Below are 144,179 nucleotides of genomic sequence, written 5' to 3' on the forward strand. Positions count from 1 at the left end.
CATGTATATTTATGTATATAAAATGTATATTTATGTATGTATATCCATTCATCTGTTGATAGACATATTGTTTATTTCTGTATCTTGACTATTTTGAATAATACTGCAGTGAATGTGGAAGTGTGATCCATACATTTTTCATTGAGAAATGAAATATAATGATTTTTTAGAGCAAGGGTTCTTTTTCAACCTATTTATTTTTAGTTGGAGGATAATTGCTTTATAATATTGTGTTGGTTTCTGCCATATATCAGCATAGGTATTTTAATACATATGTCCCCCTGCTTGAGCCTCCCTCTCACCTCCCACCCCTTCCCACCCCTCTAGGTTGTCACAGAGCACCGAGCTCCCTGTGTCATACAGCAGATTCCTGCTGGCTCTCTGTTTTACATATGGTAACATGTATGTTTCAGTGCTGCTCTCTCCATTCGTCCCACCCTCTCCTTCCCCTACTGTGTCTGCAAGTTTGTTCTCTGTGTCTGCGTCTCCATTGCCACCCTGCAAAATGTTCATCAGTACCGTCTTTCTAGATTCCATTATATGCATTAATATACAATATTTGTTTTTCTCTTTCTGATTTGCTTCACTCTGTATAATGGACTTAGAGCAAGGGTTCTTAACTGGGGTCATAACTCAGAGAATTCAGGGAGTCTGCAAACTTGAATTAGAAAGAATTTACATATTTATTTTCATTAACTGATTTAGCATGGCTTTCAGAGTGTAAACAACAAACCATAGTATCGATAGTAATAACTTTGACTTTTTTTATCAATATAAATCTCAGATATTTTATATCACACAATCACTATTTCATATATCACAAAATATTATTTATTTTCATCTCACAGAATCATATTACTCATTGTGATGGATCTATATATTTCCCTATTACTTAATGTATTAATTTTAAAATGTATATATTACTATATCATAATTTTTATATTTTTGAGAATTAAATTTTAATAGAATTGGGTTCTTTTATAGTCTATTGTATATTATCCTACCTGCTTTTAAAAAATCACTATTTAGAGAAGTCCCTAGGCTTCATGTGACAGCCAAAGGTGTCAGTGGCATAAGCAAGGTTAGAATAATACCACAAAAACAAACTCAGAAAAAAAAAATCTTATGACCATCTGCAAATTTAAATTAAAATGAATTCCCTTTATATTTTTTAACTCTAAAATTGCCCCTTAAATATAGTTCTTGAACAAATTTTACTAAGTATATTTTTGTTTGGGCTTTCAAGTTTTAATGTAAATGTTTATCACAGTTTTAATAGTGAAAGAGGAAAGGAGTGAAGAAAGAAGAAGTGAAAGATTTATTTTGCAATTTATCAAGCTATGTGCACTTACCTCCTATCTTACTAAAAAAGAAAAAAAGAATATTTGAATGTCTCTACTTTCTTTTAGTTGTTTTCAAATCACTCGTCTAAGAATTTATACCAGAAATAAAGCAAATTTTCAACCTCTTGAGGAAGTAAATCATTAGCATTTACTACCTGACATTTAAAATATTATCTAGTTTTCAGAAGTTTCAACATAAAACTCTGAGTTTATATATAATATAAAGGTATCTTATAATTTGACAAGATTGCTTTATCTCATTCCATCTTAGATTCTTCATAAAATATAAAGTTCAAATATTTTATCTTCACTCTGATATTTTACCCACTTCAGCTCCCTCTGTGGACCTTTCTATGGATTCTGTCGTAGTCATCGGAGTTCTTCATGTTTGTGTCTCAGGTTCAGTAAACACCCCAACCAGAACTTCAAAAGAAGCTATGAGCAGCAGCACTTGTTCTAACTGGAAGATCATCCTGAGTCATGCCCACCCCCTCCAGCCCCTCCAACCCCACACCCTTTACTCTTGAAAGGTTTGGGCCTCCTTTCATCTCCAGTTCTCAGATTCTGGCATAATAACCCAGCCCTGACATCAACATTTAACCCTCTGAATCCCAGGCCCTTACCAAAATATGTATGCTTTGCTGTTCTGACTGCAGCTCTGCTCACTTAGCTAATACTGTCTGGGATGAGCCTTCAAATTCCCAGAGCACAGGGCTCAGGTCTTGAAGGATCTATGCCATTAGCCACAGTTGAAATAGGACTTTTAAATGACCCCCTGTATAATATCATTAATCCTCTCCTGAAACTCAAATAAAATTAACCTCTTGTTATACTTTCAAAGGTATTTTAGCAAAATGACATATCCAGTAAAACAGTAAAGTGACCTTTTCTGAAAATTTTCTTGGAGGATAGAGAAATGCAGTGAATTACACCTCACAGCTCCAGCTCCCCTCATAGTTCAGTTGGCAAAGAATCCTCCTGCAATGCTGGAGACCGGGGTTCGATTCCTGGGTTGGGAAAATCACCTGGAGAAGGAAATGGTAACCCACTCCAGTATTCTTGCCTGGAGTATGCCATGAACAGAGGAGCCTGGCAGGCTATAGTCCCTGGGGTCACAAAGAGTCAGGTATGACTTAGGGACTAAACCACCACCACCACCACCACACCTCACAACCCAGAGAAATACTTCCAAAAAATGTTCTCTATACATCTCTCTCTCCCGTGTCTGTATACCATACAGCAGTAGCCCTGTCTCTCTCTTTTTCTCTCTCTCTCCCTCTTTATTTCTCTCTAAATCTCTGGCTCATTGCTACTTTCTGAATTCCATGAAGCCATAAGAAAGATCTCTGTGAACTCATGTGAAGCAATCGCTCAAAGATATTGTAAAGTGACTGACAGTATAAAGTATTAGAGGATATATAGTATGCTACTTTGGTGTAATAAAAGACAAGGATGCAAGAAATGGTACATATGCCTGCATACTTCACAAACAGAAACAAAAAGGAGAAACCTAAAAATGAGGAAGCTGGTTACCTACAAGGGGTGAGGGAAACAGTGGAAGGGATATGCAAGGCAGTGACATTTCCCAGTGAATTTCTATGGTTTTTTTTTAGTTTTGACTTGAAATTACATTAATATTCTACATACTCAAAGAATGAACATACATATTTTTAAAAGGATAAGGAGAAAAAAACTAAAACAAGTGAACTCCATTATTCAAAAAAAACACATAACACTATAAGGATGAGATGGCAAGAAAAGAACTTTTAGTTATGATCACAGTATTAGGCATATTATTATTTGACACTTGACATGATCACAGTCTTAGGCAAAGTATAAAGCAAAGGGTGGAAGACAGTAGACACATTTTGAACTCTTTTTTTAAAAAAAATTTTATTGGAGTATAGTTACTGGGTTTGGGAGTAACAGAAATGTCAATATGCTTAGAGACACACTATACTGTCTACACCTTTGTCACCAAAGAAACTATTTAGGACATTAACTTGTAAATTGAGTAATCTTAGTGTGAAAGACATATCTATCTTTTTTTTTGATAGATTTTTCCTCGATTAGGTAGAAGTTATTCAGGAAGGTCTCAGATTTGTGGGTTAAATCAAAAGTTTGTCACTAACGCTTTTCCTGACCTCCTTGACAATACTAAGTGAACATTGCTCTTAGTCCAAGAAAGTTGACCCCATAAGAAGATTCCAGCCATACACCTTTTGTTCACCCCAGGCAACCTCCTGTTTTGCATCCTACCTCACTTGACTTAACTTTTTGGCACCAAACTTTTCTTTGTCAAAGTTTTCTGTGTCAAAAATAGTTAGCAGCCTTAGTAGACCAATACGTTTTGAAGAGTGGCTTCTTATAAAATGTATAAGATCTTAGCCTGATTTTCTTGTAATGAAAACCTTGTAATGAGGTATGGCCATGGGTTCCTTCCTGGGACTGAGGTTCAGATGCTATCAGCAGCCAGCCTTGTGAAACACCAACACCCCCATCCCCCAACCCCCAGCCCCCACCTCTAACAAATGACTCATCCTGCTTCCTATTGGTAAGGTCAATGAAGAATGGAGTGGCCAAAGCCCCAACAGGGGGGAGAAAATCTGAAAGTGGGAGCCAAGGCACTATCCTAGGCTGTTAAACCTATATTCATTTGAGGATCTGACTATAATCAAGTTGACTATAATCAGCTTGCCAACAGTTCAGCAAGCATGGATGTCCTGAGAATTCAAAACAGGAAAGAGACTTGGATGTCATTCAGGTCCTAGCTCATTCTTCAGAGATCAAAAGTAAGGTTGCTCAAATGAATTGCTCAAGACAAAACAGTGGCACACCTAGGTCTAAAACCCTTTGGTTTAGATTCTAGAATTTTCTCTGAAGCAGAAGTTATGTGGTGATGATTTTTGACATAAGCTGTTTTAATCAGCTAGTGGATATAAGGCATACTTATTAAATTTATATGAAGAAATTATTGAAGTAAAATTCTCAATTTATGAAAATCATTACAGGTGAAAAACCAATGTGTTGTAAAGAAAATGAAGACAATTTAAAGTATAACATGTTAGCTGTGAAAAAAAACAGTGGAGGGTTATCTGCCTCAGCGATTCTACAAGGGGTTTTTTGCTGTTGGATTTTTTGAGGCTAGTTTGTGGGGGAAGAGGAGAAGTGTTCTATTGTTATGTTTTGGTTTAGATTGTTTTTAAACAGCGGCCCCAGAAGCACCTTTTCATTCCTAGGAACTCAACCACATTTTGAAAACGCCCATCTACTTCAGTCCCCTCGTTTCACTGAAAGGAAACTGAAGGCCAGACACCAGGGCTGCTCGGTAAGAAGCAAAGACGTTTACTTAATGAAGTAACGAAACAAAAAGACTTTCTCAATCCATTCTTACAATGCTGCAAAGGACAGCAGGGAAAGGGCGAGAATGGGGAATAAGTCGGGGAAAGGGTCTATCTCCGAGCCTTGCGAGCGGGTGCCCAGCCCTTGGCGGGGCGTTCAGCCCCGGACCGAGGCCGGCGAGCCTGCAGAGCTTAGCGAAAGTCAGGCAGCCACCGAGTGTCAGAGACTGGCGACGCTGCGGGACTCCGCGGCCTCCAGGAGACTGGGAGGTGACAGCAAGGCCCGATCCACTCAGTGGCTCGGAGGGGAGGAGCGCAGCAAGGTGCGGGTTTAGTCATGGAGCAAGCCTCAGTATTCGTCACTCGAATGCAATACTGCTGCGGCCGCTGCTGCTGCTGCTAAATCGCTTCAGTCCTGTCCGACTCTGTGCGACCCCACAGATGGCAGCCCACTAGGCTCCTCTGTCCCTGGGATTCTCCAGGCAAGAATACTTGAGTGGGTTGCCATTTCCTTCTCCAATGTATGAAAGTGAAAAGTGAAAGTGAAGTCGCTCAGTCGTGTCTGACTCTTAGCGACCCCATGGACTGCAGGCCACCAGGCTCCTCGGTCCATGGGGCTTTCCAGGCAAGAGCACTGGAGTGGGTTGCCAATGCCTTCTCCAGGAGGTTGCAAAACCAGTGGAAGATCTAGTCCCTGTGAGGATGGAGTTTATAGTGGAGTTAGGATGTGTGTGTCCCCGGAAGCGAATTCTTAGGAGAATGTTGTTGAGATGTCCCAGAACTGGCTGGCATATATGTAAATCCTGCTGGATTGACAAGACATAATGCAATCTTCAAAGGTGTTTTGTAAAAAATGTCTGTAGGTTACTAGGGTTTGAGAGGTAACAGCTCAGCTGCATCACAGTTGTTTCAAAAGAATGATGAATTCAAATGCTTTGAATCCATTTTAATCCTGATCCTAGGGACCATGAGAAACTGATGTTCTGACTAGGAAAGTGACTGAATTACTTAAGTTATAGAAAAGAATCATCAACTGGAGGGTTTGTTAAAGAACCCTTCAGGTCCAGTGCTCTTTTTTCCAAAAGTTAAATATTTAAACCAGTCAAAACAGACATTCATTTATCTTAGAGTTACTACTTTCCCAGATATATTAATGACTCATTAATTGTTTATTTCATACAACAAATTTTATTGACTACCACGCTCAAAGCAATGTAAAAAATACAAAGGAAGACAACAAAAGGGTCCTTTAACAGTCTGCTAGGGAAAAAAATATGTAGACAACCCATTCACTTGTAAATCAATACACCATTATGAGCCACAGTGGACATAAAAGCTTGGTTGAAAAAAATCAGTAAGGATAGGAAATGTTACTTTTTATATGATATGGAGATGAAATGATTGGAAGAAGTCTTGTCAGCGCCTTCCATTACACCATACTCCTAAAATTAATTCAGAAGAAAAAACAAACTAAGCATTTTTAAAAAATCATAAATCAACATGAAGCAAATTTAAATATATATTATCTTAGGATAGGGAGGACTTTCTGAGTAAAATTTCTAAAGAAATAACAATAAAAAATACTGATAGGTTTGACTGTAAAAATTTTAAATTTCATTGGAAAAAACAAATGAAATTAGAAGAAAATATTTAACAACACAAGGTACACAAGAAGTTTATGTCTTTACTATAAACAAAGTTTTTACAAATCAGTAAGATGAGCCCTGAAATAGAAAGTTGGTCCAGAATCATGCCAGGCAAAGAATTACAATTATAGATAGAAACATTTGAAAAAGAATTAAAAAAAAAAATTGAAAGATAATTCATTCTCACAAAAAGCTAATTGAAAGATGTGATATTTCATACATCATTTTATTAAAACATACATGTTATATTTTATACTAATGAAGTTGAATTAAAATAAGTACTCAGTTTCTAGAAATTGAATCGGAAAACAATTTCTGGGGGATAATTGGGGAATGAAAAATCATTAAAAAAAATAAATAAAAATAAAAATCTTACAAGCATTCACACTCTCGAACACTGTAATTCTATTATAGGAAATCAAATTAAATAAATTTTACAAATTTATTTATATATTTGTATATAAATATACATATATTTATATGTATATATAAATTGACTATAAATTGACTTTCTAAAATAATATGCAATTAAAAGTAAACATTTTGCAACTTAATCTCAAAGATAATAATTATTTCTCCTATAATAGATCATGTCTGTCATTATCACCACCAACATTATCATTATCAAAATATTATTGCTAGATATGTTTCTTCAAATAAGTCTATTATAATTTCCAATAACTTCTCACATTTTTGCCTAATTATAATAAGTGAAATATGTTGTTTAAAAATATGTGAAATAAGCAAATCTGAATATGGGTTGAATGTTAAAATTGTTAATTTTATAAATTGGGATAATGACATGGTTGGTACATAAAACATACTCTTTCAACTAGCAATGCATAATGAAGTGTGTATGAGTGAAATGAAGCAATGTCTGAAATTTGCTTAAATACTAGCCCCTCCCTCAAAAAAAGTAAGGGTTTACACTATGAGGTACCATTTCACACCAGTCAGAATGGCTGCGATCCAGAAGTCTACAAATAATAAATGCTGGATAGGGTGTGGAGAAAAGGGAACCCTCTTACACTGTTGGTGGGAATGCAAACTAGTACAGCCACTATGGAGAACAGTGTGGAGATTCCTTAAAAAACTGGAAATAGAACTGCCTTATGATCCAGCAATCCCACTGCTAGTCATACACACTGAGGAAACCAGAAGGGAAAGAGACACGTGTACCCCAATGTTCATCGCAGCACTGTTTATAATAGCCAGGACATGGAAGCAACCTAGATGTCCATCAGCAGATGAATGGATAAGAAAGCTGTGGTACATATACACAATGGAGTATTACTCAGCCATTAAAAAGAATACATTTGAATCAGTTCTGATGAGGTGGATGAAACTGGAGCCTATTATACAGAGTGAAGTAAGCCAGAAGGAAAAACACCAATACAGTATACTAACGCATATATATGGAATTTAGAAAGATGGTAACAATAACCTGGTGTACGAGACAGCAAAAGAGACACTGATGTATAGAACAGTCTTATGGAATCTGTGGGAGAGGGAGAGGGTGGGAAGATTTGGGAGAATGGCATTGAAACATGTAAAATATCACGTATGAAACGAGTTGCCAGTCCAGGTTCAATGCACGATACTGGATGCTTGGGGCTAGTGCACTGGGACGACCCAAAGGGATGGTATGGGGAGGGAGGAGGAAGGAGGGTTCAGGATGGGGAACACATGTATACCTGTGGTGGATTCATTTTGATATTTGGCAAAACTAATACAATTATGTAAAGTTTAAAAATAAAATAAAATTTAAAAATAAATAAATAAGTAAGGGTTTAAATGAAACAAGATGAGAAAAATATTGATAATTCTTGAAGCTGGATAATAGATTCATGAGAATTTATTATACTTAATTCTCTTCTTTTCTGTATGCTTTAGATTTTTCACAATAAAAAGCTTTTTTAAATAGTGGAATCGTTTAAGCAGCTACCAATAAACATATTTTACAAAGAGAAAAACACTGTCCTAGAGAAATCATACAGAATGACACCTTCTAAGCAGTAGAATTTTTTTCTCAGTACTCTATTTTAACAAGTACATCTTGTTAAAATGTAAAACATCTCTGGCTTTTGAGTTATCTCCCTTTATTTGGACCTCTCACACATTATTCTCCTTTTTAATAAGTTCATGTCACTGCATGAGTGCTAGAAGAGGGTCAAGAACCACAGTGGAAATCATTTTTTAAATCTCAGTACATCTTAATGCTGCTTATCATATTTTTATATTTTTACATATAGTGTTGGCTCATAGAGATAGCAGAGAAGGCAATAGCAACCCACTCCAGTACTCTTGCCTGGAAAATCCCATGGACGAGGGAGCCTGGTGGGCTGCTGTCTATGGGGTCGCACAGAGTCAGATAGGACTGAAGTGACTTAGCAGCAGCAGCAGCATAGAGATAGCAAGGGAATTTCAGAAAACAATCTACTTCTGCTTCATTGACTACGCTAAACCCTTTGACTGTGTGAATCACAACAAGCTATGAAAAATTCTTAAACAGATAGGAATACCAGACCACCTGACCTGCTTCCTGAGAAACCTGTATGCAGGTAAAGAAGCAACAGTTAGTATTGGACATGGAACAACCAACTGGTACAAAATTGGGAAAGGAGTACTTCAAGGCTGTATATTATCACTTTATTTAGTGCCTATGCAGAGTACGTCATATGAAATGCCAGGCTAGATGAAGCACAAACTGGAATTAAGATTTCCAAGAGAAATATCAACAACCTCAGATATGCAGATGATATCACTCTAATGGCAGAAAGTAAAAAGGAACTAAAGAGCCTCTTTATGAGGGTGAAAGAGGAGAGAGAAAAAGCTAGTTTAAAAGTCAACATTCAGAAAACGAAGATCATGGCATCTGGTCCCATCACTTCATAACAAATAGAAGGGGAAAGTGGAAGCAGTGACAGATTTTATTTTCTTGGGCTCCAAAATCACTGCAGATGGTAACTGCAGCTATGAGTTTAAAAGACACTTACTCCTTGGGAAAAAAACTATGACAAAGCTAGACAGTGTATTCAAAAGCAGAGACATCACTTTGCTGACAAAGGTCCATATAGTCAAAGCTATGGGTTTTCCAATAGTCATGTGCAGACGTGAGAGCTGGACCATAAAGAAAGCTGAGTTCTAAAATCATGGTGCTGGAGAAGACTCTGGAGAGTCCCTTGGACTGCAAGAAGATTCAACCAGTCAATCCTAAAGGAAATCAAATCTAATTATTCATTGGAAGTACTGATGATGAAGCTAACACTCCAATACTTGGGCCACCTGATGTGAAGAGTGACTCATTGGAAAAGACCCTGATGCTGGGGAAGATTGAAGGTAAAAGGAGAAGGGGATGGCAGAGGATGAGATGGTTAGATAGCATCACCAACTCAATAGCAATGGATTTGAGCAAACTCTGGGAGATAGTGAAGGACAGGGAAGGCTGGCGCGCTGCAGTCCTGGCATGCTGCTGTGACCATGGGGTCACAAAGAGTCAGATACAACTTAGCAACTGAACAACAACAAATATAAATGTATGTACATATCTAGTATTTTAAATATATAACATTTATGAAAAGTATATTTTATATAAGTATATTGTATATTTATTAAATTGTTATAGATTTTTTAGAGCTATATGTTTTCAAATAAGTCAGTATTCCCATCAGTTACAAGTAGAAGTAAAGATTTATTCACACAACTGTGGTCAATGCCAGTATGCAAAAAAGTATCATCTAAAAACTGCTCCTACCACACTATATCCTGTAACATTTCTCATTGCCAGCATTGGGGACAAAGTTTGAGAGACCATTAAGACAGAATGAAATGATATTTCTCTGGTGTTATTTCAACTTTGGTCTTATACCACAAATTTGGGATGTAAGGCAGATAGAAATATAATATTATAAAAGATGAAAACTCTTGCTCAAGAAAATCTCTCATCACTTCCAAAATGGTATGAAGTTTCTGCTTATGTATGGCAAGCCCTTGTCTTTGTTAACAGAGAGCCCTGTCCTGGAGTCTCTCTTAAACTAGTTTAGTGGCAGATTTGCCATGCATGATCTGCAAATACAATGGAATTTGAGACCATCAAGCTTGTTTGATTCTTCCACATGCCTATGATCCTTACTCAGCTCTGAACTCTTGACTCTATGACCCAGCCTTGCCTGTACCTCCATAGGTCTTGACATTTCTAAGTTCCCTCCCTGTTTGTTCCTTCGACTTCTCTCAACATACTTTGTTTTATCATGCTTTCAGTTATTCCCCTCTGCCTTTGCCTTGTTCTAATAAATTGTACACCACCACTCCTAGGTTTTCTAGCCTCTCTGCTTTCAGGTCAGCCACTCTGACCACAACCCAGTGGAGAGGAACATGGGTATCTGATGCTCCCAAGGCTACAGACTTATGAAGGCTCATCTACCAGCTCTAAACCAGTGATTCTCACAGCCATATCACTTTGACTAGAATTTATAAAATAAATTCCGATGATATGTATTTTCTAGGGTGTTTTTACCATCACCTTGGCCAGAAGGAAAGGATGTGGGCTTCATTTGCAGTTGTGGGGACAATGAAGCACCTTCAGAATCTGGTGCATTGCAAAGTATGACTTTCCTATCACCCACTAAGTTCAGATATTGCTTCCTGGTAATCAGGAAAATAAGTAAAACTTAAACCTGAAGCTAAAACCAAAAGTTTCATTTGAGTCAATAATTTTTAACATTGCCATAACCAAATATCACACTAGAAAAGTTGACCAGATTTTTTGTTTAATTAGAATTTTATTTCTTTTTCCCCAGTTTGCATTCAAACATTGTATAATTTAAAATCCTTTCTTTTCAGCTATTCACTTTTCCATGAAACATGTTCTTCTTGTAGCCTAATGACTCTGTTCAACTCAGTAAACATTTGGTAGGCATCAATTATCTTCAAAATATTATAAATGCAAAGTGAGTCATAGTAAGTATAGCTAACAGTTCTTGACTGCTTACTCTGTTCAAGGTACAACAATTGCCATATATTATTTTATTTAACCCTCATAGCAACAGTATGAGACAGAGGGAATGCTATTTTCAGCTACCAAACTAAAAATTACCTGTAAAATTATAAAACCTTAGACATTGAAATTTAGATGTATTCTAAAGTATTGTCAAAATATATTTATCAAACTGACAAATGACATATGAAACACAAATAGGCAAATACGTAATCTTAGGGGCAAATGTGCAGAAGACTACTGCCCACTTACTTAGACTTTGAATTCATGAACAGTCTTTGCCATTGATGTCCTACTATAGGCATTTCATTGTTTGTTAGCATTTCTTCCAAGATTTGGAATGGTGTGAGGATAGACAAAAAAAAGGAGAAAATAGAATTCAGGATTTTTCCACAGCTACACTCTGGTGAGAAGTTTGTTAGGGATAATTGGAATGACAGATTCAACTAAGATTTTGAATTCCCATGGTCCCTGAGATTCAGGTTTACATGTTGAATTTGGAATTGAACTAGAAAGCACTCAGATTTTTTGACCACTTGTAAAATCTAAAGGCTTTCTGTGCATTATCCCATTTAGTGATTACATCTATATGACATAGTATTCATATACCAGTTTTATAGATAAAGAAACCAAGATTCACAAAGTTACAGTAATATGTGCAAGTTATCAAACTTGTGAAAACTTGGAGGAAAGTAGCAGAAAAGCCTCAATGAAATAATGAGTTTTGAAGTCAGGTAGATATGGGTTCAAATTAGAGCTCTGATATATTTCTGCTGTATAAACTTGGACCAGTTCCTTAACTTGCTTGAACTCTGCTTCTCTCATTTCAGTTCAGTTCAGTTCAGTTCAGTTGCTCAGTCGTGTCCGACTCTTTGCGACCCCATGAATCGCAGCACGCCAGGCCTCCCTGTCCATCACCAACTCCCGGAGTTCACTCAGACTCACGTCCATCGAGTCAGTGATGGCATCCAGCCATCTCATCCTCTGTCGTCCCCTTCTCCTCCTGCCCCTAATCCCTCCCAGCATCAGAGTCTTTTCCAATGAGTCAACTCTTCGCATGACGTGGCCAAAGTACTGGAGTTTCAGCTTTAACATCATTCCTTCCAAAGAAATCCCAAGGCTGATCTCCTTCAGAATGGACTGGTTGGATCTCCTTGCAGTCCAAGGGACTCTCAAGAGTCTTCTCCAACACCACAGTTCAAAAGCATCAATTCTTCAGCGCTCAGCCTTCTTCACAGTCCAACTCTCACATCCATACATGACCACAGGAAAAACCATAGCCTTGACTAGACGGACCTTTGTTGGCCAAGTAATGTCTCTGCTTTTGAATATGCTATCTAGGTTGGTCATAATTTTCCTTCCAAGGAGGAAGCATCTTTTAATTTCATGGCTGCAGTCACCATCTGCAGTGATTTTGGAGCCCCAAAAAATAAAGTCTGACACTGTTTCCACTGTTTCCCATCTATTTTCCATGAAGTGATGGGACCGGATGCCATGATCTTAGTTTTCTCAATGTTGAGCTTTAAGCCAACTTTTTCACTCTCCACTTTTACTTTCATCAAGAGGCTTTTTAGTTCCTCTTTACTTTCTGCCATAAGGGTGGTGTTGTCTGCATATCTGAGGTTATTGATATTTCTCCCGCCAATCTTGATTCCAGCTTGTGCTTCTTCCAGCCCAGCATTTCTCATGATGTACTCTGAGTATAAGTTAAATACTCAGGGTGACAATATACAGCCTTGATGTACTCCTTTTCCTATTTGGAACCAGTCTGTTGTTCCATGTCCAGTTCTAACTGTTGCTTCCTGACCTGCATACAGATTTCTCAAGAGGCAGATCAAGTCGTCTGGTATTCCCATCTCTTTCAGAAGTTTCCACAGTTTATTGTGATCCACATAGTCAAAGGCTTTGGCATAGTCAATAAAGCAAAAATAGATGTTTTTCTGGAATTCTCTTGCTTTTTCAATGATCCAGCGGATGTTGGCAATTTGATCTCTGGTTCCTCTGCCTTTTCTAAAACCAGCTTGAACATCAGGAAGTTCACGGTTCATGTATTGCTGAAGCCTGGCTTGGAGAATTTTGAGCATTACTTTACTAGCGTGTGAGATGAGTGCAATTGTGTGGTAGTTTGAACATTCTTTGGCATTGCCTTTCTTTGGGAAGCTTCTCTAAGTAACTATAATACTATTTCATAGGCTTGCTGTAATAATGAAATAAGGTAACATATGCTGCAGTCAACAGGGTGGCAAAGAGTCAGACGTGACTTAGCGACTGAACAACAGATGCTCAATAAATGATAGCTCTTCAAATGCCCACACTTTGTAATTACTGTAATAAGGGAAAATGCAGGCCTGCCTCAGCTGAGCCCAGGATCTTCCTCAGATGGCAATCACTATGTCCTAGAGGAAGATGTAAAGCATGACAAAAAAGAGAGTAAAATTTACATGAGGAGAGGATAAAGGTAGGAGAAAACTAAGGAGGGCCAGAAAGAACTGTTCATATTACATGATACCAAATCAGGAATTCTTTGGTTTTTAAACAGCATAAACCACATTGTTTTAATGAGTTTATTGGCAAGATACGGGATGAAATAGCTCACAGAATCAAAGGAAACTTGAATAACTAGCTTTTTGCAGGACATAGAAGGTAGGGAAGGCAAAACCTGTCATGTGGCTGGTTGGATAGTCTCTTCAGGACATGACCATAGGAATGAAGCCTCCAACTATTTCTTTCCCTAAGACACTCTCAAAGATTCAAAGTCCTAAGAGAGAGTGTGAGTTAGCCTACATTGTATCACATACTTGCCCCCTTGGTTAAAAGAGTCCAATCATCTTGAATGATAGTTTCAAATGACAGGTTGTATTGGGAGGCAGGATTTACCAGGGAAAGTTGGGGTCCTGTAAGAGAAGGAGTTGGAGAAGGCAATGGCACCCCACTCTAGTTCTCTTGCCTGGAAAATCCCATGGATGGTGAAGCCTGGTAGGCTGCAGTCCATGGGGTCGCTAAGAGTCGGATGTGACTGAGCGACTTCACTTACTTCTCACTTTCATGCATTGGAGAAGGAAACGGCAACCCACTCCAGTGTTCTTGCCTGGAGAATCCCAGGGACGAGGGAGCCTGGTGGGCTTCCTTCTATGGAGTCACACAGAGTCAGACACGACTAAAGCGACTTAGCAGTAGCAGCAGCAAGAGAAGAAGTAAGGAAGTCTGAGTCAGCAAAACCCACAGGGTCCATGACAAAGTATTTCTGGGTATGTGAGAAATGGTACAGGAGAAAACCTAATTCTGGGCAAATCTCTTTTATCTCATTGATCAAAATACTTTACAAGTGTTCCTTTATCTTTGGCCCCCATGACATTATGAACTCCTTGCAGGCAGGAGGCTGCTTTGAATATTTGTCCTCAGTACTTGTCACGTAGGGAGTTCTCCTACAAGTCTTAGACTCAGAAAAAGTTTCCATTTCACTGTGCAATAAAGTTTCAGTAGAACCATTATGGGTTAGGTCCCATAAACAAAGGAAGAATATTAATTTGTATGAATCCTGAATATAGATGATTAAATTCATAATTAGATGATGCATCAAATTAGTTAAAAGTTCAGTTTTCAGTCTTTAGAATCTGTGAGTAATGTAGCAAACAAGAGTAATAAACTTTATTGTGTGCTTTGACATGTGCAGCAATAGATTTATTCCTGGCTAGTTGGCTTCTTTTTTTTTTTTTTTTTTTTTTAAGGAGAAGGCAATGGCACCCCTCTCCAGTACTATTGCCTGGAAAATCCCATGGATGGAGGAGCCTGGTAAGCTGCAGTCCATGGGGTTGCTAAGAGTCAGACATGACTGAGTGACTTCCCTTTCACTTTTCACTTTCATGCATTGGAGAAGGAAATGGCAACCCACTCCAGAATTCTTGCCTGGAGAATCCCAAGAACGGGGGAGCCTGGTGGGCTGCCCTCTCTGGGGTTGCACAGAGTCGGACACAACTGAAGTAACTTAGTTGGTTTTTAAAAAAAACTCAAAATCTCATTTAAAACATAAATAAGATACATAAAGAAAGATTCTGGCCCTTCACATCCATCCCTGATCAGGCAGTGATGTAATTTATCCAATACCACACCCCAACAACCTACAGTTCTGAATGGTTTTCTCACAGGAGCTTGTGTGTATATCGATTTAGCTATATCTCTTACCAGGTTCCCTTAGTGAGTAAGGATATATTTCAAAGGCTTAGAGATATAGTCTAAAACCTTGAGATGTAGTCTAAAATATGGCCCTTAAAACCCAAACTCATGTTTATTAGCATTGAACACTAGCAATTGATAACATACTTGGTAGTATTTGTTTTGTTAAAGCCTGAAATAAATTAAGTTTTAGGGTCAGAGTTTAAAAGAAAAGTTATGGAAGATTCTTAGAACTGTTATGACTATTTTTATTTCAAATAATTAATTGCAAGTGACCTTCAAATTTTATGTAACTAAATAATGAGTCAATTTTTCAAAGAAACTAGAATTTTTTGGTCATCTGTAGATGATATATAGTGAGCTCGGGACTGTATCTTTGTTTCTCCGTTGTTGGTGTATTTCCACCATGGCTCCAAGATGTACACGGCAAGACTTTAAAAACTAGAAAATAGAAAGGAAACTCTCCCGTTTATGTCACCAAGCAAGATTGTTAACAATCTTCCACAACCCATCCCAGTATCATTTTTCATCTTCTGTAAACACAATCATTGATGTTTTGTAAATATTTCCTCCTTAGAAGAAAACAGTTGTTCACTAGAAGTAGAGACATTCATTTTTACATGGAAAATTCCAATTAATTAAGGCTTCCCTGGTGGCTCAGATGGTAAAGCGTCTGTCTGCAATGCAGGAGACCCGGGTTCGATCCAATTAATTAACAAAACATCAACTAGTAGGTTTCCACAATGTCAGTGATGAAGCTAAAAGTCATTAGCCCTTATCACAAAGTTGTCAATAAAGGGATTGTGTGATATAGGACAAAAAGGGAAGTGTTCAAATAGCGGTAATTATCACTTGGATTTCTAGAGGGCTGTAAAATACTCCTGTTACCTTATACCTCCCCTTCCAAGTGTGAAGCAGATAACAAGAGTGGTCCTCTCTCTTAACTGATTGCAAGCCTAAAGCAAAATGGTCAATTGACTTACCTGAGCTAATAAAATCACTTCTAAACTAAGGGTAACATCATAAATCTTTACTATCTGCAATGGTTAATATTATGTGTCAACCTGGCCCAGTTTTTTGGCCAAAGTGAAGTGAAAGTAGCTCAGTCATGTCCAGCTCTTTGTGACCCCATGGACTATACAGTCCATGGAATTCTCCAGGCTGGGATACTGAAGTGGGTAACCTTTTCCTTCTCCAGGGGATCTTCCCAACCCAGGAATTGAACCCAGGTCTCCCGCATAGCAGGCGGATTCTTTACCAATTGAGCCACCAGGTAAGCCCAAGCATGTGGAGTGGGTAGCCTATCCTATCTCCAGGGTATCTTCCCGACCGAGGAATCGAAACGGGGTCTCCCACATTGCAGGCGGATTCTTTACCAACTGAGCTACAACTGGCACAGCTTTTTGGCCAAACATCAGTCTAGATTTTGCTGTGAAGCCGTTTTAGTTGTGAAAGTGAATGTCGTTTCGACTCTTTGCAACCCCATGATCTACACAGTCCATGGAATTCTCAGACCAGAATACTGGAGTGGGTAGCCTTTCCCTTCTCCAGGGGACCTTCCCAATCCAGGGATTGAACCCAGGTCTCCCATATTGCAGGTGGATTCTTTATCAGTTGAGCCACCAGGGAAGCCCAAAAATACTGGAGTGGGTAGCCCTATCCCTTCTCCAGCAGCTCTTCCCTACCCAGGAATCAAACTGGGGTCTCCTGCATTGCAGGCAGATTCTTTACCAACTGAGCCATGAGGGAAGCTTAACATTTATTCAGTAGGCCTTGAGTAAGACAAGTTACCCTCATAATGTGAGTGAGTTTTATCCAGTCAGCTGAGAGCCTTAAGAGCAAGGACTGAATGGAAGGACTTCTCTTCAAGACAGCCATGTAGAAACCCTCCTGAATCTCCATACTGCTGCTCGGTAAAATTCAGACTCAAAGTTATAACATCAACTCTTATCTCAATTTCCAGACTGCTGGCTTGCTCCTCACAATCACAAGAGCCAATCCAGTTATATATATATACATACATACACTGCTGCTACTGCTGCTAAGTCGCTTCATTCGTGTCTGACTCTGCGATCCCATAGATAGCAGCCCACCAGGCTCCCCAGTCCCTGGGATTCTCCAGGCAAAAACACTGGAGTGGGTTGCCATTTCCTTCTCCAATGCATGAAAGTGAAAAGTGAAAGGGAAGTCGCTCAGTCGTGTCTGACTCTTAGCGACCCCATGAACTGCAGCTTACCAGGCTCCTCAGCTCATGGGATTTTCCAGGCAAGAGTACTGGAGTAGGGTGCCATTGCCTTCTCCACATACATACACACATATATGTAAATATTCAATTGAATATATACATTTAAATGTATAAAATTTAAACATATATAATCTTAATGTGAAATATGTGTTGGTCTGCTTCTCTGGAGAACCCTGACTAATACACTATCTTAGAGTGTTTCCAAAGTTTTCATAAATGGAAGTCAAGTGGCTCTTAAATTTAAATAGCTAAAGTAGATGATTTTTTTCTAATTTCATATTTTATAAATCTATAAACAGCACCACATTTTCTCTCACTTCCTTATTTAAAACCTACAAATGGCTTTCCAACCCCCAACATCTGTGTTTTCTGCTCCCAGACAGAAGGTTCATCTTACAAGATAACCAGCATCAAGCGTTTACCAAATCACTTCCTTCTCTTGGGCGTGAACAGTCAGTGGAAAAAAGAATGCCCTAGTCTGTGCCCTTGTGAACACAGAACGAAAACATCTGGGAATAGATGCTTTTAATCGTTTCAGAAAAGTGTCTGAGCAGATTGTTCTAGCCCATACTAGATATTTCTGCCCAGACAACTGGGGTCTACCCTCCATATCAGATTACTTTCTACTCTGAGGACTGCTGGCTACCTAGTGAGAAGGTTTTAACCACTGGCGCTCATTTCTTCAAACTCCCTTTTTATAACTCGAGCTGTTTTCACAGTACAACGTTTCCCTAGATGTGACGCAATACTTACTGTCCTGTTTTCCTAGGGTATACTTTGACGTACCTGGTCACTTTGATGCAATTTGAAAAACACTCTGGTGCCTATAAATGAATACAGAAGACACATTGGTCTCATTTGTTGTTGCTCAGTGGTTTCTGATTCTTTTGCGACCCCATGCACTGCAGCCCACCAGAGTCCTCTGTCCATGGGATTTCCCAGGCAAGAATACTGGAGTGGGTTACCATTTCCTTCTCCAGGGGATCTTCCCAACCCAGGGATTGAACCCACAACTCCTACATGGGCAGGCAGATTCTCTACCACTGAGCCACTCGGGATGCCCCTTGGTCCCATTAGCAACACATTTAAAAATTATCTTTAAATAAATAAATAAGTAAAAATAAAAATTATCTCTTTGGTTATTGCTGTAGAGGGTACATCTACTTTGGCTCTATTGTTATTTTCTTCAGTGTGAGTGGAAAACATTTCCTGACACAGTTCCTACAATCTGAGAATAATGTTCCCATTTGGTATCTGAGGTTCCTGTGTGCTACTTAAGCTGTCCTATTCCTGAGTAATCTGGCCATGTGATTTGTCCCTGTGTCTGAGTTATTCAGCATCCAAGTCCTAAACCTAGTAATCCTCTGTTGTCAACATGTTGGAAAGAACTTGGGTTATTCCATTCCCACCCCTCACTAAGCATTGTACACTGTTTACCTTTTGAGACAGTAATAAAATGTCCCATAATGGAAGCAGAAATCTGTAAAAATCTCCCAACAAAAGATTAGTCATAAAATGAGTGTGTAGAAAGTTGGGCTGCACGGAAGTCCAACAGGGTGTTTCACTTCAGGGTTCCAACGCATAGGCATGACGGTGCCCACCACCGCCACTACCATCACAACAGCAAGGAAAAGACAAGAAAAGGGGGGTAAACCTCACACAATTCTAATCAATTATAATCACAGGAGGAAACCTTGACCTGATTATGTAAAATCTGGATTGTGTGCCTGTATTAAATCAACAGAAGGAAGAAGGTCTATATAAGACCTAATAAAAGAGAAGTAAAAAGTAAGAAGTGGTCAGTGTATCTCACGCATCATCCACAGGGGAAATGCCTTAAACTTTGGGCTTGGAAATTTCATTCCTTTAGGCAGAAAATAAAGATAAAAATTTACACCACATGGTTCTTAGTCTGGGGCAGAAAACATTCTAAGCACTCTAACTCATTTGATATGCATCAGTCAGTCAGTCAATTCAGTCACTCAGTCATGTCCAACTCTTTGCAACCCCATGAATCGCAGCACACCAGGCCTCCCTGTCCATCACCAACTCCCAGAGTTCACTCAGACTCACATCCATCAAGTAAGTGATGCCATCCAGCCATCTCATCCTCTGTCATCCCCTTCTCTTCCTGCCCCCAATCCCTCCCAGCATCAGAGTCAATGTATAGCAGGCTATAAATAGGAAGTATTATTATCCATATTTTCATATAAGAAAACTGAGGGACAAAACTTGCATTTATATCACTTGCCCAAAGCCAAGAGTGGAGCTGAACTTGAATCTAGAGAGCCTGACCCCAGGATCTGCTCTCTAATATTAGAATATAGTAAAAGGGGAAAGACTGCTTCACTTTCTCTTTGAGAAGAGAGAAGAGTAAACTAGCATTGTTGCGCACCTGCTTATTGCTGAGGACTGTGCCAAGAGTTTTACGTACATTGTGCTGGAAACAATCCTATGAGTCAAACCATCTAATCCCCATTTTACAGAAGTAGAAACTAGGCCTCAGGGAGGTCCCCGTAGAAACAAGTACTTTCTAGGGGATCACCGGGAACTTGTCAAAATCAAAGCTAGTGTGTCTGCTCCCTTTCACTCATCTGGAAACTAAGCAACAAACAAATTTTGTATGTTAAACAGGCCTTGACGAGAAACCCAATCTTGAGACTGCGGTCCTTTTGTTCATCTGATACAGACCACTGGACCAGTTGATAAAACGGACACACATACACACCACACACACACACACACACACACACACACCATGTGCAAGAAACAAAAACAGGAAATTCAGTTTGGCTGTCTTCTGAACTAATCAAATTGAGCTGAGCATGACTCAACTTTAATAGACCTCTTTCTACTGATTATGTGAGTCAACAGAGAGTGTTATGTTTAAGGAAAAAGGAGTCTACAGAACTTAACACATTTAGAATCCCTACAATTGTTTGGTTAGCTCCATAAAGACTCATTTAGATATAGGAAGGAAGATCCAAAGTTACAATAGAAGTCAAAGCCAGAACTAAGATCACCACCCGTAATTTTCTTCAAGTATGACTTTCCCAGAGACCTTTCCTTTAAATAAACTCACATTTTATTTTTTTAAGTCTGACTATATAAATATATATAAACTTTTTATTTTGTATTGGAGTCTAGCCTATTAGCAATGTTGTGATAGTTTCGTGTGAACAGCAAAGGGACTTGGCCATTCATAAACATGTATCCATTCTCCTTCAAACTCCCCTACCATGATAAAAGTAATGTATTTCATAGGAAGTTCTATGGAAAATAAATAAAGAAATTTTAAGATTCTAAAACTCACTATCCTATAATAATCAGGTCAATATCTGAGACTGAAATAGGACTTTGCAATGTATGTATTATAGATATTTGGATCATGCTACATGTATATTTCTATGTCCTTTTTCATTTAATACTTCATCTGAAATATTTTTCTATATTATTAAACATTCTTTTATGTTTAAAGATTGCACAGTATTTATAGCACAAATATATCACAGGATATCTTCTACTGCTGGACATTCATGTTGTTTCTAGACTGCACCATTATAAACCAATGAATAGAAGTAGCAAGAGCATAAACACATTACTCTGAAAATTGATAAATAAGAGGAAGAATCAAGGACATGTATCTTACCTGTCCTGCATGAATTATTTTAGAGTAACCAAATTGTTGAAAAAGAGAGGTTTATCTTTGTAGAAAATTTCTAGTTAATTAATGCAAAAGAATTGGCAGAATTAGAAGAATATCATTTTGTATTCTAAAGAACATTTGGGTACATACATCTTTAGAAAACAAAATAGTTACTAAAGGGGAGAGGCAAATTAGTGGTATGGAATTAAGATACAAACTACCATATATAAAATAGATAAACAACAAGGATCTATTGTATTTAGGGAATTATAGTCATTATCTTGTAATGACTTTTTCTAACCTTTTTATTTTGTAATAACTTTTAATGGCATATATTCTTTAAAATACTGAATCATTATGTTGAATACTTGAAACTAATATTGTAAAAAAACTATACTTTGATAAAAAAAAATCTAATGAAATAATGAATGTAGGCAATGATCATTAATGAAAGTTATAACTAACAATAATGTAAAAAGTCAACAAGGAAACTGATAAAAATAAAGGGGGGGCTCACCAGAACCTATAAATCTTCAGTAAAAGTGGGGCAACCAGAAATTTTATGCATGATACAGCAGGAAGTACAAAACACCACACATACAGTACTCTTGCCAAAAAATAAAAATAAAAATGAGCCTGTCTCTAATAAGCCTCACCCTAAGTACAACTTTACAGGAAATAAGTGGGCTAGAAAAAAACTGAATGAAACCATGAAGCAAACAACAGCTAAATCTAGAATGAGGAACATTCTATAGGACAGATAACCTAATTTATTTATCCAAATAAATAAAGAAGAAAGAGGAAGGGGGCAACTGTTATACATTAGAAGAAACTTATGAGACATAATGTCAACCAACATATGCATTGTGCAGACCTCTTTTGGATTCAAATGTGAAGAAAACAGGAGAAAAACATTCTTGGGACAATGAAGAAATTTTAGCATAAAACCTGTTCAATTCTCTAGACTTAATAACAACCTTTGAATAATTTTTAAAGATTTTATCATGTTCAGGTATTTACAAAGAAAATAAGATTTCTTGGATTTGCTTTAAAATACTCCTGGAGAAAGAGAAAGAGAGGAAACCAGGGACAGAAATAGAGCAGAAATAGATGAAACAAGACCTGGAAAATCTCACCAACTGTTAAAGCTGGATAAGGGGTACATAGAGATTTGTCGTAATAGTTTCTCTATGTTGGTATAAAATTTTCCATAATAAAAAAATCCTAAAATATTGATATAAAACTCTTTTTGTGTGTGTAGCTTTGAAATTTTTACTGAAACCACAGAATATATTCCTAGGAAGAGAACTATGCGGTCAAAGGCATAAGCTTTTTGAGGTTCTCAGAAAAAAATTTTAAGTGCTCTCCAGAAAGTCTGTACCAGTTTATTAACTGCACTAAGATGTATGTGTCCATCTCACCAGACCATCACCAAATTGAATATATATTTTAAAACATTCATTCTATTTTGATAGATAAGGGTATATTGTTTCAGTTAATGTTTTTTCAAGAAATGGGTTGAAATCTTTTAATTGTAATTAGTCATGTATTTCTTCTTCACCGAATTGTCTGGTATATTCTTTGTCCATTTTTTATTTAAGCCTTAGTGATTTTTGTTCTTTGATTGTAAGGTGTTTTTAAATAACAGCTCTTCTTAATCTGATGCCAAATATTTCTCCTTTATTTATGTTTTAAATATTCAGAAATAAATTTTTTATGTAATCAAATCTATAGACTTTGGTCTATGCTTTTTTTCATTTTGTTCAAGCTTAAAAATTTTTGTCCTCCCTAAGATGAGGTAGATTCACTTTCTCATAGTTTTATTTTAATGACTTTACCTTTTTAAATTTTTTATTTATCTAGATTTCACCTTGGTGCATGGTGAAATGCACATTGTGAAATGCACATGGTGAAATACAGGCTTACTTTATTGTTTACCAAATAATAAGCTAGTCATTTTTTTTCTTTTTCATTAAAATTTTTTTCTTTTATTATACCATCTGACACATAATAAGTCTCTTCATAGAGTACTCTCATATGTTCCTGGTTCTCTTGATAACTTGGCTTCCTTTTACTGTTGAATTTCGTGCCTATACCATATTATTATGGCTTTGTACCTGGTGAATAGACTTGTTAAACTAACTAGATAAGAAATGAGAGAAACAAGAAGAGGGCACGTAGAATATATATATATATTATATATATAATGTATACAGTAGATTTTTATCAGATAGAGTGTATCATCTATATCATCCAGCATTTTGTTAGCATCTACACAAAGTCTGTATACTATAGAAAAGAGAGCAAAGACTCTGGAGTGAGTATACAAAGATCCACAGTCTGGTTTTGTTTATTTACTGGTTGTGTGTTCTTGGATGAAGCACTTAACTTCTCTGATTCTGTCTCCTCCATTGCAAAATGAACATAAAAACATCTATACCATATGAGACATCCTTATAAAATATAAAACACCGTGTATTTTGAAATTAAATGTTGACAATGCCCAGGATACTTAAAAAAAAAAAAGTAACAATGATTTCATTGGGAAGATGCTGAAGATACTTGACATGTCTTTTTCAGTAATTTCTGCAGTAAAGATGTCCACTTTTAATACAAATGCGTATTATTCAATCTGCCAGTTATGCTGAAATGGGTTTAAAAAAAAACACACACAAAAAAAAACTTTCTTTGGCTTTTGGAAATTCTGCATCATTAACGGAATTAAACATTTTCAATTAATTTCAATCTGGTACGATCAATTTGACTGACATATGGGATAGACAAAAATCTAGCTTCATTACTTTGTGCCTCTTGGCAACTGCTTACAGACTTGGCTTCACCTGCACACTGAGGCATTCTAAGTAGAAGAGGAAAAACTCCCCACCACAGTCGTAAACAAATAGGTCAGATACTGTGCTTAAAATGATCTTTGAAAATACTTTCAACAAGCAAGCTCTGCATAAACTCTCTTTGGTATCGGAAGCTGTGGTCTGTGCCTTTAAAAAGATGGAGAGACCACAGCCCTTGCCTTAGTGCAGCAAGGAGGGATGAAACACAGCTGGGACTTGGGGAAGCTGCCAGGTTTCCAGCAGTACTTTGGAGTGCTTGCCCTCCCTCCTTCTGCGTTAACAACTTTGCGGCTACCTACAGCTGACAGCCCTGCTCTCATAACCTTCAACCCCCAATTTTACCCACGCTGGCTGTCTTCTCTCACCCAGCCAGGCACTGGTTCCTAGCTGGCTTTCCAAACTTCTGTCCTCGCTTGGTGTGCCTGGCTTCCTCCCTTATGTCAACAAGTTCTAGCAGGTAGAACATGAGTAGGAGCAAGCTTTCAAAATATACTTGGTGAGTAGAACTGAACTTCAAATGAATAGCATAAAAAGTGCTACTAGAAAGGTGAAAAATGCCAGACTTAATGTGAATAATACAGTCTCATACAGCTACCACCAGTAAATTTTATGAGCACTGAATTCTAGTGGAACATAGATTTCTTGACTATTCATATTTACATATCTTTCAAAGCGGAGAGAAGAGATTTAAGTGAAAAGCATATGTACTGTACTAAAGCAGTACAATTAAATTCTCAGCCCAGCTTGGCTTTTTTTCCATGCAAAAAAATAGAGGAAAACAACAGAATGGGAAAGACTAGGGATCTCTTCAAGAAAATTAGAGATACCAAGGGAACATTTCATGCAAAGATGGGCTCAATAAAGGACAGAAATGGTAGGGACCTAACAGAAGCAGAAGATATTAAGAAGAGGTGGTAAGAATACACAGAAGAACTGTACAAAAAAGATCTTCACAACCCAGATAATCACAATGGTGTGATCACTGACCTCGAGCCAGACATCCTGGAATGTGAAGTCAAGTGGGCCTTAGAAAGCATCACTACGAACAAAGCTAGTGGAGGTGATGGAATTCCAGTTGAGCTATTTCAAATCCTGAAAGACGATGCTGTGAAAGTGCCGCACTCAATATGCCAGCAAATTTGGAAAACTCAGCAGTGGCCACAGGACTGGAAAAGGTCAGTTTACATTCCAATCCCAAAGAAAGGCAATGCCAAAGAATGCTCAAACTACTGCACAATTGCACTCATCTCACACACTAGTAAAGTAATACTCAAAATTCTCCAAGCCAGACTTCAGCAATATGTGAATCGTGAATTTCCAGTTGTTCAAGCTGGTTTTAGAAAAGGCAGAGGAACCAGAGACCAAATTGCCGACATCTGCTGGATCATCAAAAGAGCAAAAGAGTTCCAGAAAAACATTTTTTTCTGCTTTATTGACTATGACAAAGTCTTTGACTGTGTGGATCACAATAAACTGTGGAAAATTCTGAAAGAGATGGGAATACCAGACCACCTGACCTGCCTCTTGAGAAACATGTATGCAGGTCAGGAAGCAACAATTAGAACTGGACATGGAACAACAGACTGGTTCCAAATAGGAAAAGGAATACGTCAAGACTGTATATTGTCACTCTGCTTATTTAACTTATATGCAGAGTACATCATGAGAAATGCTGGGCTGGAAGAAGCACAAGCTGGAATCAAGATTGCCAGGAGAAATATCAATAACCTCAGATATGCAGATGACACCACCCTTATGGCAGAAAGTGAAGAGGAACTAAAAAGCCTCTTGATGAAAGTGAAAGAGGAGAGTGAAAAGTTGGCTTAAAACTCAACATTCAGAAAACGAAGATCATGGCATCTGGTACCATCACTTCATGGGAAATAGATGGGGAAACAGTGGAAACAGTGTCAGACTTTATTTTTGGGGGGCTCCAAAATCACTGCCGATGGTGACTGCAGCCATGAAATTAAAAGACACTTACTCCTTGGAAGGAAAGTTATGACCAACTTAGATAGCATATTCAAAAGCAGAGACATTACTTGGCCAACAAAGGTCCGTCTAGTCAAGGCTATGGTTTTTCCTGTGGTCATGTATGGATGTGAGAGTTGGACTGTGAAGAAGGCTGAGCGCTGAAGAATTGATGCTTTTGAACTGTGGTGTTGGAGAAGACTCTTGAGAGTCCCTTGGACTGCAAGGAGATCCAACCAGTCCATTCTGAAGGAGATCAGCCCTGGGATTTCTTTGGAAGGAATGATGCTAAAGCTGAAACTCCAGTACTTTGGCCACCTCATGTGAAGAGTTGACTCATTGGAAAAGACTCTGATGCTGGGAGGGATTGGGGGCAGGAGGAGAAGTGGACGACAGAGGATGAGATGGCTGGATGGCATCACTGACTCGATGGACGTGAGTCTGAGTGAACTCCAGGAGTTGGTGATGGACAGGGAGGCCTGGCATGCTGCGATTCATGGGATCGCAAAGAGTCAGACACAACTGAGCGACTGAACTGAACTGAACTGAATGAAATCTCCCGAGATATTTATTAGTTTCAATATGAGCACAATTAAAAGGAGAGAAGATTGGTGTCAAGTGTATATAGCTTTAGGTGTGAACTATCATGGAAATCTATATACCATCCCATACTTAAATTTAATTCATTCAATGTATACCTTGTTGATCTAACTATAGTAGATTTATACTTATATGCATAAGATTTAGTTGAATATAAACAAAATAGTCATGTATAGTCTACTCTACAATCACCAAGCATAGACCAGAACCCCAAACTGACTATAATTCAAATAAATAAATCCTTTATTCTTATGCTTTAAGTCTTGAAATTAAAAGTCCTTTATATTTTCATCTAATTTCTCAAACTCCTATTAAATGCCTCCAGTGTGATAAGCATAGCTAAGCATTTAGCCATACATTTCCTCTTTTAAATCAGATAATAACCCTGGGAAATTGGTATTATCACGATTTAACATTTTTTATTTATTTATTTTTGGTTGCTCTGGGTCTTCATTGCTGTGCCAGCTTTTCTCTAGTTGTGGTGAGCAGGGGCCACTCTCCAGTTTGGTGAGCAGACTTCTCATTGTCCTGGCTTCTCTTGTTGCAGAACACTGGCTCTGGGACGCGCTGGCTTCTCTCTAGTTGTGGCACATGGGCTCAGTAGTTGTAGCTCCCAAGTTCTAGAGCACAGACTCAATAGTGTGGTACATGGCCTTAGTTTCTCTGAGGCGTGTGGGATCTTCTCAGAACAGGGATCAAACCCGTGTCTCCTGCACTGGCAGATGGATTCTTCACCACTGAACCACCAGGGAATCCCTGTATTATCACTTTAAATTCACCAAAGAACACAAAGCTGAGAGAGCTCAGGCAGCTATAAAGAACAGAACTGGAGTTATAGCTTAGGTCTTCTGATTCTCAGATTTTCCATAGTTTATTGTTCCTTTCCTAAACTTCTTACTAAGCTCAATTGGTAACTATGGTTGAAAAGTATCATTACCACTAAAAAATAACAACAAACGTTCAAAGAGAAAGTGTCATTATAGAATACACTGAAATATAAGATATTATGTCACCTCATATTTAAAAATAGATCATGGATTTTCAAAAAGATTCCAAGTCCAACCACTCTCATCATGTGAAAGCAGAGCACAGAAAAAGCCCAGCAAAGGCAAAGCTCTAAACAGACACAATAAAATTTGACTCTGCCATCATTCACTATCTCTGTTTCTCTGGGTAAGTCACTTCATATCTCAGAACCTCAATTTCCTCATCTATCAAATGGAAAAAGTTATTTCTCCCACAGAGTCTTGACTCAAGGATTAAATTAAATAGTATATAAATGACCCTGGTATATGCCCAGAAAACTGTAGTTAATACGGTAAACATTACATTTTCTAGGGGCAAGTTAGCTGATTTACAGAATAAAGATAGATCAAATGAAAAACACATTCATATGCATAATATGTGTTTGTGTGTCTGTGTAAATTAGAAGGCACATGATATTTGTAGCATGTGATGGTAATTGCTGCCCCTGGCACCAGTTGATCAGTACATTGACCTACAACTGCAGCCTCACCAATTGCCACTTTATCTGTTCAGCCTCCATTTGAGCTCTTTCCCTTCCTTCGGTCTTGCTGTTTCCCCCACCCACCCCACTGCACCCCACTCTTCCAATCCTGGTTAAGATTACTTCTCTGTTTCATAATAGCAGCTACCTAACCTGCCCAGTTATACAGGTCAGCCATGGAAGTGATTAAGGTCCAAGTCCCCTCTGTACCAAACAATAGTTAATTTGCACCTGTAAGATACAGAGCTAGTATGATTACATTCACTGATTATTTGGGATTGTTTGTTACCTTCCAACACCTTACCCCATTCCAAGCTTCCATACACAAACACACTTTCCTCTCAGTTAATTCGTATTTGACTCATATATTTCTACACCAGGCCTTCCAAGTGGCTTTTTGACTTAGGTCTCTAGACCCTAATAGCAGGGAAAGAATTTCTTCTTAAAGGTGTATCCTATTTTGATAACTCTGAAAATTTCCTTTCTCATACTAAGCCAAACTCTCCTTTGGATAAGATTAATCTGAGCTTTTCTTCCCTTTAATGATCCTTTAAAAAAAAAAAAAACACTTCTCACCTAATCCTTTTTCCATGAAATCAGCCCTTCAGATAAGATTCTGTATAAATCAGATTGTACCACAAAGGCATCATGCTAAATGAAAAATGTCAGTCTCAAAAGGTCACATACAGTATAATCCCATTTATATGACATTTTGAGAAAGGGCAAAACCACAGGGACATAAGACACATCAGTTGTAGCCAGGGGTTAGGATCTGGAGGAGATAGGGGAGTGTCACTAGCATCTGACTAGAAAGAGGCAGCGTAAGTGAATTCTTTGGGTATTGAAATTATTCTGCTTCCTGTTGTGTTGGTGATTATAACATGCATGTATTAAAATTCATAGGACTATACACCAGAAAAAGGTGAATATGACTATATGTAAATTTTGAAGAATTACATATATTGATCTCATGTGTCAAATGCTTATCATGATTCTTTCATTTTAATCTTCATAATAACCCCGCAAGATAGATCATTTTATTATCATCCCTGTTTTAATAACACAAATAAAACAGCAGCACAGAGAGGTTAACTAACTTGCCAAGGCCACGGAATTTGATAGAGGCAGAGCTTTGATTTTAACCCTAGCAGTCTGACTCTAGAACTGAATATTTTTACCACTGTCCTACGCTGGCTCTGCAAAGAGAGAAAGTGGCTTCATTTTTCCTCTATCAATGAAAAACACATGACCTCCTTGGCAAGGAAAATATCAGCTAGAACTATTGAGTGAGCCAAAAAGTTTGTTCGGGTTTTTCTGTATGATGCAATGTAAAGCAAACTTTTTGGCTTGCCATATGTAAACGGATCAGCTTGCAAATGCAGCAGAGCATGTGCCACCAAGACCAGCGTGTTTCTGGGCCACAAAATGTCATAATTGTTGTTTTAATAACTTATATTTAAACTTTTCAATTTCCAATTATCTTTGAAATAAAATGCCTTTTTGTTAACATACTAAAAACTTCCAAAATCAACTCTCTAATGCCTATGGACACTGGTTTGAAAATCTTTAAGAGTCCCTTAAAAAATTCTGATTCTGATGCAAAGAAAATAGAATGTACCAATAGGAAGCTCAAATAAATTGTTTAAAAATTTAAAAATCTTACTCCACTCCTTCTCCCTCCCCACTTCCCCAAAACTAAATCCTTCCGGATATTTTTTGGAACTAAAACCTCTTAGTAATGAGACAAACGGATAAATACACCCACGCCTGGTGCCTTGTGGTCATTCTTACACATTCATTTAGGTCTTTCAGTGACTGCAGGCTACAACTTCATTCTATGCACTTTGCAGAAATAAAGCTATCCACTGAAGAAGTGAAGCATGGCAAGCCTCATAATTCAGAAGCAGCAGCAGCTGGAAAGAGAAAACAAAGGGAAAAAATTATGATGGCTTTTAGAAACTAAGAGTCACAGAGAATGCCTAAATTTGGTGAGCACAAACTTGAAATAATAAAGGTTGCTCAGTTATTGATTACAGAAAATCTGCTTCTGGATTTTTAATGTTTGGGACTTGTTTATGATGGATTTAATCACTTTAAAACTGTGCCCAAGACAGGTTATATGCACAGCCACGTACACATTGTCTATCTCCACATGGAAAGGGTCTGAGTTCTATGTGACTTTTCTGCCTTAGATCCACTTTCTCTGAAATATTCAAGAGTTTAATGTATCTATTCTCAGCTCACTACCATCATTTCCCAAACATCTTTAGCCCAAACCCCTTAATATACAGAGGCAGTTCTTCTAATAAATTCTACTAAACCTTATGTAACCTACAATTAAACTTCATCCAGAGTAACATCAAAAAAGGAACCAAAGAGAGATCAGGGCAATATAGGACACATTATTTGAATTCTCTGGTCATCTTCCATAAAATTGCTTTAGCTATATTTATCTTTCAGGGTTAGCATTAGAATCAAATAAAATGATACTGACCTAACAAAGGCCTTGCCATATAACTAGGCTCCCTATAAGTAGTGGTTATAATTATGATCAAGGAAAGAAATCCCGCAGATGGAACATTGTTCATCTATGGCCATTTGCAACTTTATTTCACAATATTTCCTTAGGCAAATTTCTCTACTCCTTGCCTCAATATCAGGTTTGATCTTGCTGTAAACTCATGGGGTTTGCAGTGTTAATTATCAGTTACCAGCATACCTCCTATGAAATACAATGGTTTTGGTTTATGAAATTAGGCTTGCTAGAGAAGTGTTGAAGAGATGTTAAATGACTTTGCAACTTGATGCAGCTAACCCGGGAGATTGCACAATCTTAATTCACAGGCGCAAGCACACACACCCACGCACCCAGGAAGTGCGGGGGGTCTTGTGGAAATCAGTAGCTTATCTATTATGTGCACTCTGGAGCTGTAAACAAGACCATGTGAAGACTCAGCTAGAATGTTTCCTCTGAGTCAGTATTAAACAAACTTCCGAAATGTTAGAGAAGGAAATAAAGCCAGTGTACCCTGAAGACACCCAGGACAGAGAGCTGGGGATGTAGAAATTGTGTTCAACACTGTTAGAGACTGACATAATAAAGTAAGTTCTGTAATAAAAAGCAAATGCTGCTTAATAATCAATAGCTAGTGTGAAATAGAACAGGCTGTAATCCATCAGAATTTACATGACTTATATGTGGACTGGCAAAAAAAATTTTTTAAACCTTTGATGTTTTATTCCATGAGAGTGATAGCACGATTTTCTATTTAGTAATAATAACATTATGTAATAGTCTCAGTATAATTTGGTTCAGAATAAATCAGAGGGAAAGAGCTCATCAATGGTGAGAAAATAAAACCCCAGAAAAGCAAAGATTTTTCACAAACAGCATAGTGTGATACAATGGAAAAGACACAGGCTTTGAAATCAGAAGTGTTCCGACTCTACATTTGCAAGTTTTGTGATCTTGGGCAAGTTATATCTCCTTATTGAGATTCCATCTTCTTATCTATAAGATCATGACATTCATGAAGTTCTTATTATGATCAGATTAGATATTAACTGAGTAAGCAGTCTGACAAATATGAAGAGCTCTACAAATATGAGAAAATGTTTCACTGCTTTAAACTATAAGTGTCCACGGGTCAACAAAACAGAGTCGGAAAGAAATCAAGTTTAGAATACCCTGGAATTGTTTTTGCTTGACGTAGATAATGAGTTCTACAACTTACATTCCTTTTGACCTGCAGAACATTTTGGTTTTTAGGAAGGAAAAGAGGAATGTCACCTGTAACTGGAAATCTGCAGTTATAGCTGAATATAGAGAACATAAGTAAGAATATAGCTCTTATTTACATATAACTATATTTGAATCTTAGAAGATTGAATATAGAAATGACAAAATAAGAGGAAATAGTTAAAGCACTTTAATCCTTACCAATGTCCGCAAAGTAGGATGTTTCATTAAGTGCTGTCTGGGTGCTCAGACAGTAAAGGACATTACATTTCCGGTCAACCCAAGGATTGACCTCACACTTGGACTTCTGAAGGTAAACTTCCGGAGAGGAAATTAAATACAGAGAACCTCTTCCAGTTTGGAATACTAGTTCTGCCAAAATCACTAAGAGAAACATGTAGACTAAGTTATATTTTTAAATTTTACACTAAAAATATTTAAGCCAACAGAAAGGTTGATGTTTTTTCGAAAAGTTATTTAAAATAGAGAGTGAACTCAAAATCAAAATATCCAAAATGTTTTTTTCTCCTTACCTATTCCCTATAAAAATAGGCTCTAAAGTAAGATGAGTTCTTCCTTCCCTCCCTACAATATTATTTCTTAAGCCCTAAACTCCAGGCCTTAAAAATTAAAATATTCAACTTACAGGAAAAGAAAGAACTATAGCTATCGTAATTTACATATATGATATATGTAAATCAAATAAAACATGAAATTTATTCACCCTATTTTTATTTTCCAAGCTACCCAGGATAATTCAAGCTCATGTTGTTCTCTAAGGTGTGTGTACCTTCTGGGTTCAGTGGATACTCTGAAAGGTCAAATAGAGTCCATCCTCAGGCAGACGAGATGCTGTTCTATTTTTAAAAAACCTCTAGAGAAGGAAATTCCACAAGCTTCCCCAGTTACACATTCCAGTGTCTATCAAATCTCACTGTCTGAAGATTTTTCCTTTTCTCTTATCTAAATCCCTCATGCTGTAACCTAAGCCGATGCCTCTAATCTGGTCCCTAATGGAGATGGTCATCATCCTTCATAGACCAACCAATAAAGCTCTTTTCAGATTCTGTAAGCCAGAAACCACTTGATTTCTAACTCTCTTTATTACAGCTCTTTAGTTATTGTCATACTCATCTATCATTTTTTTCCAAGTTTGCTTCCTCCAACCTTGTATTCATTTCACATATCCTTTGAAAATAATGTTTTTAAAAAGCAAAAGAAATAAAAAAACTATTCATTAACCTTACTGTACTAAAACAGCCTATTTTAACTTTTTGTTCTTGCTCCTAATTACATATACATGCATCATTATAATCATAATGTATAATTGTATTACATTTATTCCAAGTTTTAAAATTACTCCTTTAGTGTCATTACCCAGAACATGCCTAGAATGAGCAAGCTTATCGTTATGACTTGATGATGTTGGTGTAAAGTTCATGATTTGAGGACTTTCCTTTGTCTAATAGAATTAAATGATTGATTACTAAGTCCTGAAGCACTCTGCTAGGTTCTACAGATTCAAAACTTTTAACATTCAGTCCTTACCCACAAGCAAATCATTACAAGACATGCAACTTATTAATTGGAATGAAAAAGATCTTGTGTAGATGATTCCTGCATCTACCTATATTGTATATATATTGGGTTGGAAATCCAACATCTTATGGAAAAACCCAAACAAACTTTTAGGTCAACCCAATACCTATATAAATTTATGGGGTCAATTGAAAGAGCTAGACCTCAGGGGACAGTTGACCCTGAAGAAGCCAGAATGGGGGAGTCACCCAGCAGGTGATCTGGAGGAGCAGGAGCTGTGGGTAAATGGCCATAGCTTCTCCCAGCTACCATCTTCCACTATCTAGGCCAGAGCACCTGGGAGAGAGTACTTGGTACTATCCAGTGTTTCTGTGATTTCATCAAGAGGCTCTTTAGTTCTTCTTCACTTTCTGACATAAGTGTGGTGTGATCTGCATATCTGAGGTTATTGATCTTTCTCCCAGAAATCTTGATTCCAGCCAGTGCTTCATCCAGCCCAGTATTTCTCATGATGTACTCTGCATATAAGTTAAATAAACAAGATGACAATATACAGCCTTGACATACTCCTTTCCCGATTTGGAATCAGTCTGTTGTTCCATGTCCGGTTCTAACTGTTGCTTTTAGAGGAGAGTGAAAAAGTTGACTTAAACTCAACATTCAGAAAACTACAATCATGGCATCTGGTCCCATCACTTCATGGCTCATAGATGAGGAAACAGTGGAAACAGTGACAGACTTTATTTTGTGGGGCTCAAAATCACTGCAGATGGTGACTGCAGCTATGAAATTAAAAGACATTTGCTCCTTGGAAGAAAAGCTATGACCAACCTAGACAGCATATTAAAAAGCAGACATTGCTTTGCCAACAAAGTCCGTCTAGTCAAAGCTATGTTTTTTCCAGTATAAAGAAAGCTGAGTGTTGAAGAATTGATGCTTTTGAACTGTGGTGTTGGAGAAGACTCTTGAGAGTCCCTTGGACTGCAAGGAGATCCAACCAGTCCATCCTAAAGGCAATCGGTCCTGAATATTCATTGAAAGGACTGATGCTGAAGCTGAAACTCCAGTACTTTGGCTACCTGATGTGAAGAACTGACTCATTTGAATAGACCCTGATGCTGGGAAAGGTTGAAGGTGGGAGAAGAAGGGGACGACAGAGGATGAGATGGTTGGATGGCATCACTGACTCAGTGGACATGAGTTTGTGTAAACTCCGGGAGTTGGTAATGGACAGGGAGGCCTGGCATGCTGTAGTCCATGGGGTTACAAAGAGTCAGACATGGTTGAGCAACTGAACTGAACTGAACTAAACTGATCCAATGTTTAGTTGGGCCTTTGTAGAAGGAATGTAGGTGAAAGGGTGAACTCAATGGCAGCTGCTTCCCAAATCTTTTGTGAGTTATAAGAGCTTTGGTTACCAGAATGAAATGGCAAGTTTGTACAACTGACAAAAAAGATAGTTAATAAGGGTCAGGTGACTCTGGGGTAAATCTGACTTGAGGATTCATTTAATAATTGATGAAACAATCTAATATTATTAAGAGAGCAAAACCATGAAAGGAAAAATTGGTTGCAGTACCACAGTATCCTTGAACAATTACTCTTCAGATCTGATCCTCAGTTTCTTTACCTGTAAATGTTATTTATAGTATATTCCATGATTTAGATTCCAGGAAATAGCAAGTATTAAAAACAATGCATTGTATTTCCCCAAACCAAACATACAGCTACTTCTTTAAAGAAAAAAAAAATGATGTCCATTTTCACTATTTCTTAGATTAAAAAAGGAAACACACAGGTTATGCTATCCTGTCAAGATGTTTAGTTCTTCAAGAAGGGTAGAAAATAGAGGATAGAGCCATGTTGGGATTTAAGGACTCTTTTTTAGCTTGAGTTTTCCCAACGGTAGTGCCTCAGGTAAAAACATGTAGATAGGGAACAGGAGTAAGGAACAGTGCAAAAAGCAAACACAGATGCATTATTCAAATCACTGTTGCAAGTAACTGGCACTCAAACCAGCATGGAATCGTCTAAAGAGGATGTAGAATATCTTTTGGAACTGTGTACCTGAGGATTGATGTCTTTTGTCTGTAGCTCATGTTCCTCATTAATTGAGATCCACTTTGAGTTAAATAAATTCCTATATACTTCCAGACTCAGTATGCCTGATCGACCAGGGGGCTTCCCAGAGGCAACTGTGGCACTGGAAAAGCCTGAAGGCAAAAGGACAAAACATCCAGTACTTGAAAGAAGATGTCAGCATGAGGTAAGCCAAACTATCACTACATGTGTGCTGACATCAGAGATGAGATTAAGACCAAGTGAGTCAGGAATTCAGAAGCAATCTGTATCCTTTGTACCACTCAGATACAGCTGTGCCCTGTAAAAAGTCCCATCTGCCTCTAAGTCTTCAAGGTGGTGGCCAGCCGTAATCTCCACAAGTGACGTTATAAATAAAGATTAATGTAATAAGCTGTACTCTTCACTGCTGAAACTGATCTTGAGGTTTAAGACCTATTTGTCTAGGTTTTTATCCCCGTGGAACGATGCCTACCTTCATCCCTGAGCAGGTTGAGCCCTTGGTTATCTTCAGCCCTTGGCTAATTTCGGGCCATGGTTGCTAAAATTTCCATTCACCATTATCACTGGGCATGTGAACACCAGAAAAAGCTAATGATTGACCTATACCTTGCTGATGCTTTAGCTATATCAAATTTCCCAAAGCTTCAGTTTCTGACATCTTCTCATCCTAATTTATCCCCAGTGAGAATCTAATAATATATGTCTTAGCTTCGATTCTACCAAAAATCAAAGCCTCTGTCCAGGAGATAATCCCACAGCACAAATGGGGAACCAGAGAGAATGGGAGAAGGAGGAAAAGTCTCAAGAAAGGTGCACTTTTGATGTCACAGCTTTGAGACCCTCTGGCTTAATGCTGGCCTCTAAGAAACACCAGCTCAAAATGTCTCAGAGCTGATTTCATCCCTCAGGGATTGAGGATTTCCCTCAGAATTAACTTTCATAAATTTGGGGACTCCATGAATGAGCTCAAACAAGTAGAATCCCATTCCCAGCTATGGCACTGGAGAAGTCCTAGAGCAAAAAGTGAAAATCACATTGTGTCCATTTGAGATGAGATTCTTTTGAGATGAGTCAAGGCCAGAATGCCAATTTCATCCAGGCTGGAATCAGCGGTGAGGCTGAGAAGATGTGAATTAGGGTTCCAAAGGCTCTTCCTTAAAAGCTTCTCAGGGAATTTGGACTGAATTTGGTAAAACATAGCAAATATCAAAGACATTTAAGTAGAAGAGACATAATTAAGTTTGTATTGCAGGAAGATTACACTGGAGGTACGGAGGAGCATGAAGTAGGAAGAGAATGGGATGATGAAGGACAGGAGACAATTTTGGAGTCTTAACCTATAGCTAATTTTGCAGTGTCAGTGGGCATGGGAGAAGGCAAGAATCAATGAGTGATTTGAGATAATGAATCAAAGTTGAGAAAAACTTCACACTGATAATTTGATCAAAGATATTATAACAAATTATCAGCTTTTAGCTGTTACAGGTCATTTAATAGTAATAGTTTGTTGATGGAATCAATGTGGTTTCAAATTTAGGCAAGTGAATGGTTCGTGAGGCCAGTCATGGTATATAGATGGAAAAAAATAAACTCATGTGTTCACTGTGGTATATCCAAGGAGGTGGGTAGAGGAAGAATTGATATGATTTTGCACTTTCATTTTCTAAATTATTATCTTTGTGTCATTTTTATATTTCAATATGAGATGATAGGAAATTTGAGGGAATGATTTTGAAATGTGCTATCTCAGAATCACATATATTCACATTTTCTTATTAACATTTTAAAAATTTTATTGAAATATAATTGATTTATAATGTTGTATTGCTCTTATTAACATTTTTAATGTGAGGACTACTTCAAGAAAGCTAGATACTTCACTGATAATCAAACTGTTTGTTGATTGGAATTCTGTGGAGCATTTCATAATATGACTTAGCATGAGATGTCTGTGATATTTATTTTGATATATGCATTACCTGATTTCTGAGACTAAACCCCACGTGTATCTTTACATTATAACATGTAATATAAGCAATAGCCTTGGCATAAAGTTAATGGTAGAGAGATTGCACTCATTTTGCTGATAACAAATTTAAAGAAAGAGAAATATTTTATTAGGAAGTCTACAACTTCCAAACATCCTTATTTCTTCCTCATATTGGTAGAATTCACTCTACATAAACATTTTTCATACCACTTGTTATCTGCAGTCTAATGTCAACTCCCTGCTTGAGTAAGGCTTTATTATAAATATGTCCACATACATACTTTATGACCTCAAGAAATTTGAAAATCTCTCACAGATACCACCTGTTCTCTTTATCATCATGTCAATTTCAAGACTAACAAGCAGGAACAGGAAGTAAATCTTAATAGAAAATGCAATAGAATAAGAATTAAAAGTTAGTGGACAGACCAAAAAACTTTGGAATGAGTGGAGTCTTTAAGACTTGAAATGAAGGATATTGCACATAAACACTCTATGCTACTTGATAAAGTTGTTTTCCACAAGGATCTTGGGTTAACAGTTCTGATACATGTATGGTGTAATTGGCAGATGATGGGAGAAAGATTTCCCATTGTTGGAGTAGGAGCATACAGATTAACAAAAGGAAACAAACATACAAAGGGTAATGGATTAGAATTGGAAATGTACATGTGAACTTACGTTTAGGTTGCTTTTGATACCAGTGGGTTACATATAGAAATATTTATATATGTGTGTTATACACCTTAGTAGATACACATGCATTACCTTGCCCTGTCAGCTGAGGGGTCCTGGAAGCAACTGCACCCCGTAGCAGCAGCAGCAGCAGTGATAAATCTTGCTTTCTAATAAAAGCAAACTAATTATAAGGAAATTGGAGCTCCTTGGAAAAACAGCTGATTCTATTGCGAAGGCAGCAAATATGCAAGATAAACTTGGAGCTTCTTGTTGTGCCAGAAATTAAGAAAGTTCTCTAAAAAACAAAACAAACAAACAAAAAGCCCTGTATTGACAGAGGTATGTCAAAGAAATACAGGAGCCAACTGAAAGAGCTCCCAGTAGCCAAATCTGGAACAATTTGAGCTACAAAATAAATAGAAGTGTTAGGTTATAACCCAAAGTGTAATAAATATTCATGAGTACATAGTGATATAAAGAAATGATTGAATAAATAAATAAATGCCAAAGTAGAAAAAAATATTCCATGCAGAGGAATTCCAAATAATTTATATAAATACTCCATCCTCAATAAGGAGGAAAATAACTCCATATTCCTTTTTATTTATTTTCTAATGTTTTGAGTTTTTTTCAATTTCATCTTTTTTTGAGGTATAATTGACATCTTAAATTGTAAGACATTTAAAGTGTACATTATGATGATTCAATACATACATACATATATATATGTATGTATGTGTGTGTGTGTGTGTGTGTGTGTGTGTGTGTGTGTATATATATATATATATATATAGGCCTATAGTCCATAATAAAATTTTTTTGCTTGCTTGTTGATGATGCCTGGATGAAAAAATAATTTTTATTTAAAAAATAACAAGATACTTCCTAAGCATGACATACTGGAGAAACTTAAAACTCAGAAGCTTTGAAATAATTCACAGAGCAAATTTTATGTAGATTAAACAACTCAAAAGTTTCAAAATAGGTTCTCAAAGGGAAAAAAATAAAAACCTAGAAAACATATTCAAAGCGAAAACAATAAATGAATTGATATTCTAAATTGAAATAGAGCCCTAACAAATTTACTTTTTAAAGGAGATCTCTGTTTCAAAATGGGCCAAAGCCAAAAGAAAGCAATTGAGAAAAGAGGAAATAAAAGTGCTTAAAAAGCAGTGGGAAATTATTTTCACTGCTACTCAAAGAAATAAAAATTAAAGCATAAAAGAGATACAATACTATTGCCTACTAAATTCTAAAATTGTATATATTTATATATAGCTGGTTACAGACAAACAGTAGTCTCATCAGACAAATGCTAGGAAAAGTGCCCGTGGATACATAAACTTTTAGTTTATGTTTATAAGAGCCTTAAAATGTTGTTCACATGTGACTCTATGTGTTGATTTTATGTGTTGATTTCTGTATAGGAATGCAATTCCATTCACATGTGACTCTAATAGTTATCCTCAGAGTTGGTAAGCTGTTTTTGGAAAGAGCTGCTGTGCAAATATTTTAGGCTTTGTGGGCCCCATAGGCTCTGTTGCAAATACTCAACTCTCCCTGAAGCATGACAGCAGCCATAGACAATTCTGGAAGTTAATGAGAGTGGCTGTATTCCATCAAAACAGACAGTGCACCAGATTTGGCCCATAATTTGCCAACCTGTGGTCTCTCCTAAGGAATAACATAGTGAAAGAAAATGCATGAAGCAAAATTATATGTATGAATTCTGCACAGTTGCACACATCTCACATGGTAGCAAAGTAATGCTCAGAATTCTCCAAGCCAGGCTTCAACAATACATGAACCATGAACTTCCAGAAGCTCAAGCTGGATTTAGAAAAGGTAGAGGAACTAGAAATCAAATTGCCTACATCTGTTGGATCATCAAAAAAGCAAGAGAGTTCCAGAAAAACATCTACTTTTGCTTTATTGACTATGCCAAAGCCTTTGACTGTGTGTATCACAACAAACTGTGAAAAATTCTGAAAGAGATGGGAATACCAGAACACCTGACCTGCCTCCTAAGAAATCTGTATGCAAGTCAAGAAGCAAAAGTTAGAACTGGACGTGGAACAATGACTGGTTTCAAATCGGGAAAGGAGTACATCAAGGCTATATATTCTCACCCTGCTTATTTAACTTATATGCAGAGCACATCATGAGAAATGCCAGGCTGGATGAAGCACAGCTGGAATCAAGATTGCTGGGAAGAATATCAATAACCTCAGTTACATAGATGACACCACCCTTATGGCAGAAAGTGAAGAAGAACTAAAGAGCCTCTTGATGAAAGTGAAAGTGGAGAGTGAAAAAGTTGGCTTAAGACTCAACATTCGGAAAACTACCATCATGGCATCTGGTCCCATCACTTCATGGGTAATAGATGGGGAAACAATGGAAACAGTGACAGACTTTATTTTGGGGGGCTCCAAAATCACTGGAGATAGTGATTGCAGCCATAAAATTAAGACTCTTGCTCCTTGGAAGGAAAGCTATGACCAACCTAGACAGCATATTAAAAAGCAGACATTGCTTTGCCAACAAAGTCCATCTAGTCAAAGCTATGGTTTTTCCAGTATAAAGAAAGCTGAGTGCTGAAGAATTGATGCTTTTGAACTGTGGTGTTGGAGAAGACTCTTGAGAGTCCCTTGGACTGCAAGGAGATCCAACCAGTCAATCCTAAAGGCAATCGGTCCTGAATATTCATTGGAAAGACTGATGCTAAAGCTGAAACTCCAATACTTTGGCCATCTGATGCAAAGAACCAACTCATTGAAAAGACTCTGATGCTGGGAAAGATTGAAGGCAGGAGGAGAAGGGGACAACAGAGCATGAGATGGTTGGATGGCATCACCAACGCGATGGACATGAGTTTGAGCAGGCTCTGGGAGTTGGTGATGGACAGGGAAGCCTGGCATGCTGCAGTCCATGGGGTCACAAAGAATTGGACACGACTGAGTGACTGAACTGAAATGAACTGAACTGTACTGAACTGTACTTATGAATTCAACTATGTAAAAAAGCATTTGTGATAAAAAAAAAAGTTAGCAGAAACAGCATTAAAATATTAACCAGAATTTTTCTTGAAAGGCGGAATAAGGACTTTTTCCCTTCCTCATTCCTACCACTCCAATTTTGCATGTATTAAAAATAAGAAAAATCCTAAAGCCATTTATCTAAGTTTTTACTTTATCAGTAAGCTAAAATTTCCCAGACCAGTTTAGGATTTGAAAGTATTCTTATTCGTGTTATTTATGTACATTCAAAAAATATTCTGGTTAATCTTCATCCAGTTCTCCATAATAATGGGCTTCTTTGACATTCAGAAATTATATTTTAAAATATTGCCTGCTTCTAATCAATTCAGATTAGGATTCTGAATCCACTATTAGTTACTCATGAAACTGCTTCACCTCTTTTGGAGCTTCTGATACTTTATAGGGATCGCCTAAAGCTACAATATTGGAAAATGTTGCCTATTTTTCTAAAGTTCTTTTAATGACTCATGTTCTAATAGCCTCTGTTTAAGTGACAAAAGAACCACTGTTGTTCGGAGGGATGTACAGTATATTACACAAGTTTACCCTGGCAGGCCACAGGCCCTGATCTGCAATCCTGTGTCAGCACTTTTCAGTCCTACTAATATGGATACAGATGGGTGTGTGAGCTGCTCCAGGCTTCTCACGGGGCCAAGGAAAACATGGAAAACAAAGGCCTTTATGAGCTCCATGCTGACCACAGTCCCTGCAGTATTGCTAAAATCACATTTTTCTCTGGACTTGCCATATTCAGAATACTTCTCACCTGAGAGAAATCAAATTTCATTCACAGCCTAGGACCTAAGTTTGTTGTTCTAGTAAGAGTAAGTAATTGCTCCCTTTGGAAAAGAGAAAATAAGGCCTTTTTCAGCCTTTCTCTACAAACTTGCAAAACAGCTCAGTAGCTCTGAACACACAGAATGCAAACCATGGACAACTAGTTAGACTAGAGCAAAGGCACACGGTTGGGCTGACACTACATATATTTAGAAAAATGAAAAAAAATGAAACCATTATCTGCGACCATTCAAGCGAGAGAAAGACGTGCTTGCACAGCTCCTCCGTCACCTCCAAGAGCCCCACCCTAGCCACCACCAAGGTCGTCATCTCCTGTCCTTCACCGCATCTATTATTCTCTCTCGGAAGGACATGTGTGCTATTATAAGAGTTTCTCATTAGATTAGGTTTAAATTTACTTGCTTTTGTCCACTTCCTTCACTAGAAATAGTTTCTTCGCAAAGGCAGATGCCATAGTCTGTCTGAGCTTTGCTGCTGTTGTTGTTCTGTCTTCCGTACATGATGAATTTGTGATGAATGCACAGATGAATGGCAGGCTAATTTAGTAGGAACACTAGATTGCTATGGATTACTGGATTACAGACAATGTGTGTTCTACTCTGGCTGGACCATCAGCCTGTTATTAATGAGGTTCCCACTGTGATAGTGCTGGGTGACACCCACCACAAATCTCAGCGACCTACATTAGAAAGCATTTTACTTGCTCACAAGTCTGCAGGTTCTCTGGGGATCTGCAAGGCTTGCTTACAGTCAGATTAGGGGCAGGTTGGCTTCACACATCTCTGCGTTCTGACACCAGCAGCTACTTTTAGAGCGTGTTTTCCCAGTAAAGGGCAGAAACATGAAGAGCAGATTTTCTGTCCTTCCTTTGTCCCCCTATTCATGTGCCTTTCAGGTTTAGCCGCATAATGCTCTGCCTCACACCAGCCCACGCTGGTGACTCACCATCCTGCCCTACTGTCTTTTGTAGAACAGTTTCATCATCCAAAGGAAAAAACCTCTGGCTTCCACCACCACTCTTTTTTGGATGGCAGTGTTTTGCCCTGAAGTTGATTTTTAACCCCAGGCTTTTCAGAAACTCACTTGAACACCAGGATCCAGTACCAGCGGTCTGCCTCATATGTGCATCTCTGCTTTTAGAAAGTTCCTTACTAAACTCTTCATAATGTATGGGCTGCTTAGGCGGAATATTCAGTCCCTCATGATCTATCTTTTAGTTTATAAAAATAGCATATTATCTCAAGTCAGTTCTTAGACTACTTGGTACATGCCTTATTCTAGCAAAAAGCTTTTCTCTTCTAACTGTATGGGCTAGCTCTTGTCAACTTTTCTATTCCCCCATCTCACACCATCTCTCCTGTGCTCACTATCCTCAAAACCCACCTCTTTTTGTTCCTTCAGTATGCCAAGACCTCTTATTTTTTAGCCTCCAGGACATTCCACTAGGTTCTTCTTCCAGTTCCTCAAAAGTCGGCTTATTCTCAAACTTCACTCTCACTCTCCAATACTACTTTTTGGAGATGTTTTCTCTGGCCATCCTATCTAAAACAACTTCCTTCCATTCTCAAACTTATCATGCCCTTTATTTTCTTCTAGAGTCATTTGTCCATTTCTACATTTCCTGATTTATTGTGTGTCTCCTTTAAAAAGAGATAGCATGTCTGCCTAGTTCAGTAATAGTCTCTGCTGCTCATACAGTGCCTAATATGTAATAAGTGTCTAACAAATATGAATTAAATGAAAAAAGAAAACTTTGGGCTCAGATCTTTCAAAATCTTCATAAGTTTGGACTCTAAGAGGGAAATGTAGAAACATTTGACTGTGTTGCCTATTAGTGCTGGTGTCCTAGGTTCTGTGACCCAGATTTTTTTGCCTGGATTTAGAACACTGACACAGTATTCTAAAGTCTCTTATCTTGGGCATTTAATTTAGCTTCAAAGTTTTGTGTTCCAGACTCTGTTTTCAAGAAAAGGGACCTAGAGTATCAATTGGTCCTCTTGCTTACTATTTCTGAACCTGACCTCTTACATGTTATTACAATAACTGCTGTTCCTACTATTTTAGAGTTCAAATACAGAATGACCCCAAAGCTGCCCAAATCCTCCTTAGACAAGGATTGATTTCCTGTCTTTCTCATCTGTTGTCTTTCCACTCTAAATCTTCCTTCTTCTATTTCTACCCTGATTGTGGCATGACTGTAAAAATAAGCAAGGGGTTAATGTGGCACATTTTTAAAAGCTAGTCATTCCAACTCACAGTACCCTCTCTATTAGAGGCTTGTGCAAAACTCCCATGTACTCATCTCACTGGATACAATAAACCTCCACATCAGCAATTAGGATTTAGGCACTTGCCAACTCTGATATAGATAGGAGCTAAATCTGCAACGTTTTCAGCTTTGGGTGCTTTTAAACAACTTTTTGATACAGTTGAGACCATTTATAGCATTGACAGTGGGTATGCCTTGAAGACTCTCCTCTGTAAACCTAATTTTACTACTTTCCTTAAAATCCAGTGTCTACAAAGCATTTAAGAAAAGCTACTGTGAGTTGCCTGGATAGTTTCCAAGCTCTGGATACCATAGTTAGTCACATGGAATGTGGAATAGGCTAGACATCTTGGAATTGTTCTTGTTAAACTGGTGTAAGCGATTGACCCAATAGCTTTAATAATCGTTATTTGTTTAACAAGTTCCTGTGAGGAAAGCTATGCAGTTGTCTTGTGAAGTAGCTTCTTAAAAGGCTTTTATTTTGTCTGGATATGATAAGGATCATACATGGTATGTCTAACTGATGACTTAGTGCTCTTTCAGTGCATAGAAACTTCTATGGGAAAAAGAATTAGACAATAAGTACCAATGACTTAATACATGCCATGTTTCCAATTCAATTTGCTTTGATAAAAATCAAATAATCCCCAGGAACACAAATATTTATCTACAGTCATTGGACAGTCTGTTAAAATTGGCATTCTCAGTCCCTCCAAAACATTCATTTGTCCTTTATACGACCCACACATTGTCAGGAGGTTAATAATGTTGAAAAATTCTTGTGGTGTTCTTAGTTTTTGTGCTATCTGGCAGAGAAACATCAGAATCCTTAATTTTCTTTTCAACATAGCATGTTCTTTATTCACAATCAATGCTCTTCTGTCTTAATCAACAAAATAGGAAACAGATTTTAGAATTCTAAAAGCACTATAAATTCATAGCATTTTTCCTTTGAAGTATAATGTTTTATAGGACTACAATGAAACATGAAAAGAATTCATATGATCAGAAGGCTCTACAATTAAAAGCATAATAATCTGTTCTCTGTGGCATAGTCCAAGATTTTAAGGGCAAGCAGCTATTATTAAAGAGTTTGGTAAAGTGATTTTTTAATGTGCTAGGTTTATATTATAGAATATATTTTAAAATATGATTCAACTCTAAATATAATTATATACCACATTTCCTACTTGCAAAGATTATTCTTTCCTACTTAGACTTTTTTTTAAGTACTAACATTTTGCCTTAGTATCAATTACCCTGGCACCAAGGAAAAATGTACCTGAAACAAAAGATAAGTTATCCACTCTAATAAAACCATAACAGATAAACCCCTTTATTGAAGGTCAAGTACATGTTAAATGGTAAAATATCATAGGACTAACTATAGAGGACACCTTCATACTTTCGTGGTTATTATCTTTCTACACATGCCTAATGTGCTTTCAAACAAGACTTTAAAAAAAGGAAAAGTTGTCACTTTTTAGAATGGCAATTAATATTAGTCATCAAAGTCAAAAGCATAGGAATGTTTCACTTTCTTCAGTAAGTTTCAGGTGTTTAGAAGAAAAGTATAATAGGAAGAAAACTTCTCAGATCAGAACCTCAGGAAAGAAATTTAGATCCAGAACTCCCCTGGTGGTCCAGTGCAGAAGCATGGGTTTGACCCCTGGTCTGAGAAGATCCCCTCTGAGAGCAGCCAAGACCGTGCACCTCAACTACCGAGCCAGTTCTCTAGAGCCTGCAAGCCACTATTGAGCCCACGTGACGCAGCTACTGAAGCCCAGGCAGTCTAGAGTCCGTGCTCCACTAGGTGACAAAAGAAGCCACCACAGTGAGAAGCCCATACACCACAACGAAGAGTAGCCCCCACTCATTGCAACTAGAGAAAGCCTGTGCACAGGAATGAGGACCTAGCACAGCCCAAAAGTAAATAAATCAATCTTTAAAAAAAAAAGAAAGTTAGAACCCAGTTCTAACCTATCACAGAGATGGAACATGAACAGTATATTATATAGATTATATGCATCATATAGATTCTCACTAGTCTATATGGTAAGAATGTTGCTATTAAAAGGAAAGCAATAGATCACTGTTTCTCTTAAACTGACTAGTAGCCTAGAGATGTTTCCATTGTCATCTCTTGTCCCCAGCTTCTTTCTTAGACCTTGAAGTCCCTCCACCTTTATCTAACTTAGCCCTGACTACCCTTCCTCTCCTCTCTACCACTAATTTCCCATGACCTTTACCTCCTTTGCTGATCTTGCACACTGAGCCCATTCTGATTAACCCCAATCAACCTTATTTATGTCTATGTCACATAAGCACTACAGCTTCACTCTCACATGCTGCTCCTCTACTCACAGATGTTTTGCCTTGGATCTACATTCAGAGGCTTCGCAGGTTGCTCAGTGGTAAAGAATCCATCTGCCAATGCAGCAGTTGCAGAAGACTCAGGTTCAATTTCTGGGTCAGGAAGATCCCCTAGAGGAGGAAATGGCAACCCACTCCAGTATTCTTGTCTGAAAATTTCCTTGGACAGAGGAGCCTGGTGGGCTATATAGTCCATGGGGTGACAAAAAGTCAGACATGACTGAGTCACTGAGCACCCTACTTCCAGAAATTGTTCCGTGGGTATGTGTAAGATTTGAGCTCTGGAGCTATTCTGCCTATGCTCAAATTCCAGCTCTGCCCTAACTGCTGAGAATCAAGTTAACTGATCCCATTAAGCCTCAGTGCCCCTACCTATAAAGATTATAACAATTTATTAGTACCTAATGAGGATACTGTGAAGACAAAATAAGGTAATGAAAGTAAAGCAAGCATTCAGTACAGTGCTGGTAAAGAACAAATCAATACTGGTTATTATTATTGTCTTTTTTATTATTTCACCAACACAAAGGCAATTCTCTTCAGTGCAAAGGCAAAGTACTTCATATTATTTTGTATCATCCTGTAAGTATGGTGACTGCATTGCTTGAACTGAAATCTGAACAAATGCTCCCACAGATCACATACCCTTATTGGCAAAGGAATAGAAGCATTGAAATGAGAACAGTACCAGTTGATTCAGGGTGGGGAAATCACTGTATGTGTAAGTCTTGTGCTTTGCTTTTTTAATAGATTGAGTCCTCAGATAAAAGCATGCCAGGGACAAGTGAAATACAGGAGTGATTTGTTTGGGATAAGATTTTTGAATTTACAAGCAAGTTAAAACAAGTTGTTTTCCTTCCAGCTTGGAGTGCATAAATATAGACACCTATGCAATGTACTAGGCTATTGTTCTTGCTGCTGCTATTTAGTCACTAAGTTGTGTTCAACTCTTTGCTAGCTCATGGACTATAGCCTGCTAGACTCCTCTGTCCATGGGGTTTCCCAGGTAAGAATACTGGAGTGGATTGCCATTTCCTTCTTTAGGGTATATTCCTGAGGCAGGGATTGAACCTGCGTCTCCTGCATTGGCAGGCAGATTCTTTACCACTGGGCCACCTGGAAAGCCCCAGGCTACTGTTCTTAGTGTGTTAGTCACTCAGTCATGTCTAACTCTTTGCAACCCCATGGACTGTAGCCTGCCAGGCACCTCTGCCCATGGGATTCTCCAGGCAAGAATACTAGAGTGGGTTGCCATTCCCTTCACCAAAGGATCTTCATGATGCAGGGATGGAACCTAGGTCTCCTGCATTGCAGGCAGATTCTTTACCATCTGAGCCACCAGGGAAGCCAGCTAGGGTAAAATAAAAGGGTTCAAAGTAACTGAATGCTAAACTATTAGAAATCATACAAATGATAGTTTACTTTCACAAAGTCTAGTGAGGAAATGGAGACAATATTTCCAATTAAGTGACTGAAGAAATTTGTGTTTTTTCTTCTTATAATTCTTTATCTGTCCTCTGGCATTTAAGAGGTGGATCTTCATGACTGTTTCAATTTACAGTCTGGTTCTTGTAAAGTATAGCAGCAGGGATCCAAAAAGAGATGCATAACATTTCCTTGTTAGGGGCCACTTTTCTTACTACGTGAACTGAACTACATGCCTCCACGGAGATGTCTAACACAGTTCCAGCTCATTGCTGAACATCCTTAGCTAGATTAGCATCTTTGAAAAAGCTGTGACAGTGCACAATGGGAAGGAGTTCACTGTCTCACGGCTGTCCGTCTAAGAGTGCTTTGAAAGTGCTGAGAAACTCAATAGCCTTTGCTGGCAAATTCATGACAATGTGCGCAGAGTGTTTTCTTTCTTTTGACAGTAGTCCCAGCTGCTGCATTAACTCTTCTCTGACTGGTCCTTGCAGGAAGTCTTTCCTATCCAAGTTAAAGACTTTAACCTTCTGGTTCACTTTATTTAATTTACAATTGTGCACTAGCCATTTATGGGATTCAGGATTGAGATCATTAGCAAACACAGGACAGTTTTCGTACAGAAAACCTTATCTTCATTTACCAGAATTTGTTGTGAGGGCAGTATCAGGAGAAAAACCTTCCCAGTACCAGGGTGGAAGAAGTCAGCAGATGAAACAGGGGGGAAATAGACTTACTATCATGTGAGAACCAAATCTGGAGGGATACTGTTGATATAACTGGAACCCCTGTGGAAATAGAAAATGGTCCAGGATGGTCATGGTGTCTAAAGTGTGTTAGTTGCTCAGTCACGTCTGACTGCTTGTGACCCCATGGACTGTAGCCCACCAGGCTCCTTTGTCCATGGAATTCTCCAGGCAAGAATACTGGAGTGGGTTGTCATCCCCTAGTAATTGTGTGAAGACTGACTTGACTTGGAAAATCCAAGCTTACCTCTCCAAATCTCGTCTATTTAGTTGAAACTTTATTAATATTAATATTTGAAAGCTATGTTATAGTACTAGGACCTTTTAAAACCCTGTCATTAAGGTAACACGAGAGTGACAGACAGACAGAAATAGGACAGAGAGCGTCAAAGAGAGATGTGTAGCTAAAGGAAACAAGAAAACAGCTCCAACAGGCCCTAGCTGTAGCAGAATGGCCTCCTGTTCTGTCAAGGGACTTGCCAGATAGACACACCCCCTGGACAATTTAAGTACAGCAGTACATTCCAAAGTCTAATACAAATGCTTTTTATTATCTTCTATCTTTCATAGTCCAATGTTCCCAAGCATTTTGGTGGATAATTGAAAAATAATGTAACAAATTTCTTTCCTGAGTCTCTCTTTCTCTCAGGGCAGAGCAGCTATCGTACCCAATGCAGACAGACACTCCATGTAACCAAAGATAATTATGTCTCTCAGGTAATCCAGTGGTCTTAACCTGATCATTGTGCCCTTTTACTGTCCTTCCCAACCTTCAATGAAACCCATATACATACACTCATGGGAACAGAATGGCTCCAAATGATCTTTTGTTTTCACAGTCCTAATTTTCAGTCTTTACACACTTCTCCTGACTTTGCTTTCTTTTCAAGGTGAAATATTTACATCCCTACTGTATCTTAGTCTGATAGCTGAGTTATTGTTATCTCATATATTGTGCTTTTTAAAACGTTGGTGCTAGTCACCATTAAGACTTGGTACTGGAAGGAAAAATATTCATCCTGTACTGGGGTAAGAACCTGAGGCTAACCACCAAAGACAGACACACCATAATTTATGGCATTATTATACAGAGCATAAAATCAGGGCAGATAATATTGGAGCCAGGTCAACATACCCAGGTTTTTCATAATGCTATTTCCTCTACTTTAGTGTATGCTTGAAAATCTCCGTCATATAAAACTTCAAAATTTTATAAGAGATCAGTGGGACAGTCTCAGAAAAGGGGAAAAAGTGATCTGAACAAGAGGCTCTGAGTTCAGATTACTCTAGGAAGCACTCAGGTTTAGCAGAGATCCTGAGTTCCTCTCTTAAACCTTGGGAAGCTCATGGGAGGAAGAAGGGTATTTATTTTTTAGTGCAAGCTACTTCAGTGAGAGAGTACCCAATTGTTTTGTTGAGGTGATCCAGACATGAAAAGCTGTATATTTAATTTTCAACCAAGATGGAGACCAGGTAAAGAAAAGTCTGAAGACTTTGGTGGTAGACAGACTAGATTCAAATCCTTCTGTCCATATAATTTACAGGAAATGACTAATTTCTCAGACTTTTTATCCCTTGTAAAGTGCAGTTAATATCAGCCTCACAAAGTCATTATATGTAAAGCACATTCTGATACATCTGGCAAATAATAGATTCTTCACATTTATTTCCTTCCTGCCTGCCATGGTTTCAGTTGCTTACCACATAACATATTTGAGAAACACTGAAAACTTTCTGGATATAACTTTGAAAATATTTTCAGTTCTCCAAAATACCAGCAGGAACCAACCATATTCAGTCACTGAACATTAATAGAAGGGCTATTAATAGATGAGGAACCCATATCTTTAGACAGATTCTTCACCAGATTCTTTGGTGTTGTAGAAAGGACAGTGAGCTCCCTGTTAGGGACCTGAATTCTCATCTCCACTCTCCCACTAAGAAGCTGTTGCCTTGGAAAGGAATACCTAATCACCCCTTATCCTTGGAGAAATTCTCAAAAGGATTTTTTAATTCTCCACTTTCTAAGACATAAAGTATAATGGGCACAGAGACTGAAATATATGAAATTAAGAATTTTCTATGTTATATATTAAATAAAGATCACTTTTGTTTTCCTCAGATATTAAAACTTCACTTATTTGGGTTTGACGAAGTAAAAAACACAATACGAATGTGAGGTTCTGACTCTGAATCAGTGACTTTGGCCAGAAGCCACTGCAAATTGTCATGCTGTGTGTGTTGTGTGATTATTATTGCTTTTACTATGATGAAAGTAGCATCACGAATTTAATGCAATCACTGAACAGTTGCACATTAACTAAAGTTCAGCACAGAGACTAATTAAGAGTATGGGCTCTCAGGTGTCAGACATAGCAGGCCTCGACCTAGTTCTGCACCTTTGGCAAGTTACTTCACATTTCAGAACGTAAGTTGCCTTGTATCTAAGATAAGATATAACTATATTTAACCCATCACAAGCATGGAAATCAAAACTGTAATCAAAAATCTTCCAACAAACAAAAGCCCAGGACCAGATGGCTTCACAGGTGAATTCTACCAAAAATTTAGACAAAAGCTAACACCTGTCCTACACAAACTCTTCCAGAAAATTGCAGAGGAGGGTAAACTCCCAAACTCATTCTATGAGGCCAATTCAGTTCAGTTCACTTGTTCAGTTGTGTCTGACTCTTTGCGACCCCATGGACTGCAGCACATCAGGCCTCCCTGTCCATCACCAACTCCCAGAGTTTACTCAGACTCATGTCCATTGAGTCAGGGATGCCATCCAACCATCTCATCCTCTGTTATCCCCTTCTTCCACCTTCAATCATTCCCAGCATCAGGGTCTTTTCAAATGAGTCAGTTCTTCGCACGAGGTGGCCAGAGTATTAGAGTTTCAGCTTCAACATCAGTCCTTCCAATGAGTATTCAGGACTGTGAGGCCACCATCACCCTAATACCAAAACCAAACAAAGATGCCACAAGAAAAGAAAACTACAAGCCAATTTCACTGCTGAACATAGATGCAAAACTCCTCAACAAAATTCTAGCAAACAGAATTCAACAACATATTAAAAAGATCATACATCATGACCAAGTGGGCTTTATCCCCGGAATGCAAGGATTCTTCAATATTTGCAAATCAATCAATGTGATACACCGCATTAACAAATTGAAAGATAAAAGCCATATGATTATCTCAATAGGTGCAGAAAAGCCTTTGACAAAATTCAACACCCATTTATGATAAAAACTCTACAGAAAGCAGGTATAGAAGGAACATATCTCAACATAATAAAAGCCATATATGATAAATGCACAGCAAACATTATCCTCAATGGTGAAAATTGAAAGCATTTCCCATAAAGTCAGGAACAAGACAAGGGTGCCCACTCTCACCACTACTATTCAACATAGTTTTGGGAGATTTAGCTACAACAATCAGAGAAGAAAAAGAAATAAAAGGAATCCAGATTGGAAAAGAAGAAATAAAACTCTCACTGTTTGCAGATGAAATGATCCTCTACATAGAAAATCCTAAAGACACCACCAGAAAATTACTAGAGCTAATCAATGAATATAGCAAAGTTGCAGGATATAAAATTAACACACAGAAATCCCTTGCATTCCTATATACTAACAAGGAGAAAACAGAAAGAGAAATTAAGGATCACCATTGCAATGAAAAGAATAAAATACTTAGGATAAATCTACCTAAAGAAGCAAAAGACTTATATATAGAAAACTATAAAACACTGATGAAAGAAATCAAAGATGACACAAATAGATGGAAAAATATACCATGTTCATGGATCGGAATAATCAATATAGTGAAAATGAGTATACTACCCAAAGCAATCTATGGATTCAATGCAATCCCTATCAAGCTACCAATAGTATTTTTCAGAGAACTAGAACAAATAATTTCACAATTTGTATGGAAATACAAAAAAACGTGAATACCCAAAGCAATCTTGAGAAAGAAGAATGATACTGGAGGACTCAACCTGCTGGACGTCAGGATCTACTACAAAGCAACAGTCATCAAGACAGTATGGTACAGGCACAAAGACAGAAATATAGCTCAATGGGACAAAATAGAAAGCCTAGATATAAATCCACGCACCTATGGACACCTTATCTTTGACAAAGGAGGCAAGAACATACAGTGGAGAAGAGACAACCTCTTTAACAAGTGGTGCTGGGAAAACCAGTCAACCACTTGTAAAAGAATGAAACTAGAACACTTTCTAACACCATACACAAAAATAAACTCAAAATGGATTAAGGATCTAAATGTAAGACCAGAAACTAAAAATCTTCTAGAGGAAAACATAGGCAAAACACTCTCCAACATAAATCACAGCAAGATCCACCTCCCAGAGTAATGGAAATAGAAGCAAAAATAAATAAATGGGAACTAATTAAACTTAAAAGCTTTTGCACAATGAAGGAAACTATAAGTGAGGTGAAAAGACAGCCTTTAGAATGGGAGAAAATAATAGCAAGTGAAGCAACTGACAAAGAATTAATCTCAAAAATACACAAGCAGCTCATGCAGCAGAAAAATAAAAGACCCAGTCAAAAAATGAGCCAAAGAACAAAACAGCCTTTTTCCAAAGAAGATATACAGATGGCTAACAAACACATGCAATGGCACCCCACTCCAGTACTCTTGCCTGGAAAATCCCATGGACGGAGGAGCCTGGTAGGCTGCAGCCCATGGGGTCGCTAAGAGTCGGACACAACTGAGTGACTTCACTTTCACTTTTCACTTTCATGCTTGAAGAAGGAAATGGCAACCCACTCCAGTGTTCTTGCCTGGAGAGTCCCAGTGACGGCGGAGCTGGTCGGCTGCCGTCTATGGGGTCGCACAGAGTCAGACACGACTGAAACGACTTAGCAGCAGCAGCATGGAATTTAGAAAGATGGTAAAGATGATCCTATACGCAAGACAGCAAAAGAGACACAGATAAAAGAACAGACTCTTGGATTCTGTGGGAGAAGGCGAGGGTGGGATGATTTGAGAGAACAGCATTGAAACATGTATATTAGCATATGTGAAATAGATGACCAGTCCAAGTGTGATGCACGAAACAGGACACTGAAAGCCAGTGCACTGGGACAACCCTGAGGGATGGGATGGGAGGTAGGTGGGAGGGGGATTTGGGATGGGGGAACACAAGTACACCCATGGCAGATTCATGTCTATGTATGGCAAAACCACCACAATATTGTAAAGTAATCAACCTCTAATTAAAATTAATTAATTGATTTTTGAAAATATATATATATCTATATTTAAAAGTTGGTAAATGAGAGGATGCAGGTAAAATGTTCTTGGCATTTAGGAAGTGCTTAAGAATCTATTCATGAATTTCCACTGGTCATTCATCATTCATCACTGTGTGTGTGTGTGTGTAAGAGAGAGATTACACATTTATATGGCTTTAAAAATGGCAAAATCTTTACAAAGTAGTAGAAGGACAGTATTCAGTAAGGCTGAGCAGTCTGGGAGGCAACACGGGACTCAGAACAGACTAAAAGAGATTTAAGATTAGGTGATTCTCTGTAGGAAACTTCCTTCCATCAAAAGCCACAGATATCTCCAAAGCAGACCCAGTCGCAGTCAACCTGTGCAGGCACACTGATCCAGACAATTTGCAAATCACCTTTGAATAACAGGAATCTCACCTCCAGCATATCACTTATCTAGACAATTCAAAGCTAAGAAATAACCTGCACAATACATTTGAGTACAGCTGATGCTTTTGAACTGTGGTGTTGGAGAAGACTCTTGAGAGTCCCTTGGACTGCAAGGAGATCCAACCAGTCCATTCTGAAGGAGATCAGCCCTGGGATTTCTTTGGAAGGAATGATGCTAAAGCTGAAACTCCAGTACTTTGGCCACCTCATATGAAGAGTTGACTCATTGGAAAAGACTGATGCTGGGAGGCATTGGGGGCAGGAAGAGAAGGGGACGACAGAGGATGAGATGGCTGGATGGCATCACTGACTCGATGGATGTGAGTCTGGGTGAACTCTGGGAGTTGGTGATGGACAGGGAGGCCTGGCGTGCTGCGATTCATGGGGTCGCAAAGAGTCGGACATGACTGAGCAACTGAACTGAACTGAACTGAAGAGTCTATATTTGAGAAGATACATTTGGAACAATTGTCAAAGGAGACAGAATTCTACGTGGAAAAATCAGCACTGATTCAAGAAAGTGACCCCTAAAACCTGGACAGTGCAGGATGTGACCCAGCACTCTTGACACTGACACAATTCAGCAGGTGAATCAAATTCCAAATGACCAGAAGAAGCAAACCCACACCCATAACAACCCAGACCAGCCATTCCCCAACCACATTTTTCATCATCCTAGTGGAGTTACATCAAAGGACAAGGTATTGTTAGTATTCAAAGCATTTTGTGGTGGATGCTGACTTTGCTATACATAAATTAAATGTTGGAAATGAGTGTATTTTTTCCATTATTTAGGTTGAATATTTCTCAAAGATGGCCTGTAGTTTTGTTAAGAAAAGTCAGGTAAGCTGGTGCCAGGACACAACATTCACAGAGAAACATGCCCATAACATAAGGTGACCAAGACAGGCCTTAATGCTCTTCAAGAGCACCACCTCTTAGGCACACGCTACAAATATTGACTCTGGATATTATAATTTTTCAGGCATCTCACCGCAAGATGAGATTTAGAACACTTATGTAAGTTGGCTATCTTTATTTAGGGGGCTCGATAAAACCATTTGTGCTCCCAGAGCACAACAGACACTAGGGCTTTATTGATTTGGAAAGAAAAGATTATGTCACTGTCTGCATTCCAAATTGAAAAAGGCACCTATCTACCTTTGCACTTCATCTATCTCATTTTCTCAATGTTATCTTCTCATTTTTCTTCTTCCCTTATATCCTCGGTTTCTTTCCCCAAAAGCTATTCATCTTTTCCTCACCTCATATCAGCAAGGAAATCATTTAACTGATGAGACTGGTTGCCCCAGTTTACTATTTCTTTTAAAGATAGACTTTCCCCACGATGGAATCCATGCCAGAAAGACAGCTCCACAACCACCCCCACCACCCAACCACCCCCACCACCTCAGCCTTGGATAAGAAAACCCAGACATTTATCTGGACCTGCCACTGCCCTGGCCTGAGAAAGCATGAGCCCTGTGAGACAAGAGAGGAAATGCTGCAGACAATAGCAGAAGCTGCACAGTCCACATATGCTCAACTGTTCACCACACCCATTGGTGGAATTTGTTACCAGTAAACATGCATTGCTCAAAGCACCGTTATTTATTATAGATGAAAGAGAAAAATCATTTACTTTTAAAGTCAGCTCAGCTCCAATATGATACCTATGAAAATTGGATAGTTTTCCTTCTCTGAACTTGAAACTAGAAAAGGTAGCTTTTTCTTACCTAGAGACGGCTCTTTTCCAAGCACCTTGGATACAGTTTCTCTCTTAAAACTCTAAAAGGGGCAATCATTTCAAATCATATTATAAATCAATGGAGGGCAGGGAAATATGGAAAACCATGGAACACCAGAAATCTTACAATCCTCTAGAAATTACATGTAAAAAAATGAAATTTTAGTGTTTGTAATTAGCCTTACTAAGCAACAAGAAGTCTTTAGCATCTAACCTAGGTAAAATGATATTCAAAGAATAATGAAGAGTAAGGAACAAGGACAATGTACAGCCATACTCCACATCCTGAAGAGGTCTGCCCTATCTTATCCTATCTTGTCTCCATGTTGGCTGTAACTCTTAGCACTTCCAGAAATCTCTCAGGATCCTCTTCCTCCCTTCCATGGTATCTCTCAGTTCAGTCTGGTAGCTATATATCTGCCTCTCTCTAGCTGTGTCTAATGACAAGCAGATCATTCAGTCTTCCCAGCTGTCAAACATAGTTCTCCTCCAGAGTCTGTGGGTCTCCCTGGGTTTCACACTTTGCAGCCTATGAGCCAAACAAATGCTGCTCCCTCTCACTCTGGAATCTGATTCATTGCTTTATGCCTCCAGTTATCTGGAAGAAAGTCAAAACTTGAACTTCCCGCTTATTCCCTTAATTAACCTCTCTGACCTTCAGTTTTCTCATCTATAAAATGGGCTAGACCATGCCCTCCAAATTGCTATTAGGTTTATAAATGCTACAGATAAAACACTTAAACCCAGGTTTAAAACACACTAGATACTCCATAAGGAATGATAGTAATAACAAAAATAATAATAATTATACTACACTGGAAGTAAACAATGACATATTATAAAACAATACCAAGTTTGTAAGCAAGAAGTTCTTCCCATATAACAAAACATGTATTGAGCCAATAAAATTTATAGGAGTCAGAAATTTTTTCTGTGTTGTATCTTAGTTTAGAAATATCCCATGAGGTAATATGATTACCATTTTCCAAAAGAGGATATTGAGGCATGAAAGGATTAAATAATTCACCCAAGGCTAACCAGTTGTAATGTCCTAACCCTTTTTTGAACCCAGTTCTCTCTGAGTTCATGCTCTTATTGAATTGACAGTAAATTCATTTCGGTTTTTCATAAGCTGTAACAGAAAGAGCTGAACTACCTTTTCGACCAACCTAATATTTCACCATTCTAGTCCCCCTAGATTGAGAGAGTGCCTTTGTTTCCATACTAGAGATTAGAAAAATAGATAAAAGCCTTCTGCTGTTGAAACCCATCTCACTTTAGTTTCAAGTGACCCACAGAGAGTTTTCATTGTTCAGCATCTCATTCAGTGAATCCACAGTCCTTCGCCTTGATAACCCACCTTTGTTAAAACCATGATGGGGTCAAAACTGTTCCTCCTGCCTCCCTTCCTCACAGTATTTCTTTTCCCCCTTTCTCTATCCAAGATCCTCAGTGGCTCTATGCAGAACACTAAATGCCCTCCAAGCTTACCCCCAAAACATAGATGCTATGCTATGCTATGCTATGCTAAGTCACTTCAGTCGTGTCCGACTCTGTGCGACCCCATAGACGGCAGCCCACCAGGCTCCCCTGTCCCTGGGATTCTCCAGGCAAGAACACTGGAGTGGGTTGCCATTTCCTTCTCCAGTGCATGAAAGTGAAAAGTGAAAGTGAAGTCGCTCAGTCGTGTCCCACTCCTAGCGACCCCATGGACTGCAGCCTACCAGGCTCCTCCATCCATGGGATTTTCCAGGCAAGAGTACTGGAGTGGGGTGCCATTGCCTTCTCCGCCAAAACATAGAATTGCCCCCCAATTCATCCTTTCCTCTAAAATGACCTCCTTTCTTTCCTCATTAAGCTCTCATAAACTCAGCATCTCACCACTAAACCAACTGTAAGAGAGGGAGGTAATGTAATGAAACTAATTCATCCATAAGATTTACTATGTGACAATGTCCCAAGCACACTTACTTTACTTTTAAAGAAAATGTTTAGTACCAAAAAGCTAATAATTGGTCAAGTGTCCAAAAATAAGAATTTCTTGTTTAGTGTTTAAAGTAGAAGAGATCAGACAGTGTGAAAGATTTGACACAAAATGTCATTATTCTAGGCTCAGTACTTCACCTTCAAATAAAAAGCTATGACACTTCTTTCATATTCTGATTTGATCACTGTTTTCACTACTTCCCAGAACTCACATCTTCCCCTCTACCAAAGTATACACAAAAACAAGAATCAAAATTTACTTCTCCACTTCTGAAAGAAGATTAAATCTTGTTCTCAACCATACCTTCATCAATACATTCCTCCACTGTATATTTCATCTTTTAAAATTGTTTTTATTATTTTGAAAAGAATAATGCACATGATTAAATAAAATTAAACATACAAGAGAGTATACCATAAAAAGTTATTTTCTCACCTATAATAGACCTCTTATTTTATTCCCCCAAAGTAATTCCCATCACATTTTCTTATGTACACTTCCAGATATTTATCATGAATATAGACATACATGTATGTGGTTTTTCCTCAATTGAGAAATATAAATAGTTTTTTACTTGGCTTTTTAACAATATGTCTTATAGATCTGCATATACAAGCTATTTAACTATTTCCATTGTTGTGTATTATTCTATTCTTCAGATATACCATAATGTAGTGATCAATTTCCCTATTGATAGACATTTGGTTTGTTCTTAATATTTCCTGAATACAAACAATACTGCAATGAACTTAATTTGCATATATGTCTGTATATATTTTTGAACATATCTATAGAAACATCGGAGAAGGCAATGGCACCCCACTCCAGTACTCCTGCCTGGAAAATCCCATGGATGGAGGAGCCTGGTAGGCTGCAGTCCATGGGGTTGCTAAGAGTCGGACACGACTGAGCGACTTCACTTTCACTTTTCACTTTCATGCATTGGAGAAGGAAATGGCAACCCACTCCATTGTTCTTGCCTGGAGGATCCCAGGGACAGGAGAGCCTGGCGGGCTGCCGTCTCTGGGGTCGCACAGAGTCGGACACGACTGAATCGACTTAGCAGCAGACTTAGCAGCATAGAAACATAAGGCTCAAATCACAATTGTTGAATAGAACAGTAAGTGCATTTTGCATTTTGATAATCTCAACTTATCCTTCCAAAGTTTTTCCAATACACAGTTCCTACAGTGAGTGTATAAATGTAACTGCTTTTTCTTATCTTCATCAACACAGATTTACCATAGATCTTCCTTACCTCTGGGTGTGGAACTATTGATTGTGTTTTCAGTGAGAGAAGCGACAAGAGGGTAATGATCATAGATTAGGAATGAAATGATACCATGAAAAGTGCCCTAAACAAGTTGGACTATGAAGTGAATTTGATTAGTTTTCATTTTATAAATATTTGAATAATTATACCTTTAAATATATCCTTCAAAATAGCATCTTTGTTGTTGTTCAGTCATTCAGTCATGTCCGACTTTTCATGACCCCATGGACTGCAGCATGCCAGGCTTCCCTGTCCTTCACCATCTCCCAGGACTTACTCAAACTCATGTCCATTGCGTCGGTGATGCCATCCAACTGTTATTCCTCTGTCATCCCTTTTTTCTGCCTTCAATCTTTCTCAGCTTCAGGGTCTTTTCTAATGAGTCAGCTCTTTGCATCAGGTGGCTAAAGTAGTCGAGCTTCAGCTTCAGCATCAGTCCTTCCAATGAATACTCAGGACTGATTTCCTTTAGGATGGACTGGTTGGATCTCCTTGCAGTCCAAAGGACTCTTAAAAGTCTTCTCCAATATCACAGTTCAAAAGCATCAATTCTTCGGTGCTCAGCCTTCTTTATGGTCCATACATGACTAGTGGAAAAATCATTGCTTTCATTAGACAGACCTTTGTTGGTAAAGTAATGTCTCTGCTTTTTAATATGCTGTCTAGGTTGGTCATAGCTTTTCTTCCAAGGAGCAAGCATCTTTTAATTTCATGGCTACAGTCACCATCTGCAGTGATTTTGGAGCCCAGAAAAACAAAGTCTGTCACTGTTTCCATTGTTTCCCCATCTATTTGCCATGAAGTGATGGGACTAGATGCCATGATCTTAGTTTTTTGAATGTTGAGTTTTAAGCCAGCATCTTAGAAAGCTATTCTCTTATGCTAAGGATACTACCAATATTACAAATATCTTTGCAGCTTTTCTTTGGATATGGTCTCTGTAGTCACCACCACATTACCTTTTTCCCTCTTTGGTGGTAATAGTCTTTTAATGATGGATTTGATTTTTATAATAGCCAGAAGCATTCACAGCCAGTCCTCTGGGAAATAAAACTGGTTATCAAGCAAGATAAAACATTTTGGTTAAAAATGAAGTATACCTTAAAATACCGTTTGTGTGTAAGATAGAGAGAGAGGTAGAAAGAGAGAAAGTGGGCCCAAAGGATGTTTCCAATAAAGAGTTTAAATATTTTATGCCAATATATGTGAAAAGCTCCCCAAGGTCACTGCTCTGAAGGACAAGTTGCTTTTGGATGTAGACATTGTGGTATGTTTGGTTTAAAAGATTGATTATTTTATAGCTGCAACTCATAAAGCTGGTGATTGTAAAACACCTCACTCTTTTGGAGGCAGACCACAGTTGTTATGTAAATAGTGGTATCAGATTCTAGCTCAGCTAAGACCACTTCTGACCCTAACACAGCTAGATTCTACTCTGGACCCAAGTAGCCAGGACCACGTCTATTCCCACATAACAAATATGACTTCTAATTAACATCGAAAAGAAGAGAGAAAGTATTCTTTTGTTTCAAAAGAATAACTATTCTTAAAGGATAAAAAGTTACTAAAAAACAAAATAGCTTAAAAGATACAAAGCTAAAGCTGCTCAGTTGTGTCTGACTCTTTGTCACCCCATGGCCTGTACAGTCCATGGAATTCTCCAGGCCAAAATACTGGAGTGAGTAGCCTTTCTCTGCTCCAGGGGATGTTCCCAACCCAGGGATCAAACCCAGGTCTTACCAGCTTAGCCACAAGGGAAGCCCAAGAATACTGGAGTGGGTAGCCAGCCTATCCCTTCTCCAGCAGGCCTTCCTGACCCATGAATTGAAATGGGGGTCTCCTGCATTGCAGGCAGATTCTTTACCAACTGAGCTATCAGGGAAGACACAAGCATAATATTGGTTGGTGGACATTTTTGTTTCTTATAAGGACTTTAAAATAAAGGAGGAAGGCCACACTCTATCTTGATTCCACATCCGCAGCTTGCTAGGATGATCATACCCTGGCTGCTCAGCCACCAGTAGCCCTGCTTTGTCACAGTTCAGTTCCAACTGACTTAACTGTCTCCTTTATCACTTTCTTGTTATACTCCCCAAATCTGCTATTTGCTGTTGAAATGCTCCTAAGTGCCTACAACATATTATTGTATACCTACTACCTCCATATCTTGTCTACTTTTTCCCTTCTTAATTCCATAAAAGGTAGGATTGTGGTTTCCTGAAAAAAAAAAAAAAAGATTAGACTTTAAGTCAGAGATGAAGTCAAATCTTAGCATTTAGTTAAGACTTCAGTAAATGACAGGGACCAAGAACATCCCCAAGAAAAAGAAATGCAAAAAAGCAAAATGGCTGTCTGAGGAGGCCTTACAAATATCTGTGAAAAGAAGAGAAGGGAAAAGCAAAGGAGAAAAGGAAAGATATACTCATTTGAATGCAGAGTTCCAAAGAATAGCAAGGAGAGATAAGAAAGCCTTCCTTAGTGATCAATACAAAGAAATAGAGGAAAACAATGGAATGGGAAAGACTAGAGATCTCTTCAAGAAAATTAGAGATACCAAAGGAACATTTCATGCAAAGATGGGCTCAATAAAGGACAAAATGGTGTGGAACTAACAGAAGCAGAAGATATTAAGAAGAGGTAGCAAGAATACACAGAAGAACTGTACAAAAAAGATCTTCACAACCCAGATAATCATGATGGTGTGATCACTCACACTCTCCTAGAGCCAGACATCCTGGAATGTGAAGTCAAGTGGGCCTTAGGAAGCATCACTATGAACAAAGCTAGTGGAGGTGATGGAATTCCAGTTGAGCTATTTCAAATCCTAAAAGACGATGCTGTGAAAGTGCTGCACTCAATATGCTAGCAAATCTGGAAAACTCAGCAGTGGCCACAAGACTGGAAAAGGTCAGTTTTCATTCCAATCCCAAAGAAAGGCAATGCCAAAAAATGCTCAAACTACCGCACAATTGCACTCATCTCACACGCTAGTCAAGTAATGCTCAAAATTCTCCAAGCCAGGCTTCAGCAATACATGAACCATGAACTTCCAAATGTTCAAGCTGGATTTAGAAAAGGCAGAGAAACCAGAGGTCAAATTGCCAACATCCACTGGAATTTTCCTTGGAAGGAAAATTATCACCAACCTAGACAGCATATTAAAAACCAGAGACATTACTTCACCAACAAAGGTCCATCTAGTGAAAGCTATGGTTTTTCCAGTAGTCATGTATGGATGTGACAGTTGGACTATAAAGAAAGCTGAGCACTGAAAAATTGATGCTTTTGAATTGTGGTGTTGGAGAAGACTCTCGAGAGTCCCTTGGACTGCATGGAGATCCAACCAGTCCATCCTAAAGGAGATCAGTCCTGAGTGTTCACTGGAAGGACTGACGTTGAAGCTGAAACTCCAATACTTTGGCCACCTGGGGCAAAGAGCTAACTCATTTGAAAAGACCCTGATGCTGGGAAAGATTGAAGGTGGGAGGAGAAGGGGACAACAGAGGATGAGATGGTTAGATGGCATCACCGACTCAATGGACATGAGTTTAGGAGTTGGTGATGGACAGGGAGGCCTAGCATGCTGCAGTCCATGGGGTTGCAAAGAGTTGGACAGGACTGAGTGACTGAACTGAACTGAAATGTAATTAACCTTGCTAAGATTTCCTAAATTATTGTATGATGTTCTAAATTTGTATTTAATATATGTTCATTAAAAAATAAGAAAAATTATTATACAAGGCAAGTGTTTGAGTTTGGTATATTTTTACATGCTTATGATACATATCAGTTCAGCCTACCAGGCTTCTCCATCCATGGGATTTTCTAGGCAAAAGTACTGGAGTGGGGTGCCATTGCCTTCTCCAGTTCAGTCATTCAGTTGTGTCCAACTCTTTGTGACCCCATGGACTGCAGCACGCCAGGCTTCCCTGTCCTTCACCATCTCCCAGGGCTTGCTCAAACTCATGTCCATTGAGTCAGTGATGCCATCCAACCATCTCATCCTCTGTCATCCCCTTCTCCTCCTGCCTTCAATCTTTCCCAGCATCAGGGTCTTTTCCAGTGAGTCAGTTCTTTGCATTAGGTGGCCAAAGTATTGGCATGTCAGCTTCAGCATCAGGCCTTTCAATGAATATTCAGAATGTATATAAAATGGGAATATGATATAGTATTTATTGTTATGCAGTTTGGTTTATCTCCCTCTACAGTGTTACCAGTAATCCTGTCTCTGTTTACATATCTATCTATGGATCAAGAGGAATATGATTGCAAAAGTAATCCTTTTTGTCCTTGCTGTTATTATGCTATATTATAGTTGATATTGAACAGTTCTTCTCCATTTTGATTTTAAATCTTCCACCTTCTACTTGCATATATTTTCCCTACTTCTGTCCCCTAGAACAACACAGATAATCTAATCCCCTTGCTACATGACAACCATAAAATATTAAAAGTAAACCTTTGTATCTTTTCTTCTCTAACCTAAGCAGGCTTGGGATTTGGGGATTTCTTTATCCATTTCTCATCTGACACTATTTCTGGGTCCTCAGTCTACTTAAAATTAGCACATGCCAACTCTTTAGCCTCTCCCACCTCTTGAGGCCTCCTCCAGTCCCCATCTCTCACCTGAAACTCTTACCTGTTCAGTGTAAATTCATCTCTCTTCAACTGGAAGAGAACTTCAACTGGACTTTACTTTGTTTTCATTTCTGTACTCAGTTAGACTGTAGAAGATATGTCTTGCAATTCTTTTGGAACAAATCTTCTATCTACTCTTCACCTCTGCCATCATCAGCCTCATAGGAAAATATCTCAAAGCTATCTCTAAATTAGTTTGGTTGACTTTAGCAGCTATTTCCTCTTTTTATGTAACCAATATATTGAATGTGAATCATTTTAATCTTTAAAACAGTCTCAAAAGTTAAATAATAAGGGCTTCCACGATGGTCCAGTGGTTAAGACTTTGCCTTCTGACGCAGCGGATGCAGGTTCAATCCCTGTTCCACAAGCCTCTCAGCCAGAACATAAGACAGAAGTAATATTATAACAAGGGGCTCCTTAGGTGGTGCAGTGGTAAAGAACCCATCTGCTAATGCAGGTAACACAAGAAATGTAGGTTCGATCCCTGGATCTGGAAGTTCCCCTGGAGCAGGAAATGGCAACGCATTCCAGTATTCTTGCCTAGAAATACTACAGACAGAGGAGCCTGATGGGCTACAGTCCACGGAGTCTCAGAGTCAAACATGACTGAGCACACCCATATATATATTGTAACAAATTCAATAAAGACTCTTAAAAAATGATCCACATTAAAAAACAAAAAAAAACTTTTGAAAAAGTTAAGTAGTAAACTAGAATGTGTTGTGAAGTGAAAAAAGACTCAGAGAGGGAATTCTGTTGAAATCAAGTGGTTAGTACTCTGCTTCGGTTGCAGGAGGTATGTGTTGGATCCTTGGTTGGGGATCTAAGATCTCATAAGCCAAAAAAAAAAAAAAGGAAACATACAAGAAAATGGTATTCATCATCTAAGCCCATATTTATTTTTAAGTATATGTTTGTACACCATACACATACACATACCAAATACACTGTGAGCTAAGTCACTTCAGTCATGTCTGACTCATTGCGACCTTACGGACTATAGTCTTGCCAGGCTCCTCTGTCCACGGGATTCTCCAGGCAAGAATACTGAAGTGGGTTGCCATCCCCTCCTCCAGGGGGTCTTCCTGACCCAGGGATCAAACCCATGTCTCTAACATCTTCTGCACTGGCAGGTGGGTTCTTTACCACTAGCACCATGTTGTCAAAATGATTACTCTGGAATCAGACTGCTAAGGTTCAAATCCCAGCCACTTGACAGCTGTTGGGACCTCTCTGTGCTTCTGCTTCTTCATCTGTAAGATGGGATAATAGTAACCACCTCATAAGGTTGTTATGAAGATTACCATTTACCAGAGTTACTGGTGATACATATAAAGTGTCTAGATCAGTAATTGGCACTAGGCAAGCACTAGATTTGCTGCTAGAAAGAGGATGAGAATGATATATATGTTCAGGAAAATCAATTTTTGTCTTTCTAGATCTCAATTCCTAACCTGCAGAATGAGAAGGAAAACATAAGTCGTGACAGTAGTGATAATACCACACAATCCAGAGCCCTTAACATCCAAAGAAGCACTTCCATAGGCTTCATATTTTCATTGGGAAACATTGGGAAACACTCATTAGGATCCCCCATAATCTCAATGAACCTGATTTGCTGACCCTTGTACTGCAAAGTACAAATACTAATTCTGGTCTCTGGCCTTCATTTAGCAAAAAGCTTCAAAGTTCTCAAATAGCTTGTGCCTCCTCCAGTGTCTGACTTGCTGTAACAAAATAACTTAGGCCTGTAAAAGCTGGACTCTCAAATGGCACTACATGACTAAGAAGAAAGAGATAGGGAAAGAATAAAACAAAGACGTTCATATTTGTTAAACACCTACAATATAGATCAGTTTTTCAATCTCACTGAGTTCTCACTACCTCTTAAGGAGAAGGTTTTATTGCCCATATTTCTGAGATAATCTCCTCACGGAGTTCAATACCAGAGCCAAGGTCATATCGCAAATTTCAACCAGGATTTGAATGGAAGTCTGACTGAGCCCAAAGCTTAAGCTGATGCTAACATTCATGCTGCCACACTGAGACTTGAAGTCTACAGAGACTGAAATACTGGTTATCATTTTAATTCTTTTGCTAAATCTTAAGCCCACTAAAAAGCTCTGCTGGGTAAAGGTCCCAAGAACATGATGCTGTAAGGGAATTTATTTTATTATGAACAACTAGTCTAAAGATGGCGCTGTCTTTCAGTCATGACTAATTCAGTCTGGCACCCATCATGAAAGCTTCAGCGCAAGAATGGCACTGTATTTCGAAGGCACCCTGAGACACCTGCACCTCACAAATCCTGGTAAGAGACCAAGACAGCTGTTGAGCAATGGTATTTCTTCCATATTTACAGTTGAACAGAGAGCAAATACATCTGACGAATGATCACTGTATAATAAATATTGCCAGTGAATAAACTCATGACACTTTTTTTTGTCCTTGTTCTTCCTCATTTATTTCTCACCAACACACTTCTTTGCTCCCACGATTTTATAAGTGAAAGCCTGAGGGCACATGAGGGTGAGGTCAGCATAATGTATACCTGCTGAAAAGTCTTGAGTCATCAGCTGGGATTTGCTGGCCTGTTTAAAAGCAGTAGCGTAAAAATGAGGGAGCAACAAAGCTATGGTCTTGACATCCTGGAGACTTCATTTTGTTTGGAAAATTCTATTAAGTTAAGATACTTGGCAATGGCACCCCACTCCAGTACTCTTGCCTGGAAAATCCCATGGACGGAGGAGCCTGGTGGGCTGCAGTCCATGGGGTCGCTAGGAATCGGACACAACTGAACGACTTCTCTTTGACTTTTCACTTTCATGCATTGGAGGAGGAAATGGCAACCCACTCCAGTGTTCTTGCCTGGAGAATCCCATGGACAGAGGAGCCTGGTGGGCTGCTGTCTATGGGGTCGCACAGAGTCAGACACGACTGAAGTGACTTAGCAGTAGCAGCACTTGGCCTTGAGTAAGCAAAATTGCAATTATGTGTTAAGATAACATCTGCATTATCTTTGGTGTCATTTTAACCGTACCAGGCAGGGTGCACTAATTATTTTGCACTTGAGCCTCACAATAATCCTATGAGGTTTGCACAATTATGCCCATTTTTAATGAGGAAACTGAGGCACAGAAATGTTATGTAACATTCCCATTGTCATAGAGTGTAACTGTGGTAGCCTGAGGATTCACACCCTCCCAACCTGACTTGAGTGCCTATGCTTTCTCAAAGCAAGGTACTGGTAACAATGGTCAGATATGCTGTAAACAGGAACTGTGTAGGTTAATGGTTTTCATGAGATCTTCCAATCCACTTAACTCTGTACTAAGTATTTGGTGTGAAGAAAATGAACATAACAATTCATATATGCCATGAAAGCCAAAGCCACCATGACCAGTGAATTTTCTCAGTGAGGTCACTTATCTGTTGGGTCACAGACCACAATTGAGTTGGAATCACAATGACAATTTTAGTATGGTTGGAGCAATGTGATGGTCAATGTACTTCAGGGATTACATTATATACTTAACCATTACTTTTCTTCTACGTCTCCGACAATGAGATGTACAACTGCTAGAAAGATGAGGGGAAAGTTGTCAGTCTATGGAACAACTTGTCACTGATTTGTTTCAGAGCCTAGAGTGCACACACCTTCCCCTTCTTTTTTTCTCCACAAAGGTTCCTCTTTCAGAAAGTTCCTCTTCCCAAAGCCAAGGGCTGATAAGGAATGAGGACAGAAGAGCTGGTGCCTTGTTGTCTCAAGTGGCTTTTTGACATCGCTAAGATTTTTCAGGCTAGAAAATACCCATTGAGTTTTTTATGTCCCTCAGAGCAATAATGTTCTTTCGGGTACTTTCTCCCTGTTGAGAAGGAGTGGGGTGGGGTGAGGTAGGGAACCTGCCATAAAATGTCAGGCATTCTCTCTCTCTCTCCCTCACCCCCCAAATTCAAGTTTAATGTGACTCAACCTATGTCAAACAGAGATGACCCCAGTCCAGGAGCTGACTGAAGGTAGCTATGAGGTACAACTGAAAAGCCAAGGGAAAAGAACAGCTCATGACAAGCGAGCTAGGATACCCCATGCTGGGCAGCTTTCCTCTGTGTTGTAAAGGTCTCCCAAGGAGTAGTGATCAATGGAAGATGACACAACCGTAGGAGTCAGAAAGTCTAGATCCAAGTGCTGTTCCCACCATGGTCTTAGGCAAGCTGCTTCTCTGTCAAGGCACCAGCCATCTCTCTGTTAGAAGGGATACAGTGTCACCAGAGGGTTGGGAGGAACCGGTGAGCTGTCACACAGGCAGAGTGACTCTAAGTCACTGTAGGGACTTATGTCAAGTCCCAGTTGTGAGTTTATTTTTTGGAGTCTGGCCTTGCCTCTCATTCTAACCAGGAGCATATCCTTGATCTTTGAACCTCTCCCCAAGCCCAGGAGAGGTAAAGCCCTGATATTGCCTTGGGTGTGACCCTGGTCAGGCTTATTAATAAACAACACTTCCTGTTTCTCTCCAGTGAGCAAGGAGAAGCGGAACAAGTTCTGAAGAGAGCGACAGGGGCCACACTAAGGGAGGACCTCAGCAGAGACAGAAAGAGCTCACTCAAGCTGAGTCAGTCCGTGTTTTTTCCTGTTAAATGATTCACACGCCGAGGCAAATCGGTCTGATATGTGCAAACTCTACTCTGCCTTTCATGAGTTTCTAAATGAGTTGGTGATTTTTGTTTTTGTTTTTCCCATCTCGCTTCTCTTTCCTTGGAAACATGATTGCAGGTTAGAGTTTAGGTTAGAGTTCACCCCCTCCTCTTATTTAATATCATGGGGAGGAGGAGTGATCATATCAAAGAAACAGTGTGATGATACGCTCAACTTTTAATCTACTGAAGTGGTCGTTTTAAATGTTACTCAGATTCCTTAAACTTCCTTGTGATTTTGACTCAAGTGGGTTAAATTATAAATAAACAAAATTTCCTAACATATTATATACAATGAAGTCTGAGCTCTTTAGAAGTCAGGCTCTAGATATGTGAATTTTCCATTTATCTTAAAAGGCTTATTGTTATAAACATCCTAGACTTTTTTTCAGTTATTTTGAATGAGAATTCCTTTTGGATTGTATAACATACATAACATTCTTCTCCATAATAAAATTTAACATTTTATTCATTATTGAAAGTCGTCTTTACATCCTTTAAACATTGCTAGCTATCATTTCATCTTCCTCTCATGTTGAAGTGAGGTCAATTTTAATTGGAGGCCCTTCTTCCATGTTCCACTTAATTGTCATGCATATCCATAGCCATAATATCCTTTTTTGCCAAGTAATTCAGGAAGAGATGGTTTTACTATTTGGGTAATTTGGACAGTGATGACATTCCCCAGCTAAGGCCTTCCAGTAAATTCTCAATGTAGTTAGAATGTCAGCCAAACTGTTTTCTGTGAGACTGAGCCCCAGCCCTTCTCTACAACCAAGCTCCCCTTCATCCACTGTGCCCCACATGCAGGCTTCCTCTCTGTCACTCCAAAGGGTCCAGTTGTCTCCAGTTCCTTGCACTCACCATTGCTACTTCCTGAATGACTCTTCTCTCATTTTCGTCAGACTGCTTATTTCTCTTTATAAGATCAAATGTCACTCTCTCAGAGAAGCTGTCACTGTATCATAGAGGCTAGAACACTTTCCTGCTTTATTTTCACCCCATCAGTTAAAGCTATTGGAATGCTTTATTTTCTTATGTATTAGTTTTTACCAATATTTGTTGTCTCTCAGGTTTGTTATATTGTGTGAGAAGAAGCCATTTATCTGGCTTGTTCCCTGCTGTGTCACACTTTCCAGAAGAGCTGCCGGTACATAGGCACTCAATAAATACTCTTGAAGGACTAAATCGTGGCTCATCCCCACACCTACTTACAACCCATTTGCATCTATCCTGGGGCATTCTGGCTGCCTTGAGTCTTGTTACACATTGGATAATCTGGACTGAATTATCAATTACAATGATATCCTTAAATGGCTGTCAAAACAGTAGGAAGCTGGTACTGTCCAATTTTGGAAAGAGACAGAAGAGCTAAGAGAATGTTGAAGACACACTCTAATTTCTTGGGTAGGTCTTTTTAAACTTCTCCGATAAGATAGCTTAGAATAGTGAATAATAATACTTAGAGGAAGATCTAAACAGGAGTATAAAGTGGCCCCTAAGGACAATACATCTTTGAAGTCTCATAATTTATTTTTAAAATCCAGATGAATTTCACATTCTAATCCACTAGTATGTATCTGGGTTTGATTTAATATAAAAGAAATTTCCCCTCAAATTACTGGGGGGAAAAAAAAGTGCCTTTCAAGAAGATGTGTCCTGTTTACCCTGGAAAACAACCAAGAATCTCCAAGTACATATGGTCCAAGATGATAATCACTTAGGAACGACACTGGAAAAGCCTTGAAGGGAGCACAGCCCCCACACACGCCTTGATGGCCCACCCACCTATTCCCATCTTTGCCCCTACAAGGAACAGCCCTGGAACAAAATCACCTCTGTGAACTGGGAGTTCCAAAAAGTGTCATATCTTGAGAAGGAAAAATTGATAAAAATTCTTTCTTTCTGCATCTCTCTTAAAAAAAAAGAGAGAGACATTTCTCTTAAATTATTGCACTGCTCTCTTTCTTACCATGTGCTTGGTGAGATAAGAGGTTCAAGTCTCCTTCACTCTTGAGAAGAGAGACCTTAGAGTGAGCTTTTAGTCCAGTTTTCTCAGAACCATCCTGGTTATGATTGTTGTCTTGGCAATGTTAATAGTGCTTCTTTTTAACTTGTGCGATATACGGTCACTCTAAGGGATAGCTTTCCTGCTCTTCCCTCCACTTAAAAAGACAAGAAGGAACCAAACGAAAAGAATCATAGACAATAGAATGTAAGTCTTCTCCCAGGTCAATGTCAGACCACAGGCAAAAAGGAGTCCTTCTGACTCAGATCAGTTGTCTATTTTGTCCATTAAGGAAATCCCAAAAGAATTTGGGGTCCAAATCCAAGCTCATACTAATGAAATTTTTTGTCTGATGTATTTGTTAGGAATCTGTAATCACTTCTGGTTGCTCACTGAAGATTAGAGGTTTAGGATCCAGGATACGGTGCATGCCTTACAATAATATTTATAAGGAGACAGAAGAAGGAACCAGGATGATAATGGTGAATTGGGTTAATTAGTAAAAGTATTTTTAAATAAAATAAAATGTGATGAATGGAAAGTATTCAGTCAGTCAGAGATGCCACATGAATTTGAATGACCTAGCCTTTCAATGACCTAGCATTTGAAGGGATGAAAGAGGAGAACCTTATCCCATGGATGTACCAGAAAACGGATTGCTAGGATAGTAATTATGGTAGCCGCTGCAGGAAACATAGTAGACTGATGGTTCCAACTACTGCCCTCTGAAATTCATCACCACATTTGTTCTGAGGCCATGCTTTCTGTGGCTGCCCCCAGCCATGACTAAGCACAGCAGTGCTGCTAAGGCAGGCGCATTCCTGGAAGATGCAGGATTCCTCTGACGGACAACTTTAGCTTAAGGACTCCAGATAGCCTGGCCAAAACTTTCTCGGAATTGAATCTTCAGGCCTTTCTTCCTTGCCTTCCCTGCCTCGCTCCTTCACAGGGATCAGCCCTGCATTGTGCTCTGTCAGCCCTCCCAGCTGCCACCAGGTCCCACCCCATTTTCTCCCACAAGGCCTCCTTCAGCAAATCTCTTGCATGTCTAATCTCACCTTAGCACCTGCTTCTCAGAGGACTGGATGGTGGGAGTGGAGATAAGAATAATCAGGGTCTGAAGTTATTAATTTGCATATCTGATGCTACATTAAGACCAAAAACCAATTTGAGAATTTAAAGAGATTTCACTGTCTTTCAGAAACATGGATAGTTTAGCTGATATATGTGGGCCGGAGCCTTTTAAAATAACTTTTTTTTTTTTTTTTTTTACTTTGGAGTGTTTTGCTTACTATGTTCATAGCTGGAGGGTTTTGCATAATTAGAAAGTATAAATCACAAAGTTAATTCTTTGCATCAGAACACATTTTCAAGAAGACAGAACACCCATTTCCTCATGTTTATTGTTTGTTTGAAAATATTTCAGGTAGATTATATGTAAAATAATTCAAAGAGAAAATATGATAAGATTAAATTTGTTGTCATAGCTTGGGATCATTTTTTACCCTCTTTATAAAATACTGAAAATATCATGGGGATTGTTTAAACTAGTGAAAAACTATTATTTTATCTGTCCACTGTACCTCTCTCTATAAACTTTACTCCCATTCTTTTGGAAATGCTCTTCCCTGAGTCAAACCAAGTGGTTCTGAGAAAATGTCCATGTTCATCTATAACTCCATCCTCCCTTCCCCAGAGAACAGAAAACTGGTCTAGAAATGGACAAAGTCTTCCGGCTGAGGCAACAAATCTCCCTCCCCTGGTAATTTTTAACTTTTCACTGGAGAAAGTATAATTTAATCCATCAGGATGTAGAACTCGGGAAGTGTGATAGCAGTGTTTCTTGCCATGAAGAAGAACCCAATTTCCAGAGAAAGAGAAGGGAGCCATCGCAGAGAGAGAAGCAGAAGCAGGAGCTTTTGGAAAGAGAGTCCCCAAGAGTTTTTGACCGGATATTTCAGTTTTTCTGGACAATCCATCTGCATCCCTGAAGTTCCCATGGTTTGATTGTTCAAGTCTTCATGACATTCCATGAATCAGCATTTCTCATTTTACCTAAACAAGTTCAAGATGAGTTCAGTCATTTGCAACCAAGAGAGATGTGACTCACAGAACAGAGAAACTTCATTTCATTTTTCCTTGAGAACATTTATCATCATGTAGTGGGAAAAACTTCTAGCAAAGAAACTCATTCAAGTGTCTCCAGGACACTGATGATTCAGCAGGACTTACAGTTTGATTCCTTTCATGTCATCATCTGCCGTACTTGCTTGGTTGTTTTTGCTCACCACACCAAATACTCCTTCCCAAATGCTTTGCATATGTAAAAGAACTTTTAAGTTATTGCTGCTGTCTTGATTACAGCAGCCTATATTCTGTCAGTGTCACATCATAAACATTTATTAGATACATGTCTCCCTTAATAGTACATCAACTTTTGAAAATCTTTAACTGACAGTGAACTTAAATGTTTACAAGTGCTAAATGTTGCTAAAGAGATTTGGCAGGCTGAGACAGAGAGAGGGAGAACTATTCCTCTAAAAAACCTGCTTTTCTTTTCATCTTTATTCATATTCTTAAAAGAAAAATACTATAATAATTTCATGTCATATATATATGGATAATGTGAAATTATATTTTTACATTTTGACATCTGATCACTTGTAAAGGAGAGATAAGGGTGCTGAGTATTGGGTTGGCCAAAAAGTTCATCCAGGTTGTTCCATACAGTGTGACAGCAAAACCCAAACGAACTTTTTGGCCAACCCAATATAATTTCATTCATCTGTGAGTCGCTAAGAGTCAGACACGACTGAGCAACTTCACTTTCACTTTTCACTTTCATACATTGGAGAAGGAAATGGCAACCCACTCCAGTGTTCTTGCCTGGAGAATCCCAGGGACGGGGGAGCCTGGTGGGCTGCCGTCTATGGGATCGCACAGAGTCGGACACAACTGAAGTGACTTAGCAGCAGCATCTGTGAGTGGTTAGTTTCACATATGAATCATAATATGTGCTTTAGATGATACAGAAATAATGAAAAGCATTAGTTAGGTTGAACTTTGTTGAGTCTCTGCTCTTTAAGCAAGTGATTTAAATTCCCCAAGGCCTAAAAGTGGGGATCCATAGCGTGTTGTGGCTAAGGACACAAACTCTGACAACAATTTGTGGTTCAGACTTTGTCCTCATCACTCTGACCTTTAATGAGTTGTTTGGTGACTGTGGGCATTGGTTTTCTAGTGTGTTCTAAGTGTATTCTAAGACAGACACATACACATATACACACATATATACGTGTGTATGCATATGTATATATGTACTTATACACACCAGGAATATATAAGGATATTCAAAGCCACGTTGTTCATAATGCCAAAAAATAAATAAAAGGAAAACAAGTCAAATATCCACCAACAGTAGAATAAATTATTGTAGCAAAGTCATCCAGTGGAATATTATTCAACAGTAACAATGAAGAAAAGCTTTGCACATCAATAATGATAAACCTCAAAATAAGATATCGAAAAGCTAGTACATTCTAGAAGAATACATTCTATAGGAGTCCATTTCCATCAAGTTTTAAAACAAGAACAACTAAATCTAGGGATACATACAGGGATGGAAAACTAAAGAAAAGCAAGGTAATGATTTACACAAAATCCAGGATAGTGGTTGCTTTTAGAGGTAAGGGAATGTGAGTGGAGAGTGCACACAAGGACATCTAAGGACTGATAAAGTTATAGTTTTAAACTAAGAAATGTGTATAGGGTATTTGCTTTCTAATTCTACAAATTGTGTGTATTTATGATAATCATCTATACATGATAATTTCAAAACAAAAATAATAATTATAAAGTGGCTCAGACAGTAAAGAATCTGCCTGCAATGTGGGAGACCTGGGTTCAATCCCTGGGCTTTGAAGATCCTCTGGATAAGGGAACAGCTACCCACTCGAGTATTCTTGCCTGGAGAATTCCATGGACAGAGGAGCCTGGCAGGCTACAGCCCATGGGGTCGCAAAGAGTCAGACACGACTAAGCGACTTTCACTTTCACCACATTTTGAGAACCAAACAAGATCATAGATGTTTAGCAGCAGTGTCTAGCATATAGTAAGCTCTCAATAAGTGATAGGAGCCATAATGATGTTATGACATGGAGATGTTTTTATCACTTAGAAGACGAAAATACCAAAAAGTGTGTTTTCATCTGTTTACACTATTATATTCCAAAGTGCTTGAACACCTATTTTAGAACCACAGTCCTCTTAGAAAATGAAACTTGATGGCTTTTAACCTTCACTAAACCCAAGGGATTATACCAGAGGGAATCTTAGAGTCTCAGCCACAGGGGAACATTCTGCTTGGTTAAATATCAGGTGCCTAATGGATATCTATACTAATGAATATGAGGTATTTAGTTACCTAATACCAGAGAATTAAGCCCAATCTTTAAAGAAAAAGTGATTAATATATGCATCTTATTAGAGGATTAAGTATTGAACTTAAGGTATTATAACTAGTGTCTAGTCAAAGAACAATAAAATCATAGAATTAGTAAAGCACCTTGACCATCATCTCATCCAGTTATTGTATGGCTAAAGAAGCTAAAGCTCAGGGATGTTAATTGACTTCTGCAAGGTCAACAATAAGTTTGTGACACACTCAGATCTAGAACAGGAGAAGGCAATGGCACCCCACTCCAGTACTCTTGCCTGGAAAATCCCATGGACGGAGGAGCCTGGCGGGCTGCAGTCCATGGGGTCGCTAAGAGTCGGACACTACTGATCGACTTCACTTTCACTTTTCACTTTCATGCATTGGAGAAGGAAATGGCAACCCACTCCAGTGTTCTTGCCTGGAGAATCCCAGGGACGGGTGAGCCTGGTGGGCTGCCGTCTATGGGGTCGCATAGAGTCGGACACGACTGAAGTGACTTAGCAGCAGCAGCAGCAGCAGCAGATTTAGAACACAAGTTAAGATGGAAGCTGCAAAAAACATTCTACTATTGATGTTCACCAGACCAAATAGAAGGGAAGATGGAAGGAGGATGGGAATAGAAGGGAAACTAAGAGAGATCAGAAACACCTAGTTCCTTTCAAAGGAGCATAGCACCGGAACCCATTGAAACTTCCCTAGGTTACAGGCCTAGCTTACCACTTTGGGGATAACACCTCTTTATGAACTCCTTTTGAGCCACATTCCTGGGAAGAAGACAGACTCGGCTCATTCTAATAGCAGATAACATCTCATATGCAATTTCAGTGAGCTCTGGCACCTTCAACTTTACCCATGTCTCCACCACCTGCAACTAATCCTCTTGATGGGCATATACAATACTTGCTCTTACTTATTCTGCTCTTGAATTATGTTTGTCCCCAACTAGTCAATAATCTAAGGCTAAGTTTATAATTATTTCCTTCAATAGTACTTACAGGAAACCTGTTAGGGGTAAAGGCTCTGTAGTGGCTACTAGAAATTTGATGAAAAGTATTTACTCAAACTCCTTGTAACTTGTCCAATCAGGGAGACCATGATTTATTCAAAAGAAAAACAGACCAATGAGAAGTAACTCTGTGCAGACTAACCCCCAACCCTATATCACACGGACAATTAAATAAAAGTCATAAAAAGTCTTGCTTACTTCAGGACCTTATCAGCCTGAGCCAGCTGATAGGGAAAGTAGGTCTTATGGTTGAACTCTTGAACCAGGAAAGGATCAGTCCAAAGTTTCTATCAGGTGATGTGACCTACAAAAGTATTCCCATTCCCTGGCTTATCTTTATAACCGATGGATGATTGCCTCTTATTTGCCTTATATGCTTGGAAAATGTGGTTAAATTGTTGAAGCTGTCCCAAGCAAGAGGTTTCCTTCTGGGACAAGAGAAAAGTAATCCCCTAAACATAAGGTTTAATTAATACGAAAATAGATTATCAAAATGTGCCTTTTGTTGTCTGATGTTTGATGGTTTGGGAGCTTTTTATTAAACAATCAAAAAGACCTCTAAGCAGAAACTAGACCCTTCTCTAGCTTTTATATTCTAATCTGTTCCCACTCTACAGTGCTCATAATAACATACTTTCATACTTTCCTAACAAGAAAGTCTGACTTCATTAGTTGTTCACTCGTTGCCATTCACCAATTTAATGTTTCATTGGAAACTCCCATTTAGGGAAAGTTTCTAAATCATAAAATAGCTCGCTTTTTTTGTTGTTCTTTATAAATAAAAAAACATTAAATTGTAATTGAGGTACAGTGGATGATTTCGCGAAAGGAATAATTTAGTGGGCAAAGCCAAGTTTAAGCCTGCTTGATGATTAAGGGAAGCGATTTGAGATCCTAAAGCAAGACTGTGACCAAACTGTGTGTGCAGCTAGTGACCTCATGCACTGGTACAGCTGTGCTAGCTTATGCCTTCGGAGACTGACAACAAATGGCAGACTTAATAACTATCTAGTAAATGACCAAGCAACATGCATAGACAAGTGTTCAAACAATGAGAGCAATTCTCTCTCCTCAAGTGATTTATTGTCAGAAACACTGAGTTAAATGGAGCTCCCACTATACCTAAATGTACCAGTCAGTGGACTAAAGCTGTTCAGTCAAATGCCAGCCTCCATTGTTCATTGCGAGAGGCAGTAATTTATTCAAAATGTAGCATCAGAATAAAGTTACTTTTCAGAAATTAATCCTATCATAAAGGAAACAGAAGGATGAGACACAAGCAAGTAAATAAGAGTAAATACATCTATCACAAAAGATCATGGCAATATTTTTAATCTTAAAAATTATTCCAATTTTAAGGAAGTAATTTGAAAAGACATATTTTGCATACAGAAAAACTAGGTTTAGGGGGTCATCTGTTGGTTTCTTCACTTGTTTTAGTTTTCATCAAGGGCCAGTTTATTTCTTAGACCTTGACCCAGCAACAGATAAAAGTCCTTAATCAGAGACCTGGAATGCCTTATCTAATGACACATATTCTGTCTCTGTCTTTCAAAGCACATATTGTCCCTCTAAAGGAAATTCACATGAAGCTAAATGACACAGTCAGTAAGTACCTTATTTGGAGATCCCCCTGCTTCCTGAAGACAACATCACAGCACTGGTCAGCATCCTTTATAAGAACCAGCTGATTGCATGTGTAGTAGTTACAGCACTGGATAGAGGAAGTAAGGACAGGAGAAAGCAGCCTTAGGTCATCCTCCCAAGGCCCCTGATGTGGAAGGAACAATCGCCTAGTGCACACAAACGATCATTGTAATCCCCAGTACAAGGGTTTAGGGTGTGGGAAAGGAAGCTTGGCGTGGAGGTTGAAAGCCAGAATTGCAAGGTGAGAGATCTGAGAGCTTCAGGAGGAGTCTGTTTTGTTTGTTTTCAGTCTAGACTGAGAGTGGAAGGACTTAGGAAATATGCTTTAGGTTAGAAGGCACCCGGGCGGTTGTTTTCTTTCTCTACTTAGAGCCCTGAGTAATAATGCACATGCCAGTGCCTGCTGCAGCGCTGATGAATGATGGCAGAAATTCCCTCTCCTTCTTTCCACATCCAATCAAAAATCAAGGCTGACTGCCACTACCCTCATAGGACCTCCTCCACTTCTCATGTCTCCCACACTACTTTTATCTTCAATATGTTACATGTCTCAGTATTTCTCACCTGGACTAAAGCAATCATCTGTTAAATGTTCCTCCCTGTTTTCCACGCTGATGTCTATGGAGCAACTTTGACCACAGGACTGCCCAGTTTAAAAATTTTTAGTAGCTTCCAGTAGCCTCAGGTTAAAATCCCAACTGTCCTAGTATAGGCTTTGGTAATGCAATCACCTTGATTCATATCCTGTCACTGCTACTTACCAACTTAGGAACATTACTTAACCTCTTTGATCCTGAATATCTTCATCTATAAAACGGGGTCACAGCCATCCTTCACCATAGGTTTGTTGTGACGATTCAGTGAGATACACCTTTGAAAGAGCTTAGCACTGTGGCTAGTTTTCAGTAACTTTTAGCTATTAATATTATTATAGTTTCACCAGCTTACTATTAGCTATGAAATCCTACCCCCCACTTGACCCCTTCTCCCTCTGCAATTCTCTCTTGCTACTAGCCCATCAGTAATCAAAAGTCTTATGAAATATGTGCCAATCCCCAATGCCAAAGGATTTACATATATTCTTAATCATTAGCAATTCTGTAAGATCAGTCCTAGCTTCCTCATTTTACAGATAAGAAAACTGAGACTCAAAAAAGTTAAGCATCTTGGCCAAAGTTACCCACCTAATAAGTATGAAGTCCATCGTTGAATCCAAGCCCATCATAAGCCAACTCTATTCTTTAGGACCAACTATGCTGCCTTCACTTCGTGGGAAATAGATGGGGAAACAGTGGAAACAGTGTCAGACTTCATTTTGGGGGGGCTCTAAAATCACTGCAGATGGTGATTTCAGCCATGAAATTAAAAGACACTTACTCCTTGGAAGGAAAGTTATGACCAACCTAGATAGCATATTCAAAAGCAGAGACATTACTTTGCCAACAAAGGTTCGTCTAGTCAAGGCTATGGTTTTTCCAGTGGTCATGTATGGATGTGAGAGTTGGACTGTGAAGAAAGCTGAGTGCCGAAGAATTGATGCTTTTGAACTGTGGTGTTGGAGAAGACTCTTGAAAGTCCCTTGGACTGCAAGGAGATCCAACCAGTCCATTCTAAAGGAGATCAGTCCTGGGTGTTCTTTGGAAGGAATGATGCTAAAGCTGAAACTCCAGTACTTTGGCCACCTCATGCGAAGAGTTGACTCATTGGAAAAGACTCTGATGCTGAGAGAGATTGGGGGCAGGAGGAGAAGGGGATGACAGAGGATGAGATGGCTGGATGGCATCACCAACTCGATGGACGTGAGTCTGAGTGAACTCCGGGTGTTGGTGATGGACAGGGAGGTCTGGCGTGCTGTAATTCATGGGGTCGCAAAGAGTCAGACTTCCACCCCACCACCTCCCCCTAAAAGAAAAAAGTATGCAACAGTACTTCTTTCCCTATGCTTTTCCAGAACCTTGCTATTTGTCCAGTAAAATCTACAATCTGTGTCCCCTCTACTTGACCCTGGGCAGGATCTTTTGACTGCCTCCACTAATGAGTTCTGGGATAAAGTCAGGCTATATGATTTCTGAGGCTAGGTCATAAAAGGCAACATGCCTTCTATGCATGCACCTTAGAGCCCTAGGCTTCCATGTAAGTTTAGTTCCTTGAAGCTGCTGTGTCTGAGACACTACGTGAAGAGATCACGGAAAGATAAAAATTCGTAAGAAGCCCCAGTTGTTCAGGCATACTTGAAGCAACCCCAGCAATCAGTGCATAGACTATAAAGGGGCTGTCCCCACCAAACCCTGACCAACTTGCAGATCTGTGAACTAAATAAACGATCATGATTATTTAAGCCACTAAGTTTGGGAATGTTTTGTTATGCACCAATAAAAACACCAGATCACCCACAGAAACCTCCAACACTATTTAATCATTTTCATTTCCCCTGACAACACACCTCCCATGGCCTTCAGATATGCAGCTGCCTCTGCCTACTAATCACCACCAGCCCCTAACACCCCAGCCAGCCCACCGATATCCTCATTTAGAGAGTTAATTTGCTTTCAAGAGTCATAGTAGGGTAGTTTTGTTGTAGTTTTAGTCATCTTTCCCCAAATCTGGAAATGTGTGGCTAAGGACCAAGTGTCAAGTCAAAGTATCTAAGCTTAAATTTTTTGGTTCACTGCTTCCAGGCTGTAGGAGTTAATCTCTTCAGCCTTTGTTCCTCCAAAAGGAAGTAATGACCAAACCCCTATATTGGTATTCTAAGGGTTTATAGCTCCAAGCAAAGTTCCTGGTATTTAATACATGAGTTCAATACATGTTGCTGTTATTAAAGAACTAAATGTATTTAATTGTAATTATCTATTTCTTTCTCTGCTTCCTCTTTTGAATAAGAACAGTGTATTCTCATGCTTGCCACCTAGGATATGCAAGAAATATTTTTATTAATTGAATAAATGAATGAACAGATGAGTGAGTGAGTATGTATAATCTAGCCTCCCTTCAACAATTTTTGTCCACATGTCAGAGAGGAAAAATTGATAGAGATCTCCCACCCTGTGGGAAGCAGTCCTAGTGCTGACTGCATGCTTTTCTTCCAGTCCAGTTCTTCTGTCTCTTCCTAGTGTTGCTGTAGTACCACAGCCGTGCAGAGAGCATCCTCACTTGACTAAGTAAACCTTTTTACCCCTGAAATCCAAATCAGATGGCAGGACTGTAAGGAAAGCCAGTGCCAAAATCCCAGGTGGCCTCCAACTACAGATTCCCTTCCCTCTTCTAACCATTTTATAGCATGCCATCCAGATACCTGACCTTGCCAGATAAAACCTGTTAATCTTTTACAACGTCAGTCCCTTTTATGGACTCCACAATATGCCAGTGCCATATGGTGGCAACACTGGAAGGGACTCTGCTCTTAGCCAACAAGCAGGTTTGTGCTGCACTAAGCAAATAATTCACCTCTGGCCTCGTGCATGTATTTCCCCACTGACTTCTGCTCAACAGAGAGAAATTGAGAGGAATTACTAAACAGCAACACAAACCTGATTAATAAGATGATAAGAGGGGATTTGCCTGGTAGTCCAGTGGTTAACAATCCACCTTGCAGTGCAGGGAATACAGGTTCTATCCCTGGTTGGGAAACTAAGATCCCACAAGCCTTAACTAAGACCCAATACAACCAAATGAATAAAATAAATAAATTTTTAAAAAATAAGATGAGAAGAGATAGTCTACACTTAATTTTCATTTTCACCGTAGAATTTACATATATACAAAATGTATACATAAAATTCTAACTATAATAGCTAAAAATCTAGATACACTGGCTGAGTTCCAGTTGGAACTCAGTGCCAGCCAAGGATGTCAGTGTCATTCCAGCACATTTCAATGTTAATATCCAGAAGACCTCAAAGCCCCAGTGGGTCCTTCAGTATGTCCTCTTGCCTCAGCATAAAAGGAAAAGTTTAAATATTTTTAAAATGAGTGAAAACCAGGGTGCTGGCTGTCCTAAATTACTTTAAAAGTGAACATGGAGTTTATCTTATTATTATTGTAGATTCTATGCTGCTTATGAGTTTAATCACTTCTGCATTTTTTCTCTGGACGGAACTATTTGAAGGCTGCAGAATGCTGAGGGTTGGAAAGATTTCTGAGGTGTGGCACCAACTTCTCTGATTGGGCAGCTGATCTCGAACGATGTGGGCCTTTTGCCGTTGACTCACCAGAGGGCAGCAGTTTTGCAGCTTGATGTCAGCAGGCAAGAATGTCAGACGCCTCTCTCTGCCAGCCGCTCCCCCAGCCCCCAGCAGTAGCCCAGAATTAAGCAAAGCTGTTGGGGTTAGCCTCTGACCAGTCTCCAGGGCTTCTCGCTGCCCTGGTTACCATGCTCCAGCTAAGAAAACCCCCACCAACTCTCTGCAGGGGAACGCTAAACTCTCCCAGCTATGTGTGTCTAGGCATTTCAATATAACTGCCCAGTGACAGTCTGGATGTTGGGGAGACTAAGTATGGTTTCCCAGGCATCCCTCTTTAACATACACACACACACACACACACACACTCATACAAGTTTTTTCTAGAAGTGAAATACCAATAAATCTGTAAACAGGCACTAGAAAAAATTCTAGATTCTAGACGGATCATGTGCAGTTTGGACTCCTCACATTTAATCTGCCTCAATTTTCCCCATATTTCTGACTGTTTCAACTGAAGCCTCTAGAACTATCCCTGAAGCCCTTTATACCCTAACTTTCTATGACCCCAGGAAATTAGACAACTAGGAGCCTTCTGAGAGGACTGGCTCTCTGGTGCTCATGAGATGTGGCAGAACTGCCTGCCCCCCAGGAACTAGTCTATGAGTACATATTTTTATGTAATATTTTATGTTTCACATCTATTCTCCCACCATCTTTCTGCTAAGCAGGAAAAAAAAGACTTCGTTGTAAGTTAATTAAAATATTCATCGTATTTGTTTTACCTTTTCAATGAGTTATAGTTTTAGGCAACTGAAAGCTTGCACAGATAGTAGATCACACACCTAGTCAACATCATCACTGCCAAGGTCAAGCAGACAATTAAACTAGTATAGCTAAGCCAAGGTGAAATTGATGAATCTCTGAAACTTAGCATCTGCCAATTCAATTTGCTGAAGGGTAGGTACCCCAGATTTAAGGCTGTCTGATTCCCTCGTTATCCTGAGACCTGAGGCAGAAATGCTCTCTACAGTCTTGTCCTCATTTCATTTCTTTATCCTGATAGATGGCACCAGCCTTAACTCCCCCTCCTGTTTGAATGTCCTCCAGGATCTTCTAGTTTGATTACCGTAGTGGTATGTATAATCCCTAACAAGATATGACCACATCCTAATCCCCAGAACCTGGGAATATGAGCTCTTTTGGAAAAAGTTAAGATCTAGAGATGAGATCGCCCTGGGTGATCCAGGCAGTCCTTTTATCCAATGAAAGCTATCCTTGTAAGAAACATACAGAAAAGAGACACAGGGAGATGAGGACAGGCTCTACAAAGATGGAGGCAGAAGAGGAGTGATTCAGCCACAAGCCAAGAATCTCCTGGAGCCACCAGAAGCTGGAATAGGTGCGGAAAAGGTTCTCCAGAGCCTCTACTGGGAGCACGGGCCCTGCTCACATCTTTGATCTCAATTTTTCTGCCTGCAGAATTGTGAATACATTTATGTTGTTTTAAAGGAACAAGTTTGCAGTTATTTGTTACAGCATCCATAGAAAACAAATACATTTACAAACACAAATGCCTTATAGGAATCATACAAATAATGAAATGAGCAAGCAGTCTAGTTGGGGAAATTCTAGTTTTAGCAGCCCCTAAACTTTTGTCTCAAAGCAGGGAAACAACAGAAAGTGCAAGTAGTCTGCAGCGAAAGCGAGAACAAACATCCTAGCCAAAAGAAGTACAGCGCATCACTCAGATCCATCCAGTTGGTAGTATGTGAAAATAAGCCCGGTATGGCCAGATCTTCCCATTTTTACTGCCTTTTTTATTTTGAATCTCCTGCATTTTAAGTGTTGGTTCAAAAATCAAACAGGCAAACTGCACTCTGTGGGCCCAACCAAATATGCTTAAGGTCTGAATTATGACCACAAGTGGCCAGTCGCTGCCTCTAGAGCCAATTGACCCTTTAAGAGTATTTAAAGCATGTGCCACAGACCAGTTAAGACAAATCTAAGAGCAGGACCTTTTTTGCTCCTACTGAACCTGGCCTGCCAGCCTAGGCCACCTGCATTCAAAATTTCTCCCACCCTTGGTGTAGGCAGAGGAATTTTTGTACCCCTGACCATGTGAAACCTAGGAGATATGTGTGTGTGTGTGTGAGAGAGAGAGAGAGAAAGAGAGATTTTAAGAGAATTAGGGGTAGAGACTCTGCAATGTGTGATTACTTTAGAAGGAAAAATAAAAGAAAAAATTATTCATCAGGGGGAATTAAAAATCAAAAGGCTTCTTTGGTGGTTATTTTATTACAGAGCATTAAAATATATTTTACTAAAAGGATTAATAAGTCAGATAAAGCATGAGGTATAAAACTGAAATATAGCTTAACATTGACACAGCCTCTATATTTAATTTACTAAAGGTAGCTACTTCTGTGATCATTTATCACATCTCTAGAGCAACCTGTTTCCTAATTCCATACAGTCAGTGTCCTTTGGAGCACAGCAAAGTAAGACATAGCTGAAGTAGATTAAATTCAGTCTGACTGTGAAAATGATTATGAAGATAGTTAAGAGCTTTGGAAGCATTACCAAAATGAAAGTAATATAAAAACTTATAATTCTTATTGAGTCTGCAGTGAGAAAGAGTTGTGACCAATTTTCATGAATGATCCCTGTGTTCTCTTGGAAATAATCTAAAAATAAATAGAGGAAATTTTTGAAGTGCCCTCTAAAAGGTATAGGAATTTAAGATTTTCGGGAATGGATAGAAAAATGAGTCTCCTTACTGGCAGACAAGGATCTTTAGTCAAATTAAAGTTAAGGGTACAAAGAACGCTAATAGCTCAACAAGAAGACAACTCAGTTTTTAAATAAGCAAAAGATTTAAATGGACATTTCACAAAAGAAGATGTATATAAACAGCCTACAAGCATATGAAAATGTTCTCAATAATCATTAGTCATAAGGGAAATGCAAATCAAGCACATAATGAGGTACCACTTCACACCCATTAGGATCATGTCTGTCAAAGGGATAGACAATGACAAGTATTGACGAAGATGTGAAGAAGCTAGAAACCTCATACATTGTTGATGAGGATGTAAAATGATACAGCCTCTCTGGAGAGAAATTTGATAGTTTCTTACAAGTTAAATATTAATTTTCCATTCAACACAGCAGTTCTATTCCTAGGTGTCTAGCCAAGAGAAGTGAAACAATACTCTCACGCAAAGACTTGAACATGAGTGTTCAAAATAGCTTTATTAATAATAACCAAAAAATAGAAACAACCAAAATGTCCGTCTACTGGTGAATAGGCTTCCCAGGTGGCACTGGTGGTAAAGAAGCTGCCTGCTGATGCAAGAGATGTAAGAGATGCAGGTTCGATCCCTGGGTCAGGATGCTCTCCTGGAGGAGGGCTTGGCAATCCACTCCAGTATACTTGCCTGGAGAATCCCAAGGACAGAGGAACATGACGGGCTCTGGTCCATAGGGTTGCAAAGAGTCAGACACCACTGAAGGGACTTTGTACCACACACTGGTGAATGGATAAACAAAATGTGGTATATCACATAATAGCATATTATTCAGCCATAAAAAAAGAATGAAGTACATCTGAAAGACATGGTAACATTTATAAACCTAAAAAACATTGTATTAAGAGAAAAGAGCCAGACACAGAACATCCTATATTATCTGATTCCACTTATATGAAATGCCCAAAAAAGGTAAAACCTTAAAAATAGACATGAGTGGTTGTCTGAAGCTGGGATGGAAATGGGGATTAATTAAATGAGTGTGAGGATGAAAATGTTCTAAAACTATTGTGGGAATGATTACACACCTCAGTAAGCTTATTAGAAATCATTGGATTGTTCATTTAAAATGGATAAATTTATGGTATATAAGTCATATTTCAATAAAGTTGTTTTAAAAAAAAACCTAGAGAATCATTAAAAGAATAAAATATAAAAAATTCTCTCTCCTTTATTTCATATCACATTCTGTCAATAAATTCATCCATTTCTCCTATCAAGCACCTTCTTTTTTTAATCTTTCCAGAGCATAATACATATATTATACTTCAAAATACATGTATAAAATGGAGCACAGTGGAAAGTTTTCCTTCTGTTGTCCTTCAGCCACCCAATGCCTCTCTCTGGAAGCAATGTTGCTAGTTTCTTGTGCATCATTCTTGAGACATTTTATGCATCTCCAGAAATGTGTGTGTGTGTGTGTGTGTGTGTGTGTGTATTCTACCCCCAGCACACACACACACACACACACACACACACCCCTACCTTTTATTCCACAACTTGTAGTGTTCTGCACATTTCTTTTTTTACTTAATAAATAATTAGCACCACATCAAAATCTAAATATCACTCAGTTCTTTCCCCTCTTTACTATCCCATAGCCAGGAAAATGGGTAGGACCCTTAATTACCTCTTGCCTAGACCAGTATATTTCATCTAACTTGAGACCCATCAGTGGTAAGACATATTGGTATTTGGGGGCCAGTAAGAGAGAAAATAAAACTGCCAATTAAATTATGACATACCATTGACTGTAGAATGCATCCCAATGTCAGAAAACATGATTAACTATATATATATATATATATATATATATATATGCATCTAGAAATAAAATATATGACATTCTCTCAACCAGTTCTCCAAAATCATACCTGACTACCTTTCACTTCATAGCCTCTAGATAAACAACAAGGATTTATTACATAGCACAGAGAACTGTATTCAACATCTTATAATAAACTATCATGGAAACCCCCAAATATAGATATATGCATATACGTGTGTGTATAACTAAATCACTTTGTTGTACACCTGAAACTAACACAATATTTTGAATCAACTGCACTTCAATTTTCAGAAGTTAAAAATCAATTTATAGGACTTCCCTGGTGCTACAGCGGATTAGAATGTGACTGCCAGTGCAGGGGACATGGGTTCAATCTCTGGTCTGGGAAGATTCCACATGCCTCAGAGGAACAAAAGCCTGTGCACCACAGCCTCTGAGCCTACACAGTTAGAACCCATGCTCTGCAACGCAAGAAGCCACCACAATCAGAAGACCACACACCGTGACAAAAAGTAGCCCCTGCTCACTGAGAGAAAGCCCATGCACAGCAACAACGACCAGCAAAGCCACAAATAAATAAATAAACATTTTAAAACAGAAAATCAATTTATAGGCTCCTGTCAGAGTGATTTTTCTAAGCTCTGGGTTTAATCTTTTCACTGCTTTATTAAAAATTCTTTATGGTCTCCCACTGCTACAGGATGAAGTTCAAATATGTTAGTGTGACTTATAAGACCCATTCCTTTTCTGGCCTAATTTCTCTCCACTATTCTATGCTCTAGACATGCCCAACTATTGACTATTCAGTTCCTCAAAGAGGTGGTGCTCTTTCAAAACTGTGTGTTTTGGTACATGTTGTTCCCTCTGCCTGGAGTACACTTGACCCCTTTCCTCCTGACTAAATACCATGCGTCCTCCAAGACTCATCTCTGGGAAAACTGCCATGAGCTTCCAGAGTTCAATCAAAAGTTCCTTCTGGGATGCCACCCTCTGTGCTTAATTCCATTAAAAGCACTTTTTGCCTAGTACTAGGCTCCATTGTTTCCTTGTCTATCTTCACTACTCTTGTTTTTCTTGAATCACAAGGGATTGCCACTTTGCCTAGTCCATGGTCAGCACTGAATACATGTTTACTGAATAGATTTGTGCTTTGGACCCTGGATAGAATCATCACAACGGCAATAGTGGAGGTGTGGTCAGTCAATGTAGGGGACAGACACTGGGTCTGAAATCACAAGATGCGGGCTATAGGTTCTGATACCTAAACTTTCTGATCTCAGTTTGGTCAGTTAATGTTTTCAAGGCTTGGTTTCTTCGTGCAAAAACATGAACATCGTTAGCTTCCTAGAAGGACTGCTGAAGAGATTAAATGAAGCAAGCATCTGAAGGCCCTGGCATGGGGTTGGCACTCTGAACACAGCAACTTTTTTTAGAGTGATCAGAACACTCTACACTGCTGAACAGATATAACATCCCCTGAAAACAAACACACCACTAACGTGTTTTAGTCCTGAAAGGACTTCACTTTCCCCATTATTTTACTTCAGTTTTGAAGAAAGTGGTATATATCATGTTTCAGAAATAAGTGTGAAAAAAAAAAGAAAGAAGTGTGAAAAAAAAACACATACACACCCAGTTCTTGCGATGTCATTACCTCCAACCCCTGTCAGTAATTACCTTTAATAGTTTCTTTTAAATCTTTCCCATATTTTTATCATTTTATTTTATCCCATATTTTATTATTAACACAAAAACAAGCACATAAAACTCAATATTATTTCCCCTTCTTTTTGACACACAAGGGACTGTGTTTTTAACATGTGTGTAAAGAGGTATAATACACAGAAACACACACTGTTCTGAATGTTGCTTTATTCACTTAATAACTCAGGGGCTTTGTGAACTTCTAAGTTTGCTCAGAAGAAGTCCAATCAAGTAGACAGGTATGTTGAAAGAGAGGCTTTATTCTTCACATCACAATTCTGAACTATAAGCAAAAGGTTACAGTTTTGACTCACAGCCTCATCTCCTTCGAAAGGGAGGTGAGACTACTGACTAAAACAATGAAAAGACCGACCGCGGGCGGAAAAATCGCAACCAGGCTGAATCGGCAACGGCAACTTCTCGCTGTATTGCCTGGAAATCAGAAGAAATCTGCAAACAGCAGACTAGTAAGTCTTCCGCACTGCTGTGTCCTACTGGTTTTTCACCAACGACTGATATGCCTTCACTTTTAAATGAAAAGATTACTTTTGTATTTGCAAACAGTTTCCATTTTAGGACTCTGGTTCAGATATGGAACAAGATCTGCATTTTTTTTTTTTTAAGGCAGTGTCTGTTTAGAAATCAGGAGATGGCAGTATAAGGAGGTGGTTTGGGCTTTATAAATAGTTCTTTCAGTTTTGCTGATCACATAAATGATAAGATTATAAGTACAAGGTTATTAAATATGGATATTAGAATAACAGGCCTTTGTTTTGTTGGCAAGTTTAATTATGGCCCAGAGTACCCATGTCCTCTCTCCCTTTCTCTGACTTTTTTCTCAGGCATCCATACCTGAGTTGATGACCTGAAAAGTTTAAACTCTCATATGAATGGCCCCAATTTAATCACTATGTTCCCCATTCCCAAGTCCCTGTCTGCCCACTGCCTTTACTGAAGCTATCCACGTAGGCAGGAAAACAGATTCATCAGGAGATGCCCAATGATTCAGTCAGTACAGAGCCGATTCACCGTCTCATGCCCGGTAGATTACTGTCACTCTGACCCCATCGTCATGTATACACAATGCAAAAAAGTTAGCGGGATTAAGAATGAGCAGGGGAAGAGCACAGAAACTCCTGATGGCCTTGAGATGGGAGCACAGCACTGTGTCTTACCACATGAGCCGAGAGAAGTGGAAGCCTGAGTCAGCTCTCTGCACTGTACTGGCCACAAACACTGCAAACCCAGCAAGGCAAAGAAAAATGCAGGGAGCTATGGAAGCCAGAAAGCAAAGACATAAAGTCTAACAAGGGGTGGGGCAGGGGAGTAGGGAGGGTTGTTAGAGCAATCAGGTAAAGCCCATTAACAGCCGATTTCTCAACAAACCATGAAGATACTGGCACGGTATATTTACTATTTGGTGCTTGAGCCATAATAGTAGAATAGTCTAATGAGTGAGCTGGAGACGGCCAGATGGAGGAGGGCAGAGGTCGCAAAAAGTATTAAGTCGGTGGCAAAAAGTATTAAGTCTCTAAGACTTGAAATAACAAGGTCTTTAAATAACTCCAGATAGTTCCCTGTGAATGGATGGAAGAAGAGGCAGACAGGGCCAACATCATGGTGAGAGATGAGATGAGGATGGCCAGAGGCAGATAATGAAAGATCCTGTGAGGTCATGCGATAGATCTTGGATTTCACCCCGAAGCCAGGACTGTGAGCCACTGCAGGATTTCAAGTAGGGAATAACAAAATCGAATTTAAGTTTTGGAAAGGTCACTTGTATATAGATCATGGGTTTGAGTGCTGCTTTCATAGCACTCACTATACTATGCTGTAATAGGCATTCATCTGTCTCCACACTAGTCTGTAACCTTGGTGAGAGCAAAAAGCATGACTGCTTTCTCGTTATTACACCTCCCAATGGCACCTCACTCCAGTACTCTTGCCTGGAAAATCCCATGGACGGAGGAGCCTAGTGGGCTGCAGTCCATGGGGTCGCTAAGAGTCGGACACGACTGAGCGACTTCACTTTCACTTTTCACTTTCATGCATCGGAGAAGGAAATGGCAACCCACTCCAGTGTTCTTGCCTGGAGAATCCCAGGGACGGGGGAGCCTGGTGGGCTGCCGTCTATGGGGTCGAGCAGAGTCGGACACGACTGAAGTGGCTTAGCAGCAGCAACAGCAGCAGCAGTACCTAAGAGTCAGACATGACTGAGCGACTGAACTGAACTGAGTACCTAATACAATCCCTAGCACACAGTTAGCTAAGGATGGATGTAGGGTATCTAATCTCATTCATCTTTTTTTTAATTGAAATGTAGTTGATTTACAATGTTGTGTTAATTTCTGATGTACAGCAAAGTAATTCAGTTTTATATATATATATATACACACATCCTTTTATATATATATATATTATTTTCCATTATGGTACATCACAGAATTTCGAATATAGTTCTCTGTGCTATACAGTAGGAACTTGTTGTCTATATATTTATATATAGCAGTATGCATCTGCTAATCCCAAACTCCCAATCCATTCCTCCTCTACCTCCCCTCCCCCTTAGCAAGCACAAGTCTGTTCTCTATGTCTGTGAGTCCATTTCTGTTTTGTAGATAAGTTCACTTGTGATTTCTTTCTGTCCTCTTAACTTTTATGTCTGCAGATTGAAGTCTGATGAGGAATCCTCATAAGCATCTCCTTTTTTATTTGCCCTTCAGATCTTACCTTTATCTAAACTCTCCTATAGGTATACAGGCCAAAACCATACAGTATTCTAGGGACATACATAAGCTCCCTATCATTATACAAATAGAGGGTAATATATTTTTTCCTCATTTTCAAAATTTTTCCAGTGATGATTATGATTTTGTTGGCTTCTAAAGTAAAAGCAATAGATCAAATTAGAGTCTTTGCAATGACTGCTCAGCCTCCTTTTCATAAACAAGAGCTCAAAGCCAGTGCAGTGTCCCCTGACAAGTATCTTTTTCCTTAATTGTGATCATGATCACCCACTCTCTGCAAGGATTTCTTCCAGCCCTGGTTACCCTAGTCCTGCTCAACAACTTATGAAGTACAACTTACTCCTTCCAACTAGAATATGTGGGGGAAAAAAAACCTAGAAACCACTGATTTTCTGTTTTCCCTAAATTAGCCATTTTCCATCTTGCCATCTAATTTCCTCTCTCAACATTTAATAATTGTAATTAATGCTTATAAAGTGCTAGATTTATATGGGGCACTGTTCTAAGTGGTTCTCATTATATACAAATACTCATTTAATCCTCACAAAATCCATATGGCATCCATATCATGATTATCCCTATTTTACCTGAGGCACAGAGCAATTCAGTTATTTGTCAATAACAAATATTCTGTAAATAATATATGGCAGAGTACAGCTTTAAACCTCTGCAATCTGACTCTTAACCTAGAGCTAGTGTTTGGTGGAGAGGGAGAGCAAGAGAAAAGACAAAGAGTCTTATCTGAGCCCATCTACTATTAGCAGACACTTTGGGTGAATCTGTTGAGTCTCGTTTTTGACATCCGTACTGTGAAGATAATAATCAGATACCTCACAGTTTGTTAAGAGTAGTAAATATAACCACGTATGCAAAATATCTGGCTGACAGAAAGTGCTTAACAAATGTCATTTCTCTCTCTCCTCCACCCAGTTGGTTCTGTTTTTAGGGTATCACAACCATTTGCAAGCCACCATTAGAAATTGTACAGTTTATTTCTCAGCTCTGTCCTGTACTAATGGTGTGAACTGAATCCCCATTTCCTTTACTGTAAACTGGCAATCATAAAACCCATCGTAAGATTAAATGAGATCATGTTTGAAAGGCAATTAACACAGTGCCTGGCATATGGTAAATGCTCAATAAATGATAGCAGCTATAAGGATGGTGATGATAAGGAACAGGAGGGGATTATTAAGAATTATGGTGATATTTCCAGCTTAATTCTCTCTCTTCACCTAAAAAAAAAAAAAAAAGACTGCCATCTGCCTCCAGGACTATAAGAAATAGAAAACCTTGACATTGCTACTTCCTTGAGGGAGACACTTGAGTCCCCAGAGACTATCCTCAAACACAACAGTCTCAACCTTCTAGTGCATACGATCATTTAGGAGATTTACTAAAATTTCAGATAGCAGGGGCCACCCAGTAATTCTGGTCAGTAGGAAAGGCATGGGGTCCAGAGACCCAGAGATCTACACTTTAAACAAGCTCTCAAGTGACGTTGAGTTGGGAGTCTTGGGATCACACTAAAAAACATTCCTGTGATTAAATCAGCATATGTATTTTCCTTGAACCAAGATCATTCCTAAGAATCTAAGTGAAAGTTTTAATGAGATTTAAGATTGGTTGTTACTTTAAAGGGATTATTTATTGGGAAATATTTATCACTGCTTGCCAACTCAAAATATTTGTTTGAATACCTCACAATTTTATTCTTGAGAATAAAAGAATAAAAGAATAAAATATATGTATACACACACATATATATATGTATACACACACATATATATATGTATACACACACACAGAGATTAGTATATATACACATGTGGCATCGATCCCAGCAGTTTGAAATATCCTTAAAGAACTTCCAGTCTATTTTCATGATCTCATACGGCCTAGTCTTAAATTTTAGTCCCTGCCAGACAGATGGTGTCATTAAATATTAATCTATTGTTACTTGAAGGATAATGAATTTGTGTTTTATGTAATCCTGAAAGGGATAATCTTGTTTTGTTCAAACTGTATTCCTCACACACTTATCAAGAATGCTTTAATGCACTTCTCAAAGTTCACCAGTGAACAAGTTTCCAATACTAGTAGACAAAGTTATGTGTAGATAGTGCCACCCTAAAGATTAAGAAGCTGAGAGGGGAGAGTTTGCATTTTCACAGACCACAGAGAAACGCACCATAATAATGTAACCATTATCAAACTGATTCTGTGCTCAAGTCACTACACCTTGTCTGCCATCACCTAAGTTTGTTCAGCTTTGGTTGGCTTTGGAGAAAAAGAATTTTCAAAGAAAAATATAACATTTGCATAATATTTTACTTATGGCCTTTGTGACAGCTTCCACGGTATTATTAAGAAGTTAAATTTTAAATTCTTCCAGATACAGAATTAAGTTCACACCTCAGTGAAGCAGATGAACTCATCTTTACTGATCTCAAAAATGTTTGAGACATCTGATATTTTTAGATGTCTCTGGCCAAGTGTTAAGTAAACTAGAAGCTAAAGGAAAACTTATTAAAGGTCCTTCTTAATATAAATCAACTAACTTGAAGATAATGAAAAACTCACCTTTCATATTTTTTTAGTATTTTTCCAGCATTTGTTATGTAAAGAATTATATCAGATAACCTTCACTAATTAGATCTCCTCTTCAAGACCAAGAACTTTTAACCTATTTTTTGCAATGCTTGGAAGAAACATGTTTTAATTAATTAGCTCAATCTAATACCAAATTTAAAGGAAAAAATAAGAAGCTTAGTTTGTGGTTTCAAATCTGTTAAAATGTGTTCCAAAAACTATTCTAAGTCTTATTATATATTTAATGTCTTGTTAGTCATTCAGTCATGTCCAACTCTTTGCAATCGCATGGACTGTTGCCCACCAGGTTCCTCTGTCATGGAATTTCCCAGGCAGGAATACTGAAGTGCGTTGTCGTATCCTTCTCCAGGGGATCGTCCCTGACCTAGGGTTTGAACCTGGATCACATGCATTGCAGGCAGATTCTTTACCATTTGAGTTAATGGCTTAGTCCTACTATTAAATGTTTTTAATATTATCTTTTGAAATTAGAGGTTAAAATGGTCGTTTTCATCTTGCTACTCATTCTATGCCTTTTAAAGGTAAAGCTATTTGACTGGAAAAAAGAGGAGAGAGTCTTTTTAAGGACTGAGGGGCCATGGTAAATTAGAATCCTGTGAGAGCCTTGCGCAGTTGATTGTGTAAGAAACAGGTGCCTGTTGGGTTTCTCTTTGCTTTGACAAGCAGGTGTGTGGTTTGCAGCTTTTGCTGATCTATCCAGACACACTCAAGTTCAGACAAAAGCAATCCAAAGTTCCTGTCATTTTTTGTTTATTTTACCTAAGTAACTCTTGTGAACTCCACCCAGGCCTGGGAGTCTGCTTGCCCAGGAATAATTTTACTGGGTACATTCAGTGGCATTTCAAATTTCAGAAGGATGACTTTATAGAGTTGGCTAATACTCTTTTCGTAGAACCTGGCCTTGTCTCTTAAAGCCTCCTGGAAGGTAATATCAGTATAACCTACGTCTATTCAAAGTAGATGTTTAAGGGAGAATAAGTCTCTAGTCTAGTGCATTTAAATTAACTTCCTACTCTTACTCACTCATAGACATATTCAGAAAACCATGTTTTGCATTTTCCTGGGTAGAAGAACCACAATTTCCCAAAAATTCTCAATGGGTCAACTAATTTCAAAAAGTAAAAAACAACAGACATAGAGAAAATAATAAATGATTACTTGTCTTTGCTTTAATATAAAGTATGATAAAACACTGTAACACTGACTTCTTATGTCCTTTTATAATCACAGCAATCAAAGGCTGATTATTAGGCCTTTTTTCCTCTCCTCAAGGTTGATGTGAGCATCTGCACAGGAGGTATTGCTCAGGGTGCCAGGCCCTTGAGAGGGCTGTCTGCCAAGACAGTTTTAGGGGCAATCAGAGCACTGGTGGATTATCAGATGACTTTAGATGGCACCAGCTTGATATTTAGGTAAATTCAGCTAGTCATGGATGTCTCCCTTGACATACTCTTTTAGTGCTTCCGGTTACAGCAGGAGCATGGTACCAGTTGGCATAGGGATTATTTCACCACTTCAGTGACACTCCCTAGTGTCTCCTTTCAACAGGAATAGCAGGCCTCCAGCTCAGTCTTCACAGGAAACTATATCTGACAAGAATTTAGTAACACTACTTAGCTCATGGTATTTTTTGGGGGGGGGGGGTATTTCTTTTTATATTCTATTTAAGGCAAATAATCCTGGTTTTCAATTTTAGTTAATAAGAAAGTTTATTTTTAAAATAAATATACTATTAAATAGGAGGAACAACTTAAAATGTTTTTATTAGTACAGATGACACAAGGATATGATAAAATCATAAGATTGGGATGTAAATAATAGAAGTTTGAGGAGCACCAGACTAAACAATTGCTAATCAAGTCATGCCTTTTATTTTTACAGAGATTAACAATCTTTTAGAAAATTCAGTCTGTTTAGGATGTCTTATAACCAGCAATAGCAATTTCTAGTAAGCTTTCCTGAAAAAAAGTATTTGTATGAGAGATGCCTTTAACATTAATTACTTAGGATGCTTTTAAATGCTTATAATAGAAAACATGCAGGGTTTCCCAGGTGGCTCAGTGGTAAAGAATCTACCTGCTAATGCAAGAGACACGGATTTGATCCCTGCATTGGGAAGAACTCCTGGAGGAGGTGGAAACAGCACCCCACTCCAATATTCTTGCCTGGGGAATCCCAGGGACAGAAAAGTACAGTCCGTGGGGTCACAAAAGAGTCAGACACAACTTAGTGATTAAACAACAACAATAGGAAACATAACTAAAAGTATCTTGAAAGTGAAAGTGAAGTTGCTCAGTCGTGTCTGACTCTTTGCAACCCCGTGGGCTGTAGCCTATCAGGTTCCTCTGTCCATGGGATTTTCCAGGCAACAGTTCTGGAGTGGATTGCCATTTCCTTCTCCAGGGGATCTTCCCAACCCAGGGATTGAACCCCGGTCTCCTGCATTGTAGACAGACGCTTTACCGTCTGAGCCACCAAGGAAGTTCCTAAAAGTATCTTAATAAGGACTAATTCCTAATAGTTCCAGCATGGATTCAGGCAGTGACTCGGTGACATCAGGGGCCCAGGTTCTTGCCATCTTTTCCTCTGCCATTCTTAGCATGTCAGTTTTGTCCTTGGCTTTGTTTTCTCATCGCAGGAGAGCTTCCATGGCACCAGCTCTCATCCAACAATAACCAGATGCAGAAAAGTATGAAACTTTTGTCCCTTTCCAGAGGAGACAAAACCTAAAAGTTCCCTTATTTGCCTCCACATTTCTTAAGCAAGATTACACCTGTATAAAATCAAACATTACCAGGAAGAAAAGGAATTACATCAGGATTGCCTTAACCTAATGCTCATTCATCCACTGAGGCCAAGGAGGGACCAATAAAGATTATGGGCTTTCATAGGGTATATAAGGTTTTCACAAAAGCTGGTCAGGGTTCTTAGCTAAGAGGAGACTCTGCCTTGGGCCCACCGGTGTAATAAACTGTGCTCCACTATCTGAAAAAAAAAAGATTATGGGCTTAGTAACTGAACAGTGTTGGGATTCTCTTGGCAAGGAAGTAAGAGGGTTATGGCTGTTGAATTTCAGTCCACATTGCTTGCCATGAGCTTGCATTAACACAAGACTTGAACAAGTTAGGACATGCAGAAAGCCTCAGGATTAATGTTGGAGAAAACTCTTATTTCAGAGTCACAAGTAATAGAAACCTTGGCCGAACTGACAAGATACACACAGAAAATGGAAGCTAACAGTTTTGTTTTGTTTTTAAGAGTCCAAAGAGAGTAAACTCTCAAAAAATTATATCTCAAGGATTTAAAATACACTGATTGGTTGATAATCATTCTCCTTTATTCCACCCGCCTCAGCTATTGTGAGCAGAAAAGACGTGAAGGGCAATGACGGGCCAATTTTTAAAGTGGCTGTGATTGTTATTACTTTTAAGAATACGATATTGTTTAAAGCTGCAGAGTAGAAATCATGGAGGGAAAATAAGAACACTGTTTGAACTTCATTAGACATTTTTTTACACTTTAACTTACATGTGGAGTATGTGAAGGGGCATCTTTATCTTGTCTGTGCAGAGGCCTTGGCCATTTTTAATCTGGTCCTGACAGACAACTTTAGCTCCAGCAAATGAGATGTTCTGATAGCCTCCAACTCACCTCAGTTGAGTTACTAGTGTTATAAATGCACTCTAAGCATAATTCTTGGCTTTATTCCCCATTCCAGAATGAATGGAATCAAATAAATGACTGAAGCTGGATCTGGACTGAGACATGAGATAGGAAATGGCCATTCAACAAATATTGAAATATTGTTTGAGCACATAAAGGGTCCCAAGTTCTTTGTATTTATTCTGTTTTCATCCAAACAATTACTCTATAATAGTCATTTTTTAAATTTATTTTTAATTGGAGGATAATTGCTTTACAATATTGTATTGGTTTCTGCCATACATTAACATAAATCAGCCATAGGTATACATATGTCCCCTCTCTCTTGAACCTCCCTTCCACCTCCCACCCCATCCCATCCCATCCCACTTCACCCCATCCCTCTAGGTTGTCACAGAGCACTGGTTTGAGCTCCCTGAGTCACATAGCAAATCCCCACTGGCTATCTATTTTACACATGGTAATGTAGGGCCAAAGAAAGGGAGTGATTTCTTTGAGTTTACAAAACTGGTAAGTATGGAACCAAGACTTGAACTTGGGCTTTTCTAACCCTAAATCCTGTCTTCTTTCCATTGAACTATCCTGCCTCCTGAGGGTCTGTGCAACCAAATACCAAAGAACAAAATTAAGAGGTTATGAAATGAGATCCAAGGTACAGGCTGAGATGTGAAGGAACAGAAAAGCAAGAGTCAAAACCAAATCTAGGCGACAAACAGATATTTAACCCCTACTATGTGCCAAGCCATGGAATAGAAGAGAGGTTGGCATACATGTCTAGACATGATGGAAAAGGGAGAGTGGGTCAAGAATCAATAGTGACTCCAAGACATTCTGCGATCTCAAAGGAGGGGCTTTTTATATGTTCCTTGGTGTGGGGCCAGAACAGGGAGTAGGTGTGGCTGGGACTTGGGGATAAACAGGCACACCTGGGCAATAGGAATGCACTTGGCTGGGTGGGGTTGGGGAAAACAAACTTATTGGTAAGCTTGCCTTTTCACAGCTGGGTGAGATTTCCCTTACTGTATACTTATGTGCATCTGAGGGCAAATTCTAGCTACCCAACTCTTAATTAACTGACAGACATTCTCTCCTTAATCATCACCCAAATATTTCCATATTTTATATCCTGGTAGAATTTATTTTTATCTTGAATTTTAGTAACCACAGTGTATTGGGGGTTATTAAATCTCTAATAGTGTTACCATAGCTGAGATCCCCCTGGAAAGAATATTGCTCCATTAGCATTTATTCTGTTCTCATTCCAAAAAGCTGGGCTATTGTTCCCTGAGTTGTCATCTGGGTGTAGTTGTTATCTTAGATATCTGTCACTTGGAGGGTAAATATTATTATTATGGTTGTTGGCCCAGATGATACCACATAGTTTCAGCTGTATGATTCATCTTGCCGAAAAGAATGTAATTTCTTTTAGTGTATCGACTCTAACCTGCCAGTCTTCATAGTGGCCTGCATATTTTTGACCAGGTCTTCTCATACTTGGGCTTCCCTGGTGGCGTAGAGGTTAAAGTGTCTGCCTGCAGTGCAAGGAGACCTGGGTTCGATCCCTGGGTCAGGAAGATCCCCTGGAGAAGGAAATGGCACCCCACTCCAGTATTCTTGCCTGGAAAATCCCATGGGCGGAGAAGCCTGGTGGGGTCCACGGGGTCGCAAAGAGTTAGAAACGAATGACTTCACTTTTACTTTCACTTTCTCATACTTATCAGTGCTACCAAGACAATGTGGCAGATGTCTGTATCTAGCCAAATCTAAAGAAAAACAATGTTAGTGCTGAGACATACTTTCAATTTGGGCATACCTAGAGCCCATTTTGGAGAAGGAAATGGCAACCCACTCCAGTGTTCTTGCCTGGAGAATGCCAGGGACCGCGGAGCCTGGTGGGCTGCCCACAGAGTTGGACACGACTGAAGCGACTTAGCAGCAGCAGCAGCAGCAGCAAGAGCCCATTTTAGTTTCATTTATGGCCCAAAGTTGGATATATAACCCAAAGCAAGTTGGAAAAATCCTGGAAGGTCAATCCAGGCAAAAGTATTTCCTGAGCCAGAAAAACCAACGCCATACCCCTTCCTACCCTCTTTCTCTGAGAGCACAAAGGAAACTACCCTACAGGCTACTGGGCAAAGGTCAAAAGGTACATGGATCAGTTTAATGCTACTGACCTCAGGAAAGTACACATAAACTCATTTTACTAAATATAGTTGTGTCTCAAAAGCATTGAGCTCATTTTTTTAAATGTATTTTTCTGTATTTAAACATACTTTGGAGTTAGCCTGTAAAAGTATCAGTTCAGTTCAGTTCAGTCGCTCAGTTGCGTCCGACTGTTTGCAACCCCATGAATCACAGCACGCCAGGCCTCCCTGTCCATCACCAACTCCCGGAGTTCACTCAGACTCACGTCCATCGAGTCAGTGATGCCATTCAGCCATCTCATCTTCTGTCATCCCCTTCTCCTCCTGCCCCCAATCCCTCCCAGCATCAGAGTCTTTTCCAATGAGTCAACTCTTCGCATGAGGTGGCCAAAGTACTGGAGTTTCAGCTTTAGCATCATTCCTTCCAAAGAAATCCCAGGGCTGATCTCCTTCAGAATGGACTGGTAAAAGTATAGGTAATGTGAATATTGTCTGCTTGACTTGGGAGCAGCTCTAATTGTGAAATAGCCAGAAAGCGCTGAAGCTGGAGTCAGAAAGAATCTTAGGTCCAAATTCTGACTCAACTATTTGATTCTGCATTACTTTAGGCAAGTTACACAATTTCCCTAAATCTCTTCATCTAAAATATAGGGATAATAAATTTTACTTTAGCAAATCGTTGGTTTGAATCCAATGAGATGATGCAAATGAGTACTTATAACAGTGAATGACTCTGAAGGAACTATAAAGTGGCATTTAGATTTAAAAAGCAATAGACTCAGTCACGGGTCAGGAAGTGAATGTACTTAACATGTAGAGTGACTATTTGATTATTGAGAAAAAAATTGGAAGTTTGGATATTTTGAAAATTCCATGTAAGATATACATGGAATATATGTAGAAATATATGCAGAAAGTGAAAGTCCCTCAGTCGTCTCCGACTCTTTGCGACCCCATGGACTATACAGTCCATGGAATTCTCCAAATACTCCAAATACGGGGTCATTGGTATTTGGAGATATACAGCAACCACCCTCCAAATACCAATGATCCCCGTATCTAAATTCGCAGCCTTGACCTCTCCTCCAAGTTTTAGACTCTGATATCCAGCTCCCCACAGGACTACTACATCTCAACATGTCCAAAACTGAACTCAGCATCTTCACCCTTCAAAACCATTGTTATTTCCTAGCTCGGTGGAGTGTGCCCATAATTCACTCAGTCACAAAATTCAGAAATTTGAATGTCGTCCTAGAATCCTCCATCTCTCATGTTCCACCCTAAACATCTGAATCAAGGGCAGTAGAACTGTGTTTCTTAAACCTGGCAGAGCTTCAGAACTAGGGTGCTTTGGAAAAATATCAAGTCCTGCCCCAGAGGTTCTAATTCAGAAGGCCTGAGGTATATATACTGTGGGAATCCACTTTCAAAAATAAATATGCTGAACTTCCACAAAGAACTGATACTCTTCAAGAGTTGGAAGCCACTGTGGTAGTACACAGTCTTACCAGATTATGCATGTATCTTCATCTCCATTCCTGCTGCAGCTCCTTTACTTTATACCCTCATGTCTTTTTAAAAATAATTGTATTTGTTTATTTTTGGCTATGCTAAGTCTTCATTGCTGTAAGGGCTTTTCTCTAGTTGCTGCGAGAGGGGGCTGCTCTCTTGTTGCGGAGCATAGGCTCTAGGGCACAGAGGCTCAGCAGTTGCAGCTCCCAGACTCTAGAACACAGACTCAGTAGTTGTGGCACATGGGCTTAGTTGTTCCATGGCATGTAGGATCTTTCTGGATCAGGGATCAAACCCATGTTTCCTGCATTGGTAGGCAGATTTTTTTTTTTTTTTTTTTTTTTTTTACCATGGAGCCACCAAGGAAGCCCCTTGTCTCTGTCTTGAATACAGAAATCACTGAATTAGTGGTCACTCTGCATCCAATCCCCCAGCCACCATCCCATTTTATCTATCTTTCCAGTGCTGCCAGATCTATGTGAACCTAAGCTTTAGAGGAAAACACATCTCAATTCAAATTCCTGCTTTGCTAATTACATGTCTATAACCTTATGCAAATTAGTTCATCTCTCTAAGATTCAATTTTCTCATCAGGAAAATAAAGATAATACTAATACCTATTAAATGAGATTTGGATGGATGAAATTTATAAATCTCTTAATATAGGTACAGGGACTGGCATATAACAAGCTATTAGAATTATTTAGCTAATATAATTATTTTTGCTATTATGGCACTGCTGCTACTGCTGCTAAGTCACTTCAGTCGTGTCCAACTCTGTGCGACCCCCTAGATGGCAGCCCACCAGGCTCCCCCGTCCCTGGGATTCTCCAGGCAATCCTGGAGTGGGTTGCCACTTCCTTCTCCAATGCATGAAAGTGAAAAGTGAAAGTGAAGTTGCTCAGTCGTGTCTGACCCTCAGCGACCCCATGGACTGCAGCCTTCCAGGCTCCTCCGCCCATGGGATTTTCCAGGCAAGAGTACTGGAGTGGGGTGCCATTGCCTTCTCCGTTTTATGGCACAAATCTATGTAATTCCTGTTTCATTTTCTCCTCTGGCTCCTAGTTTCCTTTTCAGCGAATAAACCCTAAGTTAGGCTTTCTTCATCCCAATTGCCTTTCTCCTACCTGGACCTCTGTGCTTCCCTGATAGCTCAGTTGTTAAAGAATCCACCTGCAATACAGGAGACCTCGGATTGGTTCCTGGGTTGCAAAGACCCTCTGGAGAAGGGAAAGGCTACCCACTCCAGTATTCTGGCCTGGAGAATTCCATGGGGTCGCAAAGAGTCGGACACAACTGAGCGATTTTCACGTCACTTCACTTACCTGGACCTCTAGTGATCACCAGTCCTGAAACATCCTCTGATGTGGCATTTATTCTTCTACATTTCTTCCCACTCATACCTGAGGCCTGCACAGATTATACAACTCAGCCAAGTGGGAATTGGTGTGATTTGGTTCATCCACTGCCTAGGTCTGACTTACCCAACTACCACCTAACCAGAGTTGGGTGCCCTGACACTAAATAAAGTTAATAAACACAATTCTCTATATGTTTTGTATAGGCCCAATTTACCACAGATAAAGGGCATACAGTACATAACTGTACTCTCCTCTCTAAACATAAAGTTCTGAGTGTTCTTGCCTTAACAATACCTAAAGTTTAAGCTCAGATAGAAGTAAAGAAAAGTAGAAGCTCAGATAAGCTCAGGCAGAAATAAAGGGAAACAGTCTGGAGAGAGTTCATTTTCTGGAGGTGGGCGAGTTTGGTGGTCAGATCAGCTTTGTTATTGTTGTTCAGTCACTCAGTTATGTCACTCTTCACACGCCAGGCTTCCCTGTCCTTCATCATCTCCTGGAGTTTGCCCAAACTCATGTGCTTTGAGTTGGTGATGCCATCGAACCATTTCTCCTCTGTTGTACCCTCCTCCTCCTGCATTCAATCTTTTCCAGCATCAGGGTCTTTTCCAATGAGTCTGCTCTTTGCATCAGGTGGCCAAAGTATTAGAGCTTCAGCATCAGTCCTTCCAATGAATATTCAGGATTGATTTCCTTTAGGATTTTCTGGTTTGATCTCCTTGCTGTCCAAGGGGTTCTCAAGAGTCTTCTCCAGCATCACAGTTTGAAAGCATGCCAATATTCTTTATCAGGGTGTAAAACATCCTGATTCCAGAAACTCTGTGCCTAGGGATATTTGAAGGACTGGGGAGGCAGAGTGAAGCCCTTGGCAAAAGAGATTAGCAAGACACAGCAACAACTATCATGATGATGATGCTTGCTAACTTTTATTGAGTTTTCATTTTAGACTAGGTGCTATGTTAATTCTTTTACAAACATTTCCTCTAATTGCTACATCAACCCTTCAAGAGGTTAAGTACCAGATGGAAAAACTGAGTCTCAAGGGGTTAAGAGACTTGCCCAAGATTACACCAAACCCACTCCCCACCAACTCAATTCCCCCGCAAGAGACTAAGTGTTAAGTGCTCTTAAAGCAGGGATTTCAGTTCACTGAGCGCATGGCCCAGGGGCTCTCTTGAATCAATTTGCATACTTCACTCAGAAGAGCAATTAGTTCCTGTTTCTTTCATCCCCAGAATCCCTTCCTCTTAGTCCAGCCAGACAGGTCTGTGCCCGCTGGTTGTAAGTGAGGCTGGAGCAGAGAGTGACCTGGGTGATTCAAGTGCCACTAGGTGGACAAGACAGTTGTAGACACTGGCCTAGACCACACTATGCTCTTAAATCACACAAGAATTCTATCATAAATCCACTAGACTCTGCCCATCACAGAAAAGTAAATAGCCTCCCTAAGAATTAATTTTGAGGAATTTATCCAAAATAGTCAAGACACGAGGCCTCAGTAGTTATAATACCAAAAAAAAAAAAAGCCTAACATCATAGGAATGAATAAGTAATTTTTGACTCAAACTTACAAAAGCAGTCATTAAAACTTACATGACAAATTGTGCCTGACAACTTTGAAACAACAGAAAATAGACTTTGATAAGCTAAAATTTCAAAAGGAGTCAAAATTATATCTACCATATGGACATAATTATGTTTTTGTTCAAAGCATAGAGAACAACTCTGAAAGAATACACCACAGTATGAATGGGTGGTGGAAGCAGAAATCATACTGTTTATTTTTCATAAGTGACATCTTACAGTATTTTTAATGAGCATAATTATTTCTCAGTGCAAAAAAAAAAAAAAAAAAGTCTTATTTTTTAAAAATAAAAAGAATAGTCTCCTAGAAAGTCCTAGCACATTTTGGAATTGTTTCTGAGTCTAACTCAGCCCACCTCCTATTTTCTTATCATGCACCCATGATCCCATGACCAAACAGCCTGGTGGCCTTGTGGTAATCAGAGCTGTTAAGTAACTTCCCTGAAATTTTGAGGGTTTTGACATTTTCTCTACTACCTTACAAAGAACGTTCAACAGGTTTTTGGCTTCATAAACTACCAGAAATCCATTCTTCCTCCCAGCTGTCCATTTTATTAGAATGATGTGTTGAAACACAGGACCACACAAGCAAGGGCTGGTTTTAATTGTTAAACGTTCCCCATTGTGTCTGGTTTCTCTCTGCTCCCTGATGGGCTCTACTAGAACTCCTGTAACCTTGTGTTCCTGAGGGACTCCCAATGCAAATAGGACTGCCCCTGCCCCATGCCAACAGTGTATCCTGAGCAAATGTCATGTCACAAACCATGTGACAAACTTGCATCAGCTAATGATATTCCAGAGTCCTTCCCTAAGAAGGAAGTGGATGCCAGGTGATCACAGTGAACACAAAACTATCAAAGGATCCTTGTTACTGTCTTCCAGCGATTGGTACATTTGCAAGTTCTGTTCCAAATACACTGGCAGCCATTTTACTCCAGGAAGCCAGGGAGGGGAAAGTCTGTTCTTGCATCATTACCAACAGCCTGGGGAAAACCCAGTCCTTTCACACACAAACCAAGCTGGCTGCATTTGATTGCACAGAGCCTAACTGAGTCTCCTTACCAACCCATGCCTTTGGCAGGTACTCACTCAGCACCCCTCTGAGATTTAGTCAAAAAGAATACTCCAGTGGCGCCTTGCAGACATGTAGGTGTGAAACACATGTGATTTTCCACCCCCGCCCCCCGCAGATTCAAGTTCATTTCCATAAAGCAATGTTGCTCTATATGACTACAGAAACCACACTAAAGGTATGAGTGAGGGCTATCTGTATTACTAGAAAGACACTTTGACATACAGTAGATTTTCAAAAAAAGTGTGACAAATGCAGTGCAGGGCTAGATGAAACCAAGAAGATTGAGAAAAAAAAGCTGTAACAGCGGAGAAAGGACAGGGGAAATGTAGATCTATAGATGATAAAGGAGTAAAAAAAAAAAATGGAAAGAAAAGAAAACCTGGGGCAAATTTCCATTCTGAAGAAAAAAAAAAAAACACCCACTTTTTACCTCACTTTGGGTCTACATCTGAGAGTATAAACGGCACTGAGGAACCCAGAACCTTCTAACCTGGTAAATTCACTTTTCCACAAATTGTTTCCTCATCTACAGCAAGCTTCACATCTTCTTTCAGCCTTCCTCTCTTGCCCACACAAATGAAAAGAAAGGATCTCTGATATTTATGTTTTGCGTTTATTTCTTTTTAATTTTAATGAAATGAGTTAAGACTGAGGAAATCAAAAATGCCATAAAGCGAATTGGAAAAATATTGTGCAGAGACTGACAGCCACTTTGGTGTTAGTTACCCCCGCCTCCTCAGTAAGTGTTGCATGACCGTGGCCTTGTCCAGCTCTCACCAGGGAGCCAAACAAAGTCAGTAAAAATCAGCACCATTTATTAACACTTCATTTTATCAGACTATGAGAAAACCCAGAAGAAGAGTGTACATGGCTTCTTCCCTTAAGAAACTGAGAATCTCAAAATGCTGCACACATAAGCCCCAGCTAAGATTGTAAAGGATCTCAGAGCTGGTTAACAGTAAGAAAATGCACATTCATCATATAATAAAAAAAAATATGGAAGAAAGATTGGAAGAAAAATATGGAAGAAAGAAAACCCTTCAGATATCCTAAAAGATTTTGTAGTACAAAACGTGATCCATGGGAGCTTATTAGAAATGTAAGGTCTTGAACCCTACCCCAGATCTCCTGAATTAGCGTTAGCATTTAACACAATCCCCAGTATAGATGTGTGTTCACTAAAGTTTGAGAGGCATTTCACTAAGACTTCTCAAGCCACTTTACACCCGCTGTTAAAAGGAGCCCAGTCCAGCACTCTGTAACAATCTAGAGGGGTGGGAGGGAGAAAATATGACTGTTTTTTGTTGTACAGCAGAAACCAACACAACATTGTAAAGCAGTTACCTTCCAATTAAAAATTAAAATTTTAAAAATTGAGCACAATTTGGCTTAAAACTTTAGATGGGTAAAGTGACTGAAAGTCGCTCAGTCGTGTCCACCTCTTTGTGACCCCATGGCCTATACAGTCCATGGAATTCTCCAGGCCAGAATACTGGAGTGGGTAGCCTTTTCCTTCTCCAGGGGATCTTCCCAACCCAGGGATCAAGCCCAGGTCTCCCACCTTGCAGGCAGATTCTTTACCAGCTGAGCCACACGGGAAGCCCTAGATGGGTAAGAAAAGGTATCGATAGTATAGAGAGAAGACCAACTGTTGGGGTTTCTAGGGGTTTTTTTGTTTTGTTTTGTTTTTAAAAAAAGGGGGGGAGGCATTTCAGAAAGTGCAACAAAATTAAACAAGTACAGGAAGAGGGAAAACAGGGGCTTCAGTTACTGATAAGCTTGATATGAGTCAAATGTCTGTGGCTACCAAAAAAGAAAAAAACTGAAAAGCAAGCAAGTACAAACGCTAGAGACTGCATTAATAGAAGCACGGTATCTAGATCAGGAAGATGACTGCCCTAATCTACCTTATACTTGTCACATCTTATCTTAAGTGCATTCAGTTCAAGACAGTGCAATTCAGAAACAGAGACAAACGCAAGAACACATTCACTTGAGAAGAACCATGATCGTGAAATTAAAATAATGCCCTGGGGAGGGGAAGGGGGAATTGTGGAAGGAATTAGAGTCGGCCAATTTATTTAAGAAAAGTTTGCATGAAAAAGAAGCTCAAAAATATGGAGGAAAATCATTTGGCCTGTGGACAAGCTTTTGAGAACCAGCTGTTAAGATACCTGAATACCATTCAGGCCCCATAAATTTGTCATTCAGGACTTCACTGGATCTTCAGAGCATCTTTTGCAAAACCCAACAAGGCAGAGAAGCAGGTGTCATTCGCCTCAAATTACAGGAGAGCATGATCAACAATGGAGCTTGGTCTAGAGCAAGGTTTTCTGAGCCTTTGTCTAATGTACTTTCATCATCCAGCTTGCTAAGAAATTCCTACTTTGGTAGTCATTACAGAAGAAAAGGAACGAAACGTGACCCAAAAAGTTTATTTTGGTTTTTTTCTTCTACGCTGTCATCCAGATACAGTTGCCCCTGCCTCTTGTGCAGTTGTGTACCTGACACACGGAGAGTGGAACTGAGGCACTGACATTTTATTTTCTTTTAACTTAATTGAAAAACTATAATTATTTTATTTAAACTAATATTTAACTCAGGTCTGAGAAAACTTTAAGACATTTTAGATACATAAATTTAGTTTTTCAACATTATGAGATCTAAATATTATTTTCAATGACAATTTAGCACCTAATTGATGTGGGCTGTATGTGGAAAGTATGCCCCAGATATCAAATATTTACATGGAAAGAAATACAAAATATTTCAGTATTTTATATATATTTTAAGCTAAAACATTTTAGATATATATTGAGTTAAAATATATTATTAAGATTAATTTCACTTCTTTCTTCTTACTTTTATGATGTGTTTATTAAAAACTTATAATTATCTATGCAGCTCACATTATATTTCTATTAGACACCCCTGTTCTGTGTCATTCTGAAAAAGTTTGAAAAGGAACTCAAACCTCTCTCTCTAAGCTAAGGCTGCCAGTAGTTGACTTTTCTACCAAACATGCCTGACTTCATAAGGAAAGATGCAAACCCCACTGAGAAGAGCACGCTCTCCAACATTTGTTCCTCCATCACCCCTCCAAGTATTGCAGAGGTTTGAGTCGAGTCCCTTAGGAATGCAGTTTCCTTGCTGTGAGGCACTCTCAAACAATGAAATGAGACATTTCTGGAATGTATTAAATATAAGGAGAAATCCCTTCTCATTCCTGCTCCTTAATTTCGGGTGAGTGGTGATCCCTTAGATGATTCACCTCTTTTGCTACTTCCTTGTCACCCTTCGGGTGAAACTGGTCATAGAGGAGATCACCACCCTGTTCCATCCTCTGCAGGAGAATCAGTAAAAATCAAGCTACATACACTTGAATGACAAGAATGAAGTTACAGATAGCCCAACTCTTCCCATCTCCCCCAGACAAAGCCCAAAAGCTCACAACTGGGAGCTGTGACTTAAGAAATAAGCTTAGACTACATCATTCCTTTCTTCCCCACCTGGCTAACTCCTGCTCATCCCAGTCAAGATTTCTTCTTTCAGTAAACATTTCCAATATCCCAACTGCTAAATGTCAACGTCCTTTCCTCTACCCGTGTTGCACCTTGCGACTCCTTCTTTCATATTTATCACCATTCTCTATGTCAAAGATCTCCTAGAATCTCCTACGGTGTATTTCCTCATCATTGCCTGACATTCTTAAGGTAAAGGCCAACATGCCAAGGACATGCTGACTTTTTGAGATATTCTGACTAGTTTATGGTTCTAAGGGTATAGGAGGATGTAACGGTGCTTCCCAAACCTCAAGTAGCTACATGCCAATTTCATGTTTTTTTACCATACCTGAGATATTATTAATAAACATCTTTAAATAACTCATGTTTTTCATTTAGATGTATTTAAGGAAGGAACTTTACATCACTGTCATAGATGGAAACCTAATACATTTATACACATTGATAGTATTTAGCAATTAGACATTTATCCATTACCACCTAAAATGTTCTCTTCCGCCACCAGTGGTATATCCATTGAGGAATAATGGTATAGAACCTCATGGCAGAACAGACGGAAGTCTGAACTATGGATACAAGCTCATGAAAATTCCACAGAAAACTAATTTGGCTTAGGATATCAGCTTTTTCAGAACAAAGATTTTCTCTGAACCAAGATCCCTAAGTACGAAGATCCTTTTTCTGAACTCAGAGCTGAGGACAGGATGGGGCATAGGGAAGTGCAGGAACCCAGTAAAGTCCAAGAAAAGCAAAATGGTCCCAAGAAACTCATTCTCCAACACATTCTACCCCCAGGCTCTAGCTCCCAGCAGTGGCATCTGGGTAAGCAGCACCCGGCGAGTGTTGGCATGGAGAAAGAGTTTAACTGGGAGGCAAAAAGAAGCAAATAGATGAAGTCTGAAGTTTAGAGTGTGCCATGGATCCCAAAGTGACCAGACAGGTTTCTCAAGTGCTTTACTTCCTCCTCTATCAAATCTTTTTTTGTGTGTGTGATAGTTTCATAATCTCCCTTAAACCAAGTTCCCCTTTCTTATTTGGGAGTTACAATTTTTACCAGCACAGTTTAGTTGTTCTATATCCATGCACATGGAATGAAATAAAGCTTCTCCCTTCAGAAAAATCACCTTAAAATTCTAGGACCTCAAACTTTATTACAATCCTCCAGGTATGTATAATGACTTTAGATCTAGACTACATGTAGTTTTCTGTACATGATCTTATTTCAGCCAACTCTCAAATGGGAAAAAAAAATGATGGTATTAAAAAAAACTAAATAAACATGGATTTTACACAGTATATCCATAGGGATTTAGGCAATTAGGATGGCAAAGAAAAAGAGCTTCTTTTAGCTAAATGGGTGAGAAATAAGCAGTTTCCTTCGCAGCTAATAAAACTAAGGGTGCTGCAGAGGTTATTTTGAAGGCAGATTTCCACGAACTGTCAATCACTTTCAGTTAACAGAAATTACACCCATATATTCTTAGAAATCTCTGTTTTCTTCTTACTACACAGTGCTAGGGTGATAACGTTCCTCTTTGAGGTGGTGTATATTAAATACACGTGGCTTGACATGAAAATGCTAGGGGATTTTTGCATACTTTCCTAGCCTGGATGCACATATGCTCTTAGAAATATTTTGCAGAGGGAAATGTTTTATGATTTAACACATGTTCCACACAATCTTTTTGAGTAGTAAAAATATTTTTCTAAAAATTAATGGATCTTTAGAAAGAAAGGATTATTTTCTTGGTAGAAAAAACATATATTAATGATTGCTATGTTTAACATGTATAGCTATTCCCTTTTTACTCTTTTGCCTGAAATATCTGACAAATATTGCCTTTCTAGGACTCTTTATAAAGTATGAAAGCAATTTAGTCTCACAGAAATTAATAAGCAGAGCAAATAATATTTTAATAAACAGTAGGGCCAACACATAAATATAACTATTTTTACTATGCAAAAAATGAATGACCTGTAATATTATTAACTTTTAATGTTAATTGTACTAATAATAGCATGCACTTTCACATTTACATTTTCGAGTCTCATAGAGTGCAGAAGGCAATGGCACCCCACTCCAGTACTCTTGCCTGGAAAACCCTATGGACAGAGGAGCCTGGTAGGCTGCAGTCCATGGGGTTGCTGAGGGTCGGACACGACTGAGCGATTTCACTTTCACTTTTCACTTTCATGCATTGGAGAAGGAAGTGGCAACCCACTCCAGTGTTCTTGCCTGGAGAATCCCAGGGACGGGGGAGCCTGGTGGGCTGCCGTCTATGGGGTCACACAGAGTCAGACACGACTGAAGTGACTTAGCAGCAGCAGCAGCAGTCTCATAGAGACTTTCATATTCATTATCTTCTTTCAGTTTCTATGAAATAAGATAGCAATAGTATTCTTAATATAACTATGAATAAGTAAAAATCTAGAAAAGTAAAATGGGCTTCTCTGGTAGCTCAGATGGTAAAGAACCTACCTAAATACTTTTCCCAAAGTAACAAAGTAAGGTAGTAATTAACTAGGACAAATTCTACCAGTTTATCTTACGGTCAAATGAACATATCAAACTATGGTACATCTTCATACTGTGTATCTACCTTGAAAATTAGACTGTCTCATGCTTCTGCCGTTTTTCCTCTTTGGAACCTAATGTGTCACTTGAACACAGTCCCAAGAAAACCTCACTAATAATTTATTACCCAGTAACATCCAGGCTATGCTGTAAATGATCACTGTGTTGGATAGTCTTTTGAGGGAAATATCATTATTCCCATTTGACTGATGACAAAACTGAGGATTAGAGAGCTCAGGTCGTGATTGCATGGCCAGACAGGCAAGAAATAGACAAGAAATGGAATCTGGCTCTAGTAAACTACAAAGCCAGCCAGCATCTTTGTCCCTCCCTAAGACTCCTCAAATGAGGTCACAGAACTCCAGGGTCATCTTCCAGCCAACGGAATTGTTAAAATGGGGACAAGCTAAGAAACTGACTGAAGTTGGTCTTTATATAAGCTGGAAAATTACTTTGGTGAATCAAATGAATCATTATATTACACAAAGATTATCCAAAAGAATTCATCAAGCATTAAGTGTTCATAATATCTTATAAAGAAAAATATTAGCAAGTTGTTGTTAACTTCACAGGCAACTACTCTGAAAAGATAGTTATCCACAGTGATCACTGTGGTGCAGATCTGTGGAAGACTACTGGTAAAAAAAAAAAACAAAAAAAAAACCATTCTGTGTGGGCAAGAATGTGCTTTTGTACACATGTGTGGTTCCCAATCTGCCTGTGCTTCTTGGGACTCTGCTCTGTCCCTCCTCCTGACTGCTGAACACTGGGCATCACCTTTCCAACTGATGCACAGTGATAGGTCTTTCCTCTGTCTAATACCACTCCTATCTGGAATCACACATTTCCTGGATTAGAAGGCATTGTTTAGTACTTTGAAGCTGCCAACAATATCAGATTGCATATGAGAATACAAAAGTATGTAAGCAATACTGCTTAGAAATATTCTCTTTTGCAACACCTATCCTTAATTAGTGTTAAGTAAGTATCTGTGAAGCTAAACCCAGTAATATCAAAACAGTTCAAAAGGAAGCTTTCCTCAGGGAATAGAGCCATATGTAACATCCACAATGGATAATTGAAAATTGGGTGTATTTATGCTTAGAATCATAGAAATGAAAGAAGATTTAGAGATAATTACGTCTCATGAACCACTAAGGCCCAGAGAGATAAGCCCAAGGTCACAAAGGTAATTAGTGGCAAAAGTGGGCCGGCCATGAACCAACAATGTCAGTGTCTTGGTTGAATGCTCCCTCTAAATCAGTTATGTAGAAATGCATTTTTAAAATAAACTTGGTCACACTCTCAAATATGAGGTTACTGCAAAAAAGATTTCTAAGTATATGCATATTGAGACCCTCACATTGCAGACAGTTTTTAAATGCTGGGTATTCCTAAGTCTGACCTAAGTGAAGAGACCTGAGTTCAAGTCTCAATTTTTAATGAGGCCCTTAACAACAAGTCACTTTGCCATCCTGGGTATTAGTCTCCTGAACTATAAAATGAAGATGCCAGGTTCATTAGGTAACAACTGACCAAAATGGAAAAAAAATAATAATAACTAACTTAAGCAAAAACTTCAAACTGGTTTGTGTCCAGGAGTAGACATGTTTCAGGTGAGTCTTAATCCAGGGGTGGAATCATGTGGCCAGGACCTAATGTTCTCCTATCTGTCTGCTATGCTCCTCTGTATTGCTCTGCTTTCAGGCTCCATGTGTCACAAAATGATTACCAGAAACTCTAGGCCTATATCCTCCACAAGTCCTCTGAGTCAACAACTATCTTGGACAAAATGCCTTTAAGGTCACTGGCATTTGCTCTGATTCCTGGTTCTATGAGATCCTACTAAGGTCTTACTTAGAGTATCAGGATGTAGGAACTGTCTGGAGGATCTAAGTACCTCTCTGTACCCCGCAAAGGAAGGAATCTGTTACACTTCCACTGCCATGGCCTTGATGTGGCTGGTGCTTCCTGGTGTGCCCCACACTTCAGCTCCTCCCAATTGTAGTTTCCTCCGTGTAGTTTATTGTCAAATGTCATTTTGCCTTTTAATACACTCTTCCCTCCATCTGGGATGCCCTTCTTCCTTATCTGTCTGCAAAATGCTTACTCACTAAACAAAACATCATTTTTCCTCTGAAATCGTCCCTGATTACAATACTCCCCTCAAGTGAAATTGATCACTCAGTTGTACTTAGGCCTTCCTACCTACCTAGACTGGAATATATACTATGCTATGCTATGCTAAGTCACTGCAGTCGTGTCCGACTCTGTGTGACCCCATAGACAGTAGCCCACCAGGCTGCCCCGTCCCTGGGATTCTCCAGGCAAGAACACTGGAGTGGGTTGCCATTTCCTTCTCCAATGCGTAAAAGTGAAAGTGAAATCGCTCAGTCGTGTCCGACTCTTAGCGACCCCATGGACTGCAGCCCACCAGGCTCCTCCATCCATGGGATTTTCCAGGCAAGAGTACTAGAGTGGGGTGCAATTGCCTTCTCCGACTGGAATATATACCATATTGTATAGTATTCATGTATGTATATGTCTTCTCTAAGGGGGCTTCCTTGGTGGCTCAGGGGTAAAGAATCCGCCTGTGAATGCAGGAGACATGGATTCGATCCCTGGGTCGGGAAGATCCCTTGCAGAAGGAAATGGCACCCACTCCAGTATTTTTGCCTGGGAAGTCCCATGGACACAGGAGCCTGGCAGGGGGTCACAAAAGAATCAGACACAACTGAACAACAAATTCTCCAAGGAGTATTTCCACTGCCGTTTGCAGATGAGGGAGCATGCCTTATTTATCTTTATGTGCTCAGGGCCAAATACAGTTCCCAAAACATAACAATCATTCAATAAATTTTGATGAATTGATAAAATCTTGTTCCTTTGAACTAGAACATTACTGACTCTCATTCTGTCACCTACAATTTAAAATAATGCATCTCCCTCCCACACGCCAATCCAACTATCAATAACAAATGATTTTACAGTCTTATGTGTTCATAAAGTAGAGTTAATCCTGCTTTCTAATCATTTTTAGGACAAATGTTTATTTGGTTTTCACATAATGAATGAGATTCCATCACTAAATCTGAGGCATCTGAGCACTAGAGAAGGTGCTCCCTAATACCCATACAGTTATACAATGTATCTCAGTGTTGCATTCATTCTCCTAGGAGTTCTCTGAGGCCTATGCTGAAGAATGCTTTTTAAATTATTTTATTTATTTACTTATTTTTCGCCTGTGCTGGGTCTTTGCTGCTGTGCAGGCTTTCTCTAGTTGCAGCGAGCGGGGGCTACTCTCGTTGCAGTGGGCTGGCGTCCCATTGCAGTGGCTTCTTTTGTTGCAGGCAAGGGCCCTAGAGCGCCCAGGCTTCAGTAGTTGTGGCGCACATGCTCAGTAGTTATGGGGCACAGGCTTAGTTGCTCTGCACCATGTGGAATCCTCCTGCACCAGGGATCAAACCCACATCCCCTGCATTGGCAGGCAGTTTCTCAACCACTGGACCACGAAGAAAGTCCTGGAGAATACTTTTAATGAAGTTTGTTGAGTGTACAATTTATGTTTCCTATCAATATTGCCCAGCTATTGTGTTTAATTTGAGAAAAAATGTCTCTGTGTTTTGGGAATCTGTTAACTGATAATATTCCTGCTCACCCTCCGTAGCCAGAGGTTATTATGCCAGAGGACTCTAGGGTGCAAAATCTTGCTGTAGGGAGCTGCGGGACAGGGACCCGGGTGCAGGGTATTCACTCTATGTGCCACACCTATATTCCACTTCATTATTTTTATACAGGGAGAATTGAATTTTTTAAAACCTAGGAAAGGAAAGATAATGTTCAAAGAGGACGGCAAGCCATTCCTCTTGTCTTCAGTTACAGGAATGATGACATCTACAGCTACTAGCAGGGGAGACCAAGGCCTGGGTCCCTGGCATAATTTGCAGGACTCACTGTAGCCCAGGAAAAGCTCCGCTTAATGGGTTGCATTATCGACTTGGGTGTGGCTATTACTTCTTAGACCTCAATTATTAGGTTGACCATCAGTTTACTGCCAGCTTTGGAATTTAAGGAACTTAGTGGGAAGTATTATCTAAGCTCCATGAGGCTTCATTTACTTAACTCACTGACCATGACTTGGAAAAACAAGCCAACAAATGAGTTCAGAAAGCGTGTATGTTTACCAGAAGAGTTCACATGGTATTGCCATACTGATGTTATTGTCACTGCAAATCCACTTAGAGACCACCCACTACAGCACTGGAAAAGAGTTACACCCTCATGCTCCTGCTGTAGAAAGTCCACTTCTCGGGTTTCTTGAATGATTCATGCTCTCTCTCAAATCCTGTCTGCCTGGAATACACTTCTCACTGGCATTCTGGTTCCCCAGTGTCATCTAGTCAGCCTTGTTTTCCTTCAACTTGCAAGTTCTCCAGGAATACTTCTCAAGATCTCTTGGACTCTATCATACCTCCTCACGTCTAGAACTTTCCTTCCCTAGAGTTCAGTGCTGCCTCCTTTGGTTGAGGCCTGTAAAGTCCTCAATGGCCAGGATCCTTTCTGTCATGTTCACAGATGGGAACAAGAAAATGGGAATGTGGAGTAGTCTTATCAAATTTGGGGAAAATGAAGAAAAATTTTCTTTTTATGTTTATACAAATGAAAAAAGGGGAATATCTGGGAAAGGAAGAGAAAATAAAAACCAAACTAACATCCCACTATATTTAAATTCCCTCTTATGTACCAGGCACTAGACTATGATGTGCATGGGGGCTACAAAGTCCAATAAGTCTTGGTTCCTGCTCAATGAATTATAGTTGTCTTGAGTCAAAATACAAGAGGTTGATGAACCAAAAGAAAATTTGTTGGATTCCTGAAATAAGAAGAGGAAAATGAGAGAAAGAAGAATTGGGAGGTGAGGGGGAAAGTAGGCTTTGAATGTTTTCAAATTTCATTGATTCCTTTTACCTTCTTCATCTGCAACCCAACAAATACTCTGAATTCAGACTTGTGTTTTGTAACCGAATATGGAAATGTTAAAGCCTGTTTCTTACACTTTATAAAGACATTTGGAGGCTCTTTGCTTTGTATGCTACAGTACTATTTTTAAAAACAGCTCAATCAACAAACATTATAGAACCATTGTTATGGGGCCAGCACTGTGCTTACTGCTGTGGGCTGTATGCTTTAAAAGAGAGGCTTTATTCTTCCTTCATATCTCAGCTCTCCACATCCTTCCAAGATGCATAGCTGTTTACATTTGTGCAGTCATCCTTTTCATTTTCCCTTTAAATCAGCACTCTGTAATTGCAGTAACACATTTTAGTGCTGTGTTAGGTGAGGAAGCTGAAATAGTTGCCTGTATGACTCAACCAAGCTCATGTTCTCCCAAGTTTCTTTTACTTGAAATTCCATCCTCATTCTGACCACACTGCCTTGGCAGAACCACTAAGTACAAAAGATGACAATGATTAAGTCCCATCTCCTAAACAGAAGATACAGTACAGATTTTCTTCTTACAGTAAAAAATTAATACTAGTCTCCATCTGAATGTTAGAGCCCATAAAATTATGCAAAGAATGCTCACATATTAAATTTCCACAAACTTACAAAAAAAGGAAGACGATCAAAAATATGTTTATCCTTGGCAATTGGGGTTTTCTTCCAGAAGATGACTCTGCAGAGGGCAACTGTAAAAAAAAAAAAAAAGTCATCTCTTCCCTATGCATTGATGGGTATACCCCATGGAGCCTAGAGTGGTATGATACTAAAAAAAAATAAGAATGCTGCAGGAAACCTGGGTTTGACCCCTGGTTTGGGAAAATCCCCTGGAGAAGGGAATGACTACTCACTGCAATATTCTTACCTGGAGAATTCCATGGACAGAGGAGCCTGTCAGCTACAGTCTGTGGGGTCGCAAAGAGTTGGACACAACTGAAAGATTAACACTCACTCATCAGAGAAAGACGGCAGTGGGATTTATCCGCCTTCCAGGGAAGCATTTAAAGCCTTAAAAAAAATATCAGTGACAGTTCAGAGAACTTCTGCATACAGGGTGTACTCCTAAGGCAGTCTCTACATGAAGTCAATAAAATGGCCCTTTTGCCCAGTATAAAGGGATGGAGTACAAACAGATGCTGAAGAAAAAAGTATCTTCTCCTTCTATTCAATTCTCTGGAATGTTGTAAACTGTTGTAAACATATAGCTTAGTTTTTTCTCCCAAGACTGACTCACATTTTACTAAAAATAATGTGTACGCCTCTTAATAGTTGACCAAGTGTGTTATACTGCACTGAACAGAAAAGTGATGACACAACAAAGATAATGAATTACTTGGGAATTAACACCCCCTTGCCTAAAAAAATAAAGCCTATGCAACCACAAGAGTATACCTGTGGTGGATTCATTTTGATATTTGGTTTTAAATTATTTTTAATAAAAAAAAAAGAGCTTCTTTCCTCTTCCAAGAAAATTTAACATCTAAAAAGTCAAGTACAGTCTCAGTTAAATTTCAAAGGGAGATAGGGGGTTTAATAAAGGAAGGACTTTTTCTTGGCTAGTATCATATCTGCCTCTTTCCAAGAAAGTCTGGAAGACATTGAACACTGTAAAACTGCAGTTCTCAGAATCTAGTACCACTTTCCTGTGGATGCCTTTCTATCAAATCATCAAGCAGTACCTGGAAAACTAGACTAGATTGGCATCCCTTGCTTAGGTGTGTCAGTCAGCTCTGTTTTACAAATGAGCCTGGAGCTGTGGGCACCCTTAAGACTGGAGCAAAGAACTTGGTGGGTGGCCTAGAAGAGAGTCTGGGCGTTGTAATAAAAAGACACAGAGATGGTGCATCTGGCCATGAGAAGCTGCTGAGGAAGATACTCAAAGGTCCAGGGAAAGATGCCAGTCCACATCAAGACTACATAAACACTACAGAGAATCAGCCCAGGTGCCAGGCTAACACTGTAAATAAAGTATCTTGGCTTTGTCTTTATTAGAGGAAAGTCCTTATTATCTTAAGGAATATGTTACAGTTACATGGAAAAACATAGAAATACATCAAAGGTGTGGGGAACACTAAAACTTAGCAAACTTATTGTGATTATAGTTGTTAAAGTGCTTTCCCACAAATGATTGTGTTGAATCTTCACAACTCCAGGGAAATGAAATGTTAAATGACAACTACCCTGCATGTGGCCACTCGGTGCATCTTGAGACCACGCCAGGGAATAGAGGCCGGGTCCTCCATCCTGCACACAGAAGGGGGTCCATGTTCAGATGCTTGATGACCCTAGTCCCCAGACAGTGAGTTCACCCACACATGACTGGGCCAGACCCCACCTCAGACCCGACATCTTTGTTATGACTAATTCCACCTTTGGAATGTCTGTGGTCAATTAATTCCAATTAAGGCTTCCGTCCCTATAATCCTCATATGCCAAAAGGAAGTCAGTTTCCCTCCCCTGTTCTTAACCCCTTCATGCTCTGTACCTCTTCTCTCTGGCTTCTCTCCTCAAACCACTAAACCCTCTGGAATCTTCATCCTTTATGTAAAAGAAAAAGAACCAATAAACACAACATCTCCCCACACTAACTGTACATTTCACCTACCATAGAACTGAGGATAGGGGTGACAATTTATTAACCCATTAATGCCACTTTAGAACCACCACAGCTCCATCCTGGCATCTTTGACATCTGACAATACTACTATGTACACTTACATGTTTCTATCATCTACTGACCTCTGGTCACATGCTTTAAGACAGAACACTCCTCCTCTCAAACCCAACTTCTGCCATTGTTCCAGAAAACTTCAGTGTCTTTGGGAGCAATCCACCTTCAATCTGCTGTTCCTTGGCCTCAAATACGTAATAACAATTCTCACCTCCACTCCAATTAGACTTCCCCACACTGCCAGCATACACCCTGAGACTTGTCATCTTCCAGAATGGTTCCATACCATTAACTACAACCACTGTAATTCTCTAACCTAGCCATCTTTCCCTCAAAGCTCTCAGGACCCCCACTTGAACATATCTGCTCTTCAAATTCATTGAGTCCTCCAGCTCCTGGGTCTTCATTTCCTCAGAGTCCATGAGCATTCCCCTAAAAGGACTCTAAGTAGTTGGCTATCTGAACTACTCACCACCAGTGCCTTCAGCTAGATGTCTCTTCTTATGCTGCATTTACCTGGCAAATTCCCAACACAGGATCAATGCCATCTTGGTACCTAGAAGGTTGAACCCTCCCAAGTAAAATGTTAAGCCATTCAGATTATTGTCATAACAAACATATGGTCTCTGATCTTAAAACTTTAATACATCTCAATCTTTTCACTTGATTAAATTTCCTCCCTACTCTCCTATACATCTCTATTGAGGCTATAATCTTTTTCTTCAACTCCCCCCCACTAAAAAAAGATGTCCAGAGACAGAAGAGGAAAAGGAGGGGATATGGTGACATAAAAGCTAACTTTTGAGGGAAGAATCCTCTACTCTCTATAGAGTATTTATTTATTTCTTAAAGAAATTCTTAGGGCTCACCCTGAGCTCTCTTCTCTGCTCATTTTGAGAAGTATCTCTCACCTACTTCTACAGTTTCAATTATCTTCTTTATGCAAAGGACTTTGAAACCTCTATTATCAGTCCAGGTCACACGCCTATGTATCATTAAAGTAAGCTTTAATATATCTGGAGAATATTGCAAATCCTTATGTTGAAATTGATCTCTCTCTGTCTCTGTCACACACACACACACACACACACAAATTGCTTCTCTTATCTCCTCCTCAATAAAATGCATCGTCACCCATTTGTCAGGATAGAAACCTGGTGGACATCCTTGCCTCTTTCCTCTGCCTCACCCAAGTCATCAACAGCTGCTACTAATATCATATCCTGGCTTTTTCTCAAATGCAGTCACTTTTCCCTGTTCAAATAATGAACAATAGCCCTGTTCAAACAAGGAAACTAAAGTTGAGAGAGGTGAAGACATTGTACAATGCCACACAACTAGTAAGTGACCAAGCCTACTCATCTGCCTCCAAAGCCCATGATAGAAATTGGAGAAGAATTTTGGAGGGGGCCCTCAGAGCCAAAGAAGCACAACTTAGACCATTCCAACTGCAGAATGGCCCAAAACCAAGGGGAAAAAGGCACTGGGGGTAACCAGTCTTCCAAGGAAGCATTTAAAGCCTCAAACAAAGTCAATCAAAGAACTTCTGTGTGCAGGGCTTTCTCCTGAGGTAGTTTCTACATGAAGCTAAAAAATGGCCCTTGTGCCCAGAATGAAGATATAGGGGTTCAACAGATGCTGGATAGATGGAGAATATATCATAGAATGTGGCCGTTGATGGCATATGTCATGAGTGAGTGAGCACTCTTTAAGGCACTGAGATTTTGAGGTTGTCACCATAGCATAACCTGGTTTATCCTGAGTCAATCTCGTTTTGTTTTCATTCAGGCTTACGTGGTACTCTCACTGTCAAGTACAAAGATCGAAATGGCTGCAATGAATGTTCTTCCTCTGAGAAACTTTTCTAATAATTCACTTCATCCTCTCGTTAGGTTCATGTTTGTTCCTGGTTTCTCCCTTTACAGTTTTGAAGTCAGTGAAGTCGTCCATTAGAGAGACTGAGAAGAGATGAATGTTAAAGGGAAAAAATAAATGAATGGCAATTTTTCAGCACCCACAAAGTGAAGTTACCTTGGAAATTATGTAAAAATAGACCATGAGGCCTATAGAAAAGTGACGTAAAAAGGTCTATTTTATTATATTATATGATCTTTCTAGAGCTAATCTTTATATCTTACTGAGTGTGGCAGACAAAATATTCTTTGCAAGAGAAGATTCAGTGGTTCCGAATTTTAAATTATTTTTGGTTAAAAACATGGGCTTTGGAGTCTGGCAGAAATAAGTCTATATCCAGTTTCTCTGCCACTTTCCATCTGTGTAACCTTGGGCAGGTCTAAGATGAGGACAGTAATAGTATCCATCCCAGTGTCACTGTGAGGGCTAGACCATCAGTGAATCTACAGTGCTTTCTGCAGTGCCCACAGGTCTTAATAGGTGCTAATTATTAATAGTATTATTAATACTATTGTTGTCATCATTATTGTTATTTTTACTATGAAACAAGTTTTTAAAAAGGGCATATAGGTCTGTATCTAATCCACAGCATCTAGGTATGAAGGGTAAGAAAATATGAAGGCCCTTAAAGAAGTTGGGAAAAATAAATTCCAATGCATGTGCAAACTTAAGAACACATGGGTCTTCTGGGTAATTTAGGAGCTAATTGCTAGAAAGGAATCAAGAGACAATCTCTATAAAGGTAATATTTTAATTTAATGCTTATTTTTATCAAGATAATTCATGTGTGTTTCGAGTCAAATCTTACTAACATAAAACATGACAAAAACCACAGTCACTTGTTTGGTGTGGGATAGAAGTGGACTCAAAATACTTGTTAGTATATGGTGAGAGTGAGACAAAAGGCTGTCTCTAGAACAAGTCTTCGTTTGGGGGTGGGGAGGAGCTAAGCAACTAGGTGGATGGCAGGCTCATTAACTAAGATGGGGAAGACTAGTAGATGAGCAGGATTGCCACAGAGGGGGCAGGCAAAGAACCAAGAGACCTGATATTTAGCCTCAAAAGTGAAGACGCTGAATAGACAATTTGATATACAGCCTAGAGGTCAGGGCATGGGTCATGGGGAAAGTTAATGAATTGCAGGTTACTGGCAAGTAGATGTTAATACTTAAATGATAGCAAGCGAGGCAAAGACCCGGGTTTGATCCTTGAGTTGGGAAAATCCCCTTCTCCCACCTGGAGAAGGGAATGAATACCCACTCCCGTATTCTTGCCTGAAGAATTCCATGGACAAAGGAGCCTGGCTGGCTACAGTCCACAGGGTTGCAAAGAGTCAGACACGACTGAGTAACTAACACTTTCAGTATTACTAACCCAGACGAAGAAAGCTACAAAAAACTGATGCTGACACCTTTCAACATGTAGAGCTCAGGCTGAGGAAGGACAGCCAGGAAGGGTAACTGAGAAGCAATGGCTGGTAAGATTGTCAAAGAGCCAGGGGGCACTGTGACTCTGGAGCAAACAATGGTTCAAGGAGGAGGGCTTAAAATACCCGATCAAAAAATGGGCCAAAGAACTAAACAGACATTTCTCCAAAGAAGACATACAGATGGCTAACAAACACATGAAAAGATGCTCAACATCACTCATTATCAGAGAAATGCAAATCAAAACCACAATGAGGTACCGTCTCACACTGATCAGAATGACTGCGATCCAAAAGTCTACAAACAGTAAATGCTAGAGAGGGTGTGGAGAATAGGGAACCCTCTTACACTGTTGGTGGGGATGCAAACTAGTACAGCCACTATGGAGAACAGTGTGAAGACTCCTTAAAAAAACTGGAAATAGAACTGCCATACAACCCAGCAATCCCACTGCTAGGCATATACACTGAGGAAATCAGAAGTGAAAGAGACACATGTACCCCAATGTTCATCCCAGCATTGTTTACAATAGCTAGGACATGGATGCAACCTAGATGTCCATTGGCAGTTGAATGGATAAGAAAGTTGTGGTTCATATACACAATGGAATATTACTCAGCTATTAAAAAGAATGCATTTGAGTCAGTTCTAATGAGGTGGATGAAACTGGAGCCTATTATACAGAGTGAAGTAAGTCAGAAAGAAAAACACCAATACAGTATATTAACACATATATATGGAATTTAGAAAGATGGTAACGATGACCCTATATGCAAGACAGCAAAAAAGACAGATATAAAGAACAGACTTTTGGACTCCGTGGGAAAAGGCGAGGGTGGGATGATTTGAGACAATAGCATTGAAACATTTATATTACCATATGTGAAATAGATGACCAGTCTAAGTTCAATGCATGAAACAGGGCACTCAAAGCCAGTGCATTGGGACAACCCAAAGGGATGGGATGGGGAGGAAGGTGGGAGGGGAGGGAGGTGGGAGGGAAGTTGGGGAGGGAGGTGGGAGGGAAGTTGAGGAGGGAGGTGGGAGGGAAGTTTGGGATGGAGCGGACACAGGTACACCCATGGCTGATTCATGTCAATGTATGGCAAAAGCCACCACAAATTGTAAAGTAATTAGCCTACAATTAAAATAAATAAATTAATTTTTTTTTAAAAAAGGAGGAGGGCATGGACAGCTGTGTGCACGCAGCTCAGAAATCACGCTATAATCCTGCTGCTGCTGCTAAGTCACTTCTGTCGTGTCCAACTCTGTGCGACCCCATAGACAACAGCCCACCAGGCTCTCCCATCCCTGGGATTCTCCAGGCAAGAACACTGGAGTGTGTTGCCATTTCCTTCTCCAAAGCATGAAAGTGAAAAATGAAAGCGAAGTCGCTCAGTTGTGTCCGACTCTTCGCGACCCCACGGACTGCAGCCTACCAGACTCCTCCCATGGGATTTTCCAGGCAAGAGTACTGGAGTGGGGTGCCATTGCTTTCTTCACACTATAATCCTAGCCACCCTTTATTTCCCTGCTTCTGCCCTTAATGGACCACTGTGCTTTTTCTATTATTATTCTCTTGCATTAGAATGGCTCTTCACCTGCCAAAATCCTACCTGTCTTTTGTGACCCAGCAAGAATGCCATCACCTTGGTAATGCATTTCCTATCTCCATTAATAAAAATTGCCCTCTTGCTCCACAATATTCCATAGCCTGTTGTATATTATAATTTATTCTGCTTTGTGCTGTATGTATAGGTGTTCTCTCTTTATCCTTCTTGTCTTCCAATTAGACAGTAGTCCCCCAACCCCTATTATTTCAGCAGAGTGCTGTGCATGTGATAGGTACTCAGTAAAGATTTCCATTGAGTCAAATCCAGAAATACAGAACTCAAGCCTGAAAAAGTATCTCCAAAGGACAATCTGCTTTAACACTGTAGATGTGTTTGCCAGCATATGTATCTTCTGCACCTAACCCAGAAATTACTTATACATTTCCCGGACCCTCTATAGAAAAATAGTGGGAAGAATCATTTCCAAAAAACAAACTTTTTAAATGACACCTTAAAAAAACATGTGATCAAAAAAGTGTAGTGTAGGCAAAGTTCCTGTCACACGCATGTCTCCTGTCACATAGCTTCTGTTGGCTGTGTATCTCCTGAGTTAATGGTTATTTTAGAAACTATTTAGACTAAGCTTTCCTCCAGATCTCAGGTATGAAAATAACAAGTTGCAAAAATCTCGTGAATGAAAAAAAAAAAATTGTGATCCCTGAACTTCACACTAAAAAGCTAAAAAGATTGTTCTAATCCAAGTGCTGGGTTAGCAGGCAGCAATTCTTGAATCTTCTTGCTTCAAACATCACATGCTCGTCCTCTTATTCTAAGGAGGAGGAGTGTGGTAGAAAGAGGGCATCTGGAAGGTAGTTTGGCTAAGAGCTGGAGAAAGAGAAGAGAGAAAAACAGGTAATCCATGGTAAACACACTCACAGTCAAAACTTGATATACCAAGCAGAATTTCTACAGACCTAATTTCTCCTAAGGGAGAATTATTTGCCAAGCTGCCATGTGCAACCTGCTATTAAAAACAACTGGGACTCTATGGCAAAAATGTTAATTTTTATGATTTCCTTTATCATCTCTTCTGTTTTGTACCATGTTGCAAAACAGTTGTCTTTTGAAACTAATCATTCTTTCGTGGCCAATGGTGATTTACAAATTAGACCCTCAGACCTCCCCTAAAAAACTTAGGTCTTTACAGATAATCAAAGATAAACAAATAGCCTGGTGATTAATATGAATACACATTCTTTTTAGTTTCTATGCCAGATCTACCACATATTTGTGATCATCCAAACTGGTTGTTTTTTGTTAATATTTATACTTCCTGTACCTTCAAACCCACATATTCAGAGGGAGAAAACTTTTTTTTGAGAGTACAAGGTGATGGTTTGCAGACGCTCAGCAGTAGACTAAGTGAAGTCACTCAGTTGTGCCCAACTCTTTGCGACCCCATAGATAGTAGCCTGCACCAAGCTCCTCCGTCCATGGGATTTTTCAAGGCAAGAGTACTGGAGTGGGGTGCCATTTCCTTCTCCAGGGAATCTTCCCAACCCAGGGATCAAACCTAGGTCCCTCACATTGTAGACAGATGCTTTACCATCTGAGCCACCAGGGAAGTCCAGCAGTAGACTACATAAGAGTAAATAATCAACCTAGGGACTACCCTGGTGGTCCAGTGATTAAGAATCCACCTTCCAATGCAGGAGATGCTGGTTCAATCCTTGGTCAGAGAACTATGATCCCACATGCCACTGGGCAGCTAAGCCTGCACACCACAGCTAAAGAGCTGGCACCACAACTAAGACCCAATGCAGCCAAATATATGTTGATTTTTAAAAAGAGTATGAGAATAATCAACCTAGCTGCCCTTTGCTGCAACATTAAATAGTCCCGTAACCTCCTTTTCTTAATGGTGGCACCAGTTCAACCACACTCTGGAAGGTATTGGTTTCCTAAAGTACAATGTGGAAGCATCAGAATAAAAGGACAGTGTGAGGAAAACTGACAGTGGGGACTTTGTGGTCTCTAGATTCAGTTGCTCATACAAGAACCTGGGAGGGGGAACCCCCAAAAGATTAGTCACTTCGTTTTGTGTTGCAGAACTCAATTCAGGTTAACAAAGCATTTGCCAACTAAGGAGATGGGAGAATGGCAGTATTCACTTGCTCTGGTCTGAATAAACAAATGTGGAATTTGTGGGCTGACTAATGTCCTGGGATAAACCAGGCAGTCAGCCAAATCCTAGGAGTTCTGATGCAAAGACAGCAAACCCACACTTTTCTTTTTCATGGAAAGTGCTCCATGGGAGTATTAATGTCCACAAGGGCAGCCTGGGTCTTCAGCTTGCCTTAAAAATTCACCAGTATTCATCCACAGGGAATTCTCAGTGCTTCCGAAATTGAAAACCTAGATCAAGTGATAGAAGCAGAATCCCTTCTCGGAAAGTGTCAAATATGCCATTTAGCTCCTTTTAGAAATGTGTTATCATGGTCCCTTTTTAAATACATTACTCTGAAAATATATAATTAGGCTACTAAAATATGACTCTGGTTCTATCTTTCCTTTCATTCATTCATTTTATTCATTGAGTGCCTTCATTCATTCATTGTATACTCCCAGCATATAGAAACAATTTAAGTTTCTATGGATGAAACAGTCTCTGAGTCAGACCCAGTCCAGCTCTTGGGGAATCCTTGGGCAGTCTTTGACAATTTCCAGGGCGTTGGAAGAGTATTACATTCTTATAATTTTACTTTTGTTTAGCAGAAAGTATTAAAAGTTGTAATTTTTTAGTGAGAGAAGCAATAAGCTCTTAAATTAAGGTCACAGCATAAGTTTGTGGGGATGTCAGAAAAAAAGAGTAAGGGGTTTCCCTCTATTTGCCCACCAGGGTCCCTCACCATGCTATGAGGACCAGATTTTATTACCAATAACAGCTACTGGAATATCAAGGACTAAGTTTCACAGGTTCCTAACTAACTCAAGAAAAACTTCCCAGCAGCAGCTCATGCAATCTCCTTTAAACCTATAAGGCTGGTTTATCTACCCAGATCAGACCATACACGGTATATGCAGACTAAAAGCAAAATCGCTGGAATGACTCAATGTGAATATAACACACACTAGAGGGAGAAAGTTCACTGCGGTAAGTGATACAAAGGGAGTGTTTTAAGAGTCTTCAAAACACCTCCAGCCTTCCTTGTGATGTGGGGTCTTCTTAAGCAGTATTTACCCACATTTGGGCCTTCCTATTTCCCACATGAACGTGTAATCTCCATGACTTATTATTAATCCTCCAGAGTCCCAGGAGGAACCTGCCTGCCAAACTGCAAATTTATATAGATGATTCCTTTTAAGCGGCATTATATGTAACTGCCTTAAGAAGGAAATTCAGGTAGATTAGCAGAGATTCAAGCCAGCTCATTCACACACACACACACACACACACACACACACAAGCTGTCAAGGAGTCTGGGGTTTATGAAGTCATCGAATCAATACCAAGTTTAACATGTTTTGGTTAGTCTCATGAACATAACTCTTTAGGAAAAAAAGTATTACAAAGTCAAAGTGTGGAAAGGGAGCATTATTTCTGTTTAATTACTATGAAGAAGGGAAAGAAGGTGGAAAGAGAAAGCTATAGAAAAATTCGGGAAAAGAGCTATTTCAGGTATAAAAAACAAGGAAGGAAAACCTGAGCCTGGGATTGGATGATAAGCAGATGGCAGAAGCCACCACAGAAACTGTTTGACCAGCAGTTCAGTCCTCGCCTTGAAGGAACAAGACGAAGTACACAGCCCACAAACCAGAGGAAGCCTGCACAGGAAGCGGAGAGGAAGATAGAGGCTAATGGACTTGGGGACAGGATAAAGCCAGTCCATGTGAGGTTCATGAAAACCAAGTAGGCAATACAAGCAGCAAAGTGTTTCCTTGTGTCATTCACTCAGGACCACAACCCGATTTCAAAACACCATGGGACCAGAGATGGGAAAACCGGGTAAAATGGGGCCATTTAAAAAATTTTCTCTCTTTGCTGTTTGCTTGTCAGAGATGACCACCTTTGACAACCCCATGTGCAACTCCTTTAACAACTCCATGTGCAAAGCACATTTCTCTGATGGCTCAGACGGTAAAGGGTCCACCAGCAATGTGGGAGAGCTGGGTTAGATCCCTGGGTTGGGAAGATCCCCTGGAGGAGGAAATGGCAATCCCCTGGAGGAGGAAATGGCAACTACAGTACTCTTGCCTGGAGAATTCCATGGACAGAGAAGCCTGGCAGGCTGCAGTCCACGGGGTTGCAAAGAGTCAGACACGACTGAGTGACCAACTCATTTTTTCACTTGTGTAAAGCACACACTGGATCCCACTGTGGTGAGCTATTTGATGGACAGTGTCATATTTCCCAGAGGAATTAGACAAGCAGTTGGACTTGACAAGTAGCATAAAATAACATAAAGAGCTTTCTTAAATAGTGCCAGAGAATTCGGTGCCAAAAGCCTGAGGTGGTTATTAGAAAAATGGTAACCACTCTGATTGTCTGCCTACAGTCTCTTCATCACCAGGAAACGGCTACGGCAGAACCCAGCCAAAGCAATCACAGCTCCCTTAGGAAGCATTCACCGTGCACTGCTAGCTCTTGCTAACATCCCCGCTGTTTGCAAAGTGGCTAGACAGGGATGTGACAGTAATTCCTGTCGTCAGTTAAGAAGGAACTGCCCAACGGGATTTTAACTTTTAACTGGATTTCAGCCATGCTGTTTCCTTTGGTTACCTATCAGCTGAAACGTCTCTGGCAGCCAAGCTCCAGTGCATTTCGTTTCCATGGTCAATGGAGCAGTACAAAGGAAAAAAACTGGAAAGGGGTCAGGACACACCAGCTCTATCCCTAATCAGCTGCAAGGCTGTGGCCTGGCCAAGTTGCTTCTTTTTTCCTTTAATCATAAAATAGAATAATATAAAACCAACCTCACAGGGTTACAGTCATTGGAGAGAACAGATGAGCAAAATGTTACAGAAAGTATATTCATATATTATATTAATACCTAAGTATATGTGTGTATATACATGTTTTTAAATGTTTCCCATTGCATAAAAGTGAGGTATAGATGTGATAAGTCCCTGGATAAGTAAAGTGACATCGATCATTTGGATATTTAAGAAAAAAAAAATGCCTCTCTTGATCCTAAGGAGAAAGATAATTGTCCAAATTGTTCAGACCATTTTTCTTCTCCAAGTCCTAGTCATGGGATCTATACAAAGACTGACTTTCATGATTGCTGACAAACAAAATATTTTGAGGAAAATATAATAATGGCTACTGATTACTAAATGTTTACTATATGCTGGCCAATCTATGAAGCTCTTTATAAATATGACTTCACTTCCTCTTCATTATGATCCATGAAATATGTATCATTTAATAATATTATACATTATGCCTAAGTTTAGGAAGAAATTCATTGTTAGAACTAGTATTTAAATTCAGGTCTGTCTCACTTCAGGGCCCTTGGTCTTAGTCAGAGCCATTTCAGTTCTGTAAAGGAAATCATGTTTCTCTTTTGTCCCAGCTTTTTGCAGTTGCTATTAAAAGTTGGCCCACGTGCTCTGGCTGGTTGGCACGCCCTTTGTATTAGAGCTGAAGGTTCCTGGAGGCCCACATGGAGGCCCATAGAGACGGGGTGGTGTGAGGGAGTGTTTTAAAAGGAAACGGCAAAGAAGCTTCACGAGAAAGGACCTGTGGGGTTCACACTCATATCTGAAAGGCTATATTTCTTGGGTAAATGCCACACAGGTTTGCATTTAGACAGAATAGGAAAGAGTCCCAGAAACACACACACATAATTAACCTGCACCAAAGTAGGCAAGACTACACAGTGGGGTAAAGACAGCCTCTTTAACAAGTGGTGTTGGAAAAACTGGACAGTTACATGCAAAAGAATAAAACTGGACTACTTTTTTACAGCCTATACAAAAATGAATTCAAAATAGATTAGAGACAATTATAAGAATTGACCATAAAACTCCAAGGAGAAAACATAGGCAGTTTACTCTTTGACACTGGACTTAGCAATATTTTTTTGGATCTGTCTCTTCAGACAAGGGGGAAACAAAAGCCAAAATAAATAAATAGTATTACATCAAACTAAAAAATCTGTTCTCAGCAAAGTAAAGCATTGACAAAATGAAAAAGCCACCTACTGAGTGGGAGAAGATATTTGCAAAACAATTATGTCCAATACAGGACTTCCCTGGTGGCTCAGATGGTAAAACATCTGTCTACAATGCGGGAGACCCGGGTTCAATCCCTGGGTTGGGAAGATCTCCTGGAGAAGGAAATGGCAATCCACTCCAGTACTATTGCCTGGAAAATCCCATGGACAGAGGAGCCTGGTAGACTACAGTCCATGTCCAATATGGGGTTAATATCATATATATATATATATATATAATTCATACAACTCAATAGCGAAAGAATAACCTGATAAAACATGGGCAGGGTATCTAAATAAACATTTTTCCAAAGAATACATACAGATGGCCAACAGACACACGAAAATATGCTCAACATCATGGGCATCAGGGAAACGCAAATCAAAACCACTATGAGATATCATCTCACATCTGTCAGAACAGCTGTTATCAAAAAGACAAAAGATACCAAGTGTTGATGAGGATGTGGAGAAAAGGGAAACCTTCAGCACTGTAAGTGGGATTGTTAATTGGTACAGCCTCTACGGAAAACAGTATGGAGGTTCTTCAAAAAATTAAAAATAGGACTACCACATGACCCAGCAATTTCACTCCTGGGTATTTACCTAAACAAAGACACTAATTCAAAAAGATATATGCACCCCTGTGTTCATTACAGCATTATCCACCAATGTGAAAGTGAAAGTTGTTCAATCATGTCCAACTCTTCATAACCCCAAGGTATTATGTTAAGAGAAATGTTAGAGAAAGACAAGTACCCCATGATCTCAGTTATATGTGAAATCTAACAAACCAAATGAAATGAAGACAGACACATAGATGCAGAGAACAAATGGATAGCTGTCAGAGGGGAAGGAATAGAGGTTGGGCAAAATAAGCATAGGTGAAGAGGATGAAGAGGTACAAATTTCTACTTATAAATAAGCCACAGGGATGTAATATACAGCATGGGGAATATTGTCAGTATACTATGATAACCTTGTATGGGTACAGATGGTTACTAGAATTGCCAGGCCGATTATTTCATAATCATTTAAAATGCAGCATCATTATGTTGTACACCTGAAACTGGCATTATATTGTACATCATCTATATTTCAATATATAAACAAATATTTTTTAAAAGAGCAGGAAGGAACTTTTTCTATAGTCTCTGGTCATTCTCATTTAGACCAAAACTGTTCCTCAGATGTGGCAATGAGCTGTTCAGGAATTTTATTCAACTAAGATTAATTCAGTTTGGATGTCTAATAGGTTTTTGTGTCCCATCTCCCACCAGTTACCTCAGATAGTTTCTTTGGAGTTAAATACATTTCAAATATGTATCCCAATTTTATCCTCAAAAGTAGTACTGACTCAGGAAAGGTTTCTATCTTTTACAATAATACTTGAACCCTGGAAGAACCACATAACATATTAGCCTAATTATTAGATTTTATTTTAAGAGAAAGGTTGACCAATAGAATTTCAGAATTGAGAGTAATAATAGCTGTACAGCTGATATTGAGTTCTTATAGAATGGAAAGCATAGTGACATACCTCTTACAGAGATTATTTCATTTAAACCTTTACATATATATAAGGTAAACACTGTTAGGATTTTCATCTTCAAACAAAACTAGATTTGTCATTGATACTTCTTATGATCCAATGGCCACCAAAATGACAAAGGGTAAAGTTGGGACAAGAGTAACAGAACATTTTAGCATATTCCCCTGCAATCTCCCCACTTCTCCAGTGTTCTCTCAAACACCTTATTCAGTCAACCAAGGTGGTTCAAAATCATTTGTCCTACTGCTTCCCTGACATGGATTGGTCACTAGAAATATCCCCAAAAATTATCCAGAGGAAAAAAAAAAAAAACAGTAAAACCATAAAGAGGCAATTAAAGACATTTAACTGTTTAAAGGACCTGAGAATAAACTATGACTTCAAGAAAACAGTATATGCAACTTGTGAAATTGTGAAAGTTAAATATCCAATGGAGAACTGCCAGCCTAGCCCCATGAACAGACTCTTCCATGTAATTCAATGGAAATGATTCTACTGGACTTATGCAATAGAAAAGGAGAAAAAGATATATGTTGAGAAATGTAGGATCAGGAGAGTTGGGCCAATATAATGAGAAGCTTTGGTTGCTATGCACCCTTTGGCCAGCTCCCTCCCTCCAAGAGAAGGTCACAGCTGAGAGATGTCTTAGAGAGGCACACGACTGCCTGGGGCAATGGAGTTAGTACAGAGAGACATTTATAGGATGCAGTGACAAGTGGTTGTTGAACAAATCCAGCTCTAAAATATACCCAATGACTTACATCATCTTTGGAGTTTCCAGCTTAATATTTTCTTATCCAGAGTCTAACCACAGAAAAGCTGGATCTCAAAATTTCCTTAAAGGGAAAATATTTAGGAAGGCATTACATAGTAGGTCCTTGTTTCTACTTTTGTTGTTGTTGTTGTTGATGTTATTAGTTATGTTTTACAATGTATCTTCTTTAATGGAGACACAATGAATAAGTTTTTCAACTCACCAGTTCTTGGAAGCATGAATTTGCAACAGTGGTGAAAGGATATCTCTTCAGTGCTCAGGTCAGGGGTAAAATAAGTGTTTTTTTGTCACCGATCCACCAGCATCCAGAGTTCCCCTCTAAAACCTGTGAAGATGAGACACTTATATTAATACATAAACACATGCAAAGAATCAGGGTCTCCCTTTATACAAAATTGTAGCAACAATATACATAGACAAAACTCGGGCTTGTGAAACACTGCTACAGAAAAAATAAGAGAAAGAAAAGAAAAGGGAGGAGAGGGAGAGAAGAAGAGAAAGGAAGGGAAGAGCTCTTAGACAAATAAAAGAGATGAAAACGCTTTTTGTTTTATGTCTTTTAGGATCATGAGTTCATCTCTATTATATGCATTATATCTTTACTATAACTCTGGAGGTAATTTGGATCACCCTCAAGTTTCAGAAAAAGATATCAGTGCTCAAAGAAGTAAAGTAGGTTTTGCTACTAAAAAGCATCAACCCCAGGATGTGATCCTAGGTGTCCATGATTTTAAAAACATTCATTCTCTTTTATCTCATTACCTTTCTTCCCAAGAGAATGCTCCTTTGAGGTACACTTTCAATTCTATAAGTGAAGATAACATATATCTGCTGGCAAGAAGACAGAAGTCTTTTCATTGATTCAGAATGAAGCTATTCTTCCTCTCATCAAAAGAGAGAATGACTGTAGGAGAAAGAAGAGGCAAGTGTTCACAAATCTCGTGACTTGGCCTAAACACAGGAGATATTTCCTAAGCCCCTTTATCACCTGGACAGTGTGCAGAGTAGAGAAATACATTGAATATAGTATATTTCCACTCAATAACTAAAATACAAGAGTTCCATCTTCCAATTTCAGCAATTTCAGCTAGTTTAAACCCATGAACAGCATGAAAAGGACATGATGTTAGGATACTGAAAAATAGGACACCGAAAGATGAACTCCCCAAGTCGATAGGTTCCCAATATGCTCCAGATGAGTGGAGAAATAACTCCGGAAAGAATGAAGAGACAGAGCCAAAGGAAAAACAACACCCAATTGTGGATGTGACTGGTGAATTAAAGTCCAATGCTGTAAAGAGCAATATTGCATAGGAACCTGGAATGTTAGGTCCATGAATCAAGGCAAATTGGAAGCAGTCAAACAGGAGATGGCAAGAGTGAGCATCAACATTTTAGGAATCAGTGAACTAAAATGGACTAGAATGGGTGAATTTAATTCAAATGATCATTATATATACTACTGTGGGCAAGAATCCCTTAGAATAAATGGACTAGCCATCATAGTCAACAAAAGAGTCCAAAATGCAGTACTTGGATGCAATCTCAAAAATGACAGAATGATCTCTGTTCATTTCCAAGGCAAACCATTCAATATCACAGTAACCCAAGTCTATGCCCTGACCAGTAATGCTGAAGAAGCTGAAGTTGAACAGTTCTATGAAGACCTACAAGACCTTCCAGAACTAACACACAAAATAAGATGTCCTTTTCATTATAGGGGATTGGAATGCAAAACTAGGAAGTCAAGAAATACCTAGAGTAACAGGCAAATTTGGCCTTGGAGTACAGAATGAAGCAGGGCAAAGGCTAATAGAGTTTTGCCAAGAGAATGCACTGGTCATAGCAAACACCATTTTCCAACAACACAAGAGAAGACTCTACACATGGACATCACTAGATGGTCAGTACCGAAATCAGATTGATTATATTCTTTGCAGCCAAAGATGGAGAAGTTCTATACAGTCAGCAAAAACAAGACTGGGAGCTGACTGTGGCTCAGATCATGAACTCCTTATTGCCAAATTCAGACTGAAATTGAAGAGGTAGGGAAAACCACTAGACCATTCGGTTCAGTTCAGTTCAGTCGCTTCTGACTCTTTGTGACCCCATGAATTGTAGCACACCAGGCCTCCCTGTCCATCACCAACTCCCAGAGTCTACTCAAACTCATGTCCATTGAGTCAGTGATGCCATCCAGCCATCTCATTCTCTGTCTTCCCCTTCTCCTCCAGTTCCCACTCCCTCCCAACATCAGAGTCTTTTCTAATGAGTCAACTCTTCACATGAGGTGGCCAAAGTACTGGAGTTTCAGCTTTAGCATCAGTCCTTCCAAAGAAATCCCAGGACTGATCTCCTTTAGAATGGACTGGTTGGACCTCCTGGCAGTCCAAGGGACTCTCAAGAGTATTCTCCAACACTACAGTTCAAAAGCATCAATTTTTCAGCACTCAGCTTTCTTCACAGTCCAACTCTCACATCCATACATGACCACTGGAAAAACCATAGCCCTGACTAGATGGACATTTGTTGGCAAAGTAATGTCTCTGCTTTTCAATATGCTATCTAGGTTGGTCATAACTTTCCTTCCAAGGAGTAAGCATCTTTTAATTTCATGGCTGCAGTCACCATCTACAGTGATTTTGGAGCCCAGAAAAATAAAGTCTGACACTGTTTCCACTGTTTCCCCATCTATTTCCCATGAAGTGATGGGACCAGATGCCACGATCTTCGTTTTCTGAATGTTGAGCTTCAAGCCAACTTTTTCACTCTCCACTTTCACTTTCATCAAGAGGCTTTTTAGTTCCTCTTCACTTTCTGCCATAAGAGTGGTGTCATCTGCATATCTGAGGTTATTGATATTTCTCCCAGCAATCTTGATTCCAGCTTGTGCTTCTTCCAGTCCAGTGTTTCTCATGATGTACTCTGCATATAAGTTAAATAAGCAGGGTGACAATATACAGCCTTGATGTACTATGACCTAAATCAAATACCTTAGGATTATACAGTACAAGTGACAAATAGACTCAAGGGATTAGATCTGATAGAGTGCCTGAAGAACTATGGATAGAGGTTTGTGACATTATATAGGAGGCAGTGATCAAGACCACTCCCAAGGAAAAGAAATGCAAAGAGGCAAAGTGGTTGTAAATAGCTGTGAAAAGAAGAGAAGCAAAAGGCAAAGGAGAAAAGGAAAGATATACCCATTTGAATGCAGAGCTCCAAAGAATAGCAAGGAGAGATAAGAAAGCCTTCCTCAGTGATCAATGCAAAGAAATAGAGGAAAACAACAGAATGGGAAAGACTAGGGATCTCTTCAAGAAAATTAGAGATACCAAGGGAACATTTCATGCAAAGATGGGCACAATAAAGGACAGAAATGGTAGGGACCTAACAGAAGCAAAAGCTATTAAGAAGAGGTGGCAAGAATACACAGAAGAATATACAAAAAAGATCTTCATGACCCAGATAATCACGATGGTGTGATCACTCAGCTAGAGCCAGACATCCTGGAATTGAAGTCAAGTAGACCTTAGGAAGCATCATTACAAACAAAGCTAGTGGAGGTGATGGAATTCCAATTGAGCTATTTCAAATCCTAAAAGATGATGCTGTGAAAGTGCTGCACTCAGTATGTCAGCAAATTTGGAAAACTCAGCAGTGGCCACAGGACTGGAAAAGGTCAGTTTTCATTTCAATCCCAAAGAAAGGCAATGCCAAAGAATGTTCAAACTACCACACAGTTGCACTCATCTCACATGCTAGCAAAGTAATGCTCAAAATTCTCCAAGCCAGGCTTCAGCAGTATGTGAACTGTGAAATTTCAAATGTTCAAGCTGGATTTAGAAAAGGCAGAGGAACCAGAGGTCAAATCACCAACATCCATTGGATCATCAAAAAAGCTAGAGAGTTCCAGAAAAACATCTACTTCTGCTTTATTGACTATGCCAAAGCCTTTGACTGTGTGGATCAAACAAACTGTGGAAAATTCTTAAAGAGGTGGGAATACCAGACAACCTGCCTCCTGAGAAATCTGTATGCAGGTCAAGAAGCAACAATTAGAACTGTACATGGAACAACAGACTGGTTTCAAGTCAGGAAAGGAGTACGTCAAGTCTGTATATCGTCACCCTGCTTATTTAACTTATACGCAGAGTACATCATGAGAAACGCTGGGCTGGATGAAGCACAAGCTGGAATCAAGATTGCTGGGAGAAATATCAATAACCTCAGATATGCAAATGACACCACCCTTATGGCAGAAAGCAAAGAAGAACTAAAGAGGCTCTTGATGAAAGTAAAAGAGGAGAGTGAAAAAGTTGGCTTAAAATTGAACATTCAGAAAACTAAGATCATGGCATCTGGTCCCATCACTTCATGGCTAATAGGGAAATGATGGAAACAGTGACAGACTATTTTTGGACTCCAAATTCACTGCAGATAATGACTGCAGCCATGAAATTAAAAGATGCTTGCTCCTTGGAAGAAGAGTTATGACCAACCTAGACAGCATATTAAAAAGCAGAGACATTACTTTGCCAACAAAGGTCCGTCTAGTCAAAGCTATAGTTTTTCCAGTAGTCATGTATGGATGTGAGAGCTGAACTAGAAAGAAAACTGAACACCGAAGAATTGATACTTTTGAACTGCGGTGTTGGAGAAGACTCTTGAGAGTCCCTTGGACTGCAAGAAGATCCAACCAGTCCATCCTAAAGGAAATCAGCCCTGAATATTCATTGGAAGGACTGATGCTGAAGCTGAAACTCCAATACTTTAGCCACCTAATGAGAAGAACTGACTCTTTTGAAAAGACCCTGATGCTGGGAAGGATTGAAGGCAGGAGGAGAAGGGGATGATAGAGGATATGATGGTTGGATGGCATCACCAACTCAATGGACATGAGTTTGAGCAAGCTCTGGGTTTGGTAATGGACAGGGTGGCCTGGTGTACTGCAGTCCATGGGGTCACAAAGAGTCAGAGATGACTGAGCGACTGAACTGAACCAAAACCTATGCTCCAAATCCTCTTGCCTTTTTCCTCTCTTGAAGCAACTGTCTATACACAGTCAAGTCTCCATGACAACCTTAGCTGTTCTTTTAGAGGACAGGGGGACAGTCCAGAGGTTAAGTCCATGGGGTTTGGCATCATGTCTAGGTTTAAATTCAGGCTCCATCATGGATGTGGCCCTGGGGCAAATTGTTTTACTTCTCTGATCTTTCTGTGGTTTCTCAATCTCTAAAATGGGGATAATAACATCTTATGGAGTTGCTATTAAAATTTTTAAATGATGTGCACAATATCTTAGCATGGTGCCTAAGACATTGAGAGTCAGCACATTTTTCTTGAATCATTACTCTGATCTAGCTCAGTAAGCTGTCAAGGAGACAAATTATAGTACTTTGAAGTTGCTTTAAGGTGTAGGGAATTATTCTGATGGCTTCCATTTGCCACAGGGAAATTTATCTGGAGGTAAAGAAGCTGTTCAAAATACTTTCTCAAGAGACCTGAAATATTCAGGTTGTCCCAATTTTTTTTCCTATGTCTTAAGTCTAGTGCAAACAAAATTGCATACTATTAAATATTTAGTATTTAATATAGCCAACAAATTAATTTTAGGCCTAATTTTGTGATATTGCAGTATGGTATTATATTTGTGTGTGTGTATACATATATAGATAGATAGTGTTTAATGAATGTGCATGGTGATTTATGAGATTGTAAAGAGCTTTAACCACAATTTTGAGCAATTTACCTCATAGTAGAATTTTTTAGTGTTGTATCTTCACATTTACAGCATATGAAGGAAAACGTGTTAGATGCTGAGTTGTGTCTGACTCTTTGCGACCACATGGACTGTAGCCTGCCAGGCTCCTGTCTCCATGGGATTCTCCAGGCAAGAATACTGGAGTGGGTTGCATTCCCTTCTCCAAGGGATCTTCCCTATTCAGGGGTCAAACCCCAGGCTCCCGCATTGCAGGCAGATTCTTGATGGCTGAGTCCTTATGGTTTATTTAACACCAATATCTTGGTGAAGAATACAGCCTCCAAGGGTAACATTAGTCTTTAAATGATCTACTTTTTGACCTGCACTATAGGAAAGAGCAGGGACAACCTGTGTATTTTACTACTTCCTCCATCAAAACCACAACTACCACCAGTACCCAACAATTACTGAATCTCCAACCTATTGTACTTCTTAAGCATTAACAGTTACGGGAAAAAATTGACTGATTTAATGCGACTAATTTATTTGTATATTTGCTAAGATAGTATGGTGTATCACCATTACTAATAATAAATACCTCTGCAAAAAGCAAGCCATAGATTGCTTTGGATTCAAAAGCCTGTTTCCACCACTAATTAGCAGTGTGGAGTTCAATAATCAACCAGCTCAAGCTTCAATTTCTACATCTACCAAATCTAAACAGATTCAAAACAGTGGGTACATATTATATTAGACTGCATATTTTGATAAGATAGTGTTGTGTTCTACTTATAATGAACACTAGACAGCTGATAGCTACTCTGTGCTAGAATACAATTTATTTTCAGCTTAACAATTCTCCTATTTTCCTTTTCTCTTTTTGAAAAATATACATATTTTTTCCTTTCCACTCAATCCTACAGTATTACTTGTGTTTGTAAAACCTCCTTAAATTTTTTGTGGAATTAGAAAAATGCACACACACAAGTAAATCAATAACATTTTTCTCATTCTTCAAAAAAAAACTTTCTAAATTGAGTATTGATCTTGTGATTTCAAGATCAGGTGATTTTTCTGCACAGTGGCAGATGATTTGGTGTTTTCCAACTTGAATATAAAGTGGTATTCTCAGGAGAGGGTCAGGAGGGTGGTACGAAGAGCCTAATGAAGCAAATTCAAGCATCTTTGCCTTCAAGCCTCTTTTCCCAGCCAATAAAGAAAATGCAGGTTAAAATTTTCCACTCTAACTGACTCATCTGGCAGAAAAAGTCTTCCAAGTGCCAAGAAGACTAGGAGAAGAAAAAAAACTGGTAGTGAAAAGGGCACAGGAAGAAGAGGGAGACAGGAGAAGCATGTTATATTCCATCAGGCTATTTTTTAAAAAGAAAAGCAGTTTTGAGGATTAAAAAAGAAGATGCATTGAACTTTACAGGTTAAAACAGACCTCTGGAAATGCAATACTTCTTATAGTACATTTCACACCAAAGTATCTCTCAAATACACATCTTTTACACTTTTATAAGGAAGATAATAATTGAATGAAGTTTAAGTATCTAGAAAGCTCATGTCAAATAAGAATTAAAAAGCAAGATTTATGGGGTATATTATACAATTTAGCTAACCAAAAATCAATTCTTTCAGACCCACTAAATACAAGGAATTCTGCTGAAAATTCAGGTAAGAAACAAGGATGGTTTGTGCTGGGAATTCACAATATATTAGAAATTCAGGTATGCAAATAGAACATGTGTATGTCATAAGAGAATGGAAATAGCAATTATGCAAACATGGGAAATTTTTTCTAATTATTGCCAGGTTTGAACTTTTTTTCCTTCCATAAAGTGAAGGAATTGTCTTAGTCTCCTCAGGTCTCCTTCAAATTTAATATTTTGTAATATGTTTATAAAAAATATTTATTTCACTATTTTTTAGCAGAGAGATAGAAGAATTTTGCCTTTAATAAGTTAGGCACTGTACCAGAGAATGCAGAGGTTTTTGAACAAATGCCTTGGTTCAGTACAACAAAAGTATTCTCACTGGAGCAACTGGAGAAACAAAAAACTATTAGCAAAAATATATATATAAAGAAAACTGTTTTAATCTGATTTCTCCCTGCATTCATAGAATGGGTTTAATTGACACTAACACCCTTTTTTCTGTGATTATTATTCCATTTGACTAACAAATATAGCAAGTATATTTGATTAAAAGTGTTTTAATCTACCACCATCACACTCCAATTTTCATAAAATAATCAGGTATGAAATCTCATCTAAATAAAGAATAAATACTAAAATATTATGATGCATATGATTAGCTACAGCTGCTCTAGGCAAAATGAAGCTTCATTTCCACTATTCTCTCTTTCCTGCCTTTTTGTTTCACATTGTGATAGGCATGGCTGTGAGAGTTGCAGAGATTAAGTAAAATAAAATTAAATGACCATGTGAAACCTTTAATAAATAATAGCTCTTGTTACTACTGCTATGGTTATTATCATTATTTATGCATTTTATTTTTTTCTGCCATTCCTCACTTTCAAAGGTAATTCCTACATGTAAAGCTTCCCAAGGTATGACACGTCTAGTACTAAAAGCCCTTGAGAAAATTTGGGGATACACACACACACACACACACAAAATTCAATTTAGAAGTCATGCTTAATTTAGAAGTCATATTAGGGCTTCCCAGATGGTGCTAATGGTAAAGAACCTGCCTGCCAATGCAAGAGGCATAAGAGACATGGGTTCAATCCCTAGGTCAGGAAGATACTCTGGAGGGGAGTATGGCAACCCACTCCAGTATTCCTGCCTGGAGAATCCCATGGACAGAGGAGCCTGGCGGGCTCCAGTCCATGGGGTCACAAAGAGTCAGACACAACTGAAGCAACTTAGCTTGATATATATTAAAGTACATTTGAAAATTGTACAGCTAGCACATTAACCTAGTGATTTAACAATTATTATTATTATTATTAAATTTCATTAAGTAAAAAAACAGTAGTATTTTCAGAAGCACAATTGTACAGGTGGTATGTGGTATGTGAATACAGCAAAATTATGAAAATTATGAGCAACAACTGAAGTTTGGGAAACAATGCATAAACAAGCACTTTCACGATCTGAAGAGTGAGGAAGGAGTGTCACATTTTGAAAGAAACAAATCTCTCATATCCTAGATTACAGACCTCTTGAGGGAAAATTCAGTCTTCATCTATGTCAGTACATTAATATGTGCTCAATGACTGAAAGCTACCTAAATTGGAAGATAATTAAAACTCTGTATGTATGTCTTTGATCAGACCATTCCGCTTATTCAGATAGCTCTTACTGGAGAAAAATAAAAAGGCAGTGAATGTGGAAAGGGCTTAAACTGTGAGTCATACCTTATTCAACACCAAGGATTTCTTACTATTGAGAAAACCCATGAATAGGAGACAGTCTTTACCATTGTTTCCCTTGTGGCTCAGCTGCAATGTGGGAGACCTGGGCTCAGTCCCTGGATTGGGAAGATGCCCTGGGGAAGGGAAAGGCTACTGACTCCAGTATTTTGGCCTAGAAAATTCCATGGACTGTATAGTCCATGTGGTTGCAAAGAATCAGACACGACTGAGCGACTTTACTTTTCACTTTATCAATGTTTAAAATGCATGGGTTTAAAAAATCTTAAATTTCTAATACATGTAGGGAAACTTTTAACCACTCACTCTTCACAACATTGGAAAAGTCTAAGCACATTCAGTTCAGTTCAGTCGCTCAGTCGTGTCTGACTCTTTGCGACCCCATGGACTGCAGCTCACCAGGCCACCCTGTCCATCACCAGCTCCCGGAGCTTGCTCAAACTCATGTCCATCCTGTTGGTAATGCCATCCAACCATCTCATCCTCTGTCCTCCCCTTCTCCTCCTGCCTTCAATCTTTCCCAGCATCAGGGTCCTTTCAAATGAATCAGTTCTTCGCATCAGGTGGCCAAAGTATTGGAGTTTCAGGTTCAGCATCAGTCCTTCCAATGAATATTCAGGACTGATTTCCTTTAGGATGGACTGGTTTGAAAAGTCTAAGTACATAGTAGCATTCAATAATTTTTTGTTGAATGAATGATTAATGTGGATATTATACCAACAAATAACCTAAGGCTTCATAATCATAATGCAGACCTGATAGCCCTGCACAATTGGTCAGGGAGGAAGCTAAAACTGAAAGAAACAGGCTGAATTAAAACCCCTATATAAAGAGTGTTATAATAGTATTACAATGACAGCCTATTAATAGGAATAGCATAAAAACTCTATTGTAAATAGATTTTCAAAGCATGTATACATGTCGTAAGAAAGGCAACACATTACCCAACCATAAATACTATAATTCAATGGATTAGGGGAGTTTAAACATATCATTTAACATCAATCCTTATATGCTTATGCAACAAAAGAGACTTCAGAGACTCTTGCTGAAACATAAGGGCTTTTTGAGAAGTTCAATCATACCTCTTTTCTATTCTTTAACATGATAAGGTCAAAGTGAATATCATAGTAAAATTCTTTAATCTTACTACTGGGTCTGAGTACTTGTGGGACAACATATGGAAGACACTCAAAAACAGTGTGGGTGGAGCTTGAGAGCGGTGCTTCCAGCAGCAGCCTCTGAGTATAGAAGGAAAGGTAGGGCTTACCCTGAATGCACAGTGGAACGGAAAAACAGGTTCCCATATCTGTAACTTTAATGAGTTCCCATCTATAAATACACTTCTATGCCATACCTTTGTGCACTTTCTGCTTTTTAAAAGACTTGAATTATTATTTTTCACTGAGTATTGCAATTATTAATTTATAAGTCCTTAAAGGCAGGAAATGTCTGATTTTATATATATATATATATATATATATGTGTGTATGTACATATATATATTATATTTCTAGAGCCTAGATCAGTGCCTGACACATTATAGATTCTTAGTAAATATTTGTTGGATGAATGAATGCATGCATTTGTAAATGAGTGCTTCAGTCCCTAGACAGTTGGCAGAAGAAAGGGTTTGGGAGAGGAAATAGGAAAGAGAATTTCTGAAATCCAGAGTCAGTCCATTTATTTCATGTCTTCTTCCGCCTACCAGGCCTGGCAATGAGAGAGCCAAGCAGTGATCTCACCTGCAGAACCTGCTGGGCTAGTCCAGTCAGCAAGTGAGGAGAGTCCAACCACTCATGTCAAACACAGTAAACTTGGCTCATAGATTACCAGAAGTACAGTGTGACTGCTCTCTTCCCTCAAATCTGCCCTGCTAGGCTAGATCTAATTATCCACCATGGAATTTGGCCAGCTACACTGAGATTATGGTATGTTGAGAAATTTGAACTTTAACCATACATAAAAAAAAGCATGGGGATCAGGGTCATTGCTTCTGAGTGATTTTTGAGTTTTTTTCAAACAGAAAACAGTTGCTTTGGAGCCTGTGAGTTTAAGTCAAATTGAACCAATTTTTGAATGTAAATTGTCCTCAGATGTCTTTATTAAAATCGCTCAAATTTATTGAATAACAATATCTGGATATTATTTCTAAATATAAATAACTAAATAAAATACAGCACCCTTTATTAATCATCATAAAAAAAAACCATTGTTAGGTAGAGAGAATGATACAAAATAAGTAAGATATAGTCTCTGGTGCTGCCTTTTTCAGTTAGATTTCAACTCAAGTAAGTTCAAAACCCTAAGAAAACGCTTTCCTTCCTGCCTGAGCAGAAGATGCAGAAAGGTTAAGTCTTGCCAGTCTACAATAGAAAGTCATCATGCACTCATCACATGTCCCTGCAGCAGAATTAAACAAATTTTATTTTGTTTCTTAATGTTTCTCTTTAAGAAAATCCCCTTGGTAAACACAATTTGTCTCAGGGTTGTGCTGGTGTGATATTCTCAAGTTTTCTGGGTATAGCTGGGCAAAGTC

At 39.1% G+C, this 144,179-nt stretch overlaps 1 long non-coding RNA gene and 1 other non-coding gene across 2 annotated transcripts; both read right to left on the bottom strand.

The window, feature by feature from the left end:
* Positions 1-5,788: 5,788 nt before the first annotated feature.
* On the bottom strand, positions 5,789-79,321 carry LOC132345927 (uncharacterized). The gene is made up of 3 exons (XR_009495521.1): positions 78,116-79,321; positions 30,109-30,230; positions 5,789-6,126 (listed from the first exon to the last, which is right to left on the bottom strand). It is a non-coding gene; the product is annotated as an uncharacterized lncRNA (long non-coding RNA).
* On the bottom strand, positions 73,754-73,813 carry MIR2285CD (microRNA mir-2285cd). The gene has a single exon (NR_162324.1). It is a non-coding gene; the product is annotated as a microRNA mir-2285cd (primary transcript).
* Positions 79,322-144,179: the final 64,858 nt, after the last annotated feature.

This window comes from Bos taurus, chromosome 8 (assembly GCF_002263795.3).
Source record: "Bos taurus isolate L1 Dominette 01449 registration number 42190680 breed Hereford chromosome 8, ARS-UCD2.0, whole genome shotgun sequence".
Lineage (NCBI taxonomy): Eukaryota > Metazoa > Chordata > Mammalia > Artiodactyla > Bovidae > Bos > Bos taurus.